At 41.0% G+C, this 144,179-nt stretch overlaps 2 protein-coding genes across 6 annotated transcripts in view; both read left to right on the forward strand.

Moving 5' to 3' along the window:
• Nucleotides 1-46,161: 46,161 nt before the first annotated feature.
• On the forward strand, nucleotides 46,162-119,121 carry MYT1 (myelin transcription factor 1). 5 transcript variants are annotated; one of them, XM_063459663.1, is made up of 24 exons: nucleotides 46,162-46,227; nucleotides 76,641-76,741; nucleotides 79,357-79,411; nucleotides 80,608-80,641; nucleotides 81,765-81,827; nucleotides 83,238-83,497; nucleotides 84,622-85,455; nucleotides 86,563-86,697; nucleotides 87,360-87,450; nucleotides 87,952-88,062; nucleotides 88,298-88,512; nucleotides 92,179-92,384; nucleotides 92,989-93,258; nucleotides 93,620-93,774; nucleotides 94,481-94,582; nucleotides 103,778-103,840; nucleotides 103,965-104,033; nucleotides 105,457-105,519; nucleotides 106,020-106,103; nucleotides 110,265-110,486; nucleotides 112,853-112,944; nucleotides 114,028-114,131; nucleotides 114,674-114,817; nucleotides 115,339-119,121. In XM_063459663.1, the coding sequence occupies exons 1-24, from the start codon at nucleotides 46,203-46,205 to the stop codon at nucleotides 115,477-115,479; spliced, it is 3,639 nt and encodes a 1,212-aa protein (XP_063315733.1). In that variant the 5' UTR covers nucleotides 46,162-46,202; the 3' UTR covers nucleotides 115,480-119,121. The 5 variants fall into 5 exon arrangements, with proteins under 5 accessions (XP_063315733.1, XP_063315734.1, XP_063315737.1 ...); XM_063459665.1 differs by lacking the exon at nucleotides 46,162-46,227 and adding an exon at nucleotides 52,286-52,595; XM_063459666.1 differs by lacking the exon at nucleotides 46,162-46,227 and adding an exon at nucleotides 52,760-52,922.
• A 23,138-nt stretch (nucleotides 119,122-142,259) lies between these two features.
• PCMTD2 (protein-L-isoaspartate (D-aspartate) O-methyltransferase domain containing 2) overlaps nucleotides 142,260-144,179 on the forward strand; it is a 39,977-nt gene continuing 38,057 nt past the window's right edge. The window contains exon 1 of the mRNA XM_063459668.1: nucleotides 142,260-142,383. Within this exon, the coding sequence (XP_063315738.1) occupies nucleotides 142,298-142,383 (86 nt within the window). The 5' untranslated portion in view covers nucleotides 142,260-142,297. The remainder of the gene's footprint in view (nucleotides 142,384-144,179) is intronic.

The following is a 144,179-nucleotide window of genomic DNA, read 5'->3' on the forward strand; positions in this document are numbered from 1 at the left end:
TACAAATACTCTGCTCCTTCTTTCTCCTATTCTACAAGTACTCTGCTCATTCTTTCTCCTATTCCACAAGTACTCTGCTCATTCTTTCTCCTATTTTACAAATACTCTGCTCCTTCTTCCTCCTATTCTACAAATACTCTGCTCCTTCTTTCTCCTATTCTACAAATACTCTGCTCCTTCTTTCTCCTATTCTACAAATACTCTGCTCCTTCTTTCCCCTATTCTACAAATACTCTGCTCATTCTTTCTCCTATTCTACAAATACTCTGCTCCTTCTTTCTCCTATTCTACAAATACTCTGCTCATTCTTTCTCCTATTTTACAAATACTCTGCTCCTTCTTCCTCCTATTCTACAAATACTCTGCTCATTCTTTCCCCTATTCTACAAATACTCTGCTCCTTCTTTCCCCTATTCTACAAATACTCTGCTTCTTCTTCCTCCTATTCTACAAGTACTCTGCTCCTTCTTTCTCCTATTCTACAAATACTCTGCTCATTCTTTCTCCTATTTTACAAATACTCTGCTCCTTCTTCCTCCTATTCTACAAATACTCTGCTCCTTCTTTCCCCTATTCTACAAATACTCTGCTCCTTCTTTCCCCTATTCTACAAATACTCTGCTCCTTCTTTCCCCTATTCTACAAATACTCTGCTTCTTCTTTCTCCTATTCTACAAATATTCTGCTCCTTCTTTCTCCTATTCTACAAATACTCTGCTCATTCTTTCTCCTATTCTACAAATACTCTGCTCCTTCTTTCCCCTATTCTACAAATACTCTGCTCCTTCTTTCCCCTATTCTACAAATACTCTGCTTCTTCTTTCTCCTATTCTACAAATATTCTGCTCCTTCTTTCTCCTATTCTACAAATACTCTGCTCATTCTTTCTCCTATTCTACAAATACTCTGCTCCTTCTTTCCCCTATTCTACAAATACGCTGCTCCTTCTTTCCCCTATTCTACAAATACTCTGCTTCTTCTTTCTCCTATTCTACAAATATTCTGCTCCTTCTTTCTCCTATTCTACAAATACTCTGCTCATTCTTTCTCCTATTCTACAAATACTCTGCTCCTTCTTTCTCCTATTCTACAAGTACTCTGCTCATTCTTTCTCCTATTCCACAAGTACTCTGCTCATTCTTTCTCCTATTTTACAAATACTCTGCTCCTTCTTCCTCCTATTCTACAAATACTCTGCTCCTTCTTTCTCCTATTCTACAAATACTCTGCTCCTTCTTTCTCCTATTCTACAAATACTCTGCTCCTTCTTTCCCCTATTCTACAAATACTCTGCTCATTCTTTCTCCTATTCTACAAATACTCTGCTCCTTCTTTCTCCTATTCTACAAATACTCTGCTCATTCTTTCTCCTATTTTACAAATACTCTGCTCCTTCTTCCTCCTATTCTACAAATACTCTGCTCATTCTTTCCCCTATTCTACAAATACTCTGCTCCTTCTTTCCCCTATTCTACAAATACTCTGCTTCTTCTTCCTCCTATTCTACAAGTACTCTGCTCCTTCTTTCTCCTATTCTACAAATACTCTGCTCATTCTTTCTCCTATTTTACAAATACTCTGCTCCTTCTTCCTCCTATTCTACAAATACTCTGCTCCTTCTTTCCCCTATTCTACAAATACTCTGCTCCTTCTTTCCCCTATTCTACAAATACTCTGCTCCTTCTTTCCCCTATTCTACAAATACTCTGCTTCTTCTTTCTCCTATTCTACAAATATTCTGCTCCTTCTTTCTCCTATTCTACAAATACTCTGCTCATTCTTTCTCCTATTCTACAAATACTCTGCTCCTTCTTTCTCCTATTCTACAAATACTCTGCTCATTCTTTCTCCTATTCTACAAATACTCTGCTCATTCTTTCTCCTATTCTACAAATACTCTGCTCATTCTTTCTCCTATTCTACAAATACTCTGCTCCTTCTTTCTCCTATTCTACAAATACTCTGCTCATTCTTTCTCCTATTTTACAAATACTCTGCTCCTTCTTCCTCCTATTCTACAAATACTCTGCTCCTTCTTTCCACTATTCTACAAATACTCTGCTCCTTCTTTCTCCTATTCTACAAATACTCTGCTCCTTCTTTCCCCTATTCTACAAATACTCTGCTCCTTCTTTCCCCTATTCTACAAATACTCTGCTTCTTCTTTCTCCTATTCTACAAATATTCTGCTCCTTCTTTCTCCTATTCTACAAATACTCTGCTCATTCTTTCTCCTATTCTACACATACTCTGCTCATTCTTTCTCCTATTCTACAAATACTCTGCTCCTTCTTTCTCCTATTCTACAAATACTCTGCTCATTCTTTCTCCTATTCCACAAGTACTCTGCTCCTTCTTTCTCCTATTCTACAAATACTCTGCTCCTTCTTTCTCCTATTCTACAAGTACTCTGCTCATTCTTTCTCCTATTCTACAAATACTCTGCTCCTTCTTTCTCCTATTCTACAAATACTCTGCTCATTCTTTCTCCTATTCTACAAATACTCTGCTCATTCTTTCTCCTATTTTACAAATACTCTGCTCCTTCTTCCTCCTATTCTACAAATACTCTGCTCCTTCTTTCTCCTATTCTACAAATACTCTGCTCCTTCTTTCTCCTATTCTACAAATACTCTGCTCCTTCTTTCCCCTATTCTACAAATACTCTGCTCATTCTTTCTCCTATTCTACAAATACTCTGCTCCTTCTTTCTCCTATTCTACAAATACTCTGCTCATTCTTTCTCCTATTTTACAAATACTCTGCTCCTTCTTCCTCCTATTCTACAAATACTCTGCTCATTCTTTCCCCTATTCTACAAATACTCTGCTCCTTCTTTCCCCTATTCTACAAATACTCTGCTTCTTCTTCCTCCTATTCTACAAGTACTCTGCTCCTTCTTTCTCCTATTCTACAAATACTCTGCTCATTCTTTCTCCTATTTTACAAATACTCTGCTCCTTCTTCCTCCTATTCTACAAATACTCTGCTCCTTCTTTCCCCTATTCTACAAATACTCTGCTCCTTCTTTCCCCTATTCTACAAATACTCTGCTCCTTCTTTCCCCTATTCTACAAATACTCTGCTTCTTCTTTCTCCTATTCTACAAATATTCTGCTCCTTCTTTCTCCTATTCTACAAATACTCTGCTCATTCTTTCTCCTATTCTACAAATACTCTGCTCCTTCTTTCTCCTATTCTACAAATACTCTGCTCATTCTTTCTCCTATTCTACAAATACTCTGCTCATTCTTTCTCCTATTCTACAAATACTCTGCTCATTCTTTCTCCTATTCTACAAATACTCTGCTCCTTCTTTCTCCTATTCTACAAATACTCTGCTCATTCTTTCTCCTGTTTTACAAATACTCTGCTCCTTCTTCCTCCTATTCTACAAATACTCTGCTCCTTCTTTCCCCTATTCTACAAATACTCTGCTCCTTCTTTCTCCTATTCTACAAATACTCTGCTCCTTCTTTCCCCTATTCTACAAATACTCTGCTCCTTCTTTCCCCTATTCTACAAATACTCTGCTTCTTCTTTCTCCTATTCTACAAATATTCTGCTCCTTCTTTCTCCTATTCTACAAATACTCTGCTCATTCTTTCTCCTATTCTACAAATACTCTGCTCCTTCTTTCTCCTATTCTACAAGTACTCTGCTCATTCTTTCTCCTATTCCACAAGTACTCTGCTCCTTCTTTCTCCTATTCTACAAATACTCTGCTCCTTCTTTCTCCTATTCTACAAATACTCTGCTCCTTCTTTCTCTTATTCTGCAAGTACTCTGCTCCTTCTTCCTCCTATTCTACAAGTACTCTGCTCCTTCTTTCTCCTATTATACAAATACTCTGCTCCTTCTTTCTCCTATTCTACAAATACTCTGCTCCTTCTTTCTCTTATTCTGCAAATACTCTGCTCCTTCTTCCTCCTATTCTACAAGTACTCTGCTCCTTCTTTCTCCTATTCTACAAATACTCTGCTCCTTCTTTCTCCTATTCTACAAGTACTCTGCTCCTTCTTTCTCCTATTCCACAAGTACTCTGCTCCTTCTTTCTCCTATTCTACAAATACTCTGCTCCTTCTTTCTCCTATTCTACAAATACTCTGCTCCTCCTTTCTCCTATTCTACAAATACTCTGCTCCTTCTTTCTCCTATTCTACAAGTACTCTGCTCCTTCTTTCTCCTATTCCACAAGTACTCTGCTCCTTCTTTCTCCTATTCTACAAATACTCTGCTCCTTCTTTCTCCTATTATACAAATACTCTGCTCCTTCTTTCTCCTATTCTACAAATACTCTGCAAATACTCTGCTCCTTCTTCCTCCTATTCTACAAGTACTCTGCTCCTTCTTTCTCCTATTCTACAAATACTCTGCTCCTTCTTTCTCCTATTCTACAAATACTCTGCTCCTTCTTTCTCCAATTATACAAATACTCTGCTCCTTCTTTCTCCAATTATACAAGTACTCTGCTCCTTCTTTCTCCTATTCTACAAATACTCTGCTCATTCTTTCTCCTATTCTACAAATACTCTGCTCCTTCTTTCTCCTATTCTACAAGTACTCTGCTCCTTCTTTCTCCTATTCCACAAGTACTCTGCTCCTTCTTTCTCCTATTCTACAAATACTCTGCTCCTTCTTTCTCCTATTCTACAAATACTCTGCTCCTTCTTTCTCTTATTCTGCAAGTACTCTGCTCCTTCTTCCTCCTATTCTACAAGTACTCTGCTCCTTCTTTCTCCTATTATACAAATACTCTGCTCCTTCTTTCTCCTATTCTACAAATACTCTGCTCCTTCTTTCTCTTATTCTGCAAATACTCTGCTCCTTCTTCCTCCTATTCTACAAGTACTCTGCTCCTTCTTTCTCCTATTCTACAAATACTCTGCTCCTTCTTTCTCCTATTCTACAAATACTCTGCTCCTTCTTTCTCCAATTATACAAATACTCTGCTCCTTCTTTCTCCAATTATACAAATACTCTGCTCCTCCTTTCTCCTATTATACAAATACTCTGCTCCTCCTTTCTCCTATTCTACAAATACTCTGCTCCTTCTTTCTCCTATTCTACAAATACTCTGCTCCTCCTTTCTCCTATTCTACAAATACTCTGCTCCTTCTTCCTCCTATTCTACAAATACTCTGCTCCTTCTTCCTCCTATTCTACAAATACTCTGCTCCTTCTTTCTCCTATTCTACAAATACTCTGCTCATTCTTTCTCCTATTCTACAAATACTCTGCTCCTTCTTTCTCCTATTCTACAAATACTCTGCTCATTCTTTCTCCTATTCTACAAATACTCTGCTCCTCCTTTCTCCTATTCTACAAATACTCTGCTCCTTCTTCCTCCTATTCTACAAATACTCTGCTCCTTCTTCCTCCTATTCTACAAATACTCTGCTCCTTCTTTCTCCTATTCTACAAATACTCTGCTCATTCTTTCTCCTATTCTACAAATACTCTGCTCCTTCTTTCTCCTATTTTACAAATACTCTGCTCATTCTTTCTCCTATTCTACAAATACTCTGCTCCTTCTTTCTCCTATTCTACAAGTACTCTGCTCCTTCTTTCTCCTATTCCACAAGTACTCTGCTCCTTCTTTCTCCTATTCTACAAATACTCTGCTCCTTCTTTCTCCTATTCTACAAATACTCTGCTCCTTCTTTCTCTTATTCTGCAAGTACTCTGCTCCTTCTTCCTCCTATTCTACAAGTACTCTGCTCCTTCTTTCTCCTATTATACAAATACTCTGCTCCTTCTTTCTCCTATTCTACAAATACTCTGCTCCTTCTTTCTCTTATTCTGCAAGTACTCTGCTCCTTCTTCCTCCTATTCTACAAGTACTCTGCTCCTTCTTTCTCCTATTATACAAATACTCTGCTCCTTCTTTCTCCAATTATACAAATACTCTGCTCCTTCTTCCTCCTATTCTACAAGTACTCTGCTCCTCCTTTCTCCTATTCTACAAATACTCTGCTCCTTCTTTCTCATATTCTACAAATACTCTGCTCCTCCTTTCTCCTATTCTACAAATACTCTGCTCCTTCTTTCCCCTATTCTACAAATACTCTGCTTCTTCTTTCTCCTATTCTACAAATATTCTGCTCCTTCTTTCTCCTATTCTACAAATACTCTGCTCATTCTTTCTCCTATTCTACAAATACTCTGCTCCTTCTTTCTCCTATTCTACAAGTACTCTGCTCATTCTTTCTCCTATTCCACAAGTACTCTGCTCCTTCTTTCTCCTATTCTACAAATACTCTGCTCCTTCTTTCTCCTATTCTACAAATACTCTGCTCCTTCTTTCTCTTATTCTGCAAGTACTCTGCTCCTTCTTCCTCCTATTCTACAAGTACTCTGCTCCTTCTTTCTCCTATTATACAAATACTCTGCTCCTTCTTTCTCCTATTCTACAAATACTCTGCTCCTTCTTTCTCTTATTCTGCAAATACTCTGCTCCTTCTTCCTCCTATTCTACAAGTACTCTGCTCCTTCTTTCTCCTATTCTACAAATACTCTGCTCCTTCTTTCTCCTATTCTACAAGTACTCTGCTCCTTCTTTCTCCTATTCCACAAGTACTCTGCTCCTTCTTTCTCCTATTCTACAAATACTCTGCTCCTTCTTTCTCCTATTCTACAAATACTCTGCTCCTCCTTTCTCCTATTCTACAAATACTCTGCTCCTTCTTTCTCCTATTCTACAAGTACTCTGCTCCTTCTTTCTCCTATTCCACAAGTACTCTGCTCCTTCTTTCTCCTATTCTACAAATACTCTGCTCCTTCTTTCTCCTATTATACAAATACTCTGCTCCTTCTTTCTCCTATTCTACAAATACTCTGCAAATACTCTGCTCCTTCTTCCTCCTATTCTACAAGTACTCTGCTCCTTCTTTCTCCTATTCTACAAATACTCTGCTCCTTCTTTCTCCTATTCTACAAATACTCTGCTCCTTCTTTCTCCAATTATACAAATACTCTGCTCCTTCTTTCTCCAATTATACAAGTACTCTGCTCCTTCTTTCTCCTATTCTACAAATACTCTGCTCATTCTTTCTCCTATTCTACAAATACTCTGCTCCTTCTTTCTCCTATTCTACAAGTACTCTGCTCCTTCTTTCTCCTATTCCACAAGTACTCTGCTCCTTCTTTCTCCTATTCTACAAATACTCTGCTCCTTCTTTCTCCTATTCTACAAATACTCTGCTCCTTCTTTCTCTTATTCTGCAAGTACTCTGCTCCTTCTTCCTCCTATTCTACAAGTACTCTGCTCCTTCTTTCTCCTATTATACAAATACTCTGCTCCTTCTTTCTCCTATTCTACAAATACTCTGCTCCTTCTTTCTCTTATTCTGCAAATACTCTGCTCCTTCTTCCTCCTATTCTACAAGTACTCTGCTCCTTCTTTCTCCTATTCTACAAATACTCTGCTCCTTCTTTCTCCTATTCTACAAATACTCTGCTCCTTCTTTCTCCAATTATACAAATACTCTGCTCCTTCTTTCTCCAATTATACAAATACTCTGCTCCTCCTTTCTCCTATTATACAAATACTCTGCTCCTCCTTTCTCCTATTCTACAAATACTCTGCTCCTTCTTTCTCCTATTCTACAAATACTCTGCTCCTCCTTTCTCCTATTCTACAAATACTCTGCTCCTTCTTCCTCCTATTCTACAAATACTCTGCTCCTTCTTCCTCCTATTCTACAAATACTCTGCTCCTTCTTTCTCCTATTCTACAAATACTCTGCTCATTCTTTCTCCTATTCTACAAATACTCTGCTCCTTCTTTCTCCTATTCTACAAATACTCTGCTCATTCTTTCTCCTATTCTACAAATACTCTGCTCCTCCTTTCTCCTATTCTACAAATACTCTGCTCCTTCTTCCTCCTATTCTACAAATACTCTGCTCCTTCTTCCTCCTATTCTACAAATACTCTGCTCCTTCTTTCTCCTATTCTACAAATACTCTGCTCATTCTTTCTCCTATTCTACAAATACTCTGCTCCTTCTTTCTCCTATTTTACAAATACTCTGCTCCTTCTTTCTCCTATTCTACAAATACTCTGCTCCTTCTTTCTCCTATTCTACAAATACTCTGCTCCTTCTTTCTCTTATTCTGCAAGTACTCTGCTCCTTCTTCCTCCTATTCTACAAGTACTCTGCTCCTTCTTTCTCCTATTATACAAATACTCTGCTCCTTCTTTCTCCTATTCTACAAATACTCTGCTCCTTCTTTCTCTTATTCTGCAAATACTCTGCTCCTTCTTCCTCCTATTCTACAAGTACTCTGCTCCTTCTTTCTCCTATTCTACAAATACTCTGCTCCTTCTTTCTCCTATTCTACAAATACTCTGCTCCTTCTTTCTCCAATTATACAAATACTCTGCTCCTTCTTTCTCCAATTATACAAATACTCTGCTCCTCCTTTCTCCTATTATACAAATACTCTGCTCCTCCTTTCTCCTATTCTACAAATACTCTGCTCCTTCTTTCTCCTATTCTACAAATACTCTGCTCCTCCTTTCTCCTATTCTACAAATACTCTGCTCCTTCTTCCTCCTATTCTACAAATACTCTGCTCCTTCTTCCTCCTATTCTACAAATACTCTGCTCCTTCTTTCTCCTATTCTACAAATACTCTGCTCATTCTTTCTCCTATTCTACAAATACTCTGCTCCTTCTTTCTCCTATTCTACAAATACTCTGCTCATTCTTTCTCCTATTCTACAAATACTCTGCTCCTCCTTTCTCCTATTCTACAAATACTCTGCTCCTTCTTCCTCCTATTCTACAAATACTCTGCTCCTTCTTCCTCCTATTCTACAAATACTCTGCTCCTTCTTTCTCCTATTCTACAAATACTCTGCTCATTCTTTCTCCTATTCTACAAATACTCTGCTCCTTCTTTCTCCTATTTTACAAATACTCTGCTCATTCTTTCTCCTATTCTACAAATACTCTGCTCCTTCTTTCTCCTATTCTACAAGTACTCTGCTCCTTCTTTCTCCTATTCCACAAGTACTCTGCTCCTTCTTTCTCCTATTCTACAAATACTCTGCTCCTTCTTTCTCCTATTCTACAAATACTCTGCTCCTTCTTTCTCTTATTCTGCAAGTACTCTGCTCCTTCTTCCTCCTATTCTACAAGTACTCTGCTCCTTCTTTCTCCTATTATACAAATACTCTGCTCCTTCTTTCTCCTATTCTACAAATACTCTGCTCCTTCTTTCTCTTATTCTGCAAGTACTCTGCTCCTTCTTCCTCCTATTCTACAAGTACTCTGCTCCTTCTTTCTCCTATTATACAAATACTCTGCTCCTTCTTTCTCCAATTATACAAATACTCTGCTCCTTCTTCCTCCTATTCTACAAGTACTCTGCTCCTCCTTTCTCCTATTCTACAAATACTCTGCTCCTTCTTTCTCATATTCTACAAATACTCTGCTCCTCCTTTCTCCTATTCTACAAATACTCTGCTCCTTCTTCCTCCTATTCTACAAATACTCTGCTCCTTCTTCCTCATATTCTACAAATACTCTGCTCCTTCTTTCTCCTATTCTACAAATACTCTGCTCATTCTTTCTCCTATTCTACAAATACTCTGCTCCTTCTTTCTCCTATTCTACAAATACTCTGCTCATTCTTTCTCCTATTCTACAAATACTCTGCTCCTTCTTTCTCCTATTCTACAAGTACCCTGCTCCTTCTTTCTCCTATTCCACAAGTACTCTGCTCCTTCTTTCTCCTATTCTACAAATACTCTGCTCCTTCTTTCTCCTATTCTACAAATACTCTGCTCCTTCTTTCTCTTATTCTGCAAGTACTCTGCTCCTTCTTCCTCCTATTCTACAAGTACTCTGCTCCTTCTTTCTCCTATTATACAAATACTCTGCTCCTTCTTTCTCCTATTCTACAAATACTCTGCTCCTTCTTTCTCCTATTCTGCAAGTACTCTGCTCCTTCTTCCTCCTATTCTACAAGTACTCTGCTCCTTCTTTCTCCTATTATACAAATACTCTGCTCCTTCTTTCCCCTATTCTACAAATACTCTGCTCCTTCTTTCTCCAATTATACAAATACTCTGCTCCTTCTTTCTCCTATTATACAAATACTCTGCTCCTCCTTTCTCCTATTCTACAAATACTCTGCTCCTTCTTTCTCCTATTCTACAAATACTCTGCTTCTTCTTTCTCCTATTCTACAAATACTCTGCTCCTTCTTTCTCCTATTCTACAAATACTCTGCTCCTCCTTTCTCCTATTCTACAAATACTCTGCTCCTTCTTCCTCCTATTCTACAAATACTCTGCTCCTTCTTCCTCCTATTCCACAAGTACTCTGCTCCTTCTTTCTCCTATTCTACAAATACTCTGCTCCTTCTTTCTCCTATTCTACAAATACTCTGCTCCTTCTTTCTCTTATTCTGCAAGTACTCTGCTCCTTCTTCCTCCTATTCTACAAATACTCTGCTCCGTCTTTCTCCAATTATACAAATACTCTGCTCCTTCTTTCTCCTATTATACAAATACTCTGCTCCTCCTTTCTCCTATTCTACAAATACTCTGCTCCTTCTTTCTCCTATTCTACAAATACTCTGCTTCTTCTTTCTCCTATTCTACAAATACTCTGCTCCTTCTTTCTCCTATTCTACAAATACTCTGCTCCTCCTTTCTCCTATTCTACAAATACTCTGCTCCTTCTTTCTCCTATTCTACACGTACTCTGCTCCTTCTTTCTCCTATTCTACAAGTACTCTGCTCCTTCTTTCTCCTATTCTACAAATACTCTGCTCCTTCTTTCTCCTATTCTACAAGTACTCTGCTCCTTCTTTCTCCTATTCCACAAGTACTCTGCTCCTTCTTTCTCCTATTCTACAAATACTCTGCTCCTTCTTTCTCCTATTATACAAATACTCTGCTCCTCCTTTCTCCTATTCTACAAATACTCTGCTCCTCCTTTCTCCTATTCTACAAATACTCTGCTCCTTCTTTCTCCTATTCTACAAGTACTCTGCTCCTTCTTTCTCCTATTATACAAATACTCTGCTCCTTCTTTCTCCTATTCTACAAATACTCTGCTCCTTCTTTCTCCTATTCTACAAATACTCTGCTCCTTCTTTCTCCTATTCTACAAATACTCTGCTCCTTCTTCCTCCTATTCTACAAATACTCTGCTCCTTCTTCCTCCTATTCTACAAATACTCTGCTCCTTCTTCCTCCTATTCTACAAATACTCTGCTCCTTCTTTCTCCTATTCTACAAGTACTCTGCTCCTTCTTTCTCCTATTCTACAAGTACTCTGCTCCTTCTTTCACCATTTTTACGAGTACTCTGCTCCTTCTTTCTCCTATTCTACAAGTACTCTGCTCCTTCTTTCACCATTTTTACGAGTACTCTGCTCCTCCTTTCTCCTATTCTACAAATACTCTGCTCCTTCTTCCTCCTATTCTACAAATACTCTGCTCCTTCTTCCTCCTATTCCACAAGTACTCTGCTCCTTCTTTCTCCTATTCTACAAATACTCTGCTCCTTCTTTCTCCTATTCTGCAAATACTCTGCTCCTTCTTTCTCTTATTCTGCAAGTACTCTGCTCCTTCTTCCTCCTATTCTACAAATACTCTGCTCCTTCTTTCTCCAATTATACAAATACTCTGCTCCTTCTTTCTCCTATTATACAAATACTCTGCTCCTCCTTTCTCCTATTCTACAAATACTCTGCTCCTCCTTTCTCCTATTCTACAAATACTCTGCTCCTTCTTTCTCCTATTCTACAAATACTCTGCTCCTTCTTTCTCCTATTCTACACGTACTCTGCTCCTTCTTTCTCCTATTCTACAAGTACTCTGCTCCTTCTTTCTCCTATTCTACAAATACTCTGCTCCTTCTTTCTCCTATTCTACAAGTACTCTGCTCCTTCTTTCTCCTATTCCACAAGTACTCTGCTCCTTCTTTCTCCTATTCTACAAATACTCTGCTCCTTCTTTCTCCTATTATACAAATACTCTGCTCCTCCTTTCTCCTATTCTACAAATACTCTGCTCCTCCTTTCTCCTATTCTACAAATACTCTGCTCCTTCTTTCTCCTATTCTACAAGTACTCTGCTCCTTCTTTCTCCTATTATACAAATACTCTGCTCCTTCTTTCTCCTATTCTACAAATACTCTGCTCCTTCTTTCTCCTATTCTACAAATACTCTGCTCCTTCTTTCTCCTATTCTACAAATACTCTGCTCCTTCTTTCTCCTATTCTACAAATACTCTGCTCCTTCTTCCTCCTATTCTACAAATACTCTGCTCCTTCTTCCTCCTATTCTACAAATACTCTGCTCCTTCTTCCTCCTATTCTACAAATACTCTGCTCCTTCTTTCTCCTATTCTACAAGTACTCTGCTCCTTCTTTCTCCTATTCTACAAGTACTCTGCTCCTTCTTTCACCATTTTTACGAGTACTCTGCTCCTTCTTTCTCCTATTCTACAAGTACTCTGCTCCTTCTTTCACCATTTTTACGAGTACTCTGCTCCTTCTTTCTCCTATCTTAAAAACCCTCTACCCCTTCTTTCTCTTTTTTACAAGTGCTACACTCCCTGCTATCGTGTATCCCCCTACTCCAACTCCTCCGCTACCTCTACACGCTTGTTACACTCCTTTGCGTGTGCGCGCATCTGTGCACTCGCATCAGCACGCCCGCACTTCCTGCTAGCCACTGAGTGCGCAAGAGATGAATAGAGCGTTCATCTCTCTGGATAGAGGGAGGATTCTGCTTGTGCCGTAGAACCCACTACTGCCCACTTGGAATCCTGAAACACCCACTAGTGGGCGGTAGGGACCAGGTTGACGACCCATGGTTTAAAAACAGATATAATGGAAGGTTAGAGGAGATGCATTTTCTTGCACTTTTCCTGGGTTTATGGGATTATGAGGAAAAAAAAGAATCAGTTCATGAAAAATAAATTAAATTGTGACAGAAAACGGAAATTTGATGGAGAATCGAACCTCACTCCGCTGGTCTTGTCCAAATCAGAGCTCAAATTCCCAGGTTTATTAAAAAAAAAAAATGCATTTGAAAGTAAGGAAATTTATAGAAATGTATATATTTAAAAGGTTTTGATATATATTTGTTTTGTTTGTGTCCTTGCACAGTCATCGCGCCGTGCCAAAGATGGCGTCCTGCGCAGTTCATAGTTGCTGAGTAAATCAGTGTCATTAATTCCTGGAACGCACTGATGCTCGCAGGGAAAACAGAAGGTGACTTTTCTGTGATGTATTATAATGAAAGGGCAGGCGTTGCCGAGGAAACACAAATGTTAAAAATGCAAAAAAAAAAACCACATTAAAAAAAAAAAAAAAAAACTCCAATAAACTGCAGAGTCTTCAGGGAGCAAAACCCACCGTGATCTTGACGTGGACGTCATGTATAAACACAATAAACATGAGATTAAAATTGCCTGGGGGGTTTGCAACTTAATAAAACTTAATATTCCTCGAGAAAATAAATGTGCATTTCTGTCACCCCCCCTCTCCCCCCCTCCTTTTTCTTTTCCTTTTGGTCTGATTTACACCTTTTTTTTCCAACTCAACAAGCCCAGATGACAATTTTCTTTTGTGTTTTCTTCTATTGGAGTATCGTAGGTCGATGAAAAGAATTGCAAAGTATGAATTGCCCATCACTGTGGCTTTCACAGGGTTAATTGCTTTCTGCATGTTTCTATTATCCTTCGGGCTGGCTGCCTCCATCACCCTTTACTATTTACACCAATGACAGCTGGAGCAGCCGGCCCGGGCTCCTCTACAAAGCCTATTACCATCGCACGCTCTCCCCAGTTAATGAGGGCTGCATTCTGAGGCCCAAGCCCCTCCCAGAAGTGTGGCGATGGTTTTTTTTCATCCAACGCGGCCTTCTGATTGGCTGCAGCCAATGGTTATTGACAGGTCAGCCTCCGACCATTCGTGTAAAAGATGGAGGATACTCGTAAAGTCCATATATCTCGTAAAGTGGAGAAATCACAGCGTAAACCAATGCTTTTTATGTATAATCCCAATGAAGGCATTTTACTAAACTCTGAATTATGTTAAAATTAAATAGGCAAAAATGTGATCCGAGAAAAGTCAGCCATAGATACAGTTTGTCTGTTTTAGCCCAAATCTTACCATTTCGATATCAAGCACGGGTTTAGTGACTAATGCCTGATAAGGTAAAATCTGAAAACACCCGGAATGTGATTGTGAGCTCAATGGCCAAGTACATAGTATCCCACGTAAATGGTACAAATTAACTTGCACATTATTTCCCGACCAAATTATTCTCTAAAGAGTGAATTGTCAGGAATTCAGAAATAACCAAACTATATTCAATTCGGTTGTTTTGGCCCAAAGTTTGATACTAACTTTAAATGTTCTATGAATTCCTGGCACGTCACATTTTAGTGAATAACTTTGTCAGCTGAAGCAGCACGGCAGGATTTGCTACATGAAATAAAACATGTTTTTTGTACATATTTTATATTTCTCTTTGCTGTGTTTATTAATAATATTTTATGTGTGGCTCTTCGTCTCTCCTATCTCATTTCCAGGGGACCTGCTCACTCTTTCAGTGGGAAGAATGAACCCTTTAAGGAGCATGTCATATTAGGTTATATTGGAATAAGCTGGTCAGTCGATGCACTTTAAGGGAACATTTGGGGGGTTTGTGGTCTGAAAGAAATCTCTTTCTTCACTTCATGTTTATGAAAAGTTTTGGAAACAAAGTGAGGTTGGTTGTCAGCCCAAACCAAGAGATAATTAATTAATACCAAGAGTTAACTTCCTCTCCCAATAGCCACCGGCCGGATCTGCTCTTTGTGTGAACGTCCTGAGTGCTGAGAGAGTTTGTATAGCATCCTTAGTCAGTGTCAGCATCTGTGCAGACTGAATCCTTTATTAGAGAGGCAGATGTACAGAGAGACATCACAACGTGTATTAATACAGCATTCACATTCCCACATCCAGCCTGCCTTCTATCTATCTATCGATCTATCTATCTCTCAATCTATCTATCTATCTCTATCTATCTATATAGTTATCTATCACTCAATCAATCTATCAATCTATCTCTATCTATCTATCTATCTATCTATCACTCAATCTATCTATCTCTCAATCTATCTATCTATCTATCTATCTATCTATCTCGATCTATCTATATAGTTATCTATCACTCAATCAATCTATCTATCTATCTATCTATATAGTTATCTATCACTCAATCTATCTATCTATCTATCTATCTATCACTCAATCTATCTACCTGTCTCTCAATCTATCTATCTATCTCTCAATCTATCTATCTCTCAATCAATCTATCTATCTCTCAATCTATCTATCTATCTATCTATCTATATATTTATCTATCTATCACACAATCTATCAATCTCTCAATCAATCTCTCAATCACTCTATCACTCTATATATCTATTTATCTATTTATCCATCCATCCATACATCTATATTAACGAAGAGTACAGTTTGTTCTATTCCTTCTGAGATGTGAAATGGTCACGCTGGGGGTAGAAAGCCTCATTCTTTCTAAGAATTATCTAACAGTTATGCTGTAATGTAACAGGAAATAATAGATCTTTTAAGCCAGAATTGTAAAACTCCTCCTGTAAGGTGTTCATGGACTAACACTAATTATGGGAGGGGGAGTATAACAATATATAGGGGGGCCGTAGTATGACAAACCCCTGTAATAATGTCCACTGAAGCTACGTCTCTGGCTGAGCGCGGTGAGTTTCTAGAATATTTATGCCGCATACATTATAAAGACACTATGTATGAAATGTTAGATACTATTAGACCGTGTTAGGGGGAGAGGGGGGACTTTTGCCCTGGCTAATGGTTTCTCTATATGTTAGGGGGAGAGGGGGGACTTCGGCCCTGGCTAATGGTTTCTCTATATGTTAGGGGGAGAGAGGGGACTTCGGCCCTGGCTAATGGTTTCTCTATATGTTAGGGGGAGAGGGGGGACTTCGGCCCTGGCTAATGGTTTCTCTATATGTTAGGGGGATTGGGGGGACTTCGGCCCTGGCTAATGGTTTCTCTATATGTTAGGGGGAGAGGGGGGACTTCGGCCCTGGCTAATGGTTTCTCTATATGTTAGGGGGATTGGGGGGACTTCGGCCCTGGCTAATGGTTTCTCTATATGTTAGGGGGAGAGGGGGGACTTCGGCCCTGGCTAATGGTTTCTCTATATGTTAGGGGGAGAGGGGGGACTTCGGCCCTGGCTAATGGTTTCTCTCTGCAGGTCTCTCATCCTCTGTCCATGTCTCCTGTATACAGTTGCTGATTAAAGTAGCCGTTTGGAAGAATCCCACAACTATTAGCCATAGATGGGCAATGTAAAATGAAGTTGTACAGAAAGGTTACTTATAATCTACTAACAACCAATTTATGTGAATTCAGTTAAAGAGTTACTCCAAGAATCATGAGCACTGTAGCCTGCTTTATAGCCCGATTTAGAGCCTGCTGTAGTTTATATGATGCTCGGAGTACCCTGGCACGCTGCCCTGGTAATGGGGCAAACTGTTCAGCATTGGTTACAGCTCAGGCAGCCAAGGAGTTAAATTTGCTATGTGAAGCGTTTTATAGCAAAACATGCCAGGCACCACCACCACTTCAAATCACTGAAGTGATTATGGTGTGTGTAGTAACCGTTTAAGGAACCATTTCTACTTTTACTGTGAAAGGGACGATGTATTGAAATAATAAGATGCTCAGAATTCTGCACCTCCTGATGTGGAGAGACCTCACTGCAGAAGATGCAAAGCTTTGCAGCAAATGCTGATCCGTCAGAAATGAAATGTTCATTTCTTTATTTTATTTTTTTTTACTTGTTATTTTTCCATATTTTAATGCATTATCTATATAACACAGAGAAAGCCAAGCGCTCTGTGTTCAAGGGATTTCAAGCGCTATGGACCATACCAGTAAGGAAACAGAGATGGGGTGGGAGAGACTTTAACTCAACATTATGTATAGGCACAGCAGGTCTGCTTGGAGTTACTATAATCTAAGGAATCCCCCCCACATTATTAATGGATAAATCCTTAGCAATTCACATTCAAGTAGACCTTGCCTAATAAATCAGAAAGGACTCAGCTTGCTGTGTGGGATTCACATTTTATTCTTCTAACAGTTTTTAACCCCTTAAGGACACATGACGGAAATATTCCGTCATGATTCCCTTTTATTCCAGAAGTTGTGTCCTTAAGAGGTTAATGACCCACAGCGGTGCAGATGTACTATCCCCAGGACCTACCTGAATTAATGCACAAACTTACCATTTACAGGAAGAATGTGGCCCCTAATTCTTAAAAAATGACACACCCCTTGCAAGTATATCGTCTAAACCTGCCTGAGAGCTTCCTAAGGGATGTATTCACTAAAACACGCACTGCAATGAATCCACATATGACAACTTACCATACGGGTACGGTTTGGTGAATAAAAACTGCAAATAAAAATGATCGTCATTCGATGTAGCCTATCCTTTACATTCGCTAAGTGTACTGCGCTCCAGCGTAGGCTGGTGCTTTTTAAATAATAACATTACAATTTTGGAATATCTCAGAACTCTGCAAAACTCGCACAGCACCACCAATCCGGGGTTACTGAAGGCTCTCTCGTAACTTTAAAGTTTTTACATTTATCTCGGGAGAGATAATAAATGATTCATTTTGGAGGAAAGCTGCCTTAATTTCACTTTTCCCAGTTTGTTCTATCAGCGCTGACGCTTTACTACTGTCTCCAATAAATGATTAGCGTCGGCGGCTGATTTTATTTTTGCCTCTCTGTTAAACACTGGGTCCCCGGCGCCTGTGTCATTTATTTAACTTTGACCAAAACTAAAAGGTTTGTAAGAAAATCCTAAAGACTCCATAACGACTGAACCCAAGCGATAAAAAGAATTAAACCTTAAAACGATGTATTTTTTTCCCAGCCCCGCAATCAGGGGTTACATTCCCTCGACATGTGCCGAATCATTTGCAGAATTAGTGATTGGGGTGGCAGGTGCGAGGTTCCGACAGCTATTTAGGGCCCCAGTGCATGTTACAGGGGATACAATCTCTGTATCTCTCTCTCTCCTGTCATGGGGTCCGCTGCCCGCGTCGTATAGTTTTTTTTTATTGTTAGAATAAACGAACATCTTAGTGTCAATTTCAACAACAAAATAGTCATGCATGGGGGGAGATAAAGAGGGTCTACTGAGTATTTTAGCTCGCACAAAGGAGCTTGCAGTGGAACGAACGCCGGCGATACCTGACGATACGAGATAACAGCCATGCAGCAGGGAGGGGCCGGCCTTTCTGTGCTTTTTATTATTTTATTTGAGTAGCATTCATTCTCCGAGCACACAAGAGTCAACAAACGTAATAAGCAGAATCCATTTCAGCCCTGCGGCCTGCCATGGCAACCGAAGATGATGAGTGAAAAGGGGGGGGAGGGCCCCCTTCTCTATAGCTCAAACATCATTATCCGCAGAGCCATCTGCTGGAAGCTAGAACTGTTCCAGGCTCATTTGAATAAAGTGAAGCCTTGAAATGTTTGTTTGGTGATTTTGTCCACACGAGCTCCTACACAAAGATCCAGTGGCTGCGCTGGAGCAGCGAGTAGGTCTGCGGTGGGATAGCGCTGTAACGAGGCCTTTAACCCCTTAAGGACACATGACATGTCTGACATGTAATGATTCCCTTTTATTCCAGAAGTTTGGTCCTTAAGGGGTTAAAGATCTGTTCAGAACAAGACTTTAAACGAGGCTTTAGTCCCAGGAGCCATGAGTACACAAGCTTTTATACTCATATACAAACCCACTCAAAGCTTGGCAGTGTGATCAGTGCTTTACAAAGTATAGTCCGTGTGACGCTGTAACGGCGCTGGGCTGGTAGGAAGTCAGACTCATTATTAACACCGACACTTTACACGATATCACGCAGGTTAGGGGTACATTAGGATAGATTTAGGGGTGCATAGAGTTAGTGGGTACTTATTCGCCGAAGTGGGATTTGTTGGGATTTCAAAATGAATTTCCATTTTTAGTCGAATATAACTGAAATGAAAGCATAACTAACTTTTTCAAATATACTTTTTTTGGTCTAAAATTTTAAATTCAAGAGTCTTTGGCAATTCACGTTTTAGAAAATAACCCTGCTCGTGCAACTATAATATGGAGTAATGGGAGTTGCAGTCCACAGCATTTGTACTGGCCACAAGGATTGCATGATACATTGCCGGGCTAGGTTTAGGATCAGAGGCCATTTAAGGTTAGGGGATACTTGCTTCAAGATGCTGTGAACTTTAACTCCTACCACTCTCAGCCAAGGAGAAACCTAACTGAGAGTGACTGAAGTTGCAGTTCGCAACATCTTCACTGTCCACCAGATTTATGCGTTAAGGGTACACTGCTGGATTAGGGGGTTGTGATGAGTAACTCCTATCACTCTGAGCCAGGCAAAGATAGAACACTGGACATCTGAGACCGGAAGGATTGTAATGGAGTGATGTTTTCCAGACTCAGTTACCAGATGACTATGTTTGTATGTTACTCTCTCATCTCCACAGCCAGCGATCTGTGGCTTTGTCATGTATTTACATACAGCAGCTGCTCTGGCGATTTACGTAATTATTAATTAATCATAAACCAGAACTTGTACAGTGCGGCGAACCGTAACTAGCCTAATGTGACTAGGAGCTAGAGACCCAGCGAGGTGCAAGTTAGACATTGCTCTCAGCCAATAGGAGAGAGAATCCCTATCTTAGCGGATTCCCATTGGCTGCACGCAGTGAGGAGACGCACACAGTGTGTGTGTATGAATGACCTGCACCAGTTCAGCAATTTCATTTAAATGTTTTATTACGAATATTAAATATTTATCATTTTACTTGTAATAAAGAGTGTAATGAAATAGTTTTCTTCACCAGAAAAACGCAATATGTCAAAATGTTTAAATAAAATATTCATAATGTTTATTAAAAATGCCTTTATTTGTGCCCCTTGTGGAGATTATTATAAATAAGCTAAAAAAACCCGACAAGGTGCTAAATAAAAATGGACACGGAAAAAACGTGCGAGGCTCAACAGAATTAAAGTGTGAAACTGCGAACACACGCCCCTTGCGGAGAAGTGGGCCTATTTAATCTGGCGACCATCTTTGTATGATACAAGGCGGTATCTGGACACCGTGTCTATCAGCCTCCTGGGAAACATTATGCTAGATTATAGAGAATGAAAATGACAAAAAAAACACTTTGAACTTTTTAAAATATTTTTTTTTATTAACAATCTTTAATACCTTTCAGTGAATTTGTGGCTAGACTTATCTCTATTCCCCAACATTCCCCAGCATACATCTGTAACTGGCGCAAGACTCATTCTTATCTGGAGTGGGTCAACAACATCACAATAATAATAATAATAATAATAATAATACCAGTGTTAATGTATATAATATCAAAAAAATCCTTGCCAATTTCTAGATCCATCCGACTATGATTACCATTTATCGCTTAGGTAGCAGACTGCAGTCTGCTTCAGCGTCAAATTTATTTTAAAAAATTTTTTCCAGTTACTGTAACAGAAAGCTTGAGATGAGACCTGTCTGGAGTCTGTGGGGTTAATGGCTCTTTGCTTTTAGTTTTCTGTCAGTTTGTCGCTGGTGATATTTGCATGCTGAATCTTAGAGTGTCACCTAGCACTGTGTATAAATACTCCATTTAAATAGCAGCAGGTGTCTGGGATGCGAGGGGTACGGCCTAATTTTCATGTCACTTTGCATGAGTTCAGCAGAACGGGAATGATCACAAAGAGCGTCTAATTAGCTCAGAGAAGGGATCTCGGATCAGGTACCTGTCCTGAAAATGGGGTCCTCATGCTCCTAATGGGGGTAAGTCGACATGGGGGAGGGGAGAGGGCATTAATAATAGAGAGGAGGGGGTGTGGGAAACAAAAAAATGCAACAAAATTATTACTGATTTGATTGTTGAATTCTATTTTGTTTCTGGAATTTTCAAAAAGTAACTACGGTCATTGTGAGCGGCGGTGCGATAATAGTAAACTTGTGCAACTCGGCTATTTGTACTTTAAATTGTGAGTTTTTCGCCCGTAACGAGGGGTGTCCATGTATTTTGTCAGTATAAAAAAAATGGTTATGACGAGTGTCTCATGCGGGTGTAATTCTCTGTGGGGTAACTCGCTAAACTCCAAATTGAAGTGATTTAAAAACCAAATTGCAAAGTTTAGACAAAAAGTGCTGATTTTAGCTTTGTGGTTTCACCTTGGCTGCTTCAAAATAAACTTTGCAATTAGATTTTCTGGTCACTACAATTCGCTGTTAAAGAGACCAACCCCATTGTCTGTCTGTTAGGAGCAGATGTTGACCCATTTTATAGACCTTGTTAATAGTTGTATCAGCAAGCCAGAGTTTGGTTCGCTAGGCCTGAGGCCTACCGATAAGAAAAACATAGCGTCTCCCCAGCCAGTGGTTCCACCAGTAAGGGAGGAGATTTCACACCACCAAGCGCAGAGCATTTTGTCCTGGAGAATAAATAGCTATTCGTTCACATGGCTGAAGTTTCCGTATCACGCAAGCGTTCCCTTTATTTCTTGGAGATAAAGGTTTCTTTTGCCGTTCGCTCTGCCTTTTCATTCCCAGTTACATCTCTCTAACACCCGCCTTCATTCCAGCGTCTTTGGGGTTTCCAGCTAATGAACTATTTTGAAGATATAGATAAGGCCGCAGACCGCAGTGATGGTAAAAAGGCATCGTTGTCCCTGAACACCAACTGCACCTGCTCCCTGTACAGACAATGCTCTGCCTCTCAGCCCTGCATAGCTCTCTCTCTAGGACGGAAACAGAGGCCTCCGGTCACTTTAGAAAATATTCTGCATAATTTAGACTGACTAGACCCCCTTCCTTTATCCCAGACTCCCCCATTCAACGTCCCCTTTTCATTCACTCATTTTTCATCTGTTCTGTCTACACTTTGTGAAAAGCAGAATCTGAACAAACTTTCTCCAACTCTCTGCCAGGAGAAGACTTTTTACAGCGACAGCTTCCTCCTTTATTGCGTTTGTGAATGGTTTAAAGGACATTTTGTTCACACTAACGCCGTTTGTTAAGAGAATGAGAAAAGTCCTTGTGCAATTGCCCAGTTGTTATAATGTTTGTTTGTTTGTTTGTTTGTTATGGTATTCACTTGTCGATTAGAAAATGTCTTCACTTCTATATCTGTCATTGTTCCCATTGCTTTGTAGCTTCCGGTTTTATCAGAACCTCGTCCGTTCTTTGGGATTTAGATTGAAAGTGTCTTTGTGTGTTATTTTAAAAACTGTATGTCTTTTATACTGATATTTTCTATCAGTCAGCAAACTTTTTATAATAATAAAAAATAAAAACTAATTTCTAACTAACCTATCCTGGAGGTTTAAGGGACATCCTCCATATAGTTGTCAGTCTTTGAAGATATATTTATTCTTGCCCAGGGAAAGTAACTTGTAGCGGAATGACATTTGCCAGATACCTTTTATTGCCTAAATTGGCTGTCCGTATTTTGTGTGTTTGGCTGGTTAATTCATGTGGTTCTTCTTTGGGCGTTCGGAAGACTTCATACGAATGGAATCTATTCGTCTTCTGAACGAGGACCACCCCTGTTCCCCATTAGAACGTTAACACCAACCACTTAAGTGCGAAACCGCAAGGGAAACAATTAATTAATGCTCTCCTGGGTTCAACCGAACACGTGGCTAGGGCAGCGGTAGTTGGTCGTTGAGTGCCTGGAACTATTTTCGTCTTGGCACTTGCGCGAACACCATTAAACTGTTGAACGCTGCCCGTTCCTGTTCTCGACCACCTACACGAACAGAGTTCGGGAGTTATAGACTAGCGAACAGGAGGAGCATTCGTATCATGAAAGCGAGAGATTCTCTTGCTTTCCCTCAGGAACAGAGACTGGCCAGGGCAACTATTTTCCTGGAACTATTTTCAGCTACCACCTCGTGTCTGGCCGGTCAAATCTTCCACATGATGGCTTTCCCGTTCCACCGAACCGATCTGAGTGATTCTTGAATATGTTGGTCACTCAGATCGGGGCTATCAGGGAATGTACTTATACACAAACTTCTATTGCTAGAGTCCTGCTCCAGTTTAATTGCATTTCACAGGTCTAAAGAGTTTCCATTCAGTACAGTAACACCAGATATTCTGAGACCGCAGTGACTGTAACATACTGTAACATATTAGTAATTAATGTAATGAAATCCCTGCTGTATTTCCAATTTACTAAAGGTCCGATTGTTTATTTCGGTGCTCAATATTTTGCCTGACTTTTTTGGGAGGAATAAATGTACTTTTGATATTTTTTTTCAAGTCCATATATAGAATCTTGTGTTTTTGTTTCATGTGGTTTACATGCAAAATTGTTATTTAGGGGCCAATTCACTAAAAGCTGTATAGTAGTTACTACTGAATTGTATAATTTAGGTCAAAATAACTTTTTATAGGAACAAATTCTCCCCCTCAGCTATAGCCCCAGCTTGGCGAGTTTAGACTCAATCTCATTATTCAGAGTTCAAATTACTACAATTTTGGAGCTTAGTGAATAACTTTTAGAAACAAACTGATCATGAAAAAAGGCTAACAATCTAAGTTAAGTTTATCACAGACCTCTACAAACCTCTATTTTATTTGAATTGATTTAAAGTGACACCGGACAGCACTGTGTGATCTGGTCTCTGTTTTAATATTTTTGCTGATAGCCGAGGATAGGGGAAGAGGTGGTCTAGCTATTGACGATGCTTTGCCAGCCTATAATAATGTATCATCATTGGAGTTGTAGTTGGGGCGCTGCCTGTCGGCCACCAATGACCTAAACCTTAAAACTTCAGAGGTGCTCCTGGTAAGTGTAGTCCTCTACATCTGAGGTGCTAAGGTGGCATAATTTCCTGAGGCCTCTAGACGCCGTTGACTGGGTAACGCTACAAAATAGAATCCCTAGGATTCATTCACTTTACAGTAAATTGGCAGGCAGCTTTTAAAACCCAGCGTGAGCTGTGGGAAAACATGTCCGTTATGGCCACTAGAAGCCACAGCGATCAGCCCTGACACACAACGCGCACTTCAGTCCCACTTGTGCGCTCAGAGCCCATTTTATTCATCGAGCACATCCGATGCCCATGTATCCCACATGCCCTGACACTTCTGCCTTGCAGTAATTAGCATCCGTTCCTCGTGTTCGATAATTACCCATCTCCGAAGCCCACGTGCATCTTATCGCACACTCCAGGGTGACTTTGGGGTAGAGGATGCGGGAACCCAGCTGGGAACTTTAATGACTAGCAGCTTTTAACTGCTGTTTTACATGTCTTGTAACTGTCATTGTAGCGATGGGGAACCCCTAAAGAACAGAACAAGATCTTAACATTGCTGAGAGTGGAAACAGTAAAAGCTCTCTCTCACTCTACAGCTCCAAAAGATTAAAACCTAGTAGCTGACAGCGATCGTATCGCACCTTAAAGGACACCCAGGGAAAAGGAGCATGGTACCCTGATAGCTAAGATCTTTCTGGAACATTTACAAATATACGTGAAATGGTTTCCATATTTTAAAAGATCGGAATATATAAAAAAAAAAAATTCTGTTTATCAGGTTTCTGGGGGAATCCATTTTCCTGGGCACACTTACTGTAACGGATCGCCTGGCACCCCGACTGGGTACCTCCGTTAATGGATGCTCCTAGTGCTTCCTGAGGGCTCCAAGCACTCTGGCAGACAACATAATCACCGAATCCAAGAAAACTTTAAATTCTCCCAAGCGTATGAATGCTGTAGACCATTGAATAGGAACCATACGAATAGGCTTGTACTCCTAGCAGTCAACTGGAACAGCATACAATAAATCCTTCCCCCAATAATGAGACGACACATCACTTTGAGGGTAAAACAGGAACTCTGGACTGGCTCATCCAGCCTGGCTTTTATTTCCAACTCACACATACAGGCCACACCCAGGGGGAGGCATAAAAGAACCAATGACATAGATGTTACCTCCCACACATCCCCTCCCCTTAGTGTGACACATAATCCCATTATGCATACAGTGCATACAAAATATACTTTTACACAACTTTCATAACTTTAAAACCATACATCACATTCACATAAAAATACATATCCACAATCAATCCATTCAGGGGAACAACATATTAAAAAATGGCATGAATCCGACCAGAGGTTCAAAAGTTACTAAAAGTATCTTTTGTCCCTTTCTGGCTGGCAGAAAAACATCCCCACAATGCACCCTGGTTTCCTCCCTTCTGCCCTGGAGTTAATTGGAGAAGTAATCCAATTACCCAGGACTAAAGGCAGACTCCATTAACCACATGGTTGCAAAACAACATAAAACACTTTAAAATACATAAAGTCACATTTACACATAACACACAGACATTTCACCTATCCCCAGATAGCTGGGATCTGCACGCACAAAACTACCGAATAGCGCGCAGATCCTACTCACACAGTACAATTGCCATGGAGCTAAAGTCTTTCCCATAGTCTTTCATTATATGAATAGGCTCCATGGTATGGCTATCTGGGGTATCACATTCCCATAAAGTCTGGTCCATAGTCCAAAGGCAAGAGGCGGGCAATCAGCCCCCTCCAAGGACACGTGGCGCGGTCGGTTTCGCCACACTTCTCCCCTTTACCCCCCAGACTAACAGGGTACTTGACCTCCTGCCGGTCAGTGCCCTTGTTAGTCCAGCAGCCCACCCACAAGACAGAAACAGCAGAGCAGCCCACCCACAATAAACCTGGAGAATCTTGTCCAGGTTCAGGTGCCTCACCACGGCTGTGTGGGGGACTGGTAGGCTGCCTTGGTAGGTTGCTGAGGGGGCAGAGACCAGCGGTACTCTGTCCTGTTGCCAGCACTACCACGGGAGTAGTCTGGTTGGAGCCTGGTTGCTGGAGACCGACTGTCTCCCCTTTAAATACACCGCTCTGCTGCTGGAGACCGACTGTCTCCCCTTGAGTTACACCGCTCTGCTGCTGGAGACCGACTGTCTCCCCTTGAGTTACACAGCTCTGCTGCTGGAGACCGACTGTCTCCCCTTGAGTTACACAGCTCTGCTGCTGGAGACAGACTGTCTCCCCTTTAAATACACCGCTCTGCTGCTGGAGACCGACTGTCTCCCCTTGAGTTACACCGCTCTGCTGCTGGAGACCGACTGTCTCCCCTTGAGTTACACAACTCTGCTGCTGGAGACCGACTGTCTCCCCTTTAGTTACACAGCTCTGCTGCTGGAGACAGACTGTCTCCCCTTTGGCTAAACAGCCCTGTTGTGGGGGGGCAGGACCGACCGTCCCTACCCCCTGTGCTGGAAGTGCAGAGACCACGGTCCCATCTGCACAGGTGTGGGGCTTACAGTCTCCCCCTGGTACATTAAGCTGCCGCTGGGGAGAGGTGGTAACCAGCTCCTCTCCCATTAGAACACTCTGCCGCTGGGGAATGGAGACTGGGCTCTCTATTCCCTGTACATTAATGATCCGCCGCTGGGGAGAGGTGGTAACAATCTCCTCTCCCATGCATACTTCCCGTCTCTGCGGAGGGAGACCGACTGTCTCTCCTCCCAGCACAGAGTCCTGCTGTGGGGGAAAGGGGGATGGGCTCTCTATTCCCTGCTGGATACTCTGCCGCTGGGGAATGGAGACCGGGCTCCCAATTCCCAACAAATCACACTGCCGCTGGGGAGGGAGGACGGCTCCTTCAGCTCCCTGTAACTTGGGCGCAGAGACCACGGTCCCATCTGCGCTGGTGTGGGGCTTACGGTCTCCCCTTGGTGGGTTAGGCTGCCGCTGGAGAGAGGGTGTAACAAGCTCCTCTCTCTGAACTGTAACCTGCCGCTGGGGATCTGGGCCGACTGCCCAGCATCCCTGTAGGGCCAGTAGAGAGACCTCGATCCCATCTCCACCTGCCATCTGTGGGTCTCTCCAGGACCAGTCTATGAGGTCTGGTTCTGCTTGTCGGGTAGGTTGGAGCTGCACGAAGCTGAGCAGGTGTTGGTAGTCCTGCTCCAGCTCCCACTCCCTTGTTACCAGGTGGGTCATGTCTTTGCTCACCTCGCATTCGTCAGCCCAGACATACATGCCCATCCGGTAGTCGTAGATGTCCCAAAACCTAGACCCCTCCGTGCTGCCAAGATCAATGTCGTCCTCCAAGGCATCCCATAATAAACCCGGGCCATCATAATCATCCCCCTCCGGTAAGTCATGCTCGGCCGTCCAGGGGGTAAGTCGAATGGTATGCCACCAGAGGGCCTGGTATGCGTTGTCTAGCCAGATCTCTCGCCATACCAGGGTCTCTAGTCTTGTCACCCACTCATCCAGGGGCTGCTCTCCCAATAGATACATGCGCATCGCCACACGCTTCTGTAGCCGCTGCTCATCACTGGGGAGACTCTCACCTCGCCGCCACTGGGCGTCTTCCAGGGCATCATACCAGACTTCCTTTCTGTCTGCATCCCTGTAGTCCGCGGCCGCCTCCTCCTCCTCATCATGGAACGCTGTCCAAAAACTAGCTGATTCCATCCTGCTGTAGCCAGGGGCGCTGTACGGATACTAGCGTTGCCCTCAATTTGTAATTCCAAACGTTACCAGTGTCTCTGAGCTGCTTCTCCTCGCACTAGGACGCCATCCCACCGCTGCCACCAATGTAACGGATCGCCTGGCACCCCGACTGGGTACCTCCGTTAATGGATGCTCCTAGTGCTTCCTGAGGGCTCCAAGCACTCTGGCAGACAACATAATCACCGAATCCAAGAAAACTTTAAATTCTCCCAAGCGTATGAATGCTGTAGACCATTGAATAGGAACCATACGAATAGGCTTGTACTCCTAGCAGTCAACTGGAACAGCATACAATAAATCCTTCCCCCAATAATGAGACGACACATCACTTTGAGGGTAAAACAGGAACTCTGGACTGGCTCATCCAGCCTGGCTTTTATTTCCAACTCACACATACAGGCCACACCCAGGGGGAGGCATAAAAGAACCAATGACATAGATGTTACCTCCCACACATCCCCTCCCCTTAGTGTGACACATAATCCCATTATGCATACAGTGCATACAAAATATACTTTTACACAACTTTCATAACTTTAAAACCATACATCACATTCACATAAAAATACATATCCACAATCAATCCATTCAGGGGAACAACATATTAAAAAATGGCATGAATCCGACCAGGGGTTCAAAAGTTACTAAAAGTATCTTTTGTCCCTTTCTGGCTGGCAGAAAAACATCCCCACAATGCACCCTGGTTTCCTCCCTTCTGCCCTGGAGTTAATTGGAGAAGTAATCCAATTACCCAGGACTAAAGGCAGACTCCATTAACCACATGGTTGCAAAACAACATAAAACACTTTAAAATACATAAAGTCACATTTACACATAACACACAGACATTTCACCTATCCCCAGATAGCTGGGATCTGCACGCACAAAACTACCGAATAGCGCGCAGATCCTACTCACACAGTACAATTGCCATGGAGCTAAAGTCTTTCCCATAGTCTTTCATTATATGAATAGGCTCCATGGTATGGCTATCTGGGGTATCACATTCCCATAAAGTCTGGTCCATAGTCCAAAGGCAAGAGGCGGGCAATCAGCCCCCTCCAAGGACACGTGGCGCGGTCGGTTTCGCCACACTTACTTCCTGTGAAGTCTTCATGGTCAGGAAGTGCAAAATAAATAGTTTTTAATGCTAAATACTAACTATATAGAAGGCAAAATGTTGGTGTTTATTCATAAAACTTGAGAGATGTGGAGTATTGACCAGAGAACTAATAATTATAAACCAAACCAACCATAACTGGAACAATTAGCTAACATGGAGAAATGTTCAAACTTTGTGGGATTTAAATTTGCATTTCTCTAGTTAGTTCTGAATAAGCCCCTAACGTTCTAGATTGGGCATTGTTCATATAGAATGTTTTTTCAAAAAGGTTTAGGGTTTCATACTCTGGACTTTATAACTTTAGAGTCCAATCCCTCGTACTTCCCAACATTAGTTTCCTGTGAATCGGGATGCTAGTGGATGGGGTAAAATGGGGCTGGGCAGTGGTGCAAATCGTGACACTAGTGCCTCAAAAGTGGTGCAGACCAAGCCAGTATGGGGGTGGCTATTCCCATAGAATTGGAAGGGCAGTTTGGTGTGAATGAGTGCAGACCAAGTAGGGAGCACTGTCTTAGTACTGATTGGACAGTCTTAGTGCCCGCAGTGTAGCAAGTCTAATATGGACCTGTTTAGGGCCAGTTCCTGGTTTACAGTGGGACAGGATCCCAAAAGCAAGACTTCCCTGCAGAACCAACCCCCAAAACCATGAGGCATGGTCCAGTTTAGGACAAGAACAAAGCAGTGGTGGGGTCACTAGGACAGTGTGTTTACAATCAATCAGCCAAACATCCGAGTAGTTAATCGTCATTCATTCATTGTACCCCTTTCTCAGTTGTTAGTCCTTGGGGTGCAGTAGAAAGGCCTCTACATAGAAATGGGCATAATAAACTCAAGGTTGGCAATTTGTTCATAATTGGAATGTAGATAGTGTAAAGTACACCAGGAATGGACCATTTAGGTTATATGATGAGGTGCTAATTAGGCAGCAGAGGAAGTTTTAATGCAGGAATTCGGGGATAGTGTGGGGGTGACCCCTCTTACTAAATGTAGCCCCACTGTAACCTTGAAATCAATAGTTCTATACAGTCTCCGTTCCCAGATACCAAGTTTAACCCTTCTCCAACCCTAATCCCTGTAATACCCCTCATACCACAGCTGTAACCTCTCATAGATTAACGCTATGTAATTTAACCCGTCTCTAACCTTAACCCCCCTTTACCATAACCACTTCTAACCACTTTCCAGTTGACTCAATACTTTTGGTAACACAATCCAAACGATTTATCTACAGGTGTCATTCTGAAAGTCTATGGGAATTTTGTAGACCTTTCGAAAGGCTTTCTAACAATATTGAAGCATTTGGAATCCATACACTCACTATACTGACAGATCCAAACACAATACAAAGAGAAATATGCACATTATCACATATAGTTATTAAACTCACTTTACCCCTTTTGGGGGGGATGGGGGGGGGGGGGGGGGAAGGGGAGGGGCCTTTGTATTATGGTCGGACAGTCACCTGGAATGTAAATCCACCTGATTGAGGGGCCTGCCAAAACCAAAATACACCGAAAAAAAAGTCAGGTTTTCACACATTTTATAAAACTCCATGTTGCTGGTGTGTGAATGTATAACAGAGCCATTCTACGCCATCTATGACAGAGCTTAGAGGGAACACAGAAATATAACTCTGTCACATGCTGATACATTGCGGTCCTGTCTGGATTGGATCGGCTTAAGGGGCAGTTTACATATTGTCTGCCCACCACAGACAAAGGGCAAATTCAGGGAAAATCTTATCAATGACAGCTCATGCAATGTTTGACCAAGGGGGAGTTAGTAAAGGATAATAGGACTTGTAGTCCATCAAAGCTGTTGAGCTACTGATCTATATACATTTTTGTCGTTTGTTGGGGTATCATGGAGAGAAACCCATCTAAAGTAGGGGGTCTACTGCGGAAAGCGTATGTTAGTCATAAACCCCCAAAATCGTCTGCCTGTCTCACCAGCAGTGCCAACGCCCCCCCACCCCCCCCAATGCTGCCATGTGCGGCACGTCAATCTGATTCTATTTAGAGCTGTTTGGATTGAATGGAGTCAGGCTTGCTGTTTATGCAGATATAAACCCGCTGTCAGCTGAAATGTAAATGTTTTGAGTAGAAGATCTCATTAATACAGAACTTGTTTTCGAGGTCAGGACTTTTTTTGCAGAATATTGTCAGAATGTACCCAGAAGCCTCGTGTCTGCTCCGTGGCATCTTGGCAGGGTGTAATCTTCTCTGCAAATCATCCGCTCCTCTATTTAACTGGCAAACAGGCTCGACATAACTAATCCGCTCCGTTGTAGCACAAACGCTGATCTCCATCATTTCACGGAATACAGGGATTACATGTACACCACCATATTAATCAAATCCAGGCATGTCGGGGTCGGAATTAAAACGGGGGGCTGAGATTTGTGAAAACAGTAATTGGGGTCCATTTCCTGAAACCCTTCTAATCAGGTAGCTTATACCTAGGGATGTGATCCCCAGCCTTAGCTTGGGTATAGGTCAGCCATTGGCAACCTTCAGCACTCCAGATGTTGTGGACTACATCCCCCATAATGCTCTTACACCCATAATGCTGGTAAAGCATCATGGGAGGTGTAGTCCAAAACATCTGGAGTGCCGAAGGTTGCCTATGCTTGATATAGGTTGACAGGGCTTTGTGGATACTGTATTCCCAAGCACCTGGTTTGCCAAGGAATGCTGTCAGTGATAGTACTGGGTACCCTGCTCAAACCACCAGCCTGTTACTAACGAGCGACGTTCATTTAAATGGGAATTTAAAAGGTCCCCAATGCTCTGCTATGAGGAACATTGGATTTGCCGTCGCCGGAGGAGGGTATGCTTCCTCGGGGATATTGCAGGAGGGCGAGAGGTAAGCACCACCAAGGGGTCTCAGCATTGGAAAGTGAATCATTTTTTTAAAAACAAATTTAAGGCAAACGGGGTGGGGTGTGGGGAACGATGGCGGCATCGCGTTAGGAATACAGGTTTGTACTTCCAACAATATAATGTCCCTTTAGTGCACAGTATTACGTGAGGCTTGCATGCTCACTGCCATAATTAGGTGTTTATTATAACGTGAGAATGGAACAATAACCACGGGGAAAGCATAGGACTATGCCACAACTATAACCACTTTGCACATCTGGACAACCCATGCCGCCGAAACTCCACAAACTTCAGACCATAATCAGTCATTAATTCTTGCCCCGCCTACTTTGCACACATTTTCATGTATTTCTCCTATTTTGACCCCCGGGCTGACTTTTTGAAATTCAGTTTTTTTAATTATACGTAAGGAGACGTAGGGACTACTTTTTCTCATGGGGAACGTGATATTCTGCAGTTTGATGCAATGGGCGGAGCTTAGGAAAAGTTCCATTTCAGTTGCAGAGCTGATTTACCCACAATCCATCAGTCAATAGAGTCTGTCGCTAGGCAACCTGCGTACATCACGGACAGAGCAGAACAAAATGGCGGCACCCAGGTATTGAGATCCGGTGCAAGTAAGAAAATATAATAATTATTAAAAAAGGCAAGTGACCAACGGAGGCGTGTAATCAATAAATGGACACTCTAAACACCAAAATACGTTTAGCTTGATGGTGTGGTTTTGGTGTATAGATTTATTGCCATTTAGGAGTTAAACATAGGGCCCCACAAATTGGGACTGTTCCATTAAAATCAGGATGGTTGGGAGATCTGCTTAAATCACGTGATTCTGTATACGCAGTATTAGCCACACCTCCCCTGGCTGTGACTCACACAGCCTCCATGGAAACAAAAAAGGTTTCATTTTCAATCAGATCTTACAAAACACTGTGTTTTTAACTCCTTCGCTGTAAATGGAACTTGAATCAAATACAGGAGGCTCCTGCAGGCTCTAGAAGGCTATTAAAGTAGCAGGGGAAAATAAATTCTAAATTAAACAGGGAGGCTGTGCGAAGATTTGCCTGGGGCTCCATAAACAAAGTGATTTAATTCCTACATTGCAGAGAATTGAGCAGTGAGACTGCAGGGGCATTGTCTATACACCAAAACTACTTCATTAAGCTAAAGTTGTTATGGTGACTGTAGTGTCCCTTTAAGTCATTTAGTGAAAGGCACAAACCCCCTTAAAGGCTAGTACTTACCTTTTGCAAATGCCTAAATCCATACAAACAACATAACCAAAGGAAAAGTGAGAGAAGAAATGGCCCTGCTGCTTTAATTCAATGCATCTTGATTTCCGCTTTCATTTGCGAGCCAAGGAGAGGTGTGGACGATTTGTTTTAAGTGAATATCTGGGGTTTTCTTCTGATATACAAGAAATTTCCATACGTTTATTCCCATATTAAAATCCCTATGACCTATATATGTGTTTGCGATACTCGTATCGATGCAGGTGAGAATTCCCATCATCCTCCCTGGTTTGCCGATTAATGAACAGCAGGTGTAGTTTATGCAGATTACCTCTCAAAGTAGTAAGAGATGTTTTGCTTTGAATCGCTGTGTAGGGACCACTTTGGCGTTACTCATTAAATGTGCGAGAGACTCCAGGAAACACGTGAAGAAAGCGTATTTATTTGCTTTCAAATTGCCAGCAAACATAATTATTAATGAAAATGACTCTCCGCCAGAGTCAATCTCTGCTATCTGCCCACAAAGCTGAGTAAAATATATTTATTTTTCAAACACGGAGATGGAGGTGGAGAATGGTCAGAAATTGTGATTTCTAATGAAATGGAGAAAACAAACTGTCAATGGGGCTCCACTGACCCTCATATCAAGTAAAAACAAAATATTCTGTACCCCACACTACAGACATAGTAATTCCCATTTATTTGAGCATTTTAATATTCAGACCTAACAGCTGTAAAACTCCCAAAAAGTCATGACATCATTTAACCCCTTAAGGACCAAACTTCTGGAATAAAAGGGAATCATGACATGTCACACATGTCATGTGTCCTTAAGGGGTTAAAGTTGTTGTTGTTTTTTTTATAAAAAAAGTAAAAACAGTTTGAGCAGTTTGGGAAGATAGGAAATAACTGGTGGTTTTAGGAAGCAAAACTATTTTCTGAACAAAAATGATTAATAATGCAGCAAAACTAACTATAACCTAACCTACACAGTGCACCTAACGTGTGTGGGAGCCTGGAGTGTCCCTTTAATAATATAAACCCACCCAGTATAACAAACTGTAACCTAACCTACACAGTGCACCTAACGGTCACCTAACCTACACAGTGCATCTAACGTGTGTGGGAGCCTGGAGTGTCCCTTTAATAATATAAACCCACCCAGTATAAATGTAACCTAACCTGCACAGTGCATCTAACGTGTGTAGGAGCCTGGAGTGTCCCTTTAATAATATAAACCCACCCAGTATAACTAACTGTAACCTAACCTACACAGTCCATCTAACGTGTGTGGGAGCCTGGAGTGTCCCTTTAATAATATAAACCCACCCAGTATAAATGTAACCTAACCTGCACAGTGCATCTAACGTGTGTAGGAGCCTGGAGTGTCCCTTTAATAATATAAACCCACCCAGTATAACTAACTGTAACCTAACCTACACAGTGCACCTAACGTGTGTAGGAGCCTGGAGTGTCCCTTTAATAATATAAACCCACCCAGTATAACTAACTGTAACCTAACCTACACAGTGCATCTAACGTGTGTGGGAGCCTGGAGTATCCCTTTAATAATATAAACCCACCCAGTATAACTAACTGTAACCTGACCTACACAGTGCATCTAACGTGGGTGGGAGCCTGGAGTGTCCCTTTAATAATATAAACCCACCCAGTATAACTGTAACCTAACCTACACAGTGCATCTAACGTGTGCAGGAGCCTGGAGTGTCCCTTTAATAATATAAACCCACCCAGTATAACTGTAACCTAACCTACACAGTGCACCTAACGTGTGTGGGAGCCTGAAGTGTCCCTTTAATAATATAAACCCACCCAGTATAACTAACTGTAACCTAACCTACACTGTGCACCTAACGTGTGTGGGAGCCTGGAGTGTCCCTTTAATAATATAAACCCACCCAGTATAACTAACTGTAACCTAACCTACACAGTGCACCTAACGTGTGTGGGAGCCTGGAGTGTCCTTTTAATAATATAAACCCACCCAGTATAACTAACTGTAACCTAACCTACACAGTGCACCTAACGTGTGTGGGAGCCTGGAGTGTCCCTTTAACAATATAAACCCACCCAGTATAACTAACTGTAACCTAACCTACACAGTGCACCTAACGTGTGTGGGAGCCTGGAGTGTACCTTTAATAATATAAACCCACCCAGTATAACTAACTGTAACCTAACCTACACTGTGCACCTAACGTGTGTGGGAGCCTGGAGTGTCCCTTTAATAATATAAACCCACCCAGTATAACTAACTGTAACCTAACCTACACAGTGCACCTAACGTGTGTGGGAGCCTGGAGTGTCCTTTTAATAATATAAACCCACCCAGTATAACTAACTGTAACCTAACCTACACAGTGCACCTAACGTGTGTGGGAGCCTGGAGTGTCCCTTTAATAATATAAACCCACCCAGTATAACTAACTGTAACCTAACCTACACAGTGCATCTAACGTGTGTGGGAGCCTGGAGTGTAACTTTAAAAATATAAACCCACCCAGTATAACTAACTGTAACCTAACCTACACAGTGCACCTAACGTGTGTGGGAGCCTGGAGTGTCCCTTTAACAATATAAACCCACCCAGTATAACTAACTGTAACCTAACCTACACAGTGCACCTAACGTGTGTGGGAGCCTGGAGTGTACCTTTAATAACATAAACCCACCCAGTATAACTAACTGTAACCTAACCTACACAGTGCACCTAACGTGTGTGGGAGCCTGGAGTGTCCTTTTAATAATATAAACCCACCCAGTATAACTAACTGTAACCTAACCTACACAGTGCATCTTACGTGTGTGGGAGCCTGGAGTGTCCCTTTAATAATATAAATCCACCCAGTATAACTAACTGTAACCTAACCCACACAGTGCACCTAACATGTGTGGGAGCCTGGAGTGTACCTTTAATAACATAAACCCACCCAGTATAACTGTAACCTAACCTACACAGTGCACCTAACGTGTGTGGGAGCCTGGAGTGTCCCTTTAATAATATAAACCCACCCAGTATAACTAACTGTAACCTAATCTACACAGTGCACCTAACGTGTGTGGGAGCCTGGAGTGTACCTTTAATAATATAAACCCACCCAGTATAACTAACTGTAACCTAACCGACACAGTGCATCTAACGTGTGTGGGAGCCTGGAGTGTCCCTTTAATAATATAAACCCACCCAGTATAACTAACTGTAACCTAACCTACACAGTGCATCTAACGTGTGTGGGAGCCTGGAGTGTCCCTTTAATAATATAAACCCACCCAGTATAATTAACTGTAACCTAACCTACACAGTGCATCTAACGTGTGTGGGAGCCTGGAGTGTCCCTTTAATAATATAAACCCACCCAGTATAACTAACTGTAACCTAACCTACACAGTGCATCTAACGTGTGTGGGAGCCTGGAGTGTCCCTCTAATAATATAAACCCACCCAGTATAACTAACTGTAACCTAGCCTACACAGTGCATCTAACGTGTGTGGGAGCCTGGAGTGTCCCTTTAATAATATAAACCCACCCAGTATAACTAACTGTAACCTAACCTACACAGTGCATCTAACGTGTGTGGGAGCCTGGAGTGTCCCTTTAATAATATAAACCCACCCAGTATAACTAACTGTAACCTAACCTACACAGTGCATCTAACGTGTGTGGGAGCCTGGAGTGTCCCTTTAATAATATAAACCCACCCAGTATAACTAACTGTAACCTAACCTACACAGTGCATCTAACGTGTGTGGGAGCCTGGAGTGTCCCTCTAATAATATAAACCCACCCAGTATAACTAACTGTAACCTAGCCTACACAGTGCATCTAACGTGTGTGGGAGCCTGGAGTGTCCCTTTAATAATATAAACCCACCCAGTATAACTAACTGTAACCTAACCTACACAGTGCATCTAACGTGTGTGGGAGCCTGGAGTGTCCCTCTAATAATATAAACCCACCCAGTATAACTAACTGTAACCTAGCCTACACAGTGCATCTAACGTGTGTGGGAGCCTGGAGTGTCCCTCTAATAATATAAACCCACCCAGTATAACTAACTGTAACCTAGCCTACACAGTGCATCTAACGTGTGTGGGAGCCTGGAGTGTCCCTTTAATAATATAAACCCACCCAGTATAACTAACTGTAACCTAACCTACACAGTGCATCTAACGTGTGTGAAAGCCTGGAGTGTCCCTTTAATAATATAAACCCACCCAGTATAACTAACTGTAACCTAACCTACACAGTGCATCTAACGTGTGTAGGTTAGCCTGGAGTGTCCCTTTAATAATATAAACCCACCCAGTATAACTAACTGTAACCTAACCTACACAGTGCATCTAACGTGTGTGGGAGCCTGGAGTGTCCCTCTAATAATATAAACCCACCCAGTATAACTAACTGTAACCTAGCCTACACAGTGCATCTAACGTGTGTGGGAGCCTGGAGTGTCCCTCTAATAATATAAACCCACCCAGTATAACTAACTGTAACCTAGCCTACACAGTGCATCTAACGTGTGTGGGAGCCTGGAGTGTCCCTCTAATAATATAAATCCACCCTGTATAACTAACTGTAACTTAACCTACACAGTGCATCTAACGTGTGTGGGAGCCTGGAGTGTCCCTTTAATAATATAAACCCACCCAGTATAACTAACTGTAACCTAACCTACACAGTGCATCTAACGTGTGTGGGAGCCTGGAGTGTCCCTCTAATAATATAAACCAACCCAGTATAACTAACTGTAACCTAGCCTACACAGTGCATCTAACGTGTGTGGGAGCCTGGAGTGTCCCTCTAATAATATAAACCCACCCAGTATAACTAACTGTAACCTAGCCTACACAGTGCATCTAACGTGTGTGGGAGCCTGGAGTGTCCCTTTAATAATATAAACCCACCCAGTATAACTAACTGTAACCTAACCTACACAGTGCATCTAACGTGTGTGAAAGCCTGGAGTGTCCCTTTAATAATATAAACCCACCCAGTATAACTAACTGTAACCTAACCTACACAGTGCATCTAACGTGTGTGGGAGCCTGGAGTGTCCCTTTAATAATATAAACCCACCCAGTATAACTAACTGTAACCTAACCTACACAGTGCATCTAACGTGTGTAGGTTAGCCTGGAGTGTCCCTTTAATAATATAAACCCACCCAGTATAACTAACTGTAACCTAACCTACACAGTGCATCTAACGTGTGTGGGAGCCTGGAGTGTCCCTCTAATAATATAAACCCACCCAGTATAACTAACTGTAACCTAGCCTACACAGTGCATCTAACGTGTGTGGGAGCCTGGAGTGTCCCTCTAATAATATAAACCCACCCAGTATAACTAACTGTAACCTAGCCTACACAGTGCATCTAACGTGTGTGGGAGCCTGGAGTGTCCCTCTAATAATATAAACCCACCCAGTATAACTAACTGTAACCTAACCTACACAGTGCATCTAACGTGTGTGAAAGCCTGGAGTGTCCCTTTAATAATATAAACCCACCCAGTATAACTAACTGTAACCTAACCTACACAGTGCATCTAACGTGTGTGGGAGCCTGGAGTGTCCCTTTAATAATATAAACCCACCCAGTATAACTAACTGTAACCTAACCTACACAGTGCATCTAACGTGTGTGAAAGCCTGGAGTGTCCCTTTAATAATATAAACCCACCCAGTATAACTAACTGTAACCTAACCTACACAGTGCATCTAATGTGTGCGGGAGCCTGGAGTGTCCCTTTATTAATATAAACCCACCCAGTATAACTAACTGTAACCTAACCTACACAGTGCATCTAACGTGTGTGGGAGCCTGGAGTGTCCCTTTAATAATATAAACCCACGCAGTATAACTAACTGTAACCTAACCTACACAGTGCACCTAACGTGTGTGGGAGCCTGGAGTGTCCCTTTAATAATATAAACCCACGCAGTATAACTAACTGTAACCTAACCTACACAGTGCACCTAACGTGTGTGGGAGCCTGGAGTGTCCCTTTAATAATATAAACCCACCCAGTATAACTAACTGTAACCTAACCTACACAGTGCATCTAACGTGTGTGGGAGCCTGGAGTGTCCCTTTAATAATATAAACCCACTCAGTATAACTAACTGTAACCTAACCTACACAGTGCATCTAACGTGTGTGGGAGCCTGGAGTGTCCCTTTAATAATATTAACCCACCCAGTATAACTGTAACCTAACCTACACAGTGCATCTAACGTGTGTGGGAGCCTGGAGTGTCCCTTTAATAATATAAACCCACCCAGTATAACTAACTGTAACCTAACCTACACAGTGCATCTAACGTGTGTGGGAACCTGGAGTGTCCCTTTAATAATATAAACCCACCCAGTATAACTAACTGTAACCTAACCTACACAGTGCATCTAACGTGTGTGGGAGCCTGGAGTGTCCCTTTAATAATATAAACCCACCCAGTATAACTAACTGTAACCTAACCTACACAGTGCATCTAACGTGTGTGGGAGCCTGGAGTGTCCCTTTAATAATATAAACCCACCCAGTATAACTAACTGTAACCTAACCTACACAGTGCATCTAACGTGTGTGGGAGCCTGGAGTGTCCCTTTAATAATATAAACCCACCCAGTATAACTAACTGTAACCTAACCTACACAGTGCACCTAACGTGTGTGGGAACCTGGAGTGTCCCTTTAATAATATAAACCCACCCAGTATAACTAACTGTAACCTAACCTACACAGTGCATCTAACGTGTGTGGGAGCCTGGAGTGTCCCTTTAATAATATAAACCCACCCAGTATAACTAACTGTAACCTAACCTACACAGTGCGCCTAACGTGTGTGGGAGCCTGGAGTGTCCCTTTAATAATATAAACCCACCCAGTATAACTAACTGTAATCTGACCTACACAGTGCGCCTAACGTGTGTGGGAGCCTGGAGTGTCCCTTTAATAATATAAACCCACCCAGTATAACTAACTGTAACCTAACCTACACAGTGCATCTAACGTGTGTGGGAGCCTGGAGTGTCCCTTTAATAATATAAACCCACCCAGTATAACTAACTGTAATCTGACCTACACAGTGCATCTAACGTGTGTGGGAGCCTGGAGTGTCCCTTTAATAATATAAACCCACCCGGTATAACTAACTGTAATCTGACCTACACAGTGCACCTAACGTGTGTGGGAACCTGGAGTGTCCCTTTAATAATATAAACCCACCCAGTATAACTAACTGTAACCTAACCTACACAGTGCATCTAACGTGTGTGGGAGCCTGGAGTGTCCCTTTAATAATATAAACCCACCCAGTATAACTAACTGTAACCTAACCTACACAGTGCACCTAACGTGTGTGGGAACCTGGAGTGTCCCTTTAATAATATAAACCCACCCAGTATAACTAACTGTAACTTAACCTACACAGTGCACCTAACGTGTGTGGGAGCCTGGAGTGTCCCTTTAATAATATAAACCCACCCAGTATAACTAACTGTAACCTAACCTACACAGTGCACCTAACGTGTGTGGGAGCCTGGAGTGTCCCTTTAATTATATAAACCCACCCAGTATAACTAACTGTAACCTAACCTACACAGTGCACCTAACGTGTGTGGGAGCCTGGAGTGTCCCTTTAATAATATAAACCCACACAGTATAACTAACTGTAACCTAACCTACACAGTGCATCTAACGTGTGTGGGAGCCTGGAGTGTCCCTTTAATAATATAAACCCACCCAGTATAACTAACTGTAACCTATCCTACACAGTGCATCTAACGTGTGTGGGAGCCTGGAGTGTCCCTTTAATAATATAAACCCACCCAGTATAACTAACTGTAACCTAACCTACACAGTGCATCTAATGTGTGTGGGAGCCTGGAGTGTCCCTTTAATAATATAAACCCACCCAGTATAACTAACTGTAACCTAACCTACACAGTGCACCTAACGTGTGTGGGAGCCTGAAGTGTCCCTTTAATAATATAAACCCACCCAGTATAACTAACTGTAACCTAACCTACACAGTGCATCTAACGTGTGTGGGAGCCTGGAGTGTCCCTTTAATAATATAAACCCACCCAGTATAACTGTAACCTAACCTACACAGTGCATCTAACGTGTGTGGGAGCCTGGAGTGTCCCTTTAATAATATAAACCCACCCAGTATAACCAACTGTAACCTAACCTACACAGTGCATCTAACGTGTGTGGGAGCCTGGAGTGTCCATTTAATGATATAAACCCACCCAGTATAACTAACTGTAACCTAACCTACACAGTGCATCTAACGTGTGTGGGAGCCTGGAGTGTCCCTTTAATAATATAAACCCACCCAGTATAACTAACTGTAACCTAACGTGTGTGGGAACCTGGAGTGTCCCTTTAATAATATAAACCCACCCAGTATAACTGTAACCTAACCTACACAGTGCATCTAACGTGTGCGGGAGCCTGGAGTGTCCATTTAATGATATAAACCCACCCAGTATAACTAACTGTAACCTAACCTACACAGTGCATCTAACATGTGTGGGAGCCTGGAGTGTCCATTTAATGATATAAACCCACCCAGTATAACTAACTGTAACCTAACCTACACAGTGCATCTAACGTGTGTGGGAGCCTGGAGTGTCCATTTAATGATATAAACCCACCCAGTATAACTAACTGTAACCTAACCTACACAGTGCATCTAACGTGTGTGGGAGCCTGGAGTGTCCCTTTAATAATATAAACCCACCCAGTATAACTAACTGTAACCTAACGTGTGTGGGAACCTGGAGTGTCCCTTTAATAATATAAACCCACCCAGTATAACTGTAACCTAACCTACACAGTGCATCTAACGTGTGCGGGAGCCTGGAGTGTCCATTTAATGATATAAACCCACCCAGTATAACTAACTGTAACCTAACCTACACAGTGCATCTAACGTGTGTGGGAGCCTGGAGTGTCCCTTTAATTATTTTAGTAATTGTAGTTTTTATTTCTATAGTAACATATTGTGCAGCATTGTACGATGGTAAATGATACATGCATGTTATAGTTACAATGAAAGAGAACATGATCTTTTTGTGCAAGTGAGCTGACAGTCTAAGGATTGAGGAGAAAGCCCCGTAGTGAGGTCAGGGTGGGCATTTATCAGTTACACATAGATTTTATTATGCAGCCTGGCTGAGACTGAGCCATTCACTATATGCGCAGAGGAAATAGAAGTGGCCTTATCAATATACGCACACTACGGATCCTGTCCCAAGCCTTGCTCGCTGCCTATTATCTCCTGAATGTCTTTCAAACACCAGTCCCGCTGAGTCCAATGACTCCGTACCCTATTCTGGCATTAATAACCAGCTTTTGTTCTGTGACCTATTACTTCTGCCACCTGTCTTTTCCAATAAAAACTTTCTTCCTTGCCTGTGTTATCAAGAGAGCAGCCTAGCAATTTGCAGACGTTGTAATTTTGGCTCTTTACTGGGACTCCCCAACAAGGGAGCCTACAATTCCCAAACTTTTTATATACACGTCTTATCCAAATGTACTAGCACTTTGCATATTTCATTGAAAAGATTTTATTGTTACCATTTTTCACAATATTATTATTCATTATGCAAACAGATGTACACGTCACCCCGAGATACACACTAACGAATCTGGATATATTCATTAAATTTAACCTTAAAATCAAAATCCCCAAAAATCAAATTATGTCGTTTGCAGCTAATGTACTACAAAGTTTGACTATTTGTCAACATATCAAATTACTGGAAGAACTGTGCAACGAAAATATTAAATTACCCAATTTTTACTTTAATTAAAATAAGAAAATGAAAAGCAAATTATGCGTTAGGAACTTACAGAGGTTTTCAACACTTTTGAAAAATGAAATAAGTTTTGTATAATCTTGAGAATAAATCAACAAAGTAGAAAAAAAAAACTAGATTTGATTCCTTTTTTTTGTTTATTTTGTTTTTAATAGTATTCGTTCCATTTTTTTTTTCTTTATTTGAACGTATTTCTCAAATCATTGAAGCAAGTTAGAGAATTTTTTTGACCAGTCCAATCAATGCCAATAGTAGTAATCTTGGGACTTCAATAAATAGTCAGATTTAGCCTTTTTAATTGTTTCACGTTGAGATCTTTGTTCTATACATTCCTTGGTAACCCAGCCCCCATCTCTATCCATATGGAAGGCAGGAGAAAGTGGTTCTCACAGAATTTTAGGCAGTCTGTCCCAGCTGTGATGAGTGTTAGGCAGTGTATCCATCTGCCCCTAAGAAAGCAGTCCTGCCCTTTCAATTCAGAGGCCAAACCAAACTGCTGTTTTCGATTCCCAATTTAAAAAAATAGAGAGAAAAGACTATCATGTGAACTCAACATTGCTTTTTATCACAACAGAGTTGGTGCTCACTTGTCATATTGATTTTGAAAATATTGAATAGGGCCTGGTGCTTTGCTGTCAGTGGACACAGTTAAAATATTAGATTTTGTATTAATTGGTGCTATATACCTAACATTATAACCTACATCCTTTCAGTTTTATAAAACATGACTTGGCACGTCACTCAACGAAAAAAAAAAAGAATGTGTTAAAAAAAAAGAGACTGGTTAGTTTTCAAAACTTCTGACTTTATTTCGAAAACCGTGTCGCACCCTGATTCTCTCCGTACGTATCCTGTGCCAGATCTACTTAATAAAGAAAATGTAAAGTTAAAAAAGTAGATCGTAGAATTCTTAAATTAAATTACCTGTAAAATATATATATATTTTTTTATTAATGAATATTTTACTTTTTGTTGTTTGTTACTTTACGTTTTGTTTGGAGTGGTGGCGATTTGATTGTTGTTTAATTCGCTGATATAACCCAGCTGATATAACTGAGATTTTATTGGTTGATATGACTTTGATTCTCTGAGATATTGTTCCTTAGCCACCAAACAATGCCAGTTCTTTTCGATAATGGTTGTAAATATTGGTTGCTGTTACAGCTTTGTAGAACGCATCACAGCAATCTTAATATACTGAGACTGAGTGACAGAGTAGTCGACATCTGTAGCACATGTATTTCAATTGGGATATATAATGTACAGTTTGAGCTGAAACTTGAGTGACTATTTGGAGCTAATGAGAAAAAGAAGTTATCGTAAAAATCATAAATGATCTTGTAACAGTAACTGCAAACTGTGAATAAAATTGGGCAACTGTCGATTTGTAACCCAAGCAATCGCTGTCTGGCGTGCACACAAATAAGTATATTTAGAGTTTGATTATCCAGTGCATTATCTACATCATCAGCACTTAAAGCGCTCTGTAATATTTTGTTGAAAGGGCCTGCTAAGTTCGAGCACAGGGAGCAGAAATCAGAAAATGAGTGTGCAACGTTTTGGGAATTCCAATTAAATAATGCAGACCCTTTTAAAGAGCTGGGTCTGAGAGCAATGTCCTATCTTACATCTGGTGGCCGTCTGCACTAATGTAATTTGGGAGAGGGTTTTGGTGCCTGCACTGCTTGCAGCTGCCATTGGATTCGGTATTAGTACATCAGACGTTGGAGTTAATAAACAGGATAATAATGATATCACCGCGATGACAGGATGCGGCTCTGTTTGTGGAATGACAAGATCACACAGGCTTATTCCTTAAAATGGGAATTGTTGGGAATTCAAAGTATATGAAAAGTCTTTTTCAAAGTTTAGGTTAGAAGAGCTGAATTGAAAACAAGGATGATTTCAGTTCTTTTTTTTTTTTCTAAAAGACGTTAGACACTTTGATAAATGCTGCTTAACTGCTGGGCTCTGGGGCATGATGACTGGTATCTGATGGGGGGACCTGCAGTCTCTTCGTTAAGAAGATCTGATTGTTTAGCTGCAGCAGATGTTCACAAATAGCAGCCTCTTAGTAAATCTTTATCACTGGGAATTGTAGTCACTGACTAGGAGTTTGCACGTTTTAGACCCAAATAGTACATTGTACAGCGCTACGGAATCTGATGGCGCTATATAAATAATAAAATAATAATAATAATAGCATAGTTATACAAATTATAGACAAAGCTGTACAAATAAAAACTGTACAAATTCTCCATCCGGCTACTTGTCTAATTCACACAGTTTGGCCGATAATTTGTCATTTCCCTGTGATCTGAGACCATTCCCAGTTCTGTGAATACACTGCTACTGTCCTGTTATGGGAGCAGTAACTGCAATCCCAAAAACTGCATTCCATTTATGATCCTTCCGACTTTAAATAATTGTAAACTTTTTTAAACTAAAATTGTTTTTATAAACATCTAAAATGTTTTGCACGATATCCCTTTCAATACGAGGGGTTTGCATCTGGCATCATGCTATGGGTTAAATCATCAGATATTAGAGAAGTATTATAAACACATATATAACATGGGATTAGATGATTAAAAAGTAAGAGGAGTTGAGTGAAAGCCACAATAACAAACAAAAACAAAGTCACCGTTCCAGACTAAATGATGATGTACTGAGTTCTCATCTCAAATCAAGTCACCACGAGAGGAACACACAGCATGCAGAGTGCGCACACATCCTTTTGACAAAATCTATTTAATTGAATAATTTATGTTTTTATTTTGTAAAAAAAAGGAAAATGTAGCTTTCCATTTTTTTCAAAATTTTACACAAAAATTACAAGCATGAAAAACGATGCACAGAATACCCATTGTACGCGGTGTTGGTAAGAAGGCAACGCAAACAGTGAGTTTTCTTTGAGATAATCTGTTAATGCAAACTATTAGAGTGCAGGGGGGCAATATTGCGGCATATATGGAATACCTGGGCACCCCTAGTACGCGGCTTGCACACACAACGTACGGTTTAGTACATAACACTTTGTTTACTGTACTAACTAACAGTTTAGCAGTTTCCTAGAGTTTTTAAAAACTCTGCAAAGTTAAGGCGACTGAGGCCAAGTGATCTGATAGAGGATAAAGGATTGAGGTAAGGGGGGGCTGACTGGGTGAGCAAACTCTTCAAAGTTGCAGCAGACAGTTTGCAGTGTAAGGGGGGGGGTAGGGGCCCATTGTGTGCTTTGTCCATTGTAGTTGTTTTTGTATATAGACCTGCTGTCCTCGATTGGCTGCCTGCAGCCCTATTGTTGGGTAATTATTGCAGGCTGGGCTGTGATTGGACTGAATGAGTTCTGTGTTTGCCTCTTGGGCACATAAGCTATTCGTTCTTAAAGTAACTTTTTCCAGGAATGAAGTAACTTCGAAGCAAGCTCTTTCAAAGTGAACTTGTAGACCCAAGCAAGGAGCAAAGATGAAGCTGTGTGAAACCTTCCTAGGTGGGTGCTTTCTGTATAATATTTCCTGTTTATGGGCTGGAGATGTGGATAAATATCTAAACTTTATCCAATTAACTGGGAATTGGGTAGAACCGACAAGAAAATTGCAAATTTGAAGCCTAGTTGGAGAATTGATACTTTCTGGGACAAAGTTCTAAATGTGTTGCAATCGCCATGGAAACTAACAGAATATTCCTGATTACTGCTCCATGTTTAGAATGAGCCCCAAAACGACAGTACCCCGATATATATAGGTGTATGTTTATGGGGTATATGTGGGGCTAAGCTACTAAATATCTCACCTGTGCCAAAGAAGGCCATCATTACACGTGGGTCTGTTTGTGAGTGATGTGACTGGATTGGATCCATTGTAATAGAAAGTAAAGCTGAGTCCAGCTGCTTTGAACTACCGTCCACATGGTGTCTGGGAATTGTCAGTAAGAGCAGGTGAATTCAGCATATTATATGGCTCCTGATTTCTTATATTGGATACTTTGCTTTCTCTGTACAGATTGACAGAACCAGCTCCCAATTATCAAAGTAAGACAGAATGAAGATAGCAGTGTGTTACTGTACTTAGATACTGGTGGAAAAGTGATAGATAGATAGATAGATAGATAGATAGATAGATAGATAATGAATAGATAGATAGATAGATAGATAGATTGTTCCTGTAAGTTTATTTGTAATTGTCCTATTTATAGTTAAATCCCCTCTCATAATATTGTAAAGCGCTACGGAATCTGTTGGCGCTATATAAATGGCAATAATAATAATAGATAGATAGATAGATAGATAACATGGTTAAGTAATCTGTATTTTTTAAAAGAACAATTCTGGGGTGAAGTGCTAAAAGTGGAGCAATTGCTGGGAACGTTCCGTTGGTTTCCCTGGCAATAGCTTAACATTCGAGAACTTTGTCAAATAATTTATCTTTATAAATCTGTATTCCGATGATCTCTACAAACTGGTTTTCTATTCTGTTTGAAGTTCTATAATTCTTTCAGACTGCGTCTGTTTACAAGAAATACTAATTTTCTATCGTCAGCCGGCTCAGAAAATCTGACGAGTTTTGACTAAAACTATAAAACTCAAAGCTTGGATTTACTTTTAAAAAAAGTTCAGTCCAAATCTGTCATTCCATTCAGTAACAAACTCCAGACACACTTTCTGTGCAGACAAAGCCAGGACATATCCTAAGGCCTAGAGTATTGGAGGGGGAGGGGGCATAATGACAATGTAAGCCCCCAAGGCTTATTAAAACTTTTTTTTGTTTTGTTTCTCCATCTGCTGGGGTCTCCCCTTGCCGACATACCCAAGCCTTCAGCTGTTCCATATACAATATTAATGCAAGCCCATTTAAATTCAGAAAATACAACAGCATTAATTGTAGTGTTTGGGCATTAAGGCATCCCATCTGCATAGGGAGACAGAGAGAGACAAGAAAACCTACACCCAGCCTGTGCCAATTAGACCCTCACCATCTACAGACACAAGTTTACTTGGAGTGACATTGAGGAAGAAAAAAAGATTTCTGGGTAACTTTAAAACGATATGAGCCAGAGATAAAACAATTTAACAATTAGTCAAATAATTAAGGAAACTTGTAAATGTTTTTGCTACAGTATACCTAATATTTTTAATAATTATATTAGATACATTTTAATAGGTTAACTTAATTAATTTTATACACAACGCCTTTTTAAATTTTTTTTTAAATGTTATTATTTACTAGGAAGAATAGATTAAATATTCTCCACCCTCCCGGAGAGAAAAAAGTATACAATATAACACAATAAAACTTAGAAAATACAAGACAATAAAAAAGTTTACATAATAAGAGAATTGGAACAACACAAAAGAAAAATGAAGAACAGACAAACGACACGTAAATTCGACTTTTCGGTTTATTTAGTTTGAACTTTACATTAAAAAACAGGCGATGCTTATTGATTTGCAATTGCATTATGATAATAAATAAACACAAACATTCACGGTCACACAAACAACCCCACTGATTCACTAAACTGGAAATCAAAAACTGAATTGCAAATATTGGGCATCTTTGCAGGTATAGACAAACATTGCTATTCAGTTATCAATTAATCCCCGGTTCACTGTGAGTAAACCCTGCAATCACAAACAGAGACACTCACAAACACACAAAGATAATCAAAAACACACAAAGAGTAAAAATTAAAAAGACACCAACCAGGAGCCAATAAATACACAAAATAGCAGTAAGTAGTAAATAAATAATATAGGCACTAGTGCAGGAGCAATAAAGGGCTTGGTGGAGAGACCCCCCATATGGGATCTAATAATTTATGTCTACAGAGTGGAGCCTTCTTTGTATACAGGTTCTTGGCCTTGTTGGTGGCTGTAACGATTTCCATCGTGTGTGGTTTTGGTTTCAGTAGGAATCCCTGTGTGTGAATTTGGTTAAATAGGATTAAAGTCCTGCAGTCCAGGATGTACAACTCAGGGGGTGTATAGATCACTGGAAAAAGGAACAAGTAATAGAATATAAACTCCTTTCAACAGGACCATCACCCCTTGTTTCCATTCGTCCCAGCTTGTCATAATTTGCTGCAATAATTTTTTTTGCAATTGCTACAAAGCTGAAAGAGCGATGGAGGAGAGATGGAGAATAGTATCTTGATAAGGGGATAGTATTTAAGTAATATAACATCATATGGCACTAACATACACATATATATCAATTATTGCATATTGTGCTGTAAAATTTAATTGTTTGGGGAATTTATTGAACTCCAAGCAATTTATTGTAAGTTTTGGTGTAAGTGTTAGTGTGTGTGTGTAGGTGCCAGTGGGACTGTAATCATGTAGCAGCCAGTGTGTGTATGTATTTGTTTGTGTATGTGCGTGAAAGTTTGTCAATTTGTGTAGCTGTAAATGTATCAGTCTGTAACTGTCTTTGTCATTGTGTGATTGTGCGTTTGTCAGTGTGTGAGTTTGTCAGTATGTGAGTGTAGGTTTATCGATGTGTTTGTTTATGAGTGTGTGTGATTTTGTCAGTGTGGGCTTATGAGTGTGTGTACAGGTTTATCAGTGTGTGTTTGTCAGTGTGTATGGGTTTATCAGTGTGAGTTTGTCCGTGTGTGAATGGGTTTATCAGTGTATGTTTATGAGTGTGTGTGTATGGGGTTATCAGTGTGTGTTTGTCAGTGTGTGAATGCGTTTATCATTGTGTGTTTGTCAGTGTGTGTGTATCGGTTTATCAGTGTGTGTTTATGAGTGTGTGTGTGTGAATGCATTTATCAGTGTGTGTTTGTCAGTGTGTGTATGGGTTTATCAGTGTGTGTTTATGAGTGTGTGTGTGTGTGTATGGGTTTATCAGTGTGTGTTTGTCAGTGTGTGCATGAGTTTATCAGTGTGTGTTTGTCAGTGTGTGCATGGGTTTATCAGTGTGTGTTTGTCAGTGTGTGTACGGGTTTATCAGTGTGTGTTTTTGTCAGTGTGTGTGTTTGTCAGTGTGTGAATGCGTTTATCAGTGTGTGTCTCTGTGTGCAGCGTATAATTGTATAGTAAATGAATATATTAGAGCACAGCTAGTGGAGCTGTCCGCATTGTGGTGCTGAATATAGCTCACTCAGTTGCCATTATAAATGGTATAAAGCCGATCCTACTGTGAGCTTTTAAATGAAAGGCACAGTTTTCCTTGTTACAGCAAATATGTGAGGCAGTTTTACTGACCTAGAGAATCATTTTCCCAAAGGTATGTTGCCTTCTCTCTCATGGAGGAAACACATTAAAGCTTTGTCTTGGGAGACATTAAGAAGTTTTCTATAGCACTGCTCAGTGACTCATAGTCAGTCTCAATGAAATGTTTACAGTGCAGGGTAAAGGAAGACTGGGGAGAGATTTATTGAGAAAAGATTGGGAAGAGAGGATTTCCAAATCTCCCCTCCAATGCCACAGATATCTACATTATTAAACGCACTTACAGCTGTAATGAGAGAACTTAAAAGTAGGGATTTATGTCAAAATGTTAACGTAGATCTAAATTTCATTATATAACATTAACGTAGATCTAAATTTAACATAGATCTAAATTTCATTATATAACATTGCATCAAGTTGGTTCTTCATTGCTGGGACACACACTATTTCTCACTGGAAGCCCTTCATATGTTAAATTTGGAATTACATTATGGAGTAACAGAATACAGGGCTCCATTAGTTTGTAGTTAGTATTAACCCCTTAAGGACCAAACTTCTGGAATAAAATGGAATTATGACGTGTCAGACATGTCATGTGTCCTTAAGGGGTTAAAGGCCCCCCAATTTCCCCACACATAGTACCCCCCAAACAATGAAGCATCTAAGATAATGGATGTCTCTAAGTTTAATATTTTAGATTTAACCCATTTTCTGTCTATCACAAACATGAATCTTGCTTAGCTTAGGTAGGTTGGTAGCTTTTTGCAAAAGCTGATGTCTAACACAGTGTCCCACTCATTGTAAAATGGGGTTATAATACAGGAAATATGATTTAACGTTTTGGATAAATCAGTAATACTATGTCATGTACCTGAGCGAGTGTTCATTTCGAATTGCATTTAGTTATCTCAATTAGTATTTTCTAAATGTCATCAAAATCTGTGACAAGTAAGAATTATTAGATAATTCTAACCAACAGCTGGTGGCAATAAAAGCCAAAACCCCACAGCTGCAAGCTCTGAAGTCACAATAGGATTCATTTGCATACTAGGAATTGTGGGAAATTGACACCAAAATGGCTACTTTTAGGCACTTTTCCACTCGGTTATTTTCCCAGCTTTGAATAATAACTTACCATTGTAGTTTTATGATGTACACAGTTATTGTGTTTCGTGAACCAAATGTGTATATATTGATAAAACCCTTTAATGGTTGTCTTATAGTGGACACGTTTCACACGTGATCTCAATCTGAGTATAGGAGATCTGGACTCATTATTTTACAGGATGGAGAGGCCATTCACGAAGCCCCAAAGTGCAACAAACTAAAACCGAATTGCTAAATTTAGGCGAAAATGGCCAAACTTTGACTATATGTAGAGATGACATTTTTTTTTTTAAATCATCCATTTTTTTGCCTCCATATTGCAATTTGGTTTTTAATTCACCTCAATTTGATGTTTAGTAAATGATCTCCTGCTACTTGATATAATCTGGGCAGTCATTGTAAAACGTCTAATTTACTATTTGTGCTTGTAATATTGTCAGTCATATTTAGATTTTGTATGTCCATGGGGTGTTTTGCAAGACTTCTTTTTCTTGTATTTAATGGATGGTTGTGACAGTTTGTGCCATTGCAGTTTGCCATGTTTTTTGTGAAGTTTAAAAAATATGTTGTGCTTTCTTTTTGCTTTCGATGTAAATGTTATTGTTTTAGAACTCGTAACTGTTTACAAGAATTATATTCAATGAGCAAACTTTCCTATTATTTAAAATTCCAAACAATATCGATACGTTTAACGTTGGGCGCTCTGTTACATTGAGAGAACGCTGTGTTAACGCAGAGGTTGGGGTGCAGCAAATGACTCGCTCAATGCAAACTGAGGAGGAAAAGGTTAAAAGCTCCATTTTTTTCTAGCTGCTTGTAACATGTGCTATTGTTTACTGGCCAAGGGCCGGTCACAGAGCTCCTTTCGGGTAGCCAGGGGGATTTTGGAAAGTACACTCACTGGAGAAGCCCCCCTTTCATTGATAAAGACACCCCCAATCCTATAAGCAACTTTCCCTAACCCACTCAGGGCATCTGTCATTCTCTGGGTGTTGCAGTTAGGAATTGCTGGACTGCACCATGAGCTGGCAATGCATGGGGGTATCAGGATGACAGTTGTAACATGCACAGCTTCTTTTGTGCCCTCCCCATTGAAAATCTCCAACCATCTTGCATATTAATTATTAATCAGTTGGTTGAGTCAGGCACCTTCTGTTGGCTGCAGCAGAGACAATAATAATCTGAGATGAAGAGGGCCTACCCACACCCCCACCCCCCCCCCAGGAGGAGGAGAGATGAGCTGCTCCATCTTTTTTCATGCTGTACTGTAAATTTCTTTCACCTCTCAGAGTAAACAGATACATTGTAAGCTTGGAGTATTTATTAAACTGATGGCCCCCCTTCTCTGAGTCTATTCTGGAGCTGAGTCTGGGCATTGGCTGGAGGAGACCCTGGCTGGAGCCACCAGGACTGGTCACTTGGAAGGAGTGGAAATCTAGAATTGGGAACCAACAAACACAGCTCCACTTGAGTGTTGGCTGGTTTTCATCCTCCCCTCCTCCACTTTCAGCCATGAACATCTCATGACTGCTCCCTGTGATGTCATTGAGGAAAGGTCCACACAATAGCAGAGTAAGGTAAGTCCTTTGAATTGGCTTTCAAGGCTGATTGAGAAGATGTGGCAGTTCAGCACCTTGGACAGTGCTCTCCCCTAGAAGCCTGGTCTAGGATCCCAGAAGGGTGTTTGAAGTGAAGAAGCTCAGATATTCCTCCCTGGCTTGAGAGAGGGGCTGCTCATTTGGCCAGCACTGAGCTCTTGTTCTGGAATAAACTCTGTTGATGAGTTGGAGAAGGAGGGATACAATGTTTGGGGCCTTGCTGGAAGGATTCTGCTTTCTGGACCTAAGAATACACTGAGGGGAGATGAACATTGTGTTAAAGGAATGTTTTTCTCTCTTTGCAAGGTACAGTAATAGAAGCACTGTGTACATGTCATGGCAGCTGATTGGGATCCTGAAACTCTTTGTTGTTTATTGTGTGTTTTCTTGAATTTCGTGGCTTTCTATTGGGCAGGGTTTGTGCTTGGATTGGCTTCCTGGCATAATTTTGTTGTTTGACCTGTTTTTGGTGTACATTGCTTGAAATTGAAGGTTTTAGAGCAGAAAGTGATATAAAGTTCTGTAGAGATGGATTCCTTCCTAGGGGTGCATCCTCTGGGCAGTGGGGTTGCCCATTGCCCTGGCACATGATCTGTTACTCCATGAATTTATATTGCTTTTTAAATAGTAGTATTTACTAGGCTGTGCCTGCCTGCAGTGTTATCTGGGATCCATTGTTGGGCCTCCAGGCCCCTGGATTTAAATCCACGAAGAGCTAGAAAACCTTTTCAGAGCACTTACTCATTTTTCTGTGTCTCATCTGCTGCCATTATCAGCCCTTTCCATATGGTCACTTTAATTAATGGCAAACAAAGGGCAGGAGATGGGATTGAGAGCTGGGATGTCTCCACTCTATGCTGTCATAGTAACTAGGCTGGGATTGGGAGCAGCCTCCTGCCAACATTGCTTTGTATCCTGGGAAAGGTTACGCTCACAGCAAGTCAGAGTGTGAGTGTGAGTGTCACCCTGTGTGAGTGCAGAGTGAACACAACCTGCACACACCCACATCCACACCCATTCATAAGACACACAGATCCTATGTTATTATTTATTATTTAGCTTAACAGGAGGCATTGTATCAATAATACAGTTAGATATGTGTGACTTTTATACAAATATTTACTCTTACAATATAAATAATATAAATCATAATAAATAATATTCAGCGCAATGTTCTCTGTGTTTTCTCTTTCATAGTGTTTTTATATATATAGAGAGAGAATATAATGCATTTATTTAAAAATATATGTTTTTTTGTATTATTTTCTCTTTTCTCTGATGGATTTTGCTAATTAAGCTAGGCACGTTGTGGGAGTAAATTCTATTCTATGTAGGCTAACAGTGATACATACAGATATTTATGATGTGGGTGTGATGTTTGTGAATGAACACTGTCGAAAAGTTGTTAAATACAGATTGCAGCCAGTTTTGTTTTGCAATGTTTTGCTAGATAATCCTTTGCGATTACTGTGTCAAAATTTTAATAAAATAGCAATAATAAAAGTAACGGTGAATACTAGCTCAATGGATAAAATAGACCAAATGTATTATATTATCTCTGTGTGTTTCCGTTAGTTTGGGGTACACCCACCATTCTGTCGTAAAGATAAAATCCTGTTTAAAAATGCTCACAGTTTGAAAATCGATGTTAACCTTTCAAAAGCCGCTAGTGATCGCTTGCCCTGCCTGCTGGCACATTGAGTGTTAATCCAACGTGGAATCCAAAAGAACCTATTTATTTTGCCATCCTGGCACTCAAGCGGTTGATACCCGTAAGCGTGCGTCTCATGGAAGTAAGTGCAGTCTCATCGGACCTGTGACCTTCCTGAGAGTGTAGATAGCTGGGCATGCACTCAACTTTCGCTGAGTCGGTGATGGAGTAACGAGTGAGGGACTCTGCATTGATCTGCCCTGGTTGTACCCGGCGTCCGTCCAGGGCTCCAGATTCTGTTTTTGGGGTTTCTGTGTTAAATGTGTTCTGGTTCTCAATAAATGTATGTTAATAGCCCTGCGGAGGGAACGGCAATGCTAAACCCAGTAACTATGAAGGATTGATTTAAAAAACTGAACATTTTAAACTCAAATAGCCTAATTCGAAGAATTCTCCAGTTCAGCCATATTGTCCCACCTGTATAATTTGTTTCTTTTGTAAATAAACTCCATGTCTAAATGTAAATATCCCATTTAAGATAGCATCTCATAAGGCCTAAACATCAAGCTGACAATGCGCCTGTGGATCGCCCTGCTGGACCCTGCGCGGTGCCCTTTCTAAGCTCCCCCACCCTGGTAAGCGAATGAGCCATTTGAAGAGATTCATTCAGTCACTCTTGAAGTCTTTCTAATAACTGCAGAGCAGGCCCTCCGGCGAGCACTCCAACTGCATCATTTATAGCCCTGGAAACAGCTGCCTGCCTGCGTGCGTTCACTTACTGCTACCACAACAACAATACTAGCATTTACACAACCCTCCATGCACTCTGCCTCCATGTTTGACAAAATGCATTCGCTGCTCAAAGTCTCACGTGGTTATATGGGAGCACAGAAGTGGCGCTGATCTGAAACTCAGGAAATGGGGGTTGCATGCAGAAACAAGGCTCTTTACGGATTATAAGAAGATTGGATTTCCATTTAGTGTCCTTGTTGGTTGAAGAATAAGGCTTGGGATTCCAGAGATTGTGAGCTGTATCGTACCCTAAAGGGTTAACACAACATAAACAGTAATTATGGGGCAAAGTTCTTAGAAAATGGAGCAATTACCATGGAAACCAGCAGAACATTGCTGACAAATATTCCACTTACAGTACTTTGACACAGAAGTACTCTTTTTATGCAAGAGACAATGTATGCTTTTTTAAGGTCGGACTATTGATTCAGATGTAATCGCACATTAAGGTCACTGTAATAAACGTGGCTGCTAGATTTTATTATATCTCTTTTTTTATTCATATCAATCATGTCGAATGACAGATTGCACGATGCCTTGTCTTTTACATTGTCGGCCATTTTTTTTTTTTCCTAAGTAAACTATACTTTAACTGAACTAAACTATCAGCTTTGACCACAAATAGCCACTCATTCTTATATAACTGGAAATGGCCATGTTTATGACTAAGGGTGTTTAAATGTGAATATCCAATGGTTTTGTCCTGTTCTCTATGTAACAGCTGCTATTCTTGCCGGTAAAAGGCATCACTACCTGTGAATAACTCAGGTCACTGATAATATACGTAGCGCTCTATGTTGCGTCTGCCTAGAGCTCTCGTCATGCTCCGGTTATTTACAGTAGAGTTATAGCAGGAAGCCATTGTAACAGTAACTGTGGACCATCCATGGTTCAGCGTTGGACCTATATGAAAATGTTTTGAAAATAAAGGACGTCGTACAGAGTATTTAATAGTATTGCAATGGGTTAGAATCAGAAGAGCATTAAGGCAGACAAAGCATCATGGGAGATGTAGTTCTAGCACAGCTTGAGGCCAGCCCTTTTAGAGCCGTCCCTTAAAGCCTAATTTGTGTCTTTATTATTGTCAAATAAAGGACAAACGCCTGCCAATCTCCGTGTCCCTTTGTTGGTCGATACATTCATTGGCGTTTTATAGCAGTGGAGAGCCGCGCTGCATTGTTTCCCAAATGAACTCTCCGAAAGCTGATTCCACGTCTGATCACTCCAAACTGGGTTACAGGGGGCCGCGAGGTGACGAGGGGACCAGGTGACTTCTAGGCTGACATTTCAAAGAAGTCGTAATTACTGGGAATTAAACAGCTGAGTCTTTAGCAGAGGCCAATAGACTGAGAGCAGCCGATAGCTCTGGTGGAATGAAAGGCCGGCCACTGAATGAAGCACTCTCCAACCTCGGCATGTCCTGTCATTGTGAGAGGCCTCTCGCTCTTTAAATCCATGTAAATGGCACACACTGGAAGATGTGTTGACAGGCGGCGGGGGGGGGGGGGGGGAGACTAATTTACCACAGTCAGGGGGTAGGCCATAAATTGCCCTTGTTTAGCTACCAAACCTTCCCGGAGAGTTTTTGATTATATTTTCTGGGCTTGAGAAGAGGTAACGCAGAATAATTGATGAAATCCAAGTTATTTGGAAAGGCTGAGGCCTACTCTCTGTGCAGTGTAGTTCTGTGAATCATTAAAATTAAATTACTGCAGATGCAATCGAGTTTATCTCCACCCAATTCAACCTATTTTAGACTTGTCAGAGTCATCAAAAGGCCATAGACAAATTGTAATATATATAAAAGGTTCCATCACAGCTAAATCTACATAGAACTCATGTTGTTAGATTACAGTTTCACGAGGGGCTTGGCCCCATTAAATAATTGAAAGATATTGGCTCACCCTATTATCACCTCTGGTAATACCAATCTATAGGTGCTGTAGGTTCTCAAACAAAGTTTTCAGGGCTTACAAGCAGTCATGCGTCTCCGTACGTGAATGCAGGTTGAACTTATTATATCGGTGGAAGTAAACTACAAAAAAAACACTTTCGACAACCACTTTACAATTGTAATAATAAAGTTCTCACCAAGGGTGCCGTTTTCTAAAACTAACTTTGCTAAATGTTACAACCAATAGTTCTCCAGGAGGGAAAATCTCCACTCACATTGTGGATTATGGTCGAAATGTGGCCATTCACTCTATAATTCCTGTTTTAGTAATTTGCCGTTCGGATGTCTAACTATCTAATGGTCAGTATATCTGCGGTATATCGTGGTGTGGAGGGGTTTGCTTGACCCATTATCTGGAAAAGACGAGAGTATCGCCCCTTTCCTTGGCACGTTTGGCAATTTCAGACTAGCAGGTGCACTGGAGCTCCTTTATAGAGCTTTATCGTCTTACTGTAAAAGGCTTTCTGAATCCTAGATTTTATATCTCAAAGCAAAATGACTTCAATTGAATTTCCTGAAAATCTGTCCTGTCAGCATTTCCTGAGCACAGCAACGCACAGGACTGTAGGGATATGAGATAAGAGTTTCATTCACGCTGGGTGAGGTATCCTATATAGTCATATCACCCAGCTCTCACAATGCAGGCAACATATTGTAACTGGTCACTGGTTGGAAATGAATATTAGTCACTGGCCAAGGGGGAGATCCAAGCAATCAAAGTGTTTACAAGCAGAAGGCTCTGTGATAACAATCAGCAATTAACCCCTTTGTTGCCTGGGGACGTGTTTCTCAGTGAGGAGTAAAGGAGCAGATGGGTGTTGTGTAGAGGTGTATTGTTCTGTGTTTTTTGGGAGATTTACCAGAGCTGGGGTGGAGGTGAAGAGGTCTTGCCCAGCAATGCCGCATATTTCCAAAACCACTGAACCCACTTAAGCAAAGTTTTCTCCACTCACTGCCATTATCTCAGCCAGCCACAAGCAGACCATAACTTAGTTCTGGTGAATTATAGTAAATGATACATTGACTCTCCAAGGCAAAGCAAGCCAATTCCAGGCTTACTGACTATTATTCTTTAAATGATTATACACTATTTATAAGGCGCCAACACATACCGCAGTGCTGTACATGTGTACAAAAGATACAAGTAAAAATACAAAGGTGAAACACATCTAAGACACAATACAAAATCTGACATATACAGGAGGAGTTGATGGAGCAATTCCCATGAGAACAATCTAAATGAATATGAAAATGAATAAACAGAATGTGAGGACTGCTAGGGTAACAGAGATAGGATTGCAACATTCAAACCACATAGGCAAATGGAGACTAGAGATCAGTTGGAGAGAGTTTCCAAATCAGCTATTATTGCCTAAATTCTAGCATTTTCTTTTTTTAATGTGTACGTATTCCTAACCCTGTATAACTGTGATACAGCTTAGTGATTTACTAACACCTGGGTCAAGTTCAATTACTGCTATTAACCATGTTAGACCCAGTATGTACGTTTAACACCACGTTATAAAAGTACGCATAAATATGCTCAGTCCCAATAAATCTGCAATCAGTAGAAAATGGTTCAGGGATTTGATCACCAAAAAACTTGAAACAATGAATGGTTTGCTAAATTTAGGCAAAAACAGCTTAGACTGAAGAAGTCTATAACGTGGCGAACTCCACAGTGTTTTTTTTTTTTATTTTTTTTGTCACTGTCGCCAGATTTGTGCACAATCCACTAGCGGACAGAAAGTTGTGATTTAGAATTTCCAAGACTTGCCTGGCATTCTGTGCATGGTGTCCCGGACACCCACACTCGTACAGTGTGAATGGGTACGGACTGAGCTATATGGGGTGTGAATACCACACTGAACACAGAAATGCCGCAGAGGTAGGTGTGTTTGTTAGGTATCTCCGCCGCACTACCCACCCCAGTAATGAAGTGACAGTTCCGCTCTAAGGCTGAGATATGATTTTAATGACTTGTTTACAAACATGCTTAACTAGCGATTACAGCCGGATTGCGTAGTGTGTCCCGCTAGAAATCAGACGTTAGAATGTATTCATTAAACCGTGAATTGTGCTGCATTCACAACGGTTCTCTTTTTAGTGCAAAAAAAAAGACTATCTTCTGAGCAGTTTCAATGTTGGGACGGAGGTTTTCAGAGCTGCTTGCACTCAGTACATGCACAGGAGACCTACATAAATTACTCTACAAATAGCCGGCCATCTGCTCGGGCAGATTAGATTAGTGATTACTGAGTCCACACATCAGTTTCTATGCAATGCTACACGCACCGTGTATGTGCTAATATCAGCCTTCTTTAATATCCGCCTCTAGACTCTACTTTCTAGAAATAATACAGGACTACGTTAATAAAAACAAACTAACAACAAAGCAACAACGTTACAATTAGAAAACTTTGATGACTAAAAAAAAAAAACATTTAAACCCCATCTGCACCTTCACCTGCCCCCGATTCTTTTTATATGCAGTTTTGGTTTCATATTCTATTAGGAAACGAATTGGAAAAATACTTTAACCTTAACCAGTGTTGCTCTTTCCCCCCCTCCCTAATTACTGCTACAGGTTACTCATTGGACTGGCACTTTGGGAATCTGTATTCCCAAACATGGGCAGTGATAGAAATATCGGAACATTTACAGATCTTATTCTTCCCTCGCTACTTTATTCCTTTAGAGAAATATTTTTAGTTCTGTTGAAATCATTTGGAGCATTAATGTATATTGTAATTAATTCTGTACTCCCCAATATACTTCTAATATTTCATGCAGCCAGACAAACATATCTATAGGTTTATTTAATATGATTTTGTTCTTTATATGTTTGATTTCTCCGAATATCTGACCTATATATAAACCGGCAGTATAGATCATAAAATAAATTATACTTATTTTGGGTTATTCGGGAAAATGTGGATTACGGAGAATTGACACGAAACGAACAATTTGGCCCAAATTGCCAAATTGAAACAAATTCTTCAAGTTTATTTTTCTAAATTTTTGTTTTGACCTAAAGTTGCATTTCCTTGTTTGCCGGTTTATTGGATAAACGTGTCTATAAAACTGGTTTCTGGTTCTGGTTCTGGTTCAGTTCTGTTTATTGCACATCAGGGATACTGTTTACTAGTGACGGGGTGTGAAAGTGATTACTAAACCTGCTGGACAGTTTGCAAGATATTTTTTTCCAATTTCTTTTCTAGTGTTTCCATAGCTGGAGGGCCATGTTTGGACAGCCCATTGTGGGTTCTAGAGCTGGTCGGTGACAGTCATGCAATGCGGATCTGCTAGGTTTGGGAACAGTCGTTTGGCTGCGGTTATTTCAATCCATTTCTTATAAACAGCATTTTGCAGAAACAGCTTTCTGATGAGAGAGGGGGGGATTCATTTTGTTTCAAGGCTGAGCGTTTTATTAACATTGATGCAGTTTTGAAATGAGAAAATAAATAAGAGAGAGGAAGGGACAGCGCTGTGCGTTTAAGTGTAACTAGATGGGGTGAGAGTTTGGGAGGGGCATCGGAATGACTCCTGGAAAGCACGTGATGCGCAGAGAGGCAGCAGCTGAGTTTGCAGATTCCGTCAGCATGCAGCGAACTCCATCGTTACCCACCTCCAACTCTTAACCCCTTCTTATATTATCCACCTCTGTCATTTATTTAAAAGCCTGTATTTACTGGATAAACGCTCCTCTTCTGCCTCAATTCCCATTCCATAATCAGCTTGTCGGATCACTCATGGAATACGGCTGCTTTTCATTTCCGGCCTCTACGGAATTATTGTTCTACATTTAGCCAGCCTTGTGCCTGTATTCAATACCTCCCGAGTGACCCTCTTTAGAAGGGACAGTCCCTCACTGGGAGTAACATCCCCTGGTCGCCCTTTTCTGTCCAGGTGTTCTGCTTTTAATGGAGCTCAAAATGTTTAGTGTAGAGCTGCAGATAAATAAAACTCACAGGAATGTGCGTGTATCACAGAGCTTCACAGTAATACAACTCACAGTAATGTGCAGTGTGTATGAAAGTATCACAGAGCTTCACAGTAATAAAACTCACAGTAATGTGCAGTGTGTATGAAAGTATCACAGAGCTTCACAGTAATACAACTCACAGTAATGTGCAGTATGGATGAAAGTATCACAGAGCTCCACAGTAATAAAACTCACAGTGATGTGCAGTGTGTATGAAAGTATCACAGAGCTCCACAGTAATAAAACTCACAGTAATGTGCAGTGTGTATGAAAGTATCACAGAGCTCCACAGCAATAAAACTCACAGTAATGTGCAGTGTGTATGACTGCATCACAGAGCTCCACAGCAATAAAACTCACAGTAATGTGCAGTGTGTATGAAAGTATCACAGAGCTTCACAGTAATAAAACTCACAGTAATGTGCAGTGTGTATGAGTGTATCACAGAGCTTCACAGCAATAAAACTCACAGTAATGTGCAGTGTGTATGAGTGTATCACAGAGCTTCACAGCAATAAAACTCACAGTAATGTGCAGTGTGTATGAGTGTATCACAGAGCTCCACAGCAATACAACTCACAGTAATGTGGTGTGTATGGGTGTATCACAGAGCTCCACAGCAAAATAATTACAGGAATGTGCAGTATGGATGAGTGTATCACAGAGCTTCACAGCAGTGAACCTTACACCTGCCCAATGCGGCCTCTGTTCAGACTGTTTTTACCCATATCTTCTAGCATTTCCACTAATTATTGTACCAGTGGATGTAAACCAGGGGTGCTCAAAAAGGTAGATCCCCAGATATTTTAAAACTACAGCTTCCATGATGCAATGTCATTCTAAAGGCATGCAAAGCATCCAGGGAGTTGTAGTTCTACAGCATCTGGGGATCTTCCTTTTGAGCAGCCCTGATGTAAACGTTCTATTCTAGAGAATTATTTAAGACGCTTCCTTTATATAACAGACAGCAGAGATTACAATGTATCCGGGCAGGTGGAAGCTTTCGCTCAGGGCTGATTTAAAGGGACATTTCCCGCTTGGCGGCGGGCGCTATGAACAATATCTTTACTATTTACTATATTGGGACAGCTTTACTTTATTGCTAACTGGGTCCCTGGAATTTAGATGCTGTAGAACTACAACTCCCTGGATGCTTTGCATGCCTTTAGAATGACATTGCATCATGGAAGCTGTAGTTTTAAAATATCTGGGGATCTACCTTTTTGAGCACCCCTGGTTTACATCCACTGGTACAATAATTAGTGGAAATGCTAGAAGATATGGGTAAAAACAGTCTGAACAGAGGCCGCATTGGGCAGGTGTAAGGTTCACTGCTGTGAAGCTCTGTGATACACTCATCCACCCACACACACTGCACTATCACTACATATTAACCCTACACCACCCACACACACTGCACTATCACTAAATATTAACCCTACACTACCCAAACACACTACACTATCACTAAATATTAACCCTACACCACCCACACACACTGCACTATCACTACATATTAACCCTACACTACTCACACACACTACACTGTCACTAAATATTAACCCTACACTACCCAAACACACTACACTGTCACTAAATATTAACCCTACACTACCCAAAAACACTACACTATCACTAAATATTAACCATACACTACCCAAACACGCTATCACTAAATATTAACCCTACACTACCCAAACACACTATACTATCACTAAATATTAACCCTACACTACCCAAAAACACTACACTATCACTAAATATTAACCCTACACTACCCAAACACGCTATCACTAAATATTAACCCTACACTACCCAAACACACTACACTATCACTAAATATTAACCATACACTACCCAAACACACTATCACTAAATATTAACCCTACACTACCCAAACACACCGCAATATCACTAAATATTATCCCTACACTACCCAAACACGCTATCACTAAATATTAACCCTACACTACCCAAACACACCCTAAATATTTACCCTACACTACATACACACACCACACTATCACTAAATATTAACCCTACACTACTCACACACACCACACTATCCATAAATATTAACCCTACACTACCCAAAGACACTACACTATCCATAAATATTAACCCTACGCTACCCAAACACACTACACTATCACTAACTATTAACCCTACACTACCCAAACACACTATCACTAAATATTAACCCTACACTACCCAAACACACCGCAATATCACTAAATATTATCCCTACACTACCCAAACACGCTATCACTAAATATTAACCCTACACTACCCAAACACACTATCACTAAATATTAACCCTACACTACCCAAACACACCGCAATATCACTAAATATTATCCCTACACTACCCAAACACGCTATCACTAAATATTAACCCTACACTACCCAAACACCCCCTAAATATTTACCCTACACTACATACACACACCACACTATCACTAAATATTAACTCTACACTACCCAAACACACCACACTATCTCTAAATATTAACCCCTATGCTACCCTCACACACTGCACTACATATTAACCCCTAAGCTGCCTTAACACTAGCCATTAATCCCTACACTGCTTTAACCCTTACACTATATATAAAGATATATAACAATGACGCTTTGATTAACGGAATAAAATAACATCTGACGAATCTGGAGAGGAGTGTGATTCATTTAGATATCACAAATAAAACATTCAAGTTTATTCGATAACCTACAATTGTAGAGGCCTGAAAACCAAATTGCAAAATGGACGTCAGAAAAGTTCATTTAGAACAATCCTTCTGCTGAGGTATAGTCACGGTTTGGCTACTTTAGTCTAAATTTAGCGATTTGTTTTTTTTAAATTCATTACAATTAAACATTTAGTGAATAATCCCTTCTAAGCCAGGCACGGAAAATTAAATATCTTTTCTGGAAAGTACAATTCCCTCTGGTTGTTAAATGAAGGGAAGGGGGGCTGGGGGGGCACATATTCCAATATTCTCCTTCTGCAAACGGCTGTAATTACCCCCAATGCAAACACGCCACCCCCACTCTCCATTAGCTGTCTCTGCGCTCTACCTGCTGTAGATTCATAAAAATAATTACTGCTGCAATCGGCGGTTTGCGTTAAAAAGGGGATAAAACATTCACAGGGATCAGATGACTGCTTCGCTTTTATTTGCATTTTTAGGAAAATTCTCCTTTTCGCCAGCTGGGGTGAAAGGTCAGCATTTACATATAAATGGAAAAAGGAGCAGCGCGTGATTCGGGAGCTGCGTGTATATGATTTTCACAGCAGTGAGTCTGTGTATGACAGATTAAAGTACACAGCTTGTACTTAGTTATTACTGAATGCAAATCACAAGAAAAGTAATGAACACGAGAGCAGAAAACACAGAGAAAGGAATAGAATGAGAGAGGGGAGTGGGCTTAACATCACCACCGGGGGAATCCATATTGGTATCTCATATATGGAGGACGAGGCTCAGCTTGTAGGGTTTGTAACACACAATAGCTCAACTAGAGGGGGCGCAGAGAGGACAAGTATGTATCAAGGGTCCACTACATGGAAAAGGAAGTAGGTACCTGGAATAGCCTCCCAGTGAGAGCGGTAACAGTGATATAGAAAGGGTAGTAGGTACCTGGAATAGCCTCCCAGTGAGAGCGGTAACAGTGATATAGAAAGGGTAGTAGGTACCTGGAATAGCCTCCCAGTGAGAGCGGTAACAGTGATATAGAAAGGGTAGTAGGTACCTGGAATAGCCTCCCAGTGAGAGCGGTAACAGTGATATAGAAAGGGTAGTAGGTACCTGGAATAGCCTCCCAGTGGAAGCGGTAACAGTGACATAGAAAGGGTAGTAGATACCTGGAATAGCCTCCCAGTGGAAGCAGTAACAGTGATATAGAAAGGGTAGTAGGTACCTGGAATAGCCTTCCAGTGGGAGCAGTAACAGTGATATAGAAAGGGTAGTAGATACCTGGAATAGCCTTCCAGAGGGAGCAGTAACAGTGATATAGAAAGGGTAGTAGATACCTGGAATAGCCTTCCAGTGGGAGCAGTAACAGTGATATAGAAAGGGTAGTAGATACCCGGAATAGCCTTCCAGTGGGAGCAGTAACGGTGATATAGAAAGGGTAGTAGATATCCGGAAAAGCCTTCCAGTGGGAGCAGTAGCAGTGATAAAGAAAGGGTAGTAGATACCCGGAATAGCCTTCCAGTGGGAGCAGTAACGGTGATATAGAAAGAGTAGTAGATACCTGGAATAGCCTTCCAGTGGGAGCAGTAACGGTGATATAGAAAGAGTAGTAGTACATGGAATAGTCTTCCAGTGGGAGCAGTAACAGTGACATAGAAAGAGTAGTAGATACATGGAATAGCCTTCCAGTGGGAGCAGTAAAGTCTAACATTCAGATGTAGATAGGTGTTTATTGTTAATCTGTTTGTACATCATTACTAGTTGCAATAGTCAATCTTATAAGTGAATTAAAGTTTAACCCTAAATATTACTTTGTAAAATTCCCAAACACAGCTTTAAACTCTTAGTGCCCAGTACTCAATGAGCACACACTCAGATCGCCTGCACACTCTGGATACGTTTAATATCTCCCAGGTTAATATTCACACCTGCCCCATTCTTTCCAAACGTGTGTCTGCTACCTGCTTTGTGTAGAGGGCGGCAGATGGAGGGTGACTGACGTCTCCTCCTCCCCCGAGGCAGGGCCGGCAGGTGATCCAGGCAGGTACAGTAGGCCATAGGGACAAATAGTATCCTTTTCATCCCAGCCGTGAGAATGGCGACAGATGGATACTTAACATTCTCCTTTTACCTCCTGGTTACACACATGAAACCGATGGCACAGACCGACGACTCCACCTGTTTAACTCAATTCCCAACCTTCGCCGGAGCCTCCACACGTCCTGACATCTTTCACGTAACCATGAGGACAACGTGGAACATTACACGTCATCTGTCACTATTTGTATCCTGTTCTATCAAAGTTCCAAAATGTCCGAGTGCTTTATAAAAACAACGAGCTAATACATGATATAAATATTCAAAGAGACGTAGAATTAAAAGTGTCCCATACAGAATGTATCGTTTCAAAGCATTGAATCGCTGGGGGGACAATTGGTGACCCTACACAAGGGAGTTGCACATTCTCCCAATACAGATATTTGGCTAAAAATTTACAATTCCCTTGTGTTGAAGGGAGCGTTGAGACTTGCTGTGTATGTCATGCACATAAAGCCTGTACATAAAGCACTACATAGAGATTAGCCTTGTGGTTTGAGACGTACCCATTACCAAAGCAAATAATAGGATAACCCTTAGAGTGCCAGGCAGCTGTGCAACAGATTGTGAGCAATTAAGCCAACTCTCTTTACCGCCCCCTGGGACGCAGAGACATTTTACATTTATAGAAAATCCCTATAGAATCATTGTGTAAAAATAATTCAATGGGAATTGTCGATTTCTGTTTTCATTGTGATATCCGTTTAGACTCACAGCTTGTAAGAGACAATGTATTTATCCAGATGCGCTGAGTCTAGTCTATGTTTTAGTGTAAATAGCGCTGCGGCAGAAATTGCACATTTTTTCCGCCCAGTGATAAATGACAGCAATTTGCTCCTCGATCTGTGGATCGCAGCCGCATAGTTATAATGTGTCATTGACCTGAAGGGTTAATTTGCCAAGAGCCAACAGGACATAATCGAGGGTGTAACGTAAGGGATTCACCCGCACGCCTCCTGGTTGCCGTGATAACTGGCAGAATACATCTTTTGAGTATCTAAGGGTTAAATCGTTAATTGATACATATAGTAAACTATGTATTATTTATATTAATCCCAGAATTCTAGATATCACATCAGCCTCCGTTACATTTCTACCTATCCCATCATCGAATGCAGCATTATCTCTGTATATTGTATTCAAAGATCACCCACAAAACTTAGGGTACGAAAAACTTCAAATCACCCATTCTCGCAGCCTGGCTATTTCTGCCATTTTTTTTTTCACTGTGATTCGGAGTTTAGTGAATTACTCTGTTATTGGGCGCAGTTTATCGGGACGTCCGTGCTGCTCAATGTTCACGCAATCTGTCAGTAACTTAAATATTGTTAAAAATAGAATAAGTCCAACATAAATTAGTAACGGACGCAGCTGCGTTCGGGCCCCAAATAGCAGGTTGTGAAAAACGCAACACAAGAATCTACCCAAAGTGTAATAAAACAAAAGTGTAAAATGGCGGGCACGGCCTGTGCTCTTCGCTGGGATCTTTAGAGCGATTACAGTGTTTTATTCCTTCTTAATGCTGCTGTGTCCAGGGAGGCAGATCCTGGCAGCTACTAGATGGATTTACAATATTCTACATAAGAGAGAAAAATGGCTGCAGCGTTGCAACTGTAACTGCTAGCTCGCTGTACGTGTGCCAGCGGCCCTGCTTTCCCCCATTCTGCATGTTAACAATGCATTTTTTAATAATTTCTCCGCAGGCCGCGTGCGTTTCGGGAGGGCTGGACAGGGAGATATGGAGTAATATTTATTGTTACAATGCACAGGAATGTAAGGTGGCCCCAACCCCCCAGCGCTCCCATTGGTTCCTTTCTCCCCCCGCATTATATTTTCTGCGCACGGAATAGTCATAGAATAAGGGAATGTGTGGCAAATACTTTCCATTACAAGGATGGATGTTTGCACGCACAGGGTGACGGCGAGAATCTATTTGTGCACTTTGATGATTAATATTAAGGCCTCTGGAGATTTGATTCTGCTCCCATGTAAAGTATACAGTGATGCATTGCCCAGGATCGGAGCTGGCAAGCTAAATGCACACACAGCACCTGCCTCTCCCTTCCAATACTTCTATACATTCAATAAAAAAAATCTCATTTATAGCGCACAGCCTTCTCTTAACCCCTTAAGGACCAAACTTCTGGAATAAAAGGGAATCATGACATGTCACACATGTCATGTGTCCAAAGCGCCTGTCCTAGTCAGCAGGTAACACGAAAGTACAAAATATAACAAATAAAAAATCTATCTATCTATCTATAATGTATCTATCTGTAATATATCTACCTATTATCTATTTATCTATATTGTAAAGCGCTACGGAATCTGTTGGCGCTATATAAATGGCAATAATAATAATAATATCTATTATCTATCTAGCTGTCTATCTATCTGTAATATATCTATCTATCTATCTATCTATCTATCTATATATCTATCTATCCATACATCTATATTAACGAAGAGTACAGTTTGTTCTATTCCTTCTGAGATGTGAAATGGTCACGCTGGGGGTAGAAAGCCTCATTCTTTCTAAGAATTATCTAACAGTTATGCTGTAATGTAACAGGAAATAATAGATCTTTTAAGCCAGAATTGTAAAACTCCTCCTGTAAGGTGTTCATGGACTAACACTCTAATTATGGGAGGGGGAGTATAACAATATATAGGGGGGCCGTAGTATGACAAACCCCTGTAATAATGTCCACTGAAGCTACGTCTCTGGCTGAGCGCGGTGAGTTTCCAGAATATTTATGCCGCATACATTATAAAGACACTATGTATGAAATGTTAGATACTATTAGACCGTGTTAGGGGGAGAGGGGGGACTTCGGCCCTGGCTAATGGTTTCTCTATATGTTAGGGGGAGAGGGGGGACTTCGGCCCTGGCTAATGGTTTCTCTATATGTTAGGGGGAGAGGGGGGACTTCGGCCCTGGCTAATGGTTTCTCTATATGTTAGGGGGAGAGGGGGGACTTCGGCCCTGGCTAATGGTTTCTCTATATGTTAGGGGGAGAGGGGGGACTTCGGCCCTGGCTAATGGTTTCTCTATATGTTAGGGGGAGAGGGGGGACTTCGGCCCTGGATAATGGTTTCTCTATATGTTAGGGGGAGAGGGGGGACTTCGGCCCTGGCTAATGGTTTCTCTATATGTTAGGGGGAGAGGGGGAACTTCGGCCCTGGCTAATGGTTTCTCTATATGTTAGGGGGAGAGGGGGGACTTCGGCCCTGGCTAATGGTTTCTCTATATGTTAGGGGGAGAGGGGGGACTTCGGCCCTGGCTAATGGTTTCTCTATATGTTAGGGGGAGAGGGGGGACTTCGGCCCTGGCTAATGGTTTCTCTATATGTTAGGGAGAGAGGGGGGACTTCGGCCCTGGCTAATGGTTTCTCTATATGTTAGGGGGAGAGGGGGGACTTCGACCCTGGCTAATGGTTTCTCTATATGTTAGGGGGAGAGGGGGGACTTCGGCCCTGGCTAATGGTTTCTCTATATGTTAGGGGGAGAGGGGGGACTTCGGCCCTGGCTAATGGTTTCTCTATATGTTAGGGGGAGAGGGGGGACTTCGGCCCTGGCTAATGGTTTCTCTATATGTTAGGGGGAGAGGGGGGACTTCGGCCCTGGCTAATGGTTTCTCTATATGTTAGGGGGAGAGGGGGGACTTCGGCCCTGGCTAATGGTTTCTCTCTGCAGGTCTCAAAGAGGGGTTTGGCATGTAGGGAATAAGTAGATCATCTGGGTAAGTGGTATCGTGATCAGACAGCTGCTGCAGAATTCTTTATTTTAGATAAGAAAGTGACAATAATGAATAATTCTATAATTAGCAGTATATCTATATAACGTACATAAGATCAGGCAGTGCTCTTGTAATGTGATACTTTGAATCATTTTCTCACATTCTGCAATTCGGCTTTCACTTCACCACCCTTAGTGAATACGCTCAGAGATGTTCTAGAGCAGCTCTGGAAGAGCCGCGGGGATTTGTGTGCGAGGGCTGCTGATATTTCGGTGGGAGAGATGCCGGTTAGTTACAGCTGGCCTGCTCACACTGCTCTGGGCAATGAATGGGAAGTCGGTCAGACGAAAAGATATCCTGCTATCAGTGATTACGTAACTGAATCGCTCATCTTGGCTTACAGGAGAGAAATGGATAACACACTTCTTCTCCGCAGCAGTAGCAACATTCCCACCATCTTTTCACATTGCTGACGGTGTTTTCTTATACACCAGAAGCCCCCAAATTTAGAGCGAAAACATGTGATTTCCAAACCCAGGATATTTGAGTCCGCCTCGTTCAGTGCGACCGGGAGCAAACACTAAAGACTAATTTTACTACTGGCGTCCGTGCCAAGCAATGCCATCTGCACAAATACTTACTAAGAATATAACTACTGCGGCGAGAGGGTTTATCGAGCCCAGTGGACAGAGCCCCAGCTGCAGTTAGCCAACGTTGGTTGCCAGCAATGTCAGCTCAACCTTTCAGCCTTCCTGGCTCAATTAAATAAGTGCCATTAACTTTGATAATAATATCTGCAAACGTAGGACAAAGTCCGAAGCTAGCGACAAACTAACCGTTTGCTGTTTCTGGTTAAAATTATTTTCAAATGTGCAAATTTTGAGATAAAAAAAAACCTTCAACAGCTGGATTATTTTGGCTTCAAATCTGAAATGTCCACTTTAGTGAAATACTTTTGTGTGTTGGTGCATTGCTACAAAGTGATGCATTGTTTATAACTGATAAGGTTATCTTAGATTGTTGGCCAAAATAGCTGGTTTGGATCCTATCGGTTATTGTGGCCTATTGTTTGTTTAGTGACGGAACCCCCCAGAGTGTGATAGGAATCCCTCTGCTAATAATACATATCGTGATATCAGTGAGTCTGTCACTTGGTGACAGCTGTGAAAAGCACATTACTGTGTAAATATTAACAGTAATTCTCTTGCACGGCCCTCGTTACAGTTTGACTTGCAGATTTTCACGCCCACCGGGTGACTGGTGCACGACGGATTTCTTTGCTCAGATGTGCTAATTCACTGTGAGATTTCTGGGTGTTAGAATGGCGATATTTATTACACACAACGCGCAACTAGGAAGCTGCGCTTGGAGCTAGTCCCAAAAGGCTCTGCGATTGCAACTCTTTTAGGGGTTTATTCACTAAACACTGAATTGTAGTTTGGTGAAATTCATACTTATATATATATTATTCCCGAGCTGTGGCTGTGACTCGGTTGGAGAGTTTTCCAAATCAGATAGTTTTTGCAAGTTGTACAATTTAGTTTTTAATTCTCTATCATTTGTTATTTAGCTAATAGAGCCCCTTTGTGTTACATAGCGAGCTACATTGCACCCCCCCCCCCCCCCCACCCCCCCCACCCCCTCTCCACCCTCCTCCAGGGAAGCCAAGGAGATAATGTATCTGATAGATGATTGGAAGCCATGTCTTTATTATAAAAAATCTGGGGTTGCAAACATCCCGCCATATTTCTTAATGAATGGAACGTTTCCTGGTATATAAACGTTTACCCATATGTATTTTTAATTGTTATAAAATGTCCTTTTGTATGGGTAAATTATATTCATTAGCCATTATGTCTTTTAAAATGTATATTTATTAGCTGCCTTCAAGATTTAGAGAGCAGATTATTACTGAACGCATGCCATGGCTATAAATTGTCCGTAACTCCACTGCGCCAGTGAGGGTCCGGAGCAAGCTTTATAAATATGCATATTTTTTGGCAATATTCATGGTGTTCATCACAGTAAGAAGAAATGAATATGGAGTGCTCTGCGAGGCGGGGGGCAGGGTGTGCTGCCGGGCACTCTATAACCGCTTGTAAGAAAATGCCATTTTTACTGCAGACAAGATTCATTACAATGAATGATAAGAAGTGAGGGGGCAGCGTGCGGTGAAAGGACCAACCCCCAGCCGCTGCGCAGTCCATCAGGCCTCGTAAATGTAACTGTGATGGGATTGTGTGCAGGAAAGGGGCGAGCAGCAAATGCAACTGTGCGAGTGTGCGTCCTTTTACCCTTTACAGTATAAAGATCATGACTGACACCAAACATCCCCAAGTCTTATTTAATGTACCAGTACATACAAGGGATCTTACATAGAGAATACATACAGGGAGAGACCCAGCCTTGTCATACTCCCAGTAATATGAGTGTATAACAGAGCCCCACAGCAATAATACTCCCAGTAATATGTCTGAGTGTATAACAGAGCCCCACAGTTATAATACTCCCAGTAATATGTCTGAGTGTATAACAGAGCTCCACAGCAATAATACTCCCAGTAATGTGTCTGAGTGTATCACAGAGCTCCACAGTAACAATACTCCCAGTAATGTGTCTGAGTGTATAACAGAGCTCCACAGCAATAATACTCCCAGTAATGTGTCTGACTGTATAACAGAGCTCCCCAGCAATAATACTCCCAGGAATGTGTCTGAGTGTATCACAGAGCTCCACAGCAATAATACTCCCAGTAATGTGTCTGAGTGTATAACAGAGCTCCACAGCAATAATACTGTGCTATTTCCCTATGTTAGGTCCGAGACCCAGCACGGGAATGTGAGGTTTATATAATACAGGAGCTATTTCCCTATGTTGGGTCCGAGGCCCAGCACGGGAATGTGAGGTTTATATAATACAGGAGTTATTTCCCTATGTTGGGTCCAAGGCCCAGCACAGGAATGTGAGGTTTATATAATACAGGAGCTATTTCCCTATATTGGGTCCGAGGCCCAGCACGTTATATAATACAGGAGTTATTTCCCTATGTTGAGTCCGAGGCCCAGCACGGGAATGTGAGGTTTATATAATACAGGAGTTATTTCCCTATGTTGTGTCCGAGGCCCTGCACAGGAATGTGAGGTTTATATAATACAGGAGCTATTTCCCTATGTTGGGTCCGAGGCCCAGCACGGGAATGTGAGGTTTATATAATACAGGAGATATTTCCCTATGTTGTGTCCGAGGCCCTGCACAGGAATGTGAGGTTTATATAATACAGGAGCTATTTCCCTATGTTGGGTCCGAGGCCCAGCACGGGAATGTGAGGTTTATATAATACAGGAGTTATTTCCCTATGTTGGGTCCGAGGCCCAGCACAGGAATGTGAGGCTTATATAATACAGGAGTTATTTCCCTATGTTAGGTCCGAGGTCCAGCACAGGAATGTGAGGTTTATATAATACAGGAGTTATTTCCCTATGTTGGGTCTGAGGCCCAGCACAGGAATGCGAGGTTTTTATAATACAGGAGCTATTTCCCTATGTTGGGTCCGAGGCCCAGCACGGGAATGTGAGGTTTATATAATACAGGAGTTATTTCCCTATGTTGGGTCCGAGGCCCAGCACAGGAATGTGAGGTTTATATAATACAGGAGTTATTTCCCTATGTTGGGTCCGAGGCCCAGCACGGGAATGTGAGGTTTATATAATACAGGAGTTATTTCCCTATGTTGGGTCCGAGGCCCAGCACGGGAATGTGAGGTTTATATAATACAGGAGTTATTTCCCTATGTTGGGTCCGAGGCCCAGCATGGGAATGTGAGGTTTATATAATACAGGAGTTATTTCCCTATGTTGGGTCCGAGGCCCAGCACAGGAATGTGAGGTTTATATAATACAGGAGCTATTTCCCTATGTTGGGTCCGAGGCCCAGCACGGGAATGTGAGGTTTATATAATACAGGAGTTATTTCCCTATGTTGGGTCCGAGGCCCAGCACGGGAATGTGAGGTTTATATAATACAGGAGTTATTTCCCTATGTTGGGTCCGAGGCCCAGCCCAGGAATGTGGGTTTATATAATACAGGAGCTATTTCCCTATGTTGGGTCTGAGGCCCAGCACGGGAATGTGAGGTTTATATAATACAGGAGTTATTTCCCTATGTTGGGTCTGAGGCCCAGCACGGGAATGTGAGGTTTATATAATACAGGAGCTATTTCCCTATGTTGGGTCCGAGGCCCAGCACGGGAATGTGAGGTTTATATAATACAGGAGCTATTTCCCTATGTTGGGTCCGAGGCCCAGCCCGGGAATGTGAGGTTTATATAATACAGGAGTTATTTCCCTATGTTGGGTCCGAGGCCCAGCACAGGAATGTGAGGCTTATATAATACAGGAGTTATTTCCCTATGTTAGGTCCGAGGTCCAGCACAGGAATGTGAGGTTTATATAATACAGGAGTTATTTCCCTATGTTGGGTCTGAGGCCCAGCACAGGAATGCGAGGTTTTTATAATACAGGAGCTATTTCCCTATGTTGGGTCCGAGGCCCAGCACGGGAATGTGAGGTTTATATAATACAGGAGTTATTTCCCTATGTTGGGTCCGAGGCCCAGCACAGGAATGTGAGGTTTATATAATACAGGAGTTATTTCCCTATGTTGGGTCCGAGGCCCAGCACGGGAATGTGAGGTTTATATAATACAGGAGTTATTTCCCTATGTTGGGTCCGAGGCCCAGCACGGGAATGTGAGGTTTATATAATACAGGAGTTATTTCCCTATGTTGGGTCCGAGGCCCAGCATGGGAATGTGAGGTTTATATAATACAGGAGTTATTTCCCTATGTTGGGTCCGAGGCCCAGCACAGGAATGTGAGGTTTATATAATACAGGAGCTATTTCCCTATGTTGGGTCCGAGGCCCAGCACGGGAATGTGAGGTTTATATAATACAGGAGTTATTTCCCTATGTTGGGTCCGAGGCCCAGCACGGGAATGTGAGGTTTATATAATACAGGAGTTATTTCCCTATGTTGGGTCCGAGGCCCAGCCCAGGAATGTGGGTTTATATAATACAGGAGCTATTTCCCTATGTTGGGTCTGAGGCCCAGCACGGGAATGTGAGGTTTATATAATACAGGAGTTATTTCCCTATGTTGGGTCTGAGGCCCAGCACGGGAATGTGAGGTTTATATAATACAGGAGCTATTTCCCTATGTTGGGTCCGAGGCCCAGCATGGGAATGTGAGGTTTATATAATACAGGAGCTATTTCCCTATGTTGGGTCCGAGGCCCAGCACGGGAATGTGAGGTTTATATAATACAGGAGCTATTTCCCTATGTTGGGTCCGAGGCCCAGCACGGGAATGTGAGGTTTATATAATACAGGAGTTATTTCCCTATGTTGGGTCTGAGGCCCAGCACGGGAATGTGAGGTTTATATAATACAGGAGCTATTTCCCTATGTTAGGTCCGAGGCCCAGCACGGGAATGTGAGGTTTATATAATACAGGAGCTATTTCCCTATGTTGGGTCCGAGGCCCAGCCCGGGAATGTGAGGTTTATATAATACAGGAGTTATTTCCCTATGTTGGGTCCGAGGCCCAGCACGGGAATGTGAGGTTTATATAATACAGGAGTTATTTCCCTATGTTGGGTCCGACGCCCAGCCCAGGAATGTGAGGTTTATATAATACAGGAGTTATTTCCCTATGTTGGGTCTGAGGCCCAGCACGGGAATGTGAGGTTTATATAATACAGGAGTTATTTCCCTATGTTGGGTCCAAGGCCCAGCACGGGAATGTGAGGTTTATATAATGCAGGAGTTATTTCCCTATGTTGGGTCTGAGGCCCAGCCCAGGAATGTGAGGTTTATATAATACAGGAGTTATTTCCCTATGTTGGGTCTGAGGCCCAGCACGGGAATGTGAGGTTTATATAATACAGGAGTTATTTCCCTATGTTGGGTCCAAGGCCCAGCACGGGAATGTGAGGTTTATATAATGCAGGAGTTATTTCCCTATGTTGGGTCCGACGCCCAGCCCAGGAATGTGAGGTTTATATAATACAGGAGTTATTTCCCTATGTTGGGTCTGAGGCCCAGCACGGGAATGTTAGGTTTATATAATACAGGAGCTATTTCCCTATGTTGGGTCCGAGGCCCAGCACGGGAATGTGAGGTTTATATAATACAGGAGCTATTTCCCTATGTTGGGTCCGAGGCCCAGCACAGGAATGTGAGGTTTATATAATACAGGAGCTATTTCCCTATGTTGGGTCAGAGGCCCAGCACGGGAATGTGAGGTTTATATAATACACAAGCTATTTCCCTATGTTGGGTCCGAGGCCCAGCACGGGAATGTGAGGTTTATATAATACAGGAGTTATTTCCCTATTTTGGGTCTGAGGCCCAGCACGGGAATGTGAGGTTTATATAATACAGGAGCTATTTCCCTATGTTGGGTCCGAGGCCCAGCACGGGAATGTGAGGTTTATATAATACAGGAGTTATTTCCCTATGTTGGGTCTGAGGCCCAGCCCAGGAATGTGAGGTTTATATAATACAGGAGTTATTTCCCTATGTTGGGTCTGAGGCCCAGCCCAGGAATGTGAGGTTTATATAATACAGGAGTTATTTCCCTATGTTGGGTCTGAGGCCCAGCCCAGGAATGTGAGGTTTATATAATACAGGAGTTATTTCCCTATGTTGGGTCCGAGGCCCAGCACGGGAATGTGAGGTTTATATAATACAGGAGTTATTTCCCTATGTTGGGTCCGAGGCCCAGCACGGGAATGTGAGGTTTATATAATACAGGAGCTATTTCCCTATGTTGGGTCCGACGCCCAGCACGGGAATGTGAGGTTTATATAATACAGGAGCTATTTCCCTATGTTGGGTCCGACGCCCAGCACGGGAATGTGAGGTTTATATAATACAGGAGCTATTTCCCTATGTTGGGTCCGACGCCCAGCACGGGAATGTGAGGTTTTTATAATGCAGGAGCTATTTCCCTGATTTCCAATGGCCGGTTCACAAGGAAGCAGGAATCTGAGCCGTCAGTCAATCCCAAACGCAGCGTTACGGTTACTCTAAACGTCTTCTCTCTCTGCAGAACATGAGTTCCGGGGCGAACTTCTAAACCAAAGGTGGACCCGAGGGGAGAGGATCAACAGCTGTGAGAGCCGAAAACGATTAAACAGCAGGGACTCCAAGGTAAGGGGACCTAATACATCATTTATCATTCGCTTCCGTATTTCAGTCATTCCGTGGCCTCTGGAGAGGCTGAAATCCAAACTACATTCAAACTCCTTCAGAGGCTGTGTTGCAAAATCCAGGCACTGATCTGTCTTGTAAAAAATGTCCCGATTTTCCCACCCAAATGTCCCAGGACGGTTCTAGATAATTTCTAGTATCCCAACTGGGGGCATTCGTACTTTAGCGGGCTCACTATTGGGGATATTTAAATCGAACAACCCCACAGTGAATGCTAATTGGTCAAATACAGCATTTATCTCACAAACAGAAAAAACTAAATTAATTTAAAAAAAATAAAAAATTAGGACATCCAATATTTGTATACCCAATGGGTGCATGTTTTTCTCAGCCAGTACCACCTCTGCTCTGCAAACATTCCATGCATTCATCATTCTTGTGGAAATGTGCAGAGCCCACGGCTGAGTATTACCCCTTTCTGACATAATCCCTGTCCAATCTCCAATGAAACGGATAGATGCATTCTAGGAATATAGAATGCATTTTTAATATATTTTTAAATTATTTTATCAGTAGAAATAATTTGCAATTTATTTCACATTATCGCAGCCTGAATATCATTTATCCTTTCCTCTGCAGCACTTTTTTCTCCCAGATTATGAATAAATCACAATGTAGATTTCTGTGCGGATTACATCGGTAGTAAACGATATTTATTGAATGACAAACAAAGCACAAGGTGTCCTAGGAGTTCTCTTTGCTTAATTTCATCATACGGGAGATTATGTTTCCCAGTTTCATTTTTACGTTAAAAATAGCCGTAATTTAAAGGGACGCTTTCACTTCACACAATATTTAATACTATGTTTACTTATTGCTTACATTTAGCAAATATGTATTTGTTAGGTCTGAAAATAAAATGGAGAAATTCACATCACTGCAGTTCCCTTTATCCTGGAAATGAACACCGCCATCTTGGCTCCCATTGCTATAAGCACTTTGCACCTGTCAGTCAGCATAGAGAGGAGGAGAATTGAACACCGCCATCTTGGCTCCCATTGCTATAAGCACTTTGCACCTGTCAGTCAGCATAGAGAGGAGGAGAATTGAACACCGCCATCTTGGCTCCCAGTGCTATAAGCACTTTGCACCTGTCAGTCCGCATAGAGAGGAGGAGAATTGAACACCGCCATCTTGGCTGCCATTGCTATAAGCACTTTGCACCTGTCAGTCAGCATAGAGAGGAGGAGAATTGAACACCGCCATCTTGGCTCCCAGTGCTATAAGCACTTTGCACCTGTCAGTCCGCATAGAGAGGAGGAGAATTGAACACCGCCATCTTGGCTCCCATTGCTATAAGCACTTTGCACCTGTCAGTCAGCATAGAGAGGAGGAGAAAATTGAACACCGCCATCTTGGCTCCCATTGCTATAAGCACTTTGCACCTGTCAGTCAGCATAGAGAGGAGGAGAATTGAACACCGCCATCTTGGTTCCCTTTGCTATAAGCACTTTGCACCTGTCAGTCAGCATAGAGAGGAGGAGAATTGAACACCGCCATCTTGGCTCCCATTGCTATAAGCACTTTGCACCTGTCAGTCAGCATAGAGAGAAGGAGAATTGAACACCGCCATCTTGGCTCCCATTGCTATAAGCACTTTGCACCTGTCAGTCAGCATAGAGAGGAGGAGAATTGAACACCGCCATCTTGGCTCCCAGTGCTATAAGCACTTTGCACCTGTCAGTCAGCATAGAGAGAAGGAGAATTGAAAACCGCCATCTTGGCTCCCATTGCTATAAGCACTTTGCACCTGTCAGTCAGCATAGAGAGGAGGAGAATTGAACACCGCCATCTTGGCTCCCATTGCTATAAGCACTTTGCATCTGTCAGTCAGCATAGAGAGGAGGAGAATTGAACACCGCCATCTTGGCTGCCATTGCTATAAGCACTTTGCACCTGTCAGTCAGCATAGAGAGGAGGAGAATTGAACACCGCCATCTTGGCTTCCATTGCTATAAGCACTTTGCACCTGTTAGTCAGCATAAAGAGAAGGAGAATTGAACACCACCATCTTGGCTCCCATTGCTATAAGCACTTTGCACCTGTCAGTCAGTATATAGAGGAGGAGAATTGAACACCGCCATCTTGGTTCCCTTTGCTATAAGCACTTTGCACCTGTCAGTCAGCATAGAGAGGAGGAGAACTGAACACCGCCATCTTGGCTCCCATTGCTATAAGCACTTTTCACCTGTTAGTCAGCATAGAGAGGAGGATAATGCCCTCTAGTAACCTTATAGGCAGCCAAATTCAAATTTACTTATTTATGGATTGATTGTAAGCTCTTGCTCGAGATAATTTGATGCTGGAAGCATTGATACAAGCTATTCATGTAATTGTTTTGTTCAGAGTCCATGCATTGCACTGTGCTAGTATCTGATTGTCTGTTTCTGTTTTGCTGATAGGCCTACAATGCACCGTCGTATAGCGTTATGTATAATATAGTCTTACTATAGCCGATTTACATGTTTGCTAATGCGGTGCTCGTTATGGTAGGTTTAGCAATTTAATTAATCTGGGATTAATCTAATGATGTTCCTGAAAACCTCTAATTGCAGATGAATGTGGAAATTGACGACAAAAGAACACGCACGAGGTCAAAAACAATCAGAGGTGAGTTTATTACCTCCGCTAGGTCTGATAAGCTCAATGGCATCCTCAGGAGATAAGAGAGCTTCGCACCCTGCACGAACAAGTCATACCTCATTAGAGTCATTCACAAAAATACTAACAGCTCTGAGGACCAACCGAGATTTATGTTTAATTCAATCCGAACTTTTGAAATCTCTTAATTACTTACAAGCATTCATCTAGAGCACGCAGGCGGTGTAGCGCACAGTGAGGGGGCACCCAGGGGGACTGCAGCTAAAAGCTTTGCTATTCTCAGGCACACACTGGCTGTGCTCACATCTCGATGGTTCTTATAGAGCGACTTGTCTGCTATCCACTGTAGCTTGTCCTAATTAGTCATCAGCACCTCCAAACCTGGGAACTCTACACCAAGCTTTTCAGATGTTTAAATTGATGGTGTTATATTGAAAACCAAGCTGAGTCATATTACGCCTTACTGTCTCAGTGGACCCTTATGTAGTCCATAGAGTGACTTTGTGACCTCACGGTCCAGACGAGAGCTGCAGCACACCAGAATTTGAGATCCACTAAATCTGATGCAGTTAACGTATGGTACTGAGAGGTGGCCCTTTATCATTCTGTTTTTTAAATCAGTGTAACGAGCAACAAGACGTTTGAGAGCAAGTCTTGGACTAGCAGCAGACACAAAATATTTGTTCCTTCCAGATGGACGCTTTCTGACCTGCTTTGTAAGAATAGATTATAAAGCATAGATTATGACGAACGATAAGAACCAATTGCTTTGTACAGTCTGACATTTCTTAAATCCACCTATAAGCTCATAATTATTTGTTCTTTGGGAAGCGTTATGTCTATACATTATTTTATTTTAGTAATTCACATTCTGCTCCGATTTGACCCTTAACCGTTTATATGAAGTCTTAAAACTGAGCAGGATGGCTGATTGTTTTTGTTTTTTATAAAACTAGTGCCCTGGATCCTTATTGTAGAATACCACCTGCAAAATAAATTCTGTGTCTCAAAACAAGTATATATCCATAAATATCAGTAAATCACAATATTATCATTTCAGTTATGGTAGTGGTACTCAGAGCTCCTATTTGGAGTTCTGGGAATGGTGACTGATATGTTAACATTTGAAACTGAAGGTTTTTTTATATTGGATGACCGAGTCTTTATTGCAAGCTAATACAGAATTTGTATTGATCTCTCGACAGCAGTCCCCGCTGAGCTCATAGGACAGGAAGTGAGGTAAGAGGATATCCCAACCTACATTCACTCTGTACATCTTGGCTCAGTGTTTTTTTTTTTTTACATTTTATCTTTGTTAATGCATCAAACATATAACACCTTTGCTTTTTCCATCTGTCTTATTAAATTAATAAAATGTCATAAATACTCGTCTGCATGAGAATGGGCAGAGTTTAATAACTTGGTCTATCTATAGTGCCCACTGTCTCCTGTGTGTTTAATAAACTGTGCTGTTATAGAGGAGACTTCAGTGAGCCTATTAACCTGCACAGCTTGCAATCGCAGCCCCGATCCAAGCTGTCAGACAACTTTCTCCTGTACTACAGCTCCAGCAACCTAAGGCAGTCATCTCACCCAATTACAGGCCTGAGTGAGGTGCATTTGAAATCTAAAACAGGGTTCCCAACCCCGCTTTTTTCAAGGCACACCATTCATTTTGTTCATTTTCTTCATTTTGTTCCAGTAGGAATCTTGACTAAAGCAGGGCTGTTGGTGTGTGTTAGATTGGGACCCTCTGCTTGGAATTGGATTGTCCTGTTCTCTTCAGGAGAACCCTTAAAGTATGAAAATATGCAAATAAACCAGAGAAAGGAAGTTTAATGACCTTTTGTATGAGATGGAACTCATTCCCGATCTTGCCGTGAGTTTCAGCTCACTTGTTCCATCACGTACTATGTCCATTCTCAGTTGAGTGTTTCTCACAAACCGTTTGCTTGTCTGATTGGGTGTAAAGCAGACCTCAGGGTCGTCGAGGTCTACATTGGCCTTCCCTGTTCTAGAGCATGGAGATGGCTCACGCCAAGAGTATCCAGCTTAATAGCTGACGTCACACTACCCTCTGAGCCTCTGATTCTACAGCAACCAAAGTGTTACACAACAAAAGGAACACACGGTATACTCTGAACTGTGCACATTCAGTTCTTTAATTAAGCATAGTCATAAAGCTGTAATGAACACTCTATTAATTAGATGGGGTGAAGTGTTTCATTAATCTGAAGCAGGCATGTGGTTCACTGGAATTAAACTGATCAGGATGGATGAAAGCCCGTCAGGGGGTAAAGGTTCTTGTTCCTCGTTGGCGCCCGTGGTGACCTAATATCGCTCTTCTTTATTTTCTCTCAAGCTGTCCCACCCCAGGCTGCATTGGCTCAGGACACACAAGTGGAAAGTATGCAAGACACAGAAGGTGAGTGTGCTCTTAGGAGCTGACTCGTATGGATGTAATTCATTCTGTAATACTGGTTCTGCATATCTCCAGAAACTCAAACAATCGTAGCTACAGAGATATGGTCATCTCTTCATAGTCCGGAACAGGGGTGGTCAAACATCAAACACAGTGAATCATTGGTTTTGTGATCTTAATGAATGGGGGAGGTCATAAGATAGACTTGTGCAGACCATTATTCCGGAAAATGTAAAATGTTCACGATTACCCAATGAGGTCATTTTATTCGTGATTATGTTGGCTTAAAGTTAACTCACCGCAGCCTACTGTTTATATTAAACCTCTATATGAGCCAAGACCCAGATCAGTCAATATTTTTATCGAAATAAACCCAGCAGCAAAGAAGCAACGATTCACATTCATTGGTTAGTTTCAGCCGGTTCAAGCATCTTGCGTTAAACTTATCTGCACAGCTGAATTTCTCTCCAAACCTGTCATTCCTGCATGGAACGGGTAGAAGAGACAGCTCAGTGAGAGGTAACTAAATTACACAGCAACAGCATTTGGCTCTCATTGGAAGCACTGCGGATAGGAAACCGTTTTATTGCTAACGTATAAAGAAAATTGTGCCCAAAGGAGACAAGTGCAGGAATATAATAAAAAAATGTCCCTATGGGAAAAGAACCTCTTCCCTAACGAATTAACTGATTTTTATTGAGGAGCACTTTTTAAATACATAATATGCATATATTTACATCAAAACTACCCTTCGACTATTATTAAAATGCAATGAATAATTCCTAAATGTCATGTCCTGAATTATTAAAATGAAACTGTCACCTGAAATATTCTTAACCTAAATCACTTAAAAAATATATCGCCAACAAATTATAGTTTTATCTAACTAGACCTCAATATAATATTGTTGAATAAGCTGTTCGAATGATTTAAGATTTTTGGTTAAACTTTTAAAATATATTTTTTTAACATATTAACATATTCAAATATAAAAAAATACATCATACCTAAAAATATATCAATATATAAAAAAATATCAAAATATATTTTTCATAATATTAAATAGTTTTAAAAGTGTATCAAAAAAATATTAAATGATTTGAGAAGCACAGACCTAACAATATTAAATTGAGGCCTAAATCACCATAAATTTATGCTACGATTTCCATTTGAAGTTAGGAAAGTTTTTCAGAGTGGAAATTCTATTTTGAAATTGTGTCGCAATTTTGAAAGCTTCCGAGACAGTTACAGATAAAGAAAAACACAGAAAAAGTCCAGAAAAGGTGTTTCTGGACTTTTCCTGACTTGCACCCGGCATTCCATAGTGCATGGATGAGGAAATTCAGTTCTCCAACTGCTTCATGTAATTAAAGAAATGATGTGCTGAAACATTTCTCTTGTACTTTGTACCAGTTTACAAAGTTGCCCCCTGGCACGAAAACGCAAGATTCAGGATGCCGAAGCAGAACATTTTTCTTCAAAGAGGAAATCACACCCACTCAAGCTTGCCCTGGACGAGCGGTACAATGTGGACAGCGATGGAAGTGAGGAAACAGAGGTGAAACAGGAAGAGTCTGGGTCTGAGGACTCTGAAGGAAGTTTAGAGGAAATCGAAGAAGAATCTGAAATGGCAGAACCCAAAGATATGCCCAGCCCAAAATCTCCTGCAGAAGGTAATCCTCTTTGTTTAGGAGATGTAAGAAATGTCTGTACCTACAACTCTTGTCATGTAGTAATTCCATTACTTCTCCCTTACAATTATTCCCATAATTTCTCTTTATACACAACTCCCATTTAAGGGTCTTGCTTGGTTCCAGGAAGACATGGGGCTTGAGCCCAAAGGAAAACTAGGTGACCCTTACACTGACAGAGAGGTGGGGGTATGTCATGAAGTTCCCCATCTTTCTATGGTTAGTCGCCTCCTCTCTACCCATGATTAGCGTGCTGCTGATACCCAAATAAAGCATACCCAGGTATTCACTGCAATCCTGCCAAGCTACCTAAGTAATAGAGGAGTGTTCAGCAAAGCTCTTTATCTCCTACCAACAGTCACCTGGCGGTCACCACCCCTCTAAGTAGTCTAGCAGAGCATTAGAATACTGATCTTTCTTTTTATAAAATATAGCTTGATACTCGATATAAAACTCAACTAGCTGTAGAGATTCAGGGCTAAAGAGCCGTATGCCCCCGGTGTATGTTGCTAAATTAAGTATTTCAGATACTGACACCTCTTCCTCACATGGAATATTAAGGCTGACTAACACTAAACTAACACTAAACTATTGGTGGAGTAATGGATACAATCCCAAAATAAAATGTTTGCTAACATGCTGATATTATTGCATCTTCCTCTCTGTTTGAAATATACTCTTTGACCATTTGAGATTCCTATTTACTGCAGCTCAGTGAAATGCATTTAATTGATTTATATATATTTTTACATACATGCAAAATAAACCAGAAACACAGTATGGATCCCTGGAACCGTGAGGGCTAGCAGTGCAGTTCACTGTGCAGTCTGAACAATACATCACACGATACCAGACATGATCCCTTGCTGGCCAGACATGTCTTGGAAACACAGGAACATGAATTCCCCAGCCTGACGAGATCCTGTAGTAATTAGAACATACCTAGTAACGAGTTTCCTTTCAACAGGCATCAAGACTTTGTAATGGGGGTTATGTGCGAGCCGTGTTTCCAGCTACATAATTGCAAGATTAATTTACTTCACAGTGTAATTACAAAAAGAATAATGCCAACCTTTATTTCTCTGTGCATTTTTTTTTCTTTGTAGATGAAAAACCAACATTTACAGAGGAAACATCCAACACAGAGAAAAGTTCTCAAGAAAAACCCAGTTACAGCAGCTACCAAGAAATTATTGCCAATTCGCTTCTGAATCTGGGGCACGTAGCGAAGCAAACACTTGTGTCAGAGGGGCATTTAGCAGAAAGTGAACTGGACTCTCCCAAACCAAGTATTGGTGCAGTGGAGATAGTACAGGAGGAGGAGGTGGAAGAAGCCCTGGTAGAAGATGTGTGCGATAAAGAGATTATCATCCAGACTGAAGATGCTGAAGAGGTCATTGAGGTCACTAGTGAACGGAGCAGTGAGCTGTGTCTTGAATCAAGGGACGATGTCAACTGTGAAGACACCTGCAAGCTGCAGAAGGATGTAGAGGAGGAAGAAGATGATGAAGATGATGATGACGATCTTGATGAAGACGATGATGATGATGATCTGGAAGACTTTGAAGAGGAAGAAGAAGAACGATCCACCGAGATGATCAACCAAGTTATCCCCCATGTTTCTCAGGACTCCCCTAAAATCCACTGTGAAGGACAGTTCACTCCTAAACCTGAATATTCAGTCATTGTGGAGGTCAGGTCAGATGATGATAAAGACGACGATAACCATTCACAAAAATCAGCCGTTACGGATGAGTCCGAGATGTATGACATGATGACCAGAGGAAACTTAGGGCTTTTAGAACAAGCGATTGCTCTCAAAGCCGAACAAGTCAAAGTTGTTCGAGAGCCAAGTCGAATTCCTGCTGATAACCCCAAGAATTTCCAACCAGATGATAAACAAAACAGATCAATAGACACCATGCGGAAAAACTTTTATGGTAAAAATGTTTCTTTGTCTAAAATACTGCATGCTTTTTAGAAACCAATATTGTTCTTTTACAAAGAGAGTTAAAGCATGGAAGATCATCCGTAAATTAGTTTTATTGAATTCTGCACTTGACCAAAAAAATGTGTTGCAAGTTCCGACTCTGCAGAAATATAGCCTACCCACGCATTTTATGCGTTATCTCTTAATGCACAGCATGGTAGATTCTCCAAGTTTCAAGCCCCGTAGCAATATGTTTTGCAGTGTACAGCTCATTATACAGCGGCCAACAACCAACATTCGACATTTTCTGCTTTCTAAGCAATTTGGGCCTTTGCTAGTATATGTTGTTTCTTTTCCACACTATTTGAAAGCTGATATAATATACGTCTCTCGCTGCTTCTTCCTCGGGATGATGGAGTACGTGTAATGTAATCTCCATGTGGTTGTGTCTGTGAGTTCACAGGAAACAGATTAGCAAACTAGAAATGAAATAAGATCTTTTGCATTGATCCTTGGGGTCATTTTTAGCTGAGCTATGATATTGCGCATTAACGTTAGCCGCGTGCGGAGGGTGAAAAGTATTTTGTTACACTTTGATTATGCTGACACGAAGATGATAAAAACTGCATGAATTGTTCCTTTGTCTGATACAAATGGGTCTTAAATATAGTTCTGTTACTGTATAAAAAAACCCACTTTTACAATATTAGCATAGTATGTCATTATTCGTTATAGAACTTATCTCCCAGGATGCACCTTGCATTGTTCCTGATTGGTTGCTTATTATAGACATTCTTTCAAGTGTCAGTATTTCTTTTATAACCAGCTAGTACATGCCTCCAAGCAGGCTTAGCGAATTGATATAAAAAAAAATTATAATAATACAATAAATGCTACCAAAATGAAAAGATTTCTCGATTATGGAAAAAAACGACTTTCTTTGGTGACGATTCCTTATTCAATAAAGGACTCAACAGGAAGGGATATATCAAATTCGAAAATTAAATTTCTGATTTTATTTTTACAAATACTGTATTTATTGAACAGAAATCTAATATGGGTTTCCACAAATTGGGCAGATAAATTGTATAGACTTATATGTACTTTGATTGTTCAGATGCAGCCAGGCCAGAGAAGAGAGAGATTAAATGCCCCACCCCGGGCTGTGACGGTACCGGACATGTCACAGGACTGTATCCCCATCACAGAAGCCTCTCAGGATGTCCTCACAAAGACAGGATTCCTCCGGAGAGTACGTATCATTGTGTAATTGTGTGTATATATAGTATCAGTCACTTGGGGGCGGTAGTTACATCATTCGTAGCAGCTGATAGCAACTTGCTACCTCAAGGGGACAATTACCAAATGACGCATCCTTTTTTTTTGCAATGAGACGTGTTCATCGCTGTGTGGGAGCCTGTGACTACTTAAGGGCAGTCTGGACCCTATAATGTCTACGACCACTAGTGTATACACAGTTCCTTCCTGGAGTACTTGCGGTCCTATCATGTGTTTTTATAATGTTATGCAGTTAGAGAGCTTTGGGTTTACCCATTCATCCAGTGACTCATGCAGGATGGATTGTCATCTACCTGATCAAGAATTTAACCGTTTTCTAAGGGATCCTTTCAATCCCTAGTTAACGCAGCAAAATATTGCCTTGTTTTTCCCAGAATGCACTTTGCTTCATTAAATGAGAACAATGTGTGGGACTACTGTTCTCATGATGTTTTGCCAGCCTTTAGACTGACACATTATTGCAGGAGTCATAGTTCGGCATTGACTGCATTTACTCCATTAGCCTACCCCTGATGCTGATGGTTAACTTCATTTATATGCAGAAGCCGTATTGTGAGCTGTTCTGGTGGGTAAAGGATAAATCGTTTTGTTTGTGTTTATTTTCTCCTGGCACAGTTCTGGCAATGCACGAGAATGTGTTGAAATGCCCAACGCCGGGCTGCACTGGACAAGGTCACGTGAATAGTAACAGGAACACACACAGGAGGTAAATATTTTTTAATTGATGTACTCGGTATTCCGACCTCGGCCTCAGAGAGAATACGGATTTACCTTAAAAAGACACCGTTACAAAGAGTACAAATTAATGTAACATCACGAACGTGGGCATGTATTGTAACGCAAATCCCAAGCAGTATTCCTATTTTGACTAAACCTCTGGAAAGTGACGATCAAGTCAATTATCCCCAAATTTTTTCACATTTTGTTTGTAAAAATGAGTTCATGATTCTGTAGCTCTCCTGTCCTTGTTGGAGTCCGAATCCCAAAATCCTTTCGCAGTTCTATTAATAAGCCTTGCATTAATCTACTAGGGTCACAAATTTCATTGGAAATCCTCCTCTATGCAAGAGTAAACAGATAACTCACATGTTTGCTCTCCCAGCCCCTGTGTTTACCCAGCAATCAACCTCCAGGCACTTTTCAGAACCAATGTTGGTTTTAACATTTGTCTCAAATCTTTCGATGGTAACTGAATTGCATTTTGCAGCTTGTCCGGATGCCCGATTGCTGCGGCTGAAAAGTTAGCCAGATCTCATGAAAAGCAACAGCAGCCAGGGGACCTCTCCAAAAACAGCCCTAGCTCAGACAGAATACTCAGGTACGTGCAAATAAAAACAGGATGTGGGTCCCTTTTACCACATGAGATCTTCCTTTATTATTTCATTCTTACCCCAATTATTACGCAGTTTGGTCTGGAATTACCTCTTTGAGTTGGAAGACAATTTTTGCTCCTTCTCTTGAAGGCGTAGTATGGAATTTTTCTATTGAGGGCCTACAGGACTCTTGACTGCCTATTCACTAATTTGTTTCTGGTTTCGCTGTGTGTCTGACAGGCCCATGTGTTTTGTGAAGCAACTGGAGATTCCCCAATTTGGCAGCTATCGACCCAACATGGTGCCTGCGACCCCCAGGGCAAACCTGGCCAAGGAGCTCGAAAAATACTCCAAGGTCACCTTCGATTATGCAAGTTTTGATGCTCAGGTTTTTGGCAAACGCTTGCTTGCTCCAAAGATTCAGACAAGCGAAACCTCACCCAACGCCTTTAAATGTAAGTACAATCAACATGACAGTGGTATAGTCCAGGAGGTGGAAATAAAGCGCAGAGTTATAGACACCGGTGGCGGTGTATTGAGACTGAGAATCTCCAAAAAGAAGACCATGTGCTAGACTACTAAGGCTCTGCTAATGCAGAAATGGCCATAAAAATAGACCCAAACACTGTCATACAATTGACGCCTGGCAAAGCATCATGTGGATTGCAGTTTTAAAAGAGCTTACAAATGTGCCTTTTGGCCATCTCTCTCCGAGTGTGTAAAAATTAAGTTCTGAAAACGTGACTTTTTTGAGCGCTATATGTTATTGCAGTGTCATAAAAATGGCTGCACACTCTCTCCGAGAGGTGAATATCTAAAAAAGGGGGCTCGCCTACAGTAACAGCACAGTGACTAAATAGCTCAGATAAACTCCAGCTTTTACATAAAAAAAAAACACCTTTCCCCCAATACTATCCAAAAACAGACAAGTAATTACTAATAAGATGTCAGGTTTATTAGCCAAGTCGAAGACTTTTAAAAAAAAAAATATCTCGTTTTCATAACTAATCAACTGTTTTAATAAATGTTCACTTTTGCCTCTGTCGATTAGTGTGATCTTGGGCTTTCTGAAACTATGTATTCACAAAGACATGATAAATCTGGTCAAATCACCTGGAAATTGCAACCGGCCACAACTGAGCTTGCAGAAACCAGCGTAGTTATGTTTTTTAAGCATAATGTTTTTTTTGCGTAGTTATGGTTGTTTTAGCATAGTTGTGGTTGTTTTACTGTAGTTATGGTTGTTTTAGCGTAGTTGTGGTTGTTTTACTGTAGTTATGGTTGTTTTAGCGTAGTTGTGGTTGTTTTAGTGTAGTTGTGGTTGTTTTAGCGTAGTTGTGGTTGTTTTAGTGCAGTTATGGTTGTTTTAGCGTAGTTGTGGTTGTTTTAGTGTAGTTATGGTTGTTTTAGCGTGGTTGTGGTTGTTTTAGTGTAGTTGTGATTGTTTTAGTGTAGTTGTGGTTGTTTTACTGTAGTTATGGTTGTGTTAGCGTAGTTGTGATTGTTTTAGTGTAGTTGTGGTTGTTTTAGCGTAGTTGTGGTTGTTTTACTGTAGTTATGGTTGTTTTAGTGTAGTTGTGGTTGTTTTAGTGCAGTTGTGGTTGTTTTAGTGTAGTTGTGGTTGTTTTAGCGTAGTTGTGGTTGTTTTACTGTAGTTATGGTTGTTTTAGCGTAGTTGTGGTTGTTTTAGTGTAGTTGTGGTTGTTTTAGCGTAGTTGTGATTGTTTTAGTGTAGTTATGGTTGTTTTAGCGTAGTTGTATTTGTTTTAGTGTAGTTGTGGTTGTTTTAGTGTAGTTATGGTTGTTTTAGTGTAGTTATGGTTGTTTTAACGTAGTTGTGATTGTTTTAGCGTAGTTGTGGTTGTTTTAACGTAGTTATGGTTGTTTTAGCTTAGTTGTGGTTGTTTTAGCGTAGTTATGGTTGTTTTAGTGTAGTTGTGGTTGTTTAAGCGTAGTTATGGTTGTTTTAGTGTAGTTGTGGTTGTTTTAGCGTAGCTATGGTTGTTTTAGCGTAGTTGTGGTTGTTGTTTTAGTGTAGTTGTGGTTGTTTTAGCGTAGTTGTGGTTGTTTTAAGCATAGCTATGGTTGTTTTAGCGTAGTTGTGGTTGTTTTAGCGTAGTTATGGTTGTTTTAGCGTAGTTGTGGTTGTTTTAGCGTAGTTATGGTTGTTGTAGCGTAGCTATGGTTGTTTTAGCGTAGTTGTGGTCGTTTTAGCGTAGTTATGGTTGTTTTAGCGTAGTTATGGTTGTGGTTGTTTTAAGCATAGCTATGGTTGTTTTAGCGTAGTTGTGGTCGTTTTAGCGTAGTTATGGTTGTTTTAGCGTAGTTGTGATTGTTTTAGTGTAGTTATGGTTGTTTTAGCGTAGTTATGGTTGTTGTAGCGTAGCTATGGTTGTTTTAGCGTAGTTGTGGTTGTTTTAGCGTAGCTATGGTTGTTTTAGCGTAGTTGTGTTTGTTTTAGTGTAGTTGTTTTAGCATAGTTGTGGTTGTTTTAGTGCAGTTGTGGTTGTTTTAGCGTAGTTGTGGTTGTTTTAGCGTAGTTATGGTTGTTTTAGTGTAGTTGTGGTTGTTTTAGCATAGTTGTGGTTGTTTTAGCGTAGTTATGGTTGTTTTAGTGTAGTTGTGGTTGTTTTAGCGTAGTTGTGGTTGTTTTAGCGTAGTTATGGTTGTTTTAGTGTAGTTGTGGTTGTTTTAGCGTAGTTGTGGTTGTTTAGCGTAGTTGTGGTCGTTTTAGCATAGTTATTGTTGTTTTAGCGTAGTTATGGTTGTTTTAGCGTAGTTGTGGTTGTTTTAGCGTAGTTGTGGTTGTTTTAGCGTAGTTGTGGTTGTTTTAGTGTAGTTATGGTTGTTTTAGCGTAGTTGTGATTGTTTTAGTGTAGTTGTGGTTGTTTTAGTGTAGCTATGGTGGTTTTAGTGTAGTTGTGGTTGTTTTAGTGTAGTTATGGTTGTTTTAGCGTAGTTGTGATTGTTTTAGTGTAGTTGTGGTTGTTTTAGTGTAGTTGTGGTTGTTTTAGTGCAGTTGTGGTTGTTTTAGTGTAGTTATGGTTGTTTTAGCGTAGTTGTGATTGTTTTAGTGTAGCTATTGTTGTTTTAGCGTAGTTGTGGTTGCTTTAGTGTAGTTATGGTTGTTTTAGCGTAGTTATGGTTGTTTTAGTGTAGTTGTGATTGTTTTAGTGTAGTTGTGGTTGCTTTAGTGTAGTTATGGTTGTTTTAGCGTAGTTGTGGTTGTTTTAGTGTAGTTGTGGTTGTTTTAGTGTAGTTATGGTGGTTTTAGCGTAGTTGTGGTTGCTTTAGTGGGTTGGTTGGGAGTCAAAAATTTTCTAGCTAGTTTTTATTTTGTCTATTGGGTTCTTTACTGAATACAGAGGCTGCTTTGTCTTCCGTATTAGGAAAACTATAGATAAGGGCAGTGCGGGAAGTGGAAACCTCGATTGTAGTTCTGAAGATCTCCCAGCGGAAATATTCCGGCTTCTCACATTCACGCTGTAATCCAGATGCAGCTGGACAATCTAAAGCATTCCTGCCCCAGAGACGCCAGTTTATTGCAGTGCGATGGCAAATTCTCTTATGTTGCAGTTAAACCTGCAGAGGATGGAATTAAAATGCTGGCCCACGGCCAGTCCTGCCAGCCTGCTTTACAGCTGACGGGAAACTCATTTGTTTACAGCAAAAGTAAAAAAACAAAAAAAACAAATACAAAACAATATTCTCTTGCTGAATAAAATCAGCTCATTTGCAGTATTAGGATAAGACTTCACAGGATAATTGTTCTGACAAAATGACTTGCGACAAACAGAATATAATACAGTTTCTAAACAATCCTCCCCTCCGCTAATGCACTGATTGAAAATCTATTGGAGCTGGAAAAATGTATTAAATGTGAAACGTCAGCGGGAAGGCAGAGGCCAATTGAAGATGATGTATTTTAGTTTTCTTATTTCCCAAAGGGGGCAGTTTAGACTATTCATAGATAGGGGAGTGCGCAATGCAATTCATTGTGTTTGTGGTCCATTGCTCAGTTGAATGTTAAGATCGCGCATGGATGGAAGTTGTCAATATTTGCATTTACATTGGATGTTCAGAATATTTAGCAAGCTTTTTGTTTTTTGCACGTTTTACAGCCAAACAATTCCCAAAAGCCTCTTCCCCAAGTCACAGCCCATCCAGCAGTTATGTAAAAAGTACTTCTTCTTCCTCCTCTGGCTTTGATTACACCCACGACGCAGAGGCTGCTCACATGGCGGCCACCGCCATCTTGAATCTTTCAACGCGCTGCTGGGAGATGCCGGAAAATCTTAGCACCAAGCAACAAGATCTGCCTAGTAAAGTGAGTTACTCACCCAGGCTGGTTTTAGATGGAAACACGGTTTGCTATGATTAGGGATTTGATTAACAAAAATGTGAGTTGGAATATGATGACCTAACATTGTTGGGTTGGATAAAAGATTTCCAGTTCAGATACCTTTTTCCACACAGCTATACTGGCATAAATGTAGAGAAATGTTGAAGCCACGATGGCGAAGCAAGCCAGTATTAACCCTAAATATACTAAACTCCTAAATATAATCTAGGGATATTTGAAGAAACCAAAAACAGTGAATTGTGTAGCTAGAAGGGAAACAGAAAGTATCAAGAAGAAAAAACAAAACTAAAAAAGATTTCAAATTACAAACACAATACAACCGCAGTAGAGGAAAAGGACACACGTTGGGGATTTAATGGGTGTTGTTCTGGAAGCTGTTGAGCCTGTGAAGTATGGTGCTCAGTAGAGAGTACAAGATGAGCATTATGGTAAAATATATTAAGATATCTGGGATAACTGGGAAATGATCAACTTTAGAGAAAGCAGATTGTGGAGCGCTAGATCGTACTGCAATGGTAGAACACCAACATTCAGGTGCGAGGCCTTTACTTTTATATTTGTCCCACAGTCCATGGATATTGAAGTTGATGAAAATGGTACATTGGATCTGAGCATGAACAAACACAGGAAACGTGAAAGCACATTTCCCAGCAGTAGTAGCTGCAGCAGTAGCCCAAGTATGAAGTCCCCTGACCAGTCTCAGCGCCAAAACTGCACCAGTGCCACCAGCAGCACCATGACTTCTCCTCAGTCCAGCCAGACGTCTCGGCAAGATGATTGGGATGGACCCATCGATTATACCAAGCCGAATCGCCAGCGAGAAGAGGAACCAGAAGAAGTAGGTACTGGGGAACGGGTAGCTTTTAATACAGTTTTTGGTGATGTGGGTAACATTAACATGTTTGTGTCCTGTACTAAGGTAATTGTTATTTCATGTATATTCAAAATTAAATTAGTGTTCTGTACAAATTGTAATTCTCGTGAAGGTTCTAAAGGTGCAGCAATAAGTAAGATGATTCCTTTTAGTATTTATGGTGACTTTTCGAGCCCCAAAACATTGAGCTTTTCTTCTTAGCTCAGTTATATTTGTGTGCTTTGTTGGGTTTTGAGTCCTGTAGAATTAATTTTTCTGGGATTATGTCAAAGCAGTCAGTGCCTCAAAAAAAACAGTTTTTTTCTTTTTGTTTGCTTGATTTAAGTCTGAGCCTGCAGGAGCATCTTTTGCTTCCTCGGAAGCTGATGACCAAGAGTTGCAAGAAGAGAACTTTGAGGATCGGAAATATCCAGGGGATGTCACATTAAGCAATTTCAAACTGAAGTTTCTCTCCAAGGACAGCAAGAAGGAGTTACTAACGTAAGTCGAAAGCCAGGATAAGGCTAGCTATTTCTATTGATAGCTTTCACCCCTAAATCTAATCATTAAAGGACACACATTTGGTTTTCTGGGTCTCAAGAAGGTAGAACAATTTGTGTAACAGTACAAAACAAAATAGCACAACTCAAGTTTCTGAAGAACTGTTATCAGTTCAAAAGGTAGGCAAGTGCGTACCTGATGAGTTTAATTTGAGAAGAGCCCCATTGCCAGCTATTCATTTTAATATACTCTTGTTGGGAGGGCAGGGGAACGGGTTATTTGTCAATTATGGCGTTCTCTTGAATTTTTAAGGTCCTCTTGTTTGACCAGTCCCTCAGAGAACAGGTCTTTTGGACACAGCTAATCAAGGTGCAGATTATCTTTAATCCTTCTCTTGCAATATATTGCAGTACCCTCTGGGCAAGAAGGAGCTCAAATATCTAAAATGAGTCTGCATTTCTAAATGAACATGTTTAATAAAAACACAAGTGATGAGTCAGCAGCAGAATTATCAAAAGACATGGTCTGGAGTGTGCACTGTCTTCTTCTGTAGTCTTGGGTGGTTTTGTGAAAAGATTTTGTTCTTATGTTATAACCTATCCAAAAACATGTAAAGGGACCCCATTTTGCCTAGACGTACCCCCTGCATTTAGTCTGGCAGAAAATGCATCTCCCGTTGGACTTACATGAACCAATATTCTCCTAGATATTTTGCTGCACAACGGGAAATTCGGCCAGTACGAGATGGGGGGTGCGCAAGTCCAAAAGGGGGCGATGGAGGAAAAAAATCAGCAACCCTCCTGAATGAGTAAGTTCTCAAAAAAAATATGTAGAAATAAAATTATATATGAGGGTTTGTGTGCACAGCAGGAGACCACTGATTTTTAAGTTATAATAAAGGGATTTGCAGGACTGATGTTGTCGGCCATAGCTGGATGCTATGTCCATTCTCACATACATAATACTCTTGTCATCTGTAAAGCTCTATTAAAGGAACTCTCCAAACACCATGACCACTACAGTGATCTGTAGTGGTTATGGTGCAAGGAGTACCCTGGTGCCCTCCATGGGTAAGTAATCAAACCCTTTGCAAAGTATCAGTTGCAGCCTCCTGTGGAGCAAGAAGCTCCTGCAGGGAGCTTTCATTAGCACCCTTAAAGTAAGCCCTGCAGTGCAGGGTCATCTCGTTGGCTGAGCAATCTCAGCCAATGAGCTAAGACCTGCATTACTGGGATAAACTCAGGGTAGAGAGCATCCAGCTCTCTTGGAGAAGGTGACCGACGCTTGGTGGAATACTGTGTAGCGGGGGAGGGAGGAGTTGGACCAGGGCACTCCTGGCACCATAACCACCACAGTGCGCTGTAGTGATTTCAGTGCTTGGAGTGTTCCTTTAACGCTGAGATTGGCAGAATGGGTGCAGATCACTAAAAGCAAAAACATGTATTTGTTTTTTTTTATGTGTCCAGACTGGAGAATATATCAGGAAGTAAAATAAGATGATTATACAATGATATGAACAACAAGGATATTGATTATTGTGGACTGTGAAAAAATGTAAACTGTCACAATGCAAATTTTAGGTCAAAAAAGCTGAATTAGAGAAATTATCTAGTTGGTTATTTTTTCAGTTTGGCTGTTCTGACCTTTGTAATTCCCATGTCCATAGAGAGCATTGCTTGCAGGCTGTCCATAGAGAGCATTGCTTGCAGGCTGTCCATAGAGAGCATTGCTTGCAGGCTGTCCATAGAGAGCATTGCTTGCAGACTGCCCATAGAAAGCATTGCTTGCAGACTGTCCATCATAGAGAGCATTGCTTGCAGACTGTCCATAGAGAGCATTGCTTGCAGACTGTCCATAGAGAGCATTGCTTGCAGACTGTCCATAGAAAGCATTGCTTGCAGACTGCCCATAGAAAGCATTGCTTGCAGACTGTCTATCATAGAGAGCATTGCTTGCAGACTGTCCATAGAGAGCATTGCTTGCAGACTGTCCATAGAGAGCATTGCTTGCAGACTGTCCATAGAGAGCATTGCTTGCAGACTGTCCATAGAGAGCATTGCTTGCAGACTGTCCATATAGAGCATTGCTTGCAGACTGTCCATAGAGAGCATTGCTTGCAGGCTGTCCATAGAGAGCATTGCTTGCAGGCTGTCCATAGAGAGTATTGCTTGCAGACTGTCCATAGAGAGCATTGCTTGCAGACTGCCCATAGAAAGCATTGCTTGCAGACTGTCGATAGAGAGCATTGCTTGCAGACTGCCCATAGAAAGCATTGCTTGCAGACTGTCCATCATAGAGAGCATTGCTTGCAGACTGTCCATAGAGAGCATTGCTTGCAGACTGTCCATAGAGAGTATTGCTTTCAGACTGTCCATAGAGAGCATTGCTTGCAGACTGTCCATAGAGAGCATTGCTTGCAGACTGCCCATAGAAAGCATTGCTTGCAGACTGTCCATCATAGAGAGCATTGCTTGCAGACTGTCCATAGAGAGCATTGCTTGCGGACTGTCCTTAGAGAGCATTGCTTGCAGAGTGTCCATAGAGAGCATTGCTTGCAGACTGTCCATAGAGAGCATTGCTTGCAGACTGCCCATAGAAAGCATTGCTTGCAGCCTGTCCATCATAGAGAGCATTGCTTGCAGACTGTCCAGAGACAGCATTGCTTGCAGATTGTCCATCATAGAGAGCATTGCTTAAAGACTGTCCACAGAGAGCATTGCTTGCAGACTGTCTTTAGAGGGAGCATTGCCTGCAAGCTGTCCATAGAGAGCATTGTTTGCAGACTGTCCATAGAAAGAGCATTGCTTGCAGACTGCCCATAGAGATCATTGCTTGCAGACTGTCCATAGAGAGCATTGCTTGCAGAGTGTCCATAGAGAGCATGCTTTCAGACTGTCAATCATAGAGAGCTTTGCTTGCAGACTGTCCATAGAGAGAGCATTGCTTACGGACTGTCCATAGAGAGAGCATTGCTTTCAGAATGTCCATAGAAAGCATTGCTTGCAGAGTGTCCATAGAAAGAATTGCTTGCAGACTTTCAATCATAGAGAGCATTGCTTGCAGACTGTCAATCATAGAAAAAGCATTGCTTGCAGACTGTCCATAGAGAGCATTGCTTGCAGGCTGTCCATAGAGAGTATTGCTTGAAGGCTGTCCATAGAGGGTATTGCATGCAGGCTATCCATAAAGAGCATTGCTTGCAGAGTGTCCATAGAGAGCATTGCTTGCAGGCTGTCCATAGAGAGCATTGCTTGCAGACTGCCCATAGAGAGCATTGCTTGCAGGCTGTCCATAGAAAGCATTGCTTGCAGACTGTCCATCATAGAGAGCATTGCTTGCAGACTGTCCATAGAGAGCATTGCTTGCAGACTGTCCATAGAAAGCATTGCTTGCAGACTGCCCATAGAAAGCATTGCTTGCAGACTGTCCATCATAGAGAGCATTGCTTGCAGACTGTCCATAGAGAGCATTGCTTGCAGACTGTCCATAGAGAGCATTGCTTGCAGACTGTCCATAGAGAGCATTGCTTGCAGACTGTCCATAGAGAGCATTGCTTGCAGACTGTCCATATAGAGCATTGCTTGCAGACTGTCCATAGAGAGCATTGCTTGCAGGCTGTCCATAGAGAGCATTGCTTGCAGGCTGTCCATAGAGAGTATTGCTTGCAGACTGTCCATAGAGAGCATTGCTTGCAGACTGCCCATAGAAAGCATTGCTTGCAGACTGTCGATAGAGAGCATTGCTTGCAGACTGCCCATAGAAAGCATTGCTTGCAGACTGTCCATCATAGAGAGCATTGCTTGCAGACTGTCCATAGAGAGCATTGCTTGCAGACTGTCCATAGAGAGTATTGCTTTCAGACTGTCCATAGAGAGCATTGCTTGCAGACTGTCCATAGAGAGCATTGCTTGCAGACTGCCCATAGAAAGCATTGCTTGCAGACTGTCCATCATAGAGAGCATTGCTTGCAGACTGTCCATAGAGAGCATTGCTTGCGGACTGTCCTTAGAGAGCATTGCTTGCAGAGTGTCTATAGAGAGCATTGCTTGCAGACTGTCCATAGAGAGCATTGCTTGCAGACTGCCCATAGAAAGCATTGCTTGCAGCCTGTCCATCATAGAGAGCATTGCTTGCAGACTGTCCAGAGACAGCATTGCTTGCAGATTGTCCATCATAGAGAGCATTGCTTAAAGACTGTCCACAGAGAGCATTGCTTGCAGACTGTCTTTAGAGGGAGCATTGCCTGCAAGCTGTCCATAGAGAGCATTGTTTGCAGACTGTCCATAGAAAGAGCATTGCTTGCAGACTGCCCATAGAGATCATTGCTTGCAGACTGTCCATAGAGAGCATTGCTTGCAGAGTGTCCATAGAGAGCATGCTTTCAGACTGTCAATCATAGAGAGCTTTGCTTGCAGACTGTCCATAGAGAGAGCATTGCTTACGGACTGTCCATAGAGAGAGCATTGCTTTCAGAATGTCCATAGAAAGCATTGCTTGCAGAGTGTCCATAGAAAGAATTGCTTGCAGACTTTCAATCATAGAGAGCATTGCTTGCAGACTGTCAATCATAGAAAAAGCATTGCTTGCAGACTGTCCATAGAGAGCATTGCTTGCAGGCTGTCCATAGAGAGTATTGCTTGAAGGCTGTCCATAGAGGGTATTGCATGCAGGCTATCCATAAAGAGCATTGCTTGCAGAGTGTCCATAGAGAGCATTGCTTGCAGGCTGTCCATAGAGAGCATTGCTTGCAGACTGCCCATAGAGAGCATTGCTTGCAGGCTGTCCATAGAAAGCATTGCTTGCAGACTGTCCATCATAGAGAGCATTGCTTGCAGACTGTCCATAGAGAGCATTGCTTGCAGGTTGTCCATTGAAAGCATTGCTTGCAGTCTGTCCATCATAGAGAGCATTGCTTGCAGACTGTCCATAGAGAGCATTGCTTGCAGGCTTTCCATAGAGAGCATTGCTTGCAGACTGTCCATAGAGAGCATTGCTTGCAGGCTGTCCATAGAGAGCATTACTTGCAGACTGTCAATAGAGAGCATTGCTTGCAGACTGCCCATAGAGAGCATTGCTTGCAGACTGTCCATAGAGAGCATTGCTTGCAGACTGTCCATAGAGAGCATTGCTTGCAGGCTGTCCATAGAGAGCATTGCTTGCAGGCTGTCTATAGAGAGCATTGCTTGCAGACTGTCCATAGAGAGCATTGCTTGCAGACTGTCCATAGAGAGCATTGCTTGCAGGCTGTCCATAGAGAGCATTGCTTGCAGGCTGTCCATAGAGAGCATTGCTTGCAGACTGTCCATAGAGAGCATTGCTTGCAGACTGTCCATAGAGAGTATTGCTTTCAGACTGTCCATAGAGAGCATTGCTTGCAGACTGTCCATAGAGAGTATTGCTTTCAGACTGTCCATAGAGAGCATTGCTTGCAGACTGTCCATAGAGAGCAGTGCTTGCAGACTGTCCATAGAGAGCATTGCTTGCAGACTGTCTATAGAGAGCATTGCTTGCAGACTGTCCATAGAGAGTATTGCTTGCAGACTGTCCATAGAGAGCATTGCTTGCAGACTGTCCATAGAGAGTATTCCTTTCAGACTGTCCATAGAGAGCATTGCTTGCAGACTGTCCATAGAGAGCATTGCTTGCAGACTGCCCATAGAAAGCATTGCTTGCAGACTGTCCATCATAGAGAGCATTGCTTGCAGACTGTCCATAGATAGCAGTGCTTGCAGACTGTCCATAGAGAGCATTGCTTGCAGACTGTCCATAGAAAGCATTGCTTGCAGACTGTCCATCATAGAGAGCATTGCTTGCAGACTGTCCATAGAGAGCAGTGCTTGCAGACTGCCCATAGAAAGCATTGCTTGCAGACTGTCCATAGAGAGCATTGCTTGCAGACTGTCCATCATAGAGAGCATTGCTTGCAGACTGTCCATAGAGAGCATTGCTGGCAGACTGTCCATAGAGAGCATTGCTTGCAGACTGTCCATAGAGAGCATTGCTTGCAGACTGTCCATAGAGAGCATTGCTTGCAGACTGTCCATAGAGAGCATTGCTTGCAGACTGTCCATAGAGAGCATTGCTTGCAGACTGTTCATAGAGAGCATTGCTTGCAGACTGTTCATAGAGAGCATTGCTTGCAGACTGTCCATAGAGAGCATTGCTTGCAGGCTGTCCATAGAGAGCATTGCTTGCAGGCTGTCCATAGAGAGCATTGCTTGCAGACTGTCCATAGAGAGCATTGCTTGCAGACTGTCCGTAGAGAGCATTGCTTGCAGACTGTCCATAAGGTCAAAATAGCTAACCATAATATTTTCTGTCAGCTATGCTATTTGTTTGGCTAATCTGGCAATACAATTAGAAATACCATTTTATTTAATTAAAAATTCTCACTTTAGTAAATAACCCATATAACTCCTAGTTTGTGCAACCTGATCACTATGATCGAACGTGGTATCTGTTGTTCTGCGCTGCCTGTGGCACGCGTGGTTGTTGGAGTGAGATGTATCATAAATGGTGACCTTGTATCACATTGGTCAAACTCTCAGTAACTTTACTGCTGCTAAAATAAAAGGCTGCTGGAAGCATGTGATGGCAATATCCAGCCGGATCATGGATTTTCCCAGTTCAACCAATTAGTACATTTCTCTAAAAAGGCTTTATGACTGTTTGATGTGCCAGAATTATATTTATGCTAAAATAAAGTCAGGGTTATCTTGGAATCGATATTAAAATATCTAATTTCACGCAGTGCACTATCTCACTGGAGATCTCATCCCATGCAGTGTGCTATCTCACCGGTGATATCATCCCATGCAGTGTGTTATCTCACTGGAGATCTCATTCCATGCAGTGCGTTATCTCACTGGTGATCTCATTCCATGCAGTGCTTTATCTCACTGGAGACCTCATCCCATGCAGTGTGTTATCTCACTGGAGACCTCATCCCATGCAGTGCGTTATCTCACTGATGATCTCATTCCATGCAGTGTACTTTTTCACTGGAGATCTCATTCCATACAGTGCATTATCTCACTGGTGATCTCATTCCATGCAGTGCATTATCTCACTGGAGACCCCATCCCATGCAGTGCGTTATCTCACTGATGATCTCATTCCATGCAGTGCACTTTTTCACTGGAGATCTCATTCCATGCAGTGCTTTATCTCACTGGTGATCTCACCCCATGCAGTGCATTATCTCACTGGTGATCTCATCCCATGCAGTGCATTATCTCACTGGAGACCTCATCCCATGCAGTGAGTTATCTCACTGGTGATCTCATTCCATGCAGTGCACTTTTTCACTGGAGATCTCATTCCATGCAGTGCATTATCTCACTGGTGATCTCATTCCATGCAGTGCGTTATCTCCCCAGTAATCCCATTCCATGTAGTGCATCATCTCCCCAGTAATCCCATTCCATGCAGTGCGTTATCTCGCCAATGATCCCATTCCATTCAGTGCGTTATCTTCCAATTATCTCATTCTGTGCAGTGCGTTATCTCTCCAATGATCCCATTCTATGCAGTGCATTATCTCGCCAATGATCCCATTCCATGCAGTTCATTATCTTGCCAATGATCTCATTCTATGCAGTGCATTATCGCTCTAATGCAGTGCGTTATCTCCCCAATGATCCCATTCCATGCAGTGCGTTATCTCCCGAATTAGCCCATTTGGTGCAGTGCGTTATCTCTACAATTAGCCCATTCCATGCAGTGCGTTATCTCCCCAATGATCCCATTCCATGCAGTGCTTTATCTCCCGAATTAGCCCATTCGGTGCAGTGTGTTATCTCTCCAATTAGCCCATTCCATGCAGTGCGTTATCTCACCAATTATCCCATTCTATGCAGTGCATTATCTCCCCAGTTATCCCATTCCATGCAGTGCGTTATCTCACCAATGATCCCATTCCACTCAGTGCGTTATCTCCCCAATGATCTCATTCCATGCAGTGCGTTATCTCGCCAATGACCCCATTCCATGCAGTGCATTATCTCGCCAATGATCCCATTTCATGCAGTTCATTATCTTGCCAATGATCTCATTCCATGCAGTGCGTTATCTCCCGAATTAGCCCATTCGGTGCAGTGCGTTATCTCTCCAATTAGCCCATTCCCGCAGTGCGTTATCTCCCCAATGATCTCACTCCGTGCAGTGCGTTATCTTGCCAATGATCCCATTCCATGCAGTGCATTATCTCGCCAATGATCCCATTTCATGCAGTTCATTATCTTGCCAATGATCTCATTCCATGCAGTGCGTTATCACTCTAATGATCCTATTCCATGCAGTGCGTTATCTCCCCAATGATCCCATTCCATGCAGTGCGTTATCTCCTGAATTAGCCCATTTGGCGCAGTGCGTTATCTCTCCAATTAGCCCATTCCATGGAGTGCGTTATCTCGCCAATTATCCCATTCCATGCAGTGCGTTATCTTGCAAATGATCTCATTCCATGCAGTGCATTATCTCGCCAATGATCTCATTCCATGCAGTGCATTATCTTGCCAATGATCTCATTCCATGCAGTGCGTTATCGCTCCAATGAGCCCATTCCATGCAGTGCGTTATCTCCCGAATTAGCCCATCCGGTGCAATGCGTTATCTCTCCAATGATCCCATTCCATGCAGTGCATTATCTTGCCAATGATCCCATTCAATGCAGTGCAGTATCGCTTCAATTATCCCATTCCATGCAGTGCGTTATCTCCCCAATGATCCCATTCCTTGCAGTGTGTTATCTTGCCAATGATCCCATTCCATGCAGTGCGGGATCTCCTTAACGATCCCATCCCTTGCAGTGCGTTATCTTGCCAATGATCCCATTCCATGCAGTGCGTTATCTCCACTATGATCCCATTCCTTGCAGTGCGTTATCTCCCCATTCCATGCAGTGCGTTATCTTGCCAATGATCCCATTCCGCCCATGCTGTGAAGTGCGTTATTTCACTGGTGATCCCATTCCATGCAGTGCGTTATCTCCCCAATTATCCCATTCCAGGCAGTGCATTATCTTGCCAATGATCCCATACCATGCAGTGTGTTATAGCTCCAATGATCCCATACCATGCAGTGTGTTATAGCTCCAATGATCCCATTCCATGCAGTGCGTTATCTCCCCATTCCATGCAGTGCATTATCTTGCCAATGATCCCATTCCATGTAGTGCGATATCTCCCCAATGATCCTATTCCATGCAGTGCGTTATCTCCCCAATTATCCCATTCCAGGCAGTGCATTATCTTGCCAATGATCCCATACCATGCAGTGTGTTATAGCTCCAATGATCCCATTCCATGCAGTGCGTTATCTCCCCATTCCATGCAGTGCATTATCTTGCCAATGATCCCATTCCATGTAGTGCGATATCTCCCCAATGATCCTATTCCATGCAGTGCGTTATCTCCCCAATTATCCCATTCCAGGCAGTGCATTATCTCGCCAATGATCCCATTCCATGTAGTGCGATATCTCCCCAATGATCCTATTCCATGTAGTGCGTTATCTCTCCAATGACCCCATTACATGCAGTGCGTTATCTTGCCAATGACCCCATTACATGCAGTGCGTTATCTTGCCAATGATCCCATTACATGCAGTGCGTTATCTTGCCAATGATCCCATTGCGCCCATTCCGTGAAGTGCGTTATTTCACTGGTGATCCCATTCCATACAGTGAGTTATCTCCCCAATTATCCCATTCCATGCAGTGCGTTATCTCCCCAATGATCCCATTCCATGGAGTGCGTTATTTTGCCAATGATCCCATTCCATGCAGTGCGTTATTTTGCCAATGATCCCATTCCATGCAGTGCGTTATCTCCCAAATGATCTTATTCTGTGCAGTGCTTTATTTCACTGGTGATCCCACCCCGTGCATTGCGTTATCTCCTCAATATCCCCATGCTATATAGTATTTCTGGTGTTGTTAGTTTGCTCTTTGCATGTAATCTCATTCCTACACGTGGTTCTGACACATGGTTTCTTCATACAGCTGTCCTACTCCTGGATGCGATGGAAGTGGCCACATTACAGGAAATTACGCCTCCCACCGCAGGTAAGATTCCCCCTGGGTTCTTTATTTCTGCTCTGGCTTGCTAGCTTTTAATTTATTGTTTGGTACTATCCCGCATTCCTCCTTTTTTTTTGGCTTATACAGATTTCTATCTCTTCTCTTACAGCCTTTCTGGTTGTCCTCTTGCTGACAAGAGTCTCAGAAATCTCATGGCTGCTCACTCTGCTGACCTCAAGTATGTTTGCGCTGCTCTACTCCCCTTTCCCTGAACGCTACCTCCCCCTTTAATCCTATCCTCCTTCCGTGGCTCTTACCAAAATCTGCTGAGACGACTGAGACCCCATAATTTAATAAAACATCACCAAATGGCAGAAAACTGTTGGTGGAGCTCACAATTGGCTACAATCTTTAAAGCTCTGAGCAGATTTTGTTTGACTACATCAGAGCTAAATTCTTTATTCTTTGCATGTTTTGCTTTTATTATTTGCTATAAAATGGTTGGGAAACCCATATTACAATCAATGACATGTCTCTGCTCCTGCTATTGAGTACGGAACTCGTGGAGTGAATCTTTTTCTGCAACTTTAAAATTGTCTATAAAAAAAAAAAAAAAAGGTTTAAGAAGAAACAATATGTCAATAAAGGGAAAATTACACTAATGAATAAAACATCAGAAATCACCTACATCTAACCTATTTTGTCATGTGACGCTCCATTTCCTTTTAAAGCGTCTCTGTCACCTTCTGGGACCTTTGCATATTTTGCAGAGACCCCTAATGGTAACATTGATGCTTGATGAGCAGTGGCCCAGGGGTGAAGAACATGTGAGTTATTCAAACTTGAATTAGATGTACTTACATGAATACCCTCAAGGCCACCGCCATCTCCACCTGGTCAACCTTCTTCAGCTCATGGTACGTCTTCTCCAAGGAGCCAACGTCAGCCCAGTATTGAATATGCAATTAGGGAGACGATGAGAAAAATGACAAAACTTGGCGGTGGTAGCTCCGCCTTTTGTCATGTTTTGTCAAGCAGAAGGAAAATACACAATATAAAATACCTACTTTGCTTTAAGATATCTTTGGACTGTGGTGAAATTTCAGTGAAATTCCAAAGATTTAGTCATTGACGTCACAACCCAATTCAGTACTGGCACAGCCAAGGCACACATTGCATAAGAGAACAGGGACACAAGATGGAGGCATTCAGTTCCTGGATAGAGCTACATTTATTTTATTTTTCAGACCTCACGTATATTTGTTCAATATAGTGGATAAATAAACATAATATTAAAATCCTGCAATGTGATGGTTTCCCTATAAAAGCTATTTTAAATATATATTAACAGTGGTTTAAAATGTTACAGTGGTTACAAAGACATTAAATTAAATATATGAATGAATGTATTAATAATATCTGGAATGCCAGTGAATCATTTCATATATATATATGTATTATTTTGTAGAGGCATTTTTTTTACATAAAGAAAACATTTTTGGAAAATCATGAAGCAAAGACTTCAGTTTGTGTGCATTGTATGGATTTTACAGAGATAAATGAGCAGTTTTAGGTTTATTATAACAAACCGTATACTGTGTGTACTTATCATCAACAAAAATATCATTTCTTAACCCTTTCTCTCCCGTGTTCCTTCCCAGGTGCCCGACCCCTGGATGTGACGGCTCAGGACACATTACAGGGAATTATGCGTCTCATCGAAGGTGAATTACGGGTGAAATAATTACCATTATTCTATATCCTGTACTTTGTTACCGGAAACTCTGACTATAGGATGGATATATGTCCATCGCTTTCCATCCTCCTTCTCTAACAGTGTTATTTACTAAACCAGAAATGGACGGCAAATCAATTAGCCACAATTTCTGATTTACTAAGAACAACTCCTTCTGTCTTCTCCAGCACCAAACTGCGGCTCAGTCACTGTTGGGGTTAGTTTCTAAAGGAAGGATTGCTAGGAAGTGAATTCAGACTGAATTTCAAAATGGGCCAAAATAAGAAAATGTCCAAGTCAGTTCAGTTTGGCTATAGTTTATTACTGAAATTCACACTGAATTCCCGGCAATTCTTCATTTAGTGAATAACTCTGCAGGTCCATAAGAATTCTACGCTCTGTCCCGTTATTGTTTGTCATGGTGGAACTGTCTGCTATCTGGTAGATCGTGCCTGTCACAATCATCCCTCTCTGTCTCTGAATTTATAGTTTGTCTGGCTGCCCTCGTGCCAAGAAGAGTGGAATGAAAATTACACCCACCAAGGAAGACAAGGACGACCCAGAGCTAATGAAGTGAGTAAATTCAAGGAATAAGAGTGTGAAGCCATTAATTATGATGATATATTAGACCAGGAAGTGAGGTCTGCCAGTAACTGCAAGGAAAGTGTGTTCAGTCATTAGGGGGAATTAACTTGACCAAAGAACGACAGTAATAAACACATCAGGGCTTAATTCCCTAAACAGTGAATTCTTACGCACGCAGGACAGACTGGAAAACAATGCTGATATAATGGCTCAGTCACTGAGTTGGATTTTTTTTCATATCAGCTGCTTTGACCCCAAATTTGCAATTTCATTCTGTACGCAACACAACTTATCCCCCAAAAACGATCTTAAATGCATTGTTGCACAATAATAGAATTATAGCAGTACAGTTTATACATTGCCCACTTAAAACCCATGCCTGGCACCCCTTGGTGTACACAAGATTGGGTATGGAAGGGGGTCACTGCTAATTACAGAGGGAATAATGATACATTAATTAGAGATATTATATTGGACCCCAATGCTATACTAAAAGCATTAAACCACAGAATCGAAAGGTACAGGCTGCACAAATTCACTATGCTGCAGCAAATGTATTCCTCTTAACTTATAGGAACGTTGTTTTGGCCATAAAAGGCTTTAATCACTTTTTTTAATCCTTTTGTTCTTGTAAATTATACAGAGGAGCAAGCAGTTCCCTCAGTACGGAGCTCAGAATACGTATTCAACTCCGAGAGTGCAGCGGTATTGAGTTACAAGCATTATTATACCAGCTTATATCACCTCAAATAAATACATATATAAAATATATATATATATATATAAAAACATTGAAAATGCCTTGTCACATGTCACAAACACCACAAATGCCTCCTCAAACACCACAAATGCCCCCTCACATGCCACAAATGCCCTCTCACATGCTACAAACACCACAAATGCCCCCTCACATGCCACAAATGCCCTCTCACATGCTACAAACACCACAAATGAACTCTCACATGCCACAAACACCACACATGCCTTCTCACATGCCACAAACACCACAAATACCTCCTCAAATACCACCAATGCCTTCTCGCATGCCACAAACACCACAAATACCTCCTCAAATACCACCAATGTCCTCTCACATGCAACAAACACCACAAATACCTCCTCAAATACCACCAATGCCTTCTCACATGCAACAAACACCACAAATGCCTTGTCACATGTCACAAACACCACAAATGCCTCCTCAAACACCACAAATGCCCCCTCACATGCCACAAATGCCCTCTCACATGCTACAAACACCACAAATGCCCCCTCACATGCCACAAATGCCCTCTCACATGCTACAAACACCACAAATGAACTCTCACATGCCACAAACACCACACATGCCTTCTCACATGCCACAAACACCACAAATACCTCCTCAAATACCACCAATGCCTTCTCGCATGCCACAAACACCACAAATACCTCCTCAAATACCACCAATGTCCTCTCACATGCAACAAACACCACAAATACCTCCTCAAATACCACCAATGCCTTCTCACATGCAACAAACACCACAAATGCCTTGTCACATGTCACAAACACCACAAATGCCTCCTCAAACACCACAAATGCCCCCTCACATGCCACAAATGAACTCTCATAAGCTACAAACACCACAAATGAACTCTCACATGCCACAAACACCTCAAATGAATTCTCACATGCCACAAATGCCCTCTCACATGCTACAAACACCACAAATGCCCCCTCACATGCCACAAATGTCCTCTCATAAGCTACAAACACCACAAATGAACTCTCACATGCTACAAACACCTCAAATGCCTTCTCAAATACCACCAATGCCTTCTCACATGCCACAAACACCACAAATGCCCTCTCACATGCCTCAAATGCCTTCTCACATGCCACAAACTCCACAGATGACCTACCACATGCCACAAATACCTTCTCACATGCCATAAACACCCCAAATTCCTCCTCAAACACCACCAATGTCCTCTCACATGCCACAAACACCATGAATGCCCTCTCACTTGCCACAAATGCCTTCTAACATGCCACAGACACCACAAATGCCTTCGCACATGCCACAGATGTTTGCAATTGAAGAGGATGGTGCACACACGTAACCAGGGTGCTGCAGACTGGGAGGGCCAAGTTCCCACAGAAATGCAATGGCAGTAAATACAAGTATCCAGGCACAGCTGATGGTTTTAAAAATCCAATCTTGATTTGAAACACAAAAATGGAGACAATGTTTCATTTCCTACAGGAGCCTTTGTCAAGTCTTAAGCGTGGTCTGGGAACTTAAAGCATATGTGCGGCAAGTTCCGCACTCACATTAGGCCTTCCTGAATCAATGCATGCCTGTGGGGTTTTTAAACACCCTGGAGATCCTCATGCAAAGCGTGAGAACATCCAGCGCCATTTTACGTGGGTCAAATTCTGTGACACAGCAGGAAGCGACTCCGGCAGGTGTCTGGTAGACAGTCACTAGAGGAGGTCTTAACCCTGCAATGTAAACAGCAGAGTTTCTCTAAAACATGTTTTACATTGCTGGGTTAAGGGAACAGGGACACTGCACCCGGACCAATACAATGAGATGAGATCTGGGTGCCTTCAGTGTCTCTTTAAAGGAACACTATAGTCACCTAAATGACTTTAGCTAAATAAAGCAGTTTTAGTGTATAGATCATTCCCCTGCAATTTCACTGCTCAATTCACTGTCATTTAGGAGTTAAATCACTTTGTTTCTGTTTATGCAGCCCTAGCCACACCTCCCCTGGCTATGATTGACAGAGCCTGCATGAAAAAAAAAAACTGGTTTCACTTTCAAACAGATGTAATTTACCTTAAATAATTGTATCTCAATCTCTAAATTGAACTTTAATCACATACAGGAGGCTCTTGCAGGGTCTAGCAAGCTATTAACATAGCAGCGGATAAGAAAATCTTAATTAAACAGAACTTGCAATAAAGAAAGCCTAAATAGGGCTCTCTTTACAGGAAGTGTTTATGGAAGGCTGTGCAAGTCACATGCAGGGAGGTGTGACAAGGGTTCATAAACAAAGGGATTTAACTCCTAAATGGCAGAGGATTTAGCAGTGAGGCTGCAGGGGCATGTTTTATACACCAAAATTGCTTCATTAAGCTAAAGTTGTTCAGGTGACTATAGTGTCCCTTTAACCTCACAATCTCAGTGTATCAATTTCCAGATTGTGTGATAACAATGAAGACTGAAGTTAATCCCAGCTGTCAGTTGATAACGATTTAGAATTTTAATGTTGTTACCAATTTAAAAAGGTTGTAACGTTTCTGCATTATGATCACACGTGATCTCAGTCAAACCTGGACATTGTTATTAATTTAATACGATACTGGATTATAATTTATCCCATAATTTACTTTTGAAATCTACGTAATTCAATGTTGAGTGAATGAAGCTCTGGAGGTGTGAGAGACTCCTTTAATTCCAAGGAAAATGCATTTAGAAAAAAATTATAATAAAATCTATATTAAAATACTTTCAGGACATATGTGGGATACAGTTTACTGCTCAGAGAACTACTGTATGATTGCAGTATTAACAATATGCTATTGGTAACAGTGGCGTGGTAACGACATGATTGCAAAGTCTATTTCTCCTTTGGGGTATTGAGTTATTCGATTGTGATCGCATTTATGACACTTTATCTTTCTCAATCCGTGGCCCCCGCTGGCAAGAGAATTAGGGGCAAATTATAATTCATTCTGCAAGCAATTAAAAACCAAGATTGGTATCTCAGATTACATTTCATTAAAAAATATATATAATAATAAAAACAATTGTGCTCCTTCACTTACTGTGCATAGGGAAAGCAATGCTGTTTGTGAAAATATATATATATATATATATATATATAAATGAAAAGATCAGAAGATCTTCACTAGAAGAGTCATGATGAAGACTATGATGGGCGTTTGCTTGATGACTTAATTCATAATCATAATCAACTTTTAAGTATTACTCAAGTAACAGGGCTTGAAGCCAATTCTCCAGGGAAATGGTTTCTCGATGGCCAAAGATAGAAGTCTAAGGATAGGTTTAGGAATGAATTATTAAATATGTTTAATGTGTACATTTGTCACATATCCTGGTTTCTTATGCTGATTTCTTTTTATTTTTGTACGTAGGTGCCCCGTTCCCGGCTGTGATGGTCTTGGACATATTAGTGGGAAATACGCATCCCACCGCAGCGCCTCAGGTTGCCCGCTAGCTGCCCGAAGACAGAAAGAAGGTGCTCTGAATGGTTCTGCCTTCTCTTGGAAATCTCTGAAGAATGAGGGCCCAACCTGTCCCACCCCCGGGTGCGATGGATCGGGTCACGCCAATGGAAGCTTCCTCACTCATAGGAGGTACGAGTCGATCTAAAACCAAATTCCACTCTAGTGTCAGCAAAAAAAATACATCTACCACCTCTTTTATCACCGTGTCTGTCTATAATCAGTAAAACATGACAAAGAGCAAGCTCATAGCGTGACAGCTCTGTGTGACCTCCTTGACCACACATTTCCAGTGAGCAGTAGTTTATAACCCCTATATTGACTTGGTTATTCACTAAACACAGCAGGTGTCTTTCAATTTGGATATTGTGGCATAAAAGTATGAAGTTCATCTCAAATTCCAAACAATTTAAATTTTGTGTTGATAAATGATGAAAATTAAACTAATGTGATTTTTCCTTAAAAGATGGCAAAATACAAATCAAAGTTTGTATTATTTTTTCCAAAAAGGATAACATTTGATTTAAAAACCTACTCTAAAATTGTAAATTGTATGTTTCCTGGATCAGTAGAACAACTGTGTTTATATTAATTTTTACAAAATTGTATATTCAACTTCATTAAACAATATTATCTGGATTCATAATGAAAGCATTTGCTGAATTTCACAGCACCATTTCTATAATTAGTGAATTCTAAATCTTCACTTACTGTGACGTTCCCCTATCTACATCAGTGAGAAATGTTTCAGACTCTGGATATACAGTATCTCACAAAAGTAAGTACACCTCTCACATTTTTGTAAATATTTCATTATATCTTTTCATGCGACAACACTGAAGAAATGACACTCTGCTACAATGTAAAGTAGAAAGTGTACAGCCTGTATAACAGTGTCAATATGCTGTCCCCTCAAAATAACTCAGCACACAGCCATTAATGTCTAAACCGCTGGCAACAAGAGCAAGTACACCCCTAAGTGGAAATGTCCAAATTGGGCCCAAAGTGTCAATACTTTGTGTGGCCACCATTATTTTCCAGCACTGCCTTAACCCTCATGGGCATGGAGTTCACCAGAGTTTCACAGGTTGCAACTGGAGTCCTCTTCCACTCCTCCATGCTGACATCACGGACCTGGTGGATGTTAGAGACCTTGCACCCCCCCTATCTTCCGTTGGCGGATGCCCCACAGATACTCAATAGGGTTTAGGTCTGGTGACATGCGTGGCCAGTCCATCACCTTTACCTTCAGCTTCTTTAGCAAAGCAGTGGTCGTCTTGGAGGTGTGTGTTGGGGTCGTTATCATGTTGGAATACTGCCCTGCGGCCCAGTCTCCGAAGGGAGGGGATCGTGCTCTGCTTCAGTATGTCACAGTACATGTTGGCATTCATGGTTCCCTCAATGCACTGTAGCTCCCCAGTGCCGGCAGCACTATTGCAGGCCCAGACCATGACACTCCCACCACCATGCTTGACTGTAGGCAAGACACACTTGTCTTTTTACTCCTCACCTGGTTGCCGCCACACACGCTTGACACCATCTGAACCAAATACGTTTTTCTTGGTCTCATCGGACCACAGAGCATGGTTCCAGTAATCCATGTCCTTAGTCTACTTGTCTTCAGCAAACTGTTTGCGGGCTTTCTTTTGCATCATCTTTAGAAGAGGCTTCCTTCTGGGAAGACAGCCATGCAGACCAATTTGATGCAGTGTGTGGCTTATGGTCTGAGCCCTGACAGGCAGACCCCCCCCATCCCTTCAACCTCTGCAGCAATGCTGGCAGCAATCATACGTCTATTTCCCAAAGACATCCTCTGGATATGATGCTGAGCATGTGCACTCCACTTCTTTGGTCGACCATGGCGAGGCCTGTTCTGAGTGGAACCTGTCCTGTGAAACCGCTGTATGGTCTTGCCCACCATGCTGCAGCTCAGTTTCAGGGTCTTGGCAATCTTCTTATAGCCTAGGCCATCTTTATGTAGAGCAACAATTATTTTTTTCAGATCCTCAGAGAGTTACATGCCATGTTGAACTTCCAGTGACCAGTATGAGAGAGTCTGAGAGCGATAACGTGAAATTTAACACACCTGAGACCTTGTAACACTAACGAGTCATATGACACCAAGGAGGGAAAATGGCTAATTGGGACCAATTTGGACATTTCCACTTAGGGGTGTAGTCACTTTTGTTGACAACGGTTTAGACATTAATGGCTGTGTGTTGAGTTATTTTGAGGGGACAGTAAATTCACACTGTTATACAGGCGGTGTACTTACTACTTTACATTGTAGTAGAGTGTCATTTCTTCAGTGTTGTCACATGAAAAGATATAATAAAATATTTACAAAATGTATGGGGTGTGCTCACTTTTGTGAGATACTGAATGTCTAAAGCAAGCCGTACAAAGTCACTACTGGAAACTTAAGTAGTGTAGGACATAGTTCTTCGCACAGCCTGTCCTCCACCTATCTTTACATTTCTTTCTTCTGTTATCTCCAGTTTGTCAGGTTGTCCCAGAGCTTCCTATGCAGGAAAGAAGGGCAAACTCTCAGGGGATGAACTTCTAGGCACAAAGTTCAAGAACAGCGATGGTAAGTGTGTGTTACGGATGGTAAGTGTGTGTTACGGATGGTAAGTGTGTGTTATGGATGGTAAGTGTGTGTCACGGATGGTAAGTGTGTGTTACGGATGGTAAGTGTGTGTCACGGATGGTAAGTGTGTGTTACGGATGGTAAGTGTGTGTTATGGATGGTAAGTGTGTGTCACGGATGGTAAGTGTGTGTTACGGATGGTAAGTATGTGTTACGGATGGTAAGTGTGTGTTACGGATGGTAAGTATGTGTTACGGATGGTAAGTGTGTGTTACGGATGGTAAGTGTGTGTCACGGATGGTAAGTGTGTGTTACGGATGATAAGTGTGTGTTACGGATGGTAAGTGTGTGTTACGGATGGTAAGTGTGTGTTACGGATGGTAAGTGTGTGTCACGGATGGTAAGTGTGTGTCACGGATGGTAAGTGTGTGTCACGGATGCTAAGTGTGTGTCACGGATGCTAAGTGTGTGTTACGGATGGTAAGTGTGTGTTACGGATGGTAAGTGTGTGTTACGGATGGTAAGTGTGTGTTACGGATGTGAGAATGAAAACACACTTTAATAAAACTATACAAATAAAAAGTCAGGTACAGGATAAAACCAGGTTCACAGAAACAAAAACGTAGACCAGTCTTTGTCCGAACTTCGGTTTAACAGCGTACGTTGGCGTTTTTTGATAAATGTATCCAATAGCCGTTAATGTCATTTTATAACAGGTTTTAGTGTTCAATAGCAGGGAAAACTCAGGTCAAGCTCTGCTAACCAGTATTGTTGCCAAGGCTCATAGGCGTATCCCTGTACAACAAATATGAACTTGGCTTTAATGGGAACTTTTAGATGATATTTGTGGATACGCTTTTGAAATTATTTAAAACCATGGCAGCCAATGACAGTGAATTATGGTCAGAGGCAAGTAAGTGTAAAGTATGGTGGCGTAATCTACAGCTTTCCATCTGGTAACATTCCTGTAGCATCTTAACTCCCAGCCGGCTGAGGTTGATTGTAATTAATCCAACAACATGTATAGGTTCTTCTTGTTGGTGCTTTGTGGCGTGATAATAACGTACTGAATCTCCTTCGCAGTCTTAGAGAATGATGAAGAAATTAAGCAGCTGAATAAGGAGATCAATGATCTGAACGAGTCCAACTCCGAGATGGAAGCAGATATGGTGAATCTTCAAACTCAGGTCAGTATCTTCTATTCCATGACCATGTTATATATCGCCCACTGGGGGCAAATTCAAAAATGTTTTACGTAACTTATGAGATGCTTCCCAAAATTAAAATGTAACCCAGATATACAGTTTTCCAGTCTGTAAGAGAGGCTGATCTTCCTCATCAATGAGTGTAGTTTATTAATACAGTAAATATTGTTCTTGATAACCTGTTTTCATTTCTACCTATAAGGCTTCCATATAACCTTGTGACTTCCATGCCACCACCCACTACCTTCAAATACCATTTCATAGTAATAGGATTGCATTCAATGTAACATATAATCATTCCCTTTCCCCATCTATTGTCTTCGATTAAAGTCAATGGGCTGGTGATGGTATTGTTATGGTGTTATAGGGTCATTAGTAAACATGGCGTACACATAAAAAAAAACAGTTCATTGCCAAAAGGGATTTATTCTGAGGAAGTGATTTATTTACCAATATTAGAAGCAGTGGGTTAGGTAGATGGTCAGTTTATTTTGGTGACATTCCTTCTCTTCCACTCCTTTCAGATCACATCAATGGAGAAGAACCTAAAAAATATAGAAGAAGAGAATAAGGTCATAGAAGAGCAGAATGAAGCCATGTTTGTCGAACTTTCTGGGCTAAGTCAGGCCCTTATCCGAAGTCTTACCAACATCCGCCTTCCTCACATGGTACGGAATATAAATGTTAAATGTTGGATCGATGGGTCAATGGATGGACAGGTGGAAGGGTGGTTGGATGAATGGATAAATGGAAAAAGAGATGCTGTTGTAAAAATACCTCACGGTTTCCCTAAACTACATTGAATAGTAGAGAAACGTCTTCAAACTAAATATTAATTTATATTAATAAAAATAATTGTACAAAATGAAAATGTTGGTAATTCAGCAAAGACCGAATTACAACATACTGTTTTGGGTCATTCAATTCTTATAATTGCATTTTTGGAATGTATGTTATCTGTTCCTGTCTGTGTAGTTTGTCTTGTTTGTTTTGGATTTTTTATTTTTTACAGTAAGCCAATAAAGAAAAAACATCAGATTTTGTATGGTGCCATATATCCTAATCTTAAGCCACCAGATGATTGTGGTGTCAATCATTTCAGTAGACACAGTTCTTGCTTGCCCCAGTGTTAGAGCATTGATTTTTTGGGGGTTGGTCGTTAAGCTCAATGTTTGTTTTTTATTTACAGGAGCCAATCAGTGAACAGAATTTCGATGCCTATGTGAATAAACTCACTGACATGTACACCGACCAGGAATGTTACCTCAATCCGGAGAATAAAGCTTTGCTCGAAAGCATCAAACAAGCTGTCAAAGGGATTCAGGTGTAACATAGGAATGGGAGAATTTTCCAGTTGAGTATTCAGGTCCACAAGCCAAATGGTTTGTGCATTGAATCACAAAACTTAAAGGACCAAAATAAGTTAAAAAACTAAACAAAAAAAAACTAAATAAATTAATGAGGAACTGGATGGAAATGTTGAACGCCAATTTGGAAACGAAGCTGAAAGAAAATATAAATTATTTTGTTTTATTCTTAAATGTATCGGCCTGATACTGGAAAACGAGGAGAAAGGACCATGCTCACTTACGCAATCCAGGATACAAAGATGAATTTTAATGACCAATTAAGGGCCAGATTGACTGCAAACTGAACAAAGCCTGCCCTTTCTATTTTCAGGGTATGATGATACATTGTGGACCATTTAACCAAGAGCAAAAACCCTGAGGTTCATTCTTGGACCAAACTTAACCAGACGCCAAAACAGAAGATTTATCTCGACAGATAAGATATCTGCCGAACCCATCAGGATTTTTATTTTTTTATTTTTATTTTAATATTATTTTTTTTTAATAGAAAGGTCCGGCAGAGGAGCAAAAAGACAAGTATTATACACAAGAAAAAAAAATCTTCTTTATTTTTCACAAAAACATTTTAAATGAGCAGTTCTGTAATTCCTTCTGAAGCGCAAAGGGTTAAAGGTTCTCAGGGAAAGCTTTCGGGGTTACAGCTGCGTCGTTAATTTTTTATTTTCTGTTTTAACTTTCTCGCTACCAGGGGGTAGGGGTGATGTTCAAATCGTACCGCAGTGCAAACTGGCATGCAGCTGTGTCCCCTCTAGAATGGGTTTCCAGTTTGCTGCCAGAACAAAGTCACTTAAGCGGTGTTGAGTGGGTGTGTGTATTTATGTGCGTATGGAAGGGCCATCTCCTTCTCTTTGTATGGAAGGGCCACCTCCTTCTCTTTGTATGGAAGGACAAGCTACTTCTATGTGTATGGAAGGGCCATCTCCTTCTATGTGTATGAAAGGGCAAGCTCTTTCTATTCATATGGGACGGCCAATTCCTTCTGTCCATATGGCATGGCCAGTCCCTTCTATTGTATGGGATGGCCAGTTACTTCTGTCTGTATGGAATGGCCAGTTGCTTCTGTCTCTATGGGATGGCCAGTTCCTTCTATTGTATGGGATGGCCAGTTCCTTCTGTCTGTATGGAATGGCCAGTTCCTTCTGTCCATATGGGATGGCCAGTTCCTTCTGTCCATATGGGTAGGCCAGTTCCTTCTGTCCATATGGGATGGCCAGTTCCTTCTGTCCATATGGGATGGCAAGTTCATTCTATTGTATGGGATGGTCAGTTCCTTCTGTCTGTATGGAATGGACACTTCATTCTATCTGTATGAGGCAGCCAGTTCCTTTTGTTGTATGGAACGGCCAGTTCCTTCTGTTGTATGGGAGGGCCAGTACCTTCTGTCTATATGGGAGAGCCAGTTCCTAGTGTCATTATCCAGTGTCTATAATTTCGAGAGTTCTATCTGTCTTGGTTCTCTTAGTGCAGCCCTGTAGGATATGTATAGTGAAGATACGTTTTAGCAGTAAACCCTGTACCAGGCAGGAATTCAGGTACAGGTTTGGCATAAATGGTCCTGGCTCAACCTGTTCTTCTCCTTGCGTGATCTGCAATTTGACATACATAATATATTGGGCTCTTCTTTCCACATGAGAAGAAGTGAAGGGTTGAGCTAGTAGAGAGAATACTCTCCATTCTGTTGGCCAGGGAGTTATATATTGTAACCTATCTTTTGACAAGCAATTATTGGTTAACAGAATGAGATGAGATATGGGGTACAAATTAATAGAAGAGATTTTGTTTTTACTTTGTAAATCTTGATATTACAGCATGGAAGATGGGTTGATTGCTAAATTTTAGCAGGTTAAGCTAGATGCCCCATGCTTGCTGTTGGCAGACAAGCTTGAAATGGACACCTACATATTGTATGTCCAAGGTCTACAGAGACTATAAAGCTGCTTTAAAATAGCATCAAAGTTATACTCACTCCTGCTAGAGCTGTATTAACTACTAGGTCAACTTTGACAACTCCTATGAACTTATCTTACGTGGGTGAAGATGACCTGACATTGGGATCCGGAGTCAATATAGGGCAATGCCTACATTCTGCTCTCTGCCCCTACACATTGTTGAATATGTGTTCAGGAAATAAGCTCTCAATGTAGTGACCCAACCTGGGCCCTACTCTGTTTTAATCTGGCTCTGAATTCTGTTTAATTGCGCTTTCTGCATAATGTACCCTGTGTCCTTAGCTGATGACTGGTTAGCCAGGATTCTGATGGTCAATTGAAAAGATTCACCGTAGAGATGAGTACAAAAGAGATTTATTTAACTCTTCCACGGTGCACTATAAGACCTGCACATATCCCTGAGAGTATTCTCGATGTAAAGTTTCGAAGGTCTTGATCACACACTGTACAGATAGAGCAATACATGTAAATGTAGGTAATAAATAAGTAAAACCTATTTAGCAAGGATTCCAGCTAACCTGGAGATGACATTACAATCACCACCATCTAATACCATAGACCTCGGTCTTAAAATTGTGGTGGAACGATGGTTCTGCATGTATAGAACAAAGAGATGAATTTATCAGAAAGTGAAGTTTGACCTTTGTAAATTCTATACAGGTTAATGTAGCAGGTGGTTGTATTCATGTAATCCAAAATGATGTCTTGGGCCTCGGCAGCAAGTAATCTTTTTTTTATTTTTTAAAAAAGACTTAAAACTGCGTACATGTTCTTGTACATAAAGTCTAATCCAGTTGTGAATAAGAATCAGCTAGTATTTTGCCAGTAGAACAGCTGCACTTCCACGGATAACTTAGTTTTATTATCTTGTAAATTATTTAATTTCTAATTTATTCATAAAACCATATGTGGATCTTCTACTATTTATTATGTTAATTTATTCAATTTATTTTCGTTGGACTTATTTTAACTGGATACCACACGTGAATAGGGAGAAAGGAGTTTAAATATAAGAGAAATAAATTAATAATAACCTTTTGACAATAAATTATATTCCATGGGTGGAAAAAAATGCTATCTACAGCTAATAGTTTTGATGAAACCTAGTTATTTTTTATAAATTTTTGTTATTTATTCTTTTAAACAATGGGAATTTTTTTAAAGATATTTTATAATGGAGGAGTTTTGATATTTTTTTTGTTTTTGTTTCATTTTACTGGGAAAAAGGGAAAAATAATATTTTTTTTTTCTTCACTTTCATTCCTTTGTTTTGTTTTAATTTGTGTAACTCTTTTGGTGATGGAAATGACTTTGGTGGCTTTCTGCGGAACTCACCGTTGCCATTTCTACATCTGAAGAGGGTCACTATGTTTCAGGCACTGATGACAGTATATTGAAAAAAAATGCTGTATTTATTTATTAATTATTTAAGTAAAATGGACTTGTGAACTTGTTGTATATTTATTTTGTCATGTTTGTGAGTCTGTTAATGTGATTGTTTATGTGAAGAAATCCTGTTAATATTTAAAATTTAAAAAAAAATCAAAAAATTTAAAATAAAAGGTTGCATTGAAGGCTGATACAGACTATCTGTTAATCTCTGCTAATCTCTCCGATACTGTGATTCCGGCCTCAGGGAAAATACAAAACCAACCTGACTACACTTCAGAAATAAAACTCAAATTCTACTTGTGAATGTCTGGCTTTTCTTTTTGTATCTTATTCGTAATTTATTTGCACACAATATTTTACCCTGTGTTTATAGTACAAAAAAGGAATTTAAAAAAGCAAAAAATTCTACGTTGTTATCCTTATACACATCCTGAGCATTCTTCAATTCCTTTACTGCGTTAGCCTTCTACACATCCCGAGCATTCTTCAATTCCTTTACTGCGTTAGCCTTCTACACATCCTGAGCATTCTTTAATTCCTTTACTGTGTTAGCCTTATACACATCCTGAGCATTCTTTAATTCCTTTACTGTGTTACCTTATACACATCCTGAGCATTCTTCAATTCCTTTACTGTGTTAGCCTTATACACATCCTGAGCATTCTTCAATTCCTTTACTGTGTTAGCCTTATCCACATCCTGAGCATTCTTCAATTCCTTTACTGCGTTAGCCTTATACACATCCTGAGCATTCTTCAATTCCTTTACTGTGTTAGCCTTATACACATCCTGAGCATTCTTCAATCCCTTTACTGCATTAGCCTTATACACATCCTGCACATTCTTCAATTCCTTTACTGTGTTAGCCTTATCCACATCCTGAGCATTCTTCAATTCCTTTACTGCGTTAGCCTTATACACATTCTGAGCATTCTTCAATTCCTTTACTGTGTTAGCCTTATACACATCCTGAGCATTCTTCAATTCCTTTACTGCGTTAGCCTTATACACATTCTGAGCATTCTTCAATTCCTTTACTGTGTTAGCCTTATACACATACTGAGCATTCTTCAATTCCTTTACTGTGTTACCTTATACACATCCTGAACATTCTTCAATTCCTTTACTGCGTTAGCCTTATACACATCCTGAGCATTCTTCAATCCCTTTACTGTGTTACCTTATACACATCCTGAGCATTCTTCAATTCCTTTACTGCGTTAGCCTTATACACATCCTGAGCATTATTCAATTCCTTTACTGTGTTAGCCTTATACACATCCCGAGCATTCTTCAATTCCTTTACTGTGTTAGCCTTATACCCATCCTGAGCATTCCTCAATTCCTTTACTGTGTTAGCCTTATACACATCCTGAGCATTCTTCAATTCCTTTACTGCGTTAGCCTTATACACATCCTGAGCATTCTTCAATTCCTTTACTGCGTTAGCCTTCTACACATCCTGAGCATTCTTCAATTCCTTTACTGTGTTAGCCTTATACACATCCTGAGCATTCTTCAATTCCTTTACTGCGTTAGCCTTCTACACATCCTGAGCATTCTTCAATTCCTTTACTGCGTTAGCCTTCTACACATCCTGAGCATTCTTCAATTCCTTTACTGCGTTAGCCTTCTACACATCCTGAGCATTCTTCAATTCCTTTACTGTGTTAGCCTTATAAACATCCTGAGCATTCTTCAATTCCTTTACTGTGTTAGCCTTATACACATCCTGAGCATTCTTCAATTCCTTTACTGCGTTAGCCTTCTACACATCCTGAGCATTCTTCAATTCCTTTACTGTGTTAGCCTTATACACATCCTGAGCATTCTTCAATTCCTTTACTGCGTTAGCCTTCTACACATCCTGAGCATTCTTCAATTCCTTTACTGTGTTAGCCTTATACACATACTGAGCATTCTTCAATTCCTTTACTGTGTTACCTTATACACATCCTGAGCATTCTTCAATTCCTTTACTGCGTTAGCCTTATACACATCCTGAGCATTCTTCAATCCCTTTACTGTGTTACCTTATACACATCCTGAGCATTCTTCAATTCCTTTACTGCGTTAGCCTTATACACATCCTGAGCATTATTCAATTCCTTTACTGTGTTAGCCTTATACACATCCTGAGCATTCTTCAATCCCTTTACTGCATTAGCCTTATACACATCCTGCACATTCTTCAATTCCTTTACTGTGTTAGCCTTATCCACATCCTGAGCATTCTTCAATTCCTTTACTGCGTTAGCCTTATACACATTCTGAGCATTCTTCAATTCCTTTACTGTGTTAGCCTTATACACATCCTGAGCATTCTTCAATTCCTTTACTGCGTTAGCCTTATACACATTCTGAGCATTCTTCAATTCCTTTACTGTGTTAGCCTTATACACATACTGAGCATTCTTCAATTCCTTTACTGTGTTACCTTATACACATCCTGAACATTCTTCAATTCCTTTACTGCGTTAGCCTTATACACATCCTGAGCATTCTTCAATCCCTTTACTGTGTTACCTTATACACATCCTGAGCATTCTTCAATTCCTTTACTGCGTTAGCCTTATACACATCCTGAGCATTATTCAATTCCTTTACTGTGTTAGCCTTATACACATCCCGAGCATTCTTCAATTCCTTTACTGTGTTAGCCTTATACCCATCCTGAGCATTCCTCAATTCCTTTACTGTGTTAGCCTTATACACATCCTGAGCATTCTTCAATTCCTTTACTGCGTTAGCCTTATACACATCCTGAGCATTCTTCAATTCCTTTACTGCGTTAGCCTTCTACACATCCTGAGCATTCTTCAATTCCTTTACTGTGTTAGCCTTATACACATCCTGAGCATTCTTCAATTCCTTTACTGCGTTAGCCTTCTACACATCCTGAGCATTCTTCAATTCCTTTACTGCGTTAGCCTTCTACACATCCTGAGCATTCTTCAATTCCTTTACTGCGTTAGCCTTCTACACATCCTGAGCATTCTTCAATTCCTTTACTGTGTTAGCCTTATAAACATCCTGAGCATTCTTCAATTCCTTTACTGTGTTAGCCTTATACACATCCTGAGCATTCTTCAATTCCTTTACTGCGTTAGCCTTCTACACATCCTGAGCATTCTTCAATTCCTTTACTGTGTTAGCCTTATACACATCCTGAGCATTCTTCAATTCCTTTACTGCGTTAGCCTTCTACACATCCTGAGCATTCTTCAATTCCTTTACTGTGTTAGCCTTATACACATACTGAGCATTCTTCAATTCCTTTACTGTGTTACCTTATACACATCCTGAGCATTCTTCAATTCCTTTACTGCGTTAGCCTTATACACATCCTGAGCATTCTTCAATCCCTTTACTGTGTTACCTTATACACATCCTGAGCATTCTTCAATTCCTTTACTGCGTTAGCCTTATACACATCCTGAGCATTATTCAATTCCTTTACTGTGTTAGCCTTATACACATCCCGAGCATTCTTCAATTCCTTTACTGTGTTAGCCTTATACCCATCCTGAGCATTCCTCAATTCCTTTACTGCGTTCGTCTTATACACATCCTGAGCATTCCTCAATTCCATTACTTTGTTAGCCTTATACACATCCTGAGCATTCTTTAATTCCTTTACTGCGTTAGCCTTATACACATCCTGAGCATTCTTAAATTTCTTTACTGTGTTAGCCTTATACACATCCTGAGCATTCTTCAATTCCTTGACTGTATTATCCTTATACACATCCTGAGCATTCTTCAATTCCTTGACTGTGTTAGCCTTATACATATCCTGAACATTCTTCAATTCCTTTACTGTGTTAGCCTTATACACATCCTGAGAATTGTTCAATTCCTTTACTGCGTTAGCCTTATACACATCCCGAGCATTCCTTAATTCCATTACTGTGTTAGCCTTATACACATCCTGAGCATTCTTCAATTCCTTTACTGCGTTAGCCTTATACACATTCTGAGCATTCTTCAATTCCTTTACTGTGTTAGCCTTATACACATACTGAGCATTCTTCAATTCCTTTACTGTGTTACCTTATACACATCCTGAGCATTCTTCAATTCCTTTACTGCGTTAGCCTTATACACATCCTGAGCATTCTTCAATCCCTTTACTGTGTTACCTTATACACATCCTGAGCATTCTTCAATTCCTTTACTGCATTAGCCTTATACACATCCTGAGCATTATTCAATTCCTTTACTGTGTTAGCCTTATACACATCCCGAGCATTCTTCAATTCCTTTACTGTGTTAGCCTTATACCCATCCTGAGCATTCCTCAATTCCTTTACTGCGTTCGTCTTATACACATCCTGAGCATTCCTCAATTCCATTACTTTGTTAGCCTTATACACATCCTGAGCATTCTTTAATTCCTTTACTGCGTTAGCCTTATACACATCCTGAGCATTCTTAAATTTCTTTACTGTGTTAGCCTTATACACATCCTGAGCATTCTTCAATTCCTTGACTGTATTATCCTTATACACATCCTGAGCATTCTTCAATTCCTTGACTGTGTTAGCCTTATACATATCCTGAACATTCTTCAATTCCTTTACTGTGTTAGCCTTATACACATCCTGAGAATTGTTCAATTCCTTTACTGCGTTAGCCTTATACACATCCCGAGCATTCCTTAATTCCATTACTGTGTTAGCCTTATACACATCCTGAGCATTCTTCAATTCCTTTACTGCGTTAGCCTTATACACATTCTGAGCATTCTTCAATTCCTTTACTGTGTTAGCCTTATACACATACTGAGCATTCTTCAATTCCTTTACTGTGTTAGCCTTGTACACATCCTGAGCATTCTTCAATTCCTTTACTGTGTTAGCCTTATACACATCCTGAGCATTCTTCAATTCCTTTACTGCGTTAGCCTTATAAACATCCCGAGCATTCCTTAATTCCATTACTGTGTTAGCCTTATACACATCCTGAGCATTCTTCAATTCCTTTACTGCGTTAGCCTTATACACATCCTGAGCATTCTTCAATTCCTTTACTGCGTTATCCTTATACGCATCCTGAGCATTCTTCAATTCCTTTACTGTGTTAGCCTTATACACATCCTGAGCATTCTTCAATTCCATTACTGCGTTAGCCTTATACACATCCTGAGCATTCTTCAATTCCTTTACTGTGTTATCCTTATACACATCCCGAGCATTCTTCAATTCCTTTACTGTGTTAGCCTTATACACATCCTGAGCATTCTTCAATTCCTTTACTGTGTTAGCCTTATACACATCCTGAGCATTCTTCAATTCCTTTCTTGCGTTAGCCTTATACACATCCTGAGCATTCTTCAGTTCCTTTACTGTGTTAGCCGTATACACATTCTGAGCATTCTTCAATTCCATTACTGCGTTAGCCTTATACACATCCTGAGCATTCTTCAATTCCTTTACTGTGTTAGCCTTATACACATCCTGAGCATTCTTCAATTCCATTACTGCGTTAGCCTTATACACATCCTGAGCATTCTTCAATTCCTTTACTGTGTTATCCTTTTACACATCCTGAGCATTCTTCAATTCCTTTACTGCGTTAGCCTTATACACATCCTGAGCATTCTTCAATTCCTTGACTGTGTTAGCCTTATACATATCCTGAACATTCTTCAATTCCTTTACTGTGTTAGCCTTATACACATCCTGAGAATTGTTCAATTCCTTTACTGCGTTAGCCTTATACACATCCCGAGCATTCCTTAATTCCATTACTGTGTTAGCCTTATACACATCCTGAACATTCTTCAATTCCTTTACTGCGTTAGCCTTATACACATTCTGAGCATTCTTCAATTCCTTTACTGTGTTAGCCTTATACACATACTGAGCATTCTTCAATTCCTTTACTGTGTTAGCCTTGTACACATCCTGAGCATTCTTCAATTCCTTTACTGCGTTAGCCTTATAAACATCCCGAGCATTCCTTAATTCCATTACTGTGTTAGCCTTATACACATCCTGAGCATTCTTCAATTCCTTTACTGCGTTAGCCTTATACACATCCTGAGCATTCTTCAATTCCTTTACTGCGTTATCCTTATACGCATCCTGAGCATTCTTCAATTCCTTTACTGTGTTAGCCTTATACACATCCTGAGCATTCTTCAATTCCATTACTGCGTTAGCCTTATACACATCCTGAGCATTCTTCAATTCCTTTACTGTGTTATCCTTATACACATCCCGAGCATTCTTCAATTCCTTTACTGTGTTAGCCTTATACACATCCTGAGCATTCTTCAATTCCTTTACTGTGTTAGCCTTATACACATCCTGAGCATTCTTCAATTCCTTTATTGCGTTAGCCTTATACACATCCTGAGCATTCTTCAGTTCCTTTACTGTGTTAGCCGTATACACATTCTGAGCATTCTTCAATTCCATTACTGCGTTAGCCTTATACACATCCTGAGTATTCTTCAATTCCTTTACTGTGTTAGCCTTATACACATCCTGAGCATTCTTCAATTCCATTACTGCGTTAGCCTTATACACATCCTGAGCATTCTTCAATTCCTTTACTGTGTTATCCTTTTACACATCCTGAGCATTCTTCAATTCCATTACTGCGTTAGCCTTATACACATCCTGAGCATTCTTCAATTCCTTTACTGTGTTATCCTTTTACACATCCTGAGCATTCTTTAATTCCTTTACTGTGTTAGCCTTATACACATCCAGAGCATTCTTCAATTCCTTTACTGTGTTAGCCTTATGCACATCCTGAGCCTTCTTCAATTCCTTTACTGCGTTAGCCTTATACACATCCTGAGCATTCTTCAATTCCTTGACTGTGTTAGCCTTATACATATCCTGAACATTCTTCAATTCCTTTACTGTGTTAGCCTTATACACATCCTGAGCATTCTTCAATTCCTTTACTGCGTTAGCCTTATACACATCCCGAGCATTCCTTAATTCCATTACTGTGTTAGCCTTATACACATCCTGAACATTCTTCAATTCCTTTACTGCGTTAGCCTTATACACATTCTGAGCATTCTTCAATTCCTTTACTGTGTTAGCCTTATACACATACTGAGCATTCTTCAATTCCTTTACTGTGTTAGCCTTGTACACATCCTGAGCATTCTTCAATTCCTTTACTGTGTTAGCCTTATACACATCCTGAGCATTCTTCAATTCCTTTACTGCGTTAGCCTTATAAACATCCCGAGCATTCCTTAATTCCATTACTGTGTTAGCCTTATACACATCCTGAGCATTCTTCAATTCCTTTACTGCGTTAGCCTTATACACATCCTGAGCATTCTTCAATTCCTTTACTGCGTTATCCTTATACGCATCCTGAGCATTCTTCAATTCCTTTACTGTGTTAGCCTTATACACATCCTGAGCATTCTTCAATTCCATTACTGCGTTAGCCTTATACACATCCTGAGCATTCTTCAATTCCTTTACTGTGTTATCCTTATACACATCCCGAGCATTCTTCAATTCCTTTACTGTGTTAGCCTTATACACATCCTGAGCATTCTTCAATTCCTTTACTGTGTTAGCCTTATACACATCCTGAGCATTCTTCAATTCCTTTATTGCGTTAGCCTTATACACATCCTGAGCATTCTTCAGTTCCTTTACTGTGTTAGCCGTATACACATTCTGAGCATTCTTCAATTCCATTACTGCGTTAGCCTTATACACATCCTGAGCATTCTTCAATTCCTTTACTGTGTTAGCCTTATACACATCCTGAGCATTCTTCAATTCCATTACTGCGTTAGCCTTATACACATCCTGAGCATTCTTCAATTCCTTTACTGTGTTATCCTTTTACACATCCTGAGCATTCTTCAATTCCATTACTGCGTTAGCCTTATACACATCCTGAGCATTCTTCAATTCCTTTACTGTGTTATCCTTTTACACATCCTGAGCATTCTTTAATTCCTTTACTGTGTTAGCCTTATACACATCCAGAGCATTCTTCAATTCCTTTACTGTGTTAGCCTTATACACATCCTGAGCCTTCTTCAATTCCTTTACTGCGTTAGCCTTATACACATCCTGAGCATTCTTCAATTCCTTTACTGTGTTATCCTTTTACACATCCTGAGCATTCTTCAATTCCTTTACTGTGTTAGCCTTATACACATCCTGAGCATTCTTCAATTCCTTTACTGTGTTAGCCTTATACACACCCAGAGCATATAGGTATATGTCAGTTCAGCTATTGTGATTTAAAATTAGAAATAGAATTTGAATTAGCAACAATTCACCATTTCGTGAATACTTGGTTAGATTTCTAGAATCCTCAGTGTTTCCATATCAACCATTTATGATACTAAGAAAAAAACATAAAATCAGGATATATACATGATTTATTTTTCTATAAATTCTCACATTAAATTGCAAAACAGAACTTCTCATGTAAATAGGTGTTTGTGTGTGCATTTGGTAACACCCCAGTAGGTGCAGTAGACACACTCTCTACTCCTCTCTTTTAAAAAGAAGAATGGTTTCTAAAGTCATATGATACACGGTGTGCTCAGGTCATACTGTATATCAATACATCACACCGGGGCTGAAAATATTCAATGCATCACTTACAAAAAGAATGTTTGTTCTATAAAATAATTCTAGCAGTAACCATGGTAACCGGATGGCTGAGGCAATGTGTATTCTAGTTTACTTTGTCTCTGGTGAGATAAACACATTGTGCATGATAACTGGTCCGTTCCGCTCGGCCGGAATCTGTTGGTAATAAGAGATCTGATATACTGACTTATTAAAAGGCTCGGTGGAAAACTAGATTTTTTTGATTGCTGTTGTAATAATGACTGGTTTTAGAAAGACTTCAAGCAAATACAGTTAAGATAAGAATATTTTTATTCCAAAAACAAAATGCAGACATATTGATTTATATTATGTATAACATTACTGCATGACGGATACATCAATCATTAGAGTATATGTTTTAAATGTAAAAAATGGCTTTGCATCCGCCAAGTGAGTAGAGGTGCATGATGGGAGTAGGGAAGCCAGTGCCTGGTCCTACGAAATAAAAGAAATGTTAGATGTGTTTGAATAGTACTTAGCCTTTAAATCGGGTGTATAAAACTGGAGACCAATTGCACAAAGTACCCGTGTAGTAGACATGTTATAGAAACCTATCAGATCCCTAAGCACTGTATGGGCCGTGATCCAGATTGGTCGCAAACTTGAAATACCCCTCTCCTGAAACAACCCAAAACCTGCCTCCACACAAGCTGCTCACTAAATCCAGCCAAGGACAAAATAAAACACTTATTGAACACGTATTATTTTCTGACAATGTATCAGGGATTTAAACGGAAACAGACAGATCAATTCTCACTGGATGAACAAGTCTTTATACACAGTGACAAAACGCTGACCCCTGGATGTGCAGAAATTAAATTCTCCAGTACTGGATGTTTTGGGATTTTAAACTGACTTCATTTTGTTTTGGTTTTTATAGTATTTACAGTAATAAACTCATCACCACCCAATTATCTCTCACAAACCTAGTTATCCTGGAGGTATTTGAGAGAAACAGATAATCATCTGATCTGGTTTTAATTACTTCAGCGTTGGTTAAAGCAGACCCGTTGCTTATGGGAATTTTGAGTTTGTGTTTTATTCACTAAATTTGGAAATGTAGCAAATAGTTAGGTTTGACAAATTCTCCAGCTCCACAATACCCATTGTTTGGCTGTTCTAGCATAAATTATGCAAGTGTATCTACATGTTTGTGTCTGTTAATGTGTATGTGACTGTATTGTGTTTCAGAGTATGTATGTGTAACTGGCAGTGTATGTGTATGTAAGTCTGTCACAGAGAATGTATGTGTAACTGGCAGTGTGTGTGTATGTATGTGTTGTAACGGCACCCCCAGGCATAAAGGGGTTAAACCGACGTTTGGTAGATCTTCCCCTTCCAGAGATCAGGCACAGCTACTGCAGAACACCAAACTCCTGAACTGGATACAAAATAGCACTCCAACTCCCAAACTGGAACCTCACAAATAGCTGCTAGCAGACGAACAAGAAAAGCAGATAATCAACTTACACTCCTGGCAATCAGTCTCTAAAGCATACAGTAAATCCCCCTAAGAACGAGACAAAGCTCCGTGTTGAGGGTCAAGCAGTGGTCTGTTTAATGGCACCAAAAGAACCTTCTTTTATGACAGTTTCCCTTAGGTAGGACCACCCACAGGGTGTTACAAAATAACCAATGATAGACGTACATTACAGAAGACACTCCCAGCATTTACACACAAAATCCTTCCCTCTGCCTGTGATACAATTATGTTACACAATGGTTTAACATAATTATCACAGCCAGTAAAAATACAGTTTTTCCACATACCCTGTAACTTTAAAACCATACATCCAATCTCCATAAATTACATATTTAAACTCAGCATACTTTAAACATAAACACTCTCAAAAATCATACCAATCCCTCCAGTGGATAAAAAGATAGCCGGAAGTCCTTTCCTGCCCAAAACAGTTCCATAGATTTGGGCTGTGCGGTCGGTCAATTTCCTGTAGAAAAACGGCTAAGTCCCCTTTGAAGGCACGAACAGGTGCGTTCGTGCAAATAGCACATTAAAACAGGATGTTCGAATTGTCGAACGTACTTCAACTTTTACCGAAGTGTCGAAGTGGAGGCGACGGTAAGGGTCAGCGGTGTTCGTGTATTTGCGTAGCCGATTTCAGTTCCACAGATTCTTTAGCATACACCGCTGACCGCGTTCGACTAAATTAAAATGGCCGCTGCCACATGTTCCTTTGTCGAATGGCGGCCACTTCGACGACTTTGACAACTTCGGCACTTCGGCTGCATCCGAAGTGCCATATAAAAAGTGCCAAACCTTCCCCAACAGTATTTAAAGGGCCAGAATGAGTGACATGCACTCTGGTATGGCCGAATACTGTTTTTAAAGGGCCCAATCTCCCAGGGCCATAGTCCAGAGGCAACAGGCGGGCAACCAGGCTCCTCCAATGCAATGTGGCGAGATTGGTCTCAGAGAATGTATGCGCAATCGGCAGTATGTGTGTATGTATGTGTGTCTCAGAGTATGTATGTGTAACTGGCAGTGTCTGTGACTGTATTGTGTCTCAGAGTATGTATGTGTAGGTGGCAGTGTCTGTGACTTTATTGTGTCTCAGAGTATGTATGTGTAGGTGGCAGTGTCTGTGACTTTATTGTGTCTCAGAGTATGTATGTGTAATGGGCAGTGTATGTGCCTGTATGTGTGTCTTAGGGTATGTATGTGTAGGTGGCAGTGTGTGTGTATGTACGTGTGTCTCAGAGTATGTATATAACTGGCAGTGTATGTGTCTGTATGTGTGCCTCAGAGAATGTATGTGTAACTGGCAGTGTATGTGTCTGTATGTGTGCCTCAGAGAATGTTTGTGTAACTGGCAGGTTGGGTGACCCTATTATGTGTCAGAGTAGATATGTGTAGGTGGCAGTGTATGTGTCTGTATGTGTGTCACAGAGAATGTATGCGCAACTGGCAGTATATGTGTATGTATGTGTGTATCAGAGTATGTGTGTGTAGGTGGCAGTGTATGTGTCTGTATGTGTGTCTCAGAGAATGTATGTGTAGGTGGCAGTGTATGTGCCTGTATGTGTGTCTTAGGGTATGTATGTGTAACTGGCAGTTTATGTGTCTGTATGTGTGTCTCAGGGTAAGTATGTGTAGGTGGCAGTGTATGTATCTGTATGTGTGTCTCAGAGTATGTATGTGTATGTATGTGTGTCTCAGAGTATGTATGTAACAGGCAGTGTATGTGTCTGTATGTGTGTCTGAGTATGTATGTAACAGCCAGTATATGTGTCTGTATGTGTGTCTCAGAATATGTATGTGTAACAACCAGGCAGTGTATGTGTCTGTATGTGTGTCTGAGTATGTATGTGTAACAGGCAGTGTATGTGTCTGTATGTGTGTCTCAGAGTAAGTATGTAACGGGCAGTGTATGTGTCTGTATGTGTGGCTGAGTATGTATGTGTAACAGGCAGTGTATGTGTCTGTATGTGTGTCTCAGAGTAAGTATTCATGTGTCTGAAAGTAATGTAACTGTCTGTCTGTGTATTTGTCTTTATTGACCCTTGGCCAGGAAGACCTTCACCAATCAGGAGCCTCTCACTATAGTTTATGATTATAAATCTCTCTCACTGGCCCAGTTTAACCTAATGCATCAGGCGAAGGGGTATGGAGACTGTAGTCTGCACCTCTGCCGCAAGCAGACTGGAAATATTCCTCTTGCAAGCTATGGCCAATGGCAATTCTCAGAGTGTCGGAGCTTGCAAGAGTAATTCATACAGTCTGTGCTATAGTCCAGCAGAGGTGCAGACCTAGAGCACTGACTGGACCACCAGGGATCGAGATATCCCACCTCCTCCCCCGGCTCTAAGTATGCACTACATACATGCACTACAGCCTTCATAGAGACACACACTACAGCCCCTATACATACATATACACTCCATCTACCTATCTATCTATCTGTCTGTCTGTTTGTCTGTCTATCTATCTATCTATCTAATATATCCATGCGTCTATCTATCTATCTTTCTATCTCTATCTATCTATCTATCTATTTATCTATTTGTCTATCTATCCATCCATCTAGTATCATCTATCTATAGATACACACACACACACATACAGAGACTCCACATCCTTCATTCACATACACATACAGTAACTCAGTATCCAGCATTCACACACATATTGAGACTCTATACTCTGCATTCACACACACACATACAGATACTATATCCTGCATTCACACGCACATACAGTAACTCAGTACCCTGCATTCAAACACATATTGAGACTGCACTCTGCATTCACGCATGCAAACATACAGACTACACATCCTGCATTCACATACACATACAGAGACTCCACATCCTGCATTCACACACAGACACTTACAGACTCCATATCCTTAATTCACACACACACATACAGAGACTCCACATCCTGCATTCACACACACACACACATACAGACTCCATATCCTGCATTAACACACATACAGAGACTCCCCATCCTGCATTCACATCCAGAGGCTCCACATCCTGCATTAACACACACCTACAGAGACACAATATGCTGAATTCACACACACACACAGAGACCTCATATGCTGCATTCACACACACATACAGAGACTATATATCCTTCATTCACATACACATACAGAGACTCAATATCCTGCAATCACACACATATATAGAGACTCCACATCCTGCATTCACACACAGACACTTACAGACTCCATATCCTGAATTCACACACACATACAGAGACTCCATATGCTGTATTCACACACACATACATAGACTCTATATCCTTCATTCACATACACATACAGAGACTCAATATCCTGCAATCACATACATATATAGAGACTCCACATCCTGCATTCACACACACATACAGAGACTCCATATCCTGCATTCACATACACAGAGACTCCATATCCTGCATTCACATACACAGAGACTCCATGTCCTGCATTCACACACACATACAGAGACTCCATGTCCTGCATTCACACACACATACACAGAGACTCCATATCCTGCATTCACATATACACAGACTCCATCGTTTTCATTCACACACACATACAGAGACTCTATATCCTTCATTCACATACACATAGAGAGACTCAATATCCTGCAATCACATACATATATAGAGACTCCACATCCTGCATTCACACACACATACAGAGACTCCATATCCTGCATTCACATACACAGACTCCATATCCTGTATTCACATACACAGAGACTCCATGTCCTGCATTCACACACACATACAGAGACTCCATGTCCTGCATTCACACACACATACAGAGACTCCATATCCTGCATTCACATACACACAGACTCCATATCCTGTATTCACATACACAGAGACTCCATGTCCTGCATTCACACACACATACAGAGACTCCATGTCCTGCATTCACACACACATACAGAGACTCCATATCCTGCATTCACATACACACAGACTCCATCGTTTTTATTCACACACACATACAGAGACTCTATATCCTTCATTCACATACACATACAGAGACTCAATATCCTGCAATCACACACATATATAGAGACTCCACATCCTGCATTCACACACAGACACTTACAGACTCCATATCCTGAATTCACACACACATACAGAGACTCCATATGCTGTATTCACACACACACATACATAGACTCTATATCCTTCATTCACATACACATACAGAGACTCAATATCCTGCAATCACATACATATATAGAGACTCCACATCCTGCATTCACACACACATACAGAGACTCCATATCCTGCATTCACATACACAAAGACTCCATATCCTGCATTCACATACACAGAGACTCCATGTTCTGCATTCACACACACATACAGAGACTCCATGTCCTGCATTCACACACACATACAGAGACTTTATATCCTGCATTCACATACACACAGACTCCATCGTTTTCATTCACACACACATACAGAGACTCTATATCCTTCATTCACACACACATACACAGAGACTCCATATCCTGCATTCACATACACACAGACTCCATCGTTTTCATTCACACACACATACAGAGACTGCATGTCCTGCATTCACATACACAGAGACTCCATGTCCTGCATTCACACACTGACGTTGGGAACATACATTACTCATAGATGTTGTGCACGTGCGTTTATTTATTTATATTTTGTTTTTTTATATTGTTGTTGCACTCTGCTGGGATATGATAACATTGTGTACAGGAATGGTGTAAAAGGAATAATCTTCATTTCAGTAAGATTCTAACGTGTGCTGAGATAATCACGGCTTTAATACGGAGTTACCATTCACGCCTGGCGCACTCCGGATGTGGAATTGTACTCTCATAATCCACATATAATAAGTAAACGCTGCGGAATAAGTTGGCGCTATATAAATGCCACAAATAATATTAATAATAATAACTGATTTCACTTGCAGCCCCTGAATATCACATTCTGCCAGGCACTGCTTTCACAGCCTTTCCGACAAAATGCAGAATCCAGAAACTGACGCAGCCTTGCAACCCTCCCCCGGCCATCTCCTGCCCCAGCATCTCTGATAAATAGGCAGCAATAGTCCCCAACTCCCCATCACATGTCGTTAAATCCCTTCTCATTACGGAAAAAGGCACTATGCAACCTAGCCTCTGCAATAGGGCCACCTGCTGGACAAGCTGTGAATTACAAAAACCACAACTCCCTCCCTATCTCTTTTATTATTTTATTATTTATTATTCGATTATTTATAACATGCCATGGGACGGAAACGTCAAGGAATTTGTCACTGCACAAATAAAGCAGAAATGATTCCATTTACAAGTCCCTCAAGTGCTTTCTATATATTTCTATATTATATTTATATTCAATATATGCAATATATACAGCGTTATCGCTAAAGTGAGAATACAACGTTTATTTTTAAATCTAAGGCCAGTCTCTTTTTTAGCACCATAGGCCGAACTCCAAATGCCGAATCAAACAACATATTCGTCCTTCCTACTTGTCATTTGTTTGATCATACACCGAATGGTGCTTCAGAGATACGCAATTCGTCCGAAACCACATGCAAGTGTCTTATCTATACGTTTGCCAGCCCCCTGCCGCGGACAGTGTACCCAGAGAATTCGCAGCACTGCAGAGTGTTATTCGGCCATATTTGACAGAGTCCCTTTAAACTGCGAACAGACTGATAGAGGCTGCTACTGGGGAGAGGGTCGAGTCATGTTCTGCTTTCACCAGATTTAAGCTGTTTCAGTTATTATGCTAATAGCCCCAAAGGAGTTACATGGCAGATGGAAGTAACAAAAGGATTTTTTAATATGTTTTTTTTTTTTTGTTAATTTCCCAGGGGACTAAACTCTTTAGTAAATGTCTAATCTCTCTGAAAGAAATATATGTATATAAATCCAATTTATTGTTTCTTTCACGTTATTCTAAGGTTTCATTGTGAAATTGTAGCTCGTAATTAAAGAATGATGCATTGCAACAAGTACAGTAAGTACCTGCTCAAGTAACTTAGATATTGAATAATGCTGAGATTGAATAAATAAAAAGGCAAAAGAATATGAAATCAAGATAACTGTAAGTTGCGAGGTGGGACCACCATGGATCGGATTTGTTGTTCCAGCACATCTCACAGATGCTCAATCGGATTAAGATCTGGGGAATCGATAGGCGAAGGTGATGCCTTGACCTCTTTGTCATGTTCCTCAAACCATTCCTGAACAATTGTTGCAGTGTGGCAGGGTGCATTAACCTGCTGAAAGAGACTTCTGCCATCAGGGAACACCCTTACCATGAAGGTAGGTGCAACAATCTCTAGGTAGGTGATACATGTCAAAGTAACAACTACATGAATGCCAGGAGGTTCCCAGCATAACATTGCCCAGGGCCGCCATCAGGGGGTGACAACCATGACGTGTAGCGCCGCACGCTGATAGGGCCCACCGAGTGGCCCAAGCATTCCGGGCCACCCGATTGGCCCTATATCTTCAGGGGCCCAGTCAGCGCTGCGGCCGTGCAATAGCGCAACCTGGTCCCTTTAAAAAATTGCAGCCACACCACAAATACTGTTGGAAGGAAGTGACGACCAGCCACTTCCTCCCAGCTCCCTCTGCGCGGAAAGGGAGAGAGACAGGCCACAAGGATGGGAGAGCCAGCCGACTCCCATCAGCCCCAGCCACCACGCTGCAACGAAAAGGTAAAGGTAAGAAAAATTAGCTATGTATGTATATCTGTATGTGCATGTATGTCAGTGTATGTATGTATGTCTGTCTGTGTGTATGTCAGTATGTGTGTATGTATCTGTATGTCAGTATGTCTGTGTATGTCAGTATGTATGTATGTAATTATGTATGTATGTGTATGTATGTCAGTATGTCTGTGTGTATGTAAATGTATATGTATGTATGTCAGTATGTGTATGTGTGTATGTCTGTCTGTCTGTGTGTATGTCTGTGTCTGTATGTATGTATGTATCTGTATGTATGTGTACGTATGTAAGTCAGTATGTATGTCTGTGTGTGTGTGTGTGTGTGTGTGTGTGTGTATGTATGTATGTATGTCAGTATGTATGTCTCTGTGTGTGTATGTTTGTATGTCAGTATGTGTATGTATATGTCTGTCTGTATATATTTCAGTATGTATGTCTTTTAGTATGTATGTATGTCAGTATGTATGTGGGTGTGTATGTATGTCCTTATGCGTGTGTGTGTCTGTATGTATGTTAGTATGTGTCTGTGTGTCACTATGTATGTCTGTGTGTCTGTATATGTCAGTTTCAGTATGTGTGTATGTCTGTTTTAGTATGTGTGTCTGTTAGTATGTATGTGTGTGTGTCAGTATGTGTGTATCTTTGTGTGTGTGTGTGTGTGTGTGTGTGTATCTGTGTCCTTTTTGTATCAGTACGTGTGTTTGTGTCGGGTTCCATAATTCGAAGTTGATCTTTAAGCATTGAAAAATGAATCTTAACAACAAAATAAATGTTCAGATTCCTTCCTAATTCAGTGCTTTCCTCTGGGGAGGTCTAATGCGTGCATAGCGTGTACCGCGCATGCGCATTAGAGCCTGCTTGTCGCTAGATGTTGGAGGAGGTGGAGGCAGAACCGCAACCCAGCGCCAATGGCTCTAAGTAAATAAGCAAATAAAGGGGGGGTGCAAAGAAGGCAGAGGGAGCTATACTGCCCGGAATACAACTTTGTATTGCTGGCACTTATGGTATCCCTTTAATTTATGTTTTTGCTGATCTCATAATTGTAACTTAGGTAAGTGCATTGCAAAATCTGGGATCAAAATGGACAAGCCGAAAAAAATATAGTGAAGTTGGATACATTTTCCAAATAGTTATTTTGTTCCATACTTTGCAATTCTATTTTCGGTTTATCACACCTTGCTGTCCAGTGTGAATGCAAAACAATATGTACTCACTTTCAAAATATAACACAGATAAAGACACAAAAAGGTTTTATTTAGTTCAGTTTTGTTTTATACATAAGAGGAAAAATAATAAAAACATAGACATATAAACATATTACTGAAAGTTAACACTACAGTCACCAAAACAACTTAATGGAGCAGTTTTTGTGTATAGATCATGCCCCTATAGTCTCATTGCTCACTTCTCTGTCATTTAGGAGTTAAATCACTTTATTTAGGAAGCCCTAGCCACACCTCTGTGCATGTGAGTTACAAAGCCTTCCTAAACATTTCCTGTGAAGAGTCATCTAATGTTTACACTTCCATTATTGCAAATTAATACAAAAACTGTTTCAATAAGCTAAAGTTGTTTTGGTAACTATAGTGTCCCCTTTAAGCAATTTGGCTTAAATTTATTCAAAGTTCAACGCCTTGCGCCACAGAGTTCAAAACGTTTTTACACTCTATTGACTGTGAACCATAATGCAGATGGTTTATTAATACCTTTTACATGTTTATAAAACCTTTTTTCCCCCTCAAAATATTTATGCTGTAAATCTATTTATGTTAGAAAGAATTTTAGGCTAAATCCATTGTTTTTTTGGCAAATGTGCCTGCCACTTTAATGTTTCAGTTTTATAAAATGTTTACTTTTGTGCAATAATAATAATAATAATAATAATAATAATAATGTGGGTAACGTTTTCATAACGAACCTTTTTTCGTTTTAATTTATTTTTCTGACAAATACAGAATGATTCACATAGCAGATGTTGTTTAAGTGCATGCATGTGATGTATGTAGTATTTATTATATAAAAGGGTTCATTTTAAAAAAAAGTTTAAAAAATCCTTTTAGTTCCCATGGTTCATCATTTTCTTTTATCTCTATGTCATACGAAGTGCTTTTTATAAAATAGTTTATTTGTATACAGACAGAGTTACCATTTCAGCCAGTTTGAAAGTATTGTATGAAACACATCTTTAACGATGTTAAGAGTTACGTAATCAACTTTCAAGAAAGCAAGTGAAAGAGAGAAAAATATGGACAAAAAAACATAAAACATAATAAACATAAAACATAAAACATAATAGAAAAAAAACTGCCTTGGGAGCGGAGGGGGGCAGGGGTGAGGTCAGAAAAGTATCCGTAGTCCTTTTAAAAAATATTTTATTTCGGAAGAAAAAGTCATCTCATTGTTATGTGTTTGATGTGTGACGGATCTTGTGATGATGAGTGATTGAGATCTTGAATGATGCGTTATCGTCGTGCATGACGGACAGCAGGAAACTAATGACCGTATCGAAATCCCTGAAAACTGCAATTTAAGCTGCTTACCCTGGTTTCTTGTGATTAGTTTAAAACTATACCTGGCTAACTCAATAAATGAATAGATTTAGCCATCAGTTGATTATACATTTACAAGTTAAACATAAGGCAGAATATAGCTTTACTCCCTTAACACCACATTTTTGTGAATAGAAAAGCAGATTGCAAAACACAAGCTAGACGATCCGATTTGTAAAAAATCTATAGATCAACTATTGTCAAAGTTTGGCTATTTTGCAATTTGGTTTTCGACTTTGGCACTTTGATTGTCAAATCCCCAACATAGATAGAATGTGATTTTTTGTTTTTTCTTATTTCGACAGAAACATCTTGGCTGTGGATGAAGGCAAACTTCCGCTGCTTTGCATTGAACGTTTAAACAGGGAAAGCCGGTGGGAATTTTTTGGGAATCACAAAAGACCTTGGACGCACCTCGTTATCCCCCATCCACTTTCACACTTTGCCATCTGCACAAGCTGCTGGGTAACAACAAGAGATTAGCACTAAACACTCTGAGTCCAAATGTTGAAGTTGGTATTTGAATTAGAGTCAAAAACTCCTTAAAGAAAACTGCTCTAAAAAAAAAAATAACAAGGATAACTGTTATCGCTTGGCGTTTTAATTTATACGGAGATATAGATATATTCATCCAAACATGTTTAGCCGATTTTACAATCTTTTAATGAAATAGGACGGTGGAAACGAGTGATCCATTCATAGTGTTACCATTAAAAAATATTGCAAACGTTTGCGGTTGACCGAGTGGTGGGCGCTGCATTTATAATCGCATAATAACGCAGTTTTAAAGGGGAAAGGTTACTTCTCGCGATTTTCATAGTATGTTTATTTATTCTTACATTCAAGAAAAATATATCTGTGAGGTGTAAAAATAACAATGAATGTGAATCCACACCTCCTGATCCTGCCACTGGGCGCCTTCATCTTGTCTCCCTGTCCGTCATTGTTACAATTAATGTGCTTTGCAGTCACCATAGAGAGCATGTAGAGAGGAGAGGAAGTGGAATGATTGGGTGTTATGTATAAAAAGTGTCGGCTCTGAAAATGGTGCAAATATGGAAAAGTAATGGTGACTGCCACACTTTTAGTATTTTAGACCTCCTCTCTGAACAAGACATTTTTCTATATAAATATAAATATTTTCTATATAAATATGTGCCGCTTTTGCCTTTTATTTCTATTTGGTTCTGCGTTTGGGTATTAGTTAAATCCTGATAGGATGTTCCTATGACACGTACCACCTACCTAGAGCTTGTTACAGACCACGTAAACCCTTTCATGGTAATAGTGCTGATGACAGTGGCCTCTTGCAGCAGGATAACGCACCCTGCCACACTGCAAAAATTGCTCAGGAATGGTTTGAGGAACATGACAAAGAATGCAAGGCGTTACCTTCACCTCCAATTTCCCCAGAATGCAATCCGATTGAGCATCTGTGAGATGTGCTGGAACAACAAATCCGATCCATGGATGTCCCACCTCGCAACTTGCAGGACTTAAACGATCTGCTGCTAATGTGTTGGTGCCAGGTATTACAGGACACCTTAGGTGGTCTTGTGGAGTCCATGCCTCGATGCATCAAAGCTGGTTTGGCAGCAGGAAGGGGACCTACATGATATTAGGAAGGTGGTTTTAATGTTTATGGCTGATTAGTGTATATATATTGCATGTTCCATCTGCACTGAGATCTGGGAGTCTAATGCACAAACATTTGAACAGAGCACAAGGTAACAGCAAACGCAAAATACCCTTTAAGACATTACTTAAGGTTACTCATAATACCTACTGTAGGTAATAAATATGGGGACTCAGTTCCACTATATGGCCATATTGTGTGGGGCCCACCACTACATTGCCGTACCCAATACACTTATTTAACATGGGAGAGAAACTGCAATACCAACTGTTAAAAGTCTCCTCTTGTGAGGAGACTCTATGGAAGGGGTTTAAGCAGAGGGTGTTGCAGTTAGCATTTTGTCTCCGATGTTGGAATTAGTGTAGGACCCACCGATATTGGAGTACTGTGACGTAATTAGTGTAGGACCGACCAATATTGGGGTATTGTGAGATAATTAGTGTAGGACCCACCGATATTGGAGTACTGTGACGTAATTAGTGTAGGACCCACCGATATTGGGGTACTGTGATGTAATTAGTGTAGGACCCACCGATATTGGGGTACTGTGACGTAATTAGTGTAGGACCCACCGATATTGGGGCACTGTGACGTAATTAGTGTAGGACCCACCGATATTGGGGTACTGTAACGTAATTCGTGTAGGACCCACCGATATTGGGGCACTGTGACGTAATTAGTGTAGGACCCACCAATATTGGGGTACTGTGACGTAATTAGTGTAGGACCCACCAATATTGGGGTACTGTGAAGTAGTGGTGGGCTTAACACAATATGACCGTATGGTGGAACTGAATCTCCATATTAGTTGCTGAGAAAGGTGATTGTAAGTAGCCTTATAAAATATAAAACTGTATTTTTATTTGTGCGCTGTTCCTTATTCTGTATTATACCTATGTCTTGGTATGTTCTTAGCATGTTATATGTCACAAAGTATGTTATATATGTATATCTTGACATATTCTTAGCAAGTTATATATTAGTATGTAATTAGCATGTTATATGTATATTAGCATGTATATTAGCATGTTGCATGTATATTAGCATGTTACATGTATATTAGCATGTTATATATTAGTATCTAATTTGCATGTTATATGCATATTAACATGTTATTAGCATGTTATATATTAGTATGTAATTAGCATGGTATATGTGTATTAGCATGTTACATGTATATTAGCATGTTATTAGCATGTTATATGTATATTAGCATGTTATTAGCATGGTATATGTATATTAGCATGTTATATATTAGTATGTAATTAGCATGTTATATGTATATTAGCATGTAGTTGGCATGGTATATGTATATTAGCATGTTATTATCATGTTATATGTATATTAGCATGTTATTAGCATGTTTTATGTATATTAGTATGTTATTAGCATGTTATATGTATATCAGCATGTTATATATTAGTATGTAATTAGCATGTTATATGTATATTATCATGTTATATGTATATTAGCATGCTAATGTATATTAGTATGTTATTAGCATGTAATTATTATGTTATATGTATATTAGTATGTTATTAGCATGTAATTAGCATGCTATATGTATATTAGTTTGTTATTAGCATGTAATTAGCGTGTCATATGAATATTAGTATGTATATTAGCATGTTATATGAATATTAGTATGTATATTAGCATGTTATATGTATATTAGTATGTAGTTAACATGTTATATGTATATTATCATGTTATTATCATGTTATATGTATATTATCATGTTATTAGCATGTTTATGTATATTAGTATGTTATTAGCATGTTATATGAATATTAGCATGTTATATATTAGTATGTAATTAGCATGGTATATGTATATTAGCATGTTATTAGCATGTTATATGTATATTAGTATGTTATTAGCATGTAATTATCATGTTATATGTATATTAGTATGTTATTAGCATGTGATTAGCATGTTATATGTCTATTAGCATGTTATTAGCATGTTATATGTATATTAGTATGTTATTAGCATGTGATTAGCATGTTATATGTCTATTAGCATGTTATTAGCATGTTATATGTATATTAGTATGTTATTAGCATGTGATTAGCATGTTATATGTATATTAGCATGTTATTAGCATGTTATATGTATATTAGTATGTTATTAGCATGTCATTAGCATGTTATATGTATATTAGTATGTTATTAGCATGTTATATGTGTATTAGTATGTTATTAGCATGTTCTATGTATATTAGTATGTAATTAGCATGTCAATAACATGTTATATGTTATTAGTATGTTTCTAGCATGTTATATGTCTGTTAGAGCAGCCGCCCCTCCCCCAGTCAGTCAGTCAGTGGGTTAAAGGGGCGGTTCTTGTTGTGGGAGGAGTTTTAAGAAAGCCCCGCCCACCCAGTGAGAGTGTCTGGTGACGTCACGCTCGGTCAGCTGCTGAATGTTTACAGCGCGAGGACAACCGGAACCGAGCACCGAGAACCGGAAAGAGACACCGGGATACACACAGCGAGCGGACAGCGGGAGGTGAGATCCGACCGGTGTTCTATCAAAAAGACATACCCCGTAAAAAAGACATACCCCTCGTCACTTCCGGTGACGCGGCCGCACCGGAAGTGACGTTCGGAGGGGGTGTGCGCCGCCGCGCAAGCGCACAACGACTGGGTAGGTGATTTTAGAGCAAGAAGGGGACATTAAGCCCACAGTGCGCACGCGCCTCATAGTACTCCCGTCGGAGGGTCATCGCGCGTGCGCACTGCTGGGCAGAGAGCGCTTCACACACCGCGCGTGCGCAGTTGAGGGGTAGGTAATTTTTATGGCCATTTCGCCTGTGAAATCTCCATACCCCTATACTGCGCGTGCGCGGACCCAATAGACCGCGCGTGCGCAATGTGGGGTAGGGAAATTTCACAGGAGAAATGGCCATAAAATTTACCTACCCCTCAACTGCGCACGCGCGGACTCACATCATCAGCTCCAAACTTATCTGGACACAGGTCAGTCTTTCCCTGCTCCCAACACCCTCAGCCATCCGAGGGGAGGGTACAGTATATTGGGGGGGGGTGTCTGCGCAGTATATTGGGGGGGGGTGTCTGCGCAGTATATTGGGGGGGGTCTGCGCAGTATATTGGGGGGTGTCTGCGCAGTATATTGGGGGGGGTCTGCGCAGTATATTGGGGGGGGTGTCTGCGCAGTATATTGGGGGGGGGTGTCTGCGCAGTATATTGGGGGGGGGTGTCTGCGCAGTATATTGGGGGGGGTCTGCGCAGTATATTGGGGGGGGTCTGCGCAGTATATTGGGGGGGGTGTCTGCGCAGTATATTGGGGGGTCTGCGCAGTATATTGGGGGGGGTCTGCGCAGTATATTGGGGGGGGTGTCTGCGCAGTATATGGGGGGGTGTTTGCGCAGTATATTGGGGGGGGTCTGCGCAGTATATTGGGGGGGGTCTGCGCAGTATATTGGGGGGTCTGCGCAGTATATTGGGGGGGGTCTGCGCAGTATATTGGGGGGGGTGTCTGCGCAGTATATGGGGGGGGTGTTTGCGCAGTATATTGGGGGGGGTCTGCGCAGTATATTGGGGGGGTCTGCGCAGTATATTGGGGGGGTCTGCGCAGTATATTGGGGGGGGTCTGCGCAGTATATTGGGGGGGGTGTCTGCGCAGTATATGGGGGGGGGTGTTTGCGCAGTATATTGGGGGGGGTGTCTGCGCAGTATATTGGGGGGGGTCTGCGCAGTATATTGGGGGGGGTCTGCGCAGTATATTGGGGGGGTGTCTGCGCAGTATATGGGGGGGTGTTTGCGCAGTATATTGGGGGGGGTCTGCGCAGTATATTGGGGGGGGTCTGCGCAGTATATTGGGGGGTCTGCGCAGTATATTGGGGGGGGTCTGCGCAGTATATTGGGGGGGGTCTGCGCAGTATATTGGGGCGGCTGCACAGTATATTGGGGTGGCCTGTGTGTTAGATGTGGGGGACAGTGTGTTAGATGGAGGGGCTGTTCGTTACATGTGGGGGGGTAGTGTATTATATTTGTGGGCTGTGCGTTAGATGTGTACAACCCTAGTTTCACAGAAAAATATTTATTTCCTAGGTATCATATGCCATGGCATGCTTTTTGCTACGAAACCGCAGCCATCTAGTCACTCGCCAGAGAAGGATGAGAAACTGCACCCCAGCGAGAGGGACTGCCTCACATCAGCAACCAAATCCGTCGGTCACCGAATTCAGTAATCTCCGTCTCTTTGTCCATTCTGTATGTATGGTACTCCCAATTCTTATATTTAATCCGGTGTGTCTCCCACAATCTGCGTGCACTGTGTCT

The sequence above is a fragment of the Pelobates fuscus genome, chromosome 6 (genome assembly GCF_036172605.1).
Source record: "Pelobates fuscus isolate aPelFus1 chromosome 6, aPelFus1.pri, whole genome shotgun sequence".
Classification (NCBI taxonomy): domain Eukaryota; kingdom Metazoa; phylum Chordata; class Amphibia; order Anura; family Pelobatidae; genus Pelobates; species Pelobates fuscus.

What these genes read in the sequence shown, in the direction of transcription:
- MYT1 (XM_063459663.1), top strand. Translation starts at nt 46,203, where the DNA reads ATGAAGCTGTGTGAAACCTTCCTAG. An exon ending in CATGCGGAAAAACTTTTATG is followed by an intron (nt 85,456 to 86,562) that starts GTAAAAATGTTT and finishes TTGATTGTTCAG; the next exon opens with ATGCAGCCAGGCCAGAGAAG. An exon ending in AGCTCAGACAGAATACTCAG is followed by an intron (nt 88,063 to 88,297) that starts GTACGTGCAAAT and finishes TGTGTCTGACAG; the next exon opens with GCCCATGTGTTTTGTGAAGC.